Source organism: Ylistrum balloti, unplaced genomic scaffold, assembly GCF_031769215.1.
Source record: "Ylistrum balloti isolate Yb309-2 unplaced genomic scaffold, AGI_CSIRO_Ybal_v1 Utg370594, whole genome shotgun sequence".
In the NCBI taxonomy this organism is placed as follows: Eukaryota; Metazoa; Mollusca; class Bivalvia; order Pectinida; family Pectinidae; genus Ylistrum; species Ylistrum balloti.
The window spans coordinates 1-144179 of NW_026782368.1; the positions used below are offsets into that span (position 1 = coordinate 1).

General features: G+C 35.0%; 6 protein-coding genes across 7 annotated transcripts in view; 3 read left to right on the forward strand and 3 right to left on the reverse strand.

The window, feature by feature from the left end:
- Positions 1–40: 40 nt before the first annotated feature.
- LOC132556859 (serine/threonine-protein kinase 36-like) lies at positions 41–23231 on the reverse strand (the record flags this gene model as incomplete). Its single annotated transcript, XM_060221301.1, has 29 exons — positions 23131–23231; positions 22547–22687; positions 22125–22202; positions 20451–20630; positions 19044–19111; positions 18153–18379; positions 17546–17706; positions 17087–17284; positions 16517–16540; positions 15424–15579; positions 14537–14757; positions 13986–14085; positions 13677–13774; positions 12480–12585; positions 11953–12127; positions 11292–11422; positions 11014–11121; positions 10224–10322; positions 9600–9758; positions 8794–8904; positions 5033–5107; positions 4286–4513; positions 3888–3991; positions 2756–2869; positions 2233–2392; positions 1736–1877; positions 1319–1442; positions 811–871; positions 41–191 (listed from the first exon to the last, which is right to left on the reverse strand). Coding segments are annotated over exons 1-29 (3784 nt in total), but the record flags the coding sequence as incomplete, so codon positions are not given.
- A 1756-nt stretch (positions 23232–24987) lies between these two features.
- LOC132556855 (GPN-loop GTPase 1-like) lies at positions 24988–35767 on the forward strand. Of its 2 annotated transcripts, none has more exons than XM_060221295.1 (12): positions 24988–25143; positions 26462–26555; positions 27898–27937; positions 28411–28477; positions 29374–29411; positions 29728–29806; positions 30681–30821; positions 31335–31481; positions 32059–32141; positions 32515–32627; positions 35028–35120; positions 35634–35767. In XM_060221295.1, exons 1-12 carry the CDS (start codon positions 24988–24990, stop codon positions 35732–35734), a joined length of 1152 nt encoding a protein of 383 aa, XP_060077278.1. In that variant the 3' UTR covers positions 35735–35767. The 2 variants fall into 2 exon arrangements, with proteins under 2 accessions (XP_060077278.1, XP_060077279.1); XM_060221296.1 differs by having other exon boundaries at positions 25038–25078.
- A 2413-nt stretch (positions 35768–38180) lies between these two features.
- LOC132556836 (uncharacterized) lies at positions 38181–49840 on the reverse strand. The gene is made up of 5 exons (XM_060221273.1): positions 49706–49840; positions 41210–41348; positions 39941–40053; positions 39608–39739; positions 38181–39458 (listed from the first exon to the last, which is right to left on the reverse strand). The coding sequence occupies exons 1-5, from the start codon at positions 49838–49840 to the stop codon at positions 38181–38183; spliced, it is 1797 nt and encodes a 598-aa protein (XP_060077256.1).
- An 8098-nt stretch (positions 49841–57938) lies between these two features.
- LOC132556837 (sex peptide receptor-like) lies at positions 57939–59060 on the forward strand. Its single transcript, XM_060221274.1, has one exon. The coding sequence runs from the start codon at positions 57939–57941 to the stop codon at positions 59058–59060; it is 1122 nt and encodes a 373-aa protein (XP_060077257.1).
- A 60759-nt stretch (positions 59061–119819) lies between these two features.
- Positions 119820–120512, reverse strand: LOC132556838 (histidine-rich glycoprotein-like). The gene has a single exon (XM_060221275.1). The coding sequence runs from the start codon at positions 120510–120512 to the stop codon at positions 119820–119822; it is 693 nt and encodes a 230-aa protein (XP_060077258.1).
- A 22847-nt stretch (positions 120513–143359) lies between these two features.
- Positions 143360–144179, forward strand: part of LOC132556863 (LHFPL tetraspan subfamily member 7 protein-like) — a 14276-nt gene continuing 13456 nt past the window's right edge. The window contains exon 1 of the mRNA XM_060221304.1: positions 143360–143754. Coding sequence (XP_060077287.1) covers positions 143379–143754 — 376 coding nt within the window. The 5' untranslated portion in view covers positions 143360–143378. The remainder of the gene's footprint in view (positions 143755–144179) is intronic.

Here is a 144179-nt window from a genome sequence, read left to right on the forward strand (position 1 = left end):
ACTGATATTTAACAGAAACCTTGAACTATCTGCTACATACGTAAACAGATACAATACATACTGGCAGCATTAGCCTTAGTTTTTGAGACAGGGTCTCGCAGCAGATCCATGAGGACTGGAATGACCGGTCGAAGTTTGGCGTAAAGGTCAGCATTGTGGAAAGCAGCGTTTCCTATTGCATAGCTGGCTCCCTAAGAATAGAACATTAGTTCTCAAAAAGATATCATTCATAGCAACACATACACTACATTGTCTTGTGGTAGTTTGCTGTGTAAAGGAAAAAGAGTATCAATGAAACTGATGAATGCTTCCTGAAAACAACTTTACAGGACACAAATACAGGACAATAATTCTGTACTGTACATTCAGTATAACCAATGTATACACCAAGCTTCATTGTCATAATTTAACTGAATTTTAAGTTAAGCACCAGACACCTGGCCCTGAATTTGGAACACTGCACATGCTCTAAGTATGTCAAATCTATACACCAAGACTCGTTATTTTAGTTTAAAAGCAAACAAAAGGATGCTCTGGATACAAAATTTTAACAACCAGTAATAACTTCGAACACTGCACCCTGACTTAGTTTAACCAATGGACATTCCAAGTTTCATAATCCTTACTGTAGACAAAGTTCTGCTCCAGACATGAATGGACAGACAGCCAAAGCTGCAAGTATATGCCTCCCGCAAAAATTTTGAGCGAACATAAAAAGAAGACAAGCAGAAGAGGAATGAGAAGAGTAGTAATGAGATATTGTTTGTCAGTGTGTACTTAATGCCCGCTATTCACTAAACAAGTACTTACCTTGCGAACATGGGGATCATCATCCTTGAGAGCAGCTATCAACCCAGAAAGGATTTTGTCTCTAAAATGTAAAATAGTCAAAAGTAAATTTAGTAAATTCATGTTACAGATAACATTGTATGGATACATTGCTAAGTATCAAGAATATCAAGTTGAACTGCTTCTAAATTCTTTGCCTCATCAGTTCAGCTCAATACAAAATCAGATTTTAACCTACTTGGGCTAAGTACTACTGTAATATCTGATCTCCAATTGAACATTTTCTGTTTTATTGTTTTAACTGTATAAAATTAAAATAATTAATGCAAAGTGTATGAATCAAGATATGAACACTAATTACTGACATTTTGAGAGAATACATTGGCCCTTTTAAGGTTTATTTCCTCACATATGTTGTTATATGGCATATCATTTTGTGTTCATTAATAAAAACAAAAGTTTGATTTTTACAGACGGTAGCAAACATTTACTATTAATTAGTCTAGACTTAAAATGTACTTGTACTCACCTCTGTTTAAGGATAGCGTAGAACTGACCGTGATGTTTCATGAGATTACCAATCAAACTACATGTTCTGGACTTGACGACTCCTGACCGGTGTCGCAGTAAGGCAGACAGGGGTTCATAATCACCTGCAGGCACACACATAATAATTGGTACAAGCAGTACTAGTCTCAATACATTATTTTCAATGCTGCTGCAATCCTTACTTAGTTTTAAAATGTAAAAACTGAGAATGATATAATTATTTTCTTTTCATTTTATTAACCTCACTAATGGGGACGACTGGTAATTATCTTTGTATAATCTGAATTAACGATTACAAAGAGAGATAACTCATCTTCACTACCAATGATGACGCACTTGACAAATTTGTATTTATCATGGGATGGTCTGACTACGATATCTGAAGAAGAAAACTTACCCTTACTACCATGGAAGACAGACTTGACGAGTTGATAATTATCTTTAGATGATCTGACTAGATGATTACACAGGGAAATAACATCACATATAACGGACTCTTGACTGGACGACTGTACACAGCTACTTAGAAATGACAGGGCCTAGAAAAACAAAACCACAACTGAAAATACCGCAAAACAAATGAAAAAGTCTTCCTATAATCATACAAAAATTTATCACAATCCAGACAGATGAAATCTTCTGTAATATCTGCTGCTATCCAACAGATCTACAGACTAGATGTGAATTTGAATTTGCAAAAAATAATGATTACACCAAATTTCTGGGAATCAAAATGTTAATCTGCTGTAGGTACAAGTTTTAAATGTGGACAGACAGTAAGTAAATATCATCATAAATTTGTTATTAGCTTCATAGATTGTATTTTATATGCAAGTTTGATTCTGTAAAATAAATATAGCTGTACATGTTACAAGTATTCTTATAAAGTTCCACCTTAAGATCCTTAAGAGATTTGATGAACTTGTCCATGAAGTCATCACTGCCGAGAACAAGGTGTAGGATGAGGCCGAGGGGCATTTCCATTTGACCCTGCTTCAGGTATTTATTACAGGCATGTAAGAGTCGTGGCAGCATATTTACAGAGAACAGGCAACTAAGAGGAAAACACAATAAAATTTTTTAACTTTCATGGAAAATAAGAAACAGAATCGACTCTTGTTCCGCACAACCTTATAGACAAATATAGAACCAGCAATACTTTTTTCATCCAATTTTTCAAATTTTCATTTTCTAAAATAATTAATAAACGGTACTTATAAGAGAGGAGAGTGCTCTATTCACTCCATGTTAATCCATATTTTTAAATGATGAAATTGTAAATCAATTTGACAACATTTCATCAAAGGATTTTAAAAAGTCTTCATTACTGTTTTGATGAAGAATTAAGGATAACATACTGCTGACAATAAAGGATATGTGAAGAGTTAAAAAAAAAAAGACATAAAAATTAGTATACCTCTGTACTTCAGTGAGGAGGTCATCAGGTAAATCTATTGCAAAGGGGAAACAACACAGCTGTGTCACCTGGAGGATGATGTCTGTTGCCAACTGCACACCCTCTGTATCAAAACTGTATACAAAATGTACTCTATTAAAATATACACAAAATATACTCTCTATGTAAAAACTGTACACAAAATATACTCTCTATGTAAAAACTGTACACAAAATATACTCTCTATATCAAAACAGTACACAAAATATACTCTCTATATCAAAACTGTACACAAAATATACTCTCTATATCAAAACAGTACACAAAATATACTCTCTATATCAAAACTGTACACAAAATATACTCTCTATATCAAAACAGTACACAAAATATACTCTCTATATCAAAACAGTACACAAAATATACTCTCTATATCAAAACAGTACACAAAATATACTCTCTATATCAAAACAGTACACAAAATATACTCTCTATATCAAAACTGTACACAAAATATACTCTCTATATCAAAACAGTACACAAAATATACTCTCTATATCAAAACAGTACACAAAATATACTCTCTATGTAAAAACAGTACACAAAATATACTCTCTATATCAAAACTGTACACAAAATATATCTTGTATCACAACTGTACACAAAATGTATAAAAACAAAATCCAAAATAAGTCTGCATCCCTCAACTGTCATCTGATTTTGTTTGCTACGTTAAGTACATTTTATCATTGCGACCTGTGTTTTTTTTAACACCTGTGATTTTTGAAAGGTCAAAGTTAAATTTTTTTCAAACGTTATTTCTATGCCTTTTTTTCCCTAGATATTGTTCATTTGACTTGTGACCTTGGAACTGATGCAAGGTCATTCATCTGATCAAACCTGGTAGCCCTTCATTAAAGCATATACAACAGCGCTATATCAGTACTTTTATATTTGAATGTTATGACCTTGACATTGGGACAAGGAAATAAACCTGTTGGCCTTCCATCCCGGCACGCCACTGGTCCAAGGTAAGTGCAATGGTCTTCTTTGTCATTTAACACATTTCATCCCTATGAAAAATATGTACCATTAAAATGCTTATCTACCTAATAGGAAACAGTGAGATGAATCCTACCAATTGTGTCCTTACCTGGTGACTATTGCAGCAAGGAAGTCTTTGTTAAGGAGATGTGCTATGGTCAGAAGAATAATACTGTCTGGTACAGCCAGGTTAGGAATACATTGGTTTGTTTCCTGAAAACAGGATTTGCAGATTATATGCAATTTCTTTTCTCTTACAGAATTTGATAAAAAGGCAATGTTCATGTAACAAGCAATTCATAGTCCTTAATCTGTAAGTACATCCCCACTTAAGTAAACTTATAGCCATGAATGGTTGAGATCAATAGCATACTGCCTTCATTACCTTAGTGAGAACTTGATTTTGGCCAGTAGACCATGTTGTGATAAATACCACCTATATTAAAGCTGCTAAAGACTGCAGGTTTGACAATTTAATAAGAATTGAGATGTACAACCCTTAAGTACCTTGGTGAAGACAGTGACTGACATCTGAAGCACAGCCATGAGACCCTGTGGGGACACAAGTGTCCAGTCTGGGGGATGGAAACCAGACACTGGTCCCCCTTCCTCTTCAATGTCATGAATAGGTGTGTCTGTCTCTGGGTTGGTCACCTGTAATGCCTGAGCTACTCTGTGCCAGAGTGTCCCCCATATACCTGTGTCTATGTACATCTGGGCTACAGGGCCTTCTGCCTACAATCCATACAGCAGATTATCACGATTACATCAACAAAGTCTTCATTTTCAGTTGAACTCAATCAGATTATCAACTGCTTTTGACAAATCCAATTTTCTTTTCTTTTTATCATACAATCCTTTAATAATTCTTCATTGTGGTACATTTATCACCAAAATGCTTTAAAACGTCCAAATTTTACTAGGGAAATGATGTCCATGTAATGTAATGTTACTGAGCATGTGCTGAAGTTATGTACTGCCTTTAAAAACCAGACAACAAGATCATAATTCATACTAAAATAGAACAGTTATATATTACTCAATCCTCAACCATCCATCCCAAGGGAATTCTGAAAAATGTACAACTTTTAGCATAAAACTATTGTGATATTCCAAAAAACAATTCCTTTGTATGACACAAATACAACTTCTTTCAAGAAATTCAAAGTAGAAGTAAAAGTGTGTTTTCAGCATTTGGTCGGCTAATTGATTAGTGATTTGTTGAATTCTTAACAAGAAATAAACTTCCATTACCTGTGCCAGCATCTCACACAGTAACAGCAGCAGACCATCCAATACACCATAGTCAAAAGGGCATCGTACACAGATCTGTAACAATGAACAACAACACCTTTTAACTCACACATTTAAACTTAAAACTGATGCTGACATGTGGAAAAAAAGATAAAACATATTTTTGAAATCACAAAACAAGAATTTTGTAAAATTTACATCTCAATTTCCTTATAGCTCTCAGTAAATTGCTATATATTAATGTCTCTTTAGCAATAAATCCTCTTGTTTGGGTCTTGACTCAAGTTTCAGCTTGCATTAGATACGAAATATTCAAGATGAATATATGGATACAGTTTAACTGGTAATTTTTTTAAAACTAAATCTCTTTTCACATTCTCATTGCTTTATTTTTTTCAAAAATTAGATTTCAAACATGGATATTCTGAACAAAAATGATGTTTGATATTAAAGTTTGAAAATACCCTTTTTTGTTTGTTAACTTTGAATTCTTTCAAATTCTAATTAAATAGATATGAGGAAATGTCCCAGCATGTTCCCAACTATATTTCATTTTATCATGTATAAAAACAATCTAGCTTGTTTATAAAAATTAGTTTTATTAACATTCCAAATGGTACTGATAAATGTACACAATGTTGTCTCACTTGACTACCAGTACTTATTACCACTAGGCCATTTCATACTTTTTTCCATATATAGGTAAGGTTGTCATGTTAACCAGGTGGGACTTCTGATGGACCTGAATTTCAGCCTAGCATAATACAGCATAAATTTATCTTCTGTCAATGCTTATCAAATGAAACAAAACTGTACATAATACACATCAAAACGAGTTTCATAAACTCAAATCAATAACTTGTTTTTTTTCTTTCTTTTTTTTCCCCGAGTGCATTGGAAGAGTGCTTATGACTTTTTCACTTGCACACAAGCAGATATTGACTGTGGAAAAATAACAACAATGTATTGTAATCATATCCAACATCCAAGTCATGCATCCAGACAATGAATATTGACTGTAACAGTATTTCAATAATGTTTAGTCAGTTGTACACTAACATTTTTGAAGAAAAAGACCTCACCATGAAACATTAGCATGTAATTAGACCCAAATGTTGTCTGATATTTAGAATATACCTACACAAAAGTTCTCTTGGTCTTTGTTTTGTGTCATACATCCTCATAAATGAGTCAGTGTCCACAAAAAAATTACCACTCAACAATACTTTAATAGTGCTGTCACACTGAAATATCATAACCTAGACACAGTAGTATACCTTTTAATGACCATTGTGTCACCAGTCTTGCAGGAAGCAAGAAGCTAGTACTAATTTCATATTCTTTGGTTTGCTTCAGTCATTTGAGAGATTCCGTCAATCCTTCTCCTAGACACTGAACTCTATGCCAAAAAGTCAGGCATTATCAAATTAAGTCTCAAGAAATATATTATTAAGTAAGGGGAGAATCTATTAAAATTGCAAGTTTAGTCACCTCTAAAGGTTCATACGATCAGGATAGTATGTACAAGCCCTAAACCCTGCCTGCAGGGCAGTCAGTTGGTTTAGGATTGGAGCTGCCTGCAGGGCAGTCAGTTGGTTTAGGATTGGAGCTGCCTGCAGTCAGTTGGTTTAGGATTGGAGCTGCCTGCAGTCAGTTGGTTTAGGATTGGAGCTGCCTGCAGGGCAGTCAGTTGGTTTAGGATTGGAGCTGCCTGCAGGGCAGTCAGTTGGTTTAGGATTGGAGCTGCCTGCAGGGCAGTCAGTTGGTTTAGGATTGGAGCTGCCTGCAGTCAGTTGGTTTAGGATTGGAGCTCATCAATATACACTAGGTCAGTCTGACTTGTATTTGCTGCTCCAAAAATGGTCTAGCTGCGAGACATTTTTAGAGCAAATCAAACTGGACCAAAACAACAGGTAATACAATAAAATGCAACACCTCACATTGATGATGATGATGATGATGACGACGACGACGACGACGGCGACGACGACGACGATGATGATGCAACACAGTGTTTTACCAGAATAGGAAACATAGGCTAAATTAACAGTTTGACATATGGATAGGAAAGTAGTAGCAATGATCTACCCATTGCCCTAATACCTTTCAGAAAGAAAGCAAAGTACAATACATTTTGTTGGTGATGTGATCATTGTAACCAAACCTGACACTTAATAAATTACTTTTCTCGGGGTCATCAGAATTGTACCAAGGACTTTAAAGAAGACGAAAAGACATTGGGATGTAAAAATGACTGTTGTACTGTAGTATCCTTATCTCATACAGCATTTTATACATTGTCACTTAATACTTCTTTAAGATAGGAACAAGCTATAAATCAATGATACTGTTTCCCTAATCATCAAACTGGAAATAAAATCCTTTTATTTTGTTAGGAATGTAACTGATTTCAGTTTTCACTGTAACCCGAGTCAAATAATATCCCTTTCCCTTCGTTAAATTTGAAATAAATTGGTGCACAGAAATATAATGCAACAAAAAAAAAAAATAATAAAAACTTCTGTACTGCTTTATAGTACACATACTTACTACTGCTAAAAAAGATATACTTTCTAGTGGGTATTTCAGAGAGAAAGATCGTCAGTTTTGAAAGCAAGGTATCCTTGGCCTAAAATTGGATATCATTCCTTGTGTTTGACAATGTTCAGCAGATAGCACAAGACAGAAAACAGACAAAAGATGGATACAGGGGTGCAATAGGTTTACCTGATAATAACAGTGGGATATCTATAAAGTTACAAATAAAGGAAAATTTAGCTCTGTGAGAATCTTTATATAATTAAACACCATTAAAAATCTAAAGTACAGTCTAACACTGAGAGCCTCTACATAATTAAACACCACTTAAAATCTAAAGTACAGCTTAACTCTGTGAAGCCTCTACATAGTTAAACACCACTTAAAATTTAAAGTACAGCTTAACACCGTGAGAGTCTCTACATAGTTAAACACCATTTGAAATTTAAAGTACAGCTTAACACCGTGAGAGTCTCTACATAGTTAAACACCATTTGAAATTTAAAGTACAGCTTAACACCGTGAGAGTCTCTACATAGTTAAACACCATTTGAAATTTAAAGTACAGCTTAACTCTGTGGAGCCTCTACATAATTGAACACCATTTGAAATTTTGAATACAATACAAATCTGTGAGAGCCTCTATATAGTTAGAAATCATTCAATAATATAAACAGATGACATTTTAATGGGTTGTTAGCTATAACTAAATGAACCTGATGGATTGAATTATCTTTATGCCAATCTTCAAATGTCTGATATAAACATTCTATTCTCATATCTATCAAAACCATATCCATTATTGAAAAGTGCTTGTTTGTGGAAATATAACTATTGAAATGAAAAGAAAATACATGTATGTGACAAAACCACAATAACAGAATGTACACTATTGTGCTTTCTTAATTTTTGTGAAAAAACAAACATAAAGAACTTAAATTTGGATAAGTTTACCACTAGCCACACAAAGATCCCATACTCCTGCTCCAGTAACAACTCTGTTGCTTTTATTATATTGATAAAATAAATATCCCTCCTAAGTCCCGAAGTCAAAACTGTCTCAAACTCATCCGCAATTTCACTTAATGTGGTTGGACCTGGGTTGTTCATTTTTTAAATAACTTACTAACAGCTCTTAATCTACTTTCTGGTCATAAAGCCTTTCGGAGAGGTTTATATAAAGATTTCAGTGAGTTTCGCTAAGTACCTAAATTCTGATTTACCTGTTGTAGATCTGTGAAGACAGATAGACAAGCTTGTAACATTTCCTCTGGCTGTACCTCCACAGAGATTCCACAGTATATCATTTGACTAAACAGTAATGCAGCTGCAGCCTACAAAGAAATAAGTTTATTTTCTGTGAAACAATTCAACTTCACTGGATGTTCAAACTGTTTTTCATAAAAATAAAAAGAAGATATTTAATTAAAACATTTCAGATTCATAATTTAAAAAAATGGGGCAAAGCCACCATTGGCCAGGTTGCAGGATGAGTGCAATGTTATATGGTATTTATAAGACAGATAAAGGTGTTTCATTCGTTGAGTATGTAGAATATTTGTTATAAGAGGCAAGGGCTGCCATCTTGGGATTTTCCATGCCATACTGTTGAAAATGATTAAGTTCCATAGTCCAGAAAATCAAGAAAATGTCTTGAATGAATCCATAATAAGAGGTGCACATCTTCAACATATATATAAACATCCTACAGAGTTTCAAGCTTCTATGTCAACAAGAGGCGCATGGGCCTTAACGGTCATCTGACCTAACATACAAGATTTCAAATTTTCGAAAATGTGTTTTCAAGATGGCTATCGCAGCAGGTCATCAGACCCTTCAGTCAGATGACCTAAAAACTCTAGGAAAATTTGATCTCTAGGAGGAGTTGATTCTACTAAACTTTTTTAGTAGTTTTGATTTCCACCTTTTCCCCACCCATCCACCCACCCGCCGGACACTTACCATACTATAACCCAGATTTACATTATGTGCAACCTGGCCAACAAAATAGAAACATCACAGTACTCACGGTGTGACTAGCAATGGTTGACTCGAGGAAGATGGACACCATGACTGAGGCGGACTCTGACAAGACTTGTGGCATCGTCTGTAGCTGTATCACTATGGTACTGAACACGTGTAGAATCATCTCTATCACAGAATTAATTTCCATGTCCTGTATTTCCACCTGTTGTACAAAGATACAATATTTCCATCAATTACTGAAAATCAAAACAACTGGATGTCTGGCCATTTGATTCAGATTAAAGGCACTGCAGACAATTTTCTGTTGTCAGGCAGACTGCAGAATTTTACATACACCACCAATATCATAGTGCAACTATAACAAAAATTACTTTATAAATCATTCTGAATTCTCGATCTTTTACAGTATCACAGACTTTTGAATAAATCATTTGTAACAATTTCCTTCATATCAAAAAAAGGATAATTATACTTCATATATTCTACCACAAAAACTCAACTGATCGTAAGATTATGATGAATTTTACTATTTTACATCATATCATTCAAGTCAACACCCTAAACAGATGGACGCCAAAAACTGAACACATCTCCCTTGTCTTTTATAGACAGAAGACTGGGCTAATACTCAGGGTATCCCTGTTTTTTCATCCTTCTAATGGCTTACCTTGCCCATGAGAACACCCATGAGAGAATCCATGTGTTTTAACTGGTTAGAAATGTATGAGCAGAACACAGACGATACTTGTGAGCACGCGTAAATCACCTGAGAAAAAAATACAGTCAGGTAAATCAGCTAATACATTCACAAAACACAGACAAAACTTGTGAGCACATCTAAATCACCTAAGTTAGCCTGTGTAACAAAATATATTGTCAGGTAAATTAGTCTGTGAAACAAAATATATTGTCAGGTAAATTAGCCTGTGAAACAAAATATATTGTCAGGTAAATAAGCCTGTGAAACAAAATATATTGTCAGGTAAATTAGCCTGTGAAACAAAATATATTGTCAGGTAAATTAGCCTGTGAAACAAAATATATTGTCAGGTAAATTAGCCTGTGAAACAAAATATATTGTCAGGTAAATTAGCCTGTGAAACAAAATATATTGTCAGGTAAATTAGTCTGTGAAACAAAATATATTGTCAGGTAAATTAGCCTGTGAAACAAAATATATTGTCAGGTAAATTAGCCTGTGAAACAAAATATATTGTCAGGTAAATTAGCCAGTACATTGTTGGCAATTCTTTCTTCACATTTCTCAAATTTTTAGAAGACATTATCTATCACTGCCATGAAATCACAGACATAAACTTAGTTGTGTTGACTAAAATATACAGTACATGTATTTGGCTTTTTTACATTTTTATCTACATGTGCCTTAACTTACACAGCTGAAAACATAAGAGCAAATCTTCCAGTTTATTGTTACAATATTAGATAACTCCACTTACCTTTAAAACGTTTGTACAGTGGCCAGGGTGTCGAGCTAATAGCAGAAAATCATCAGTTAACTGTTCCGCACCCTTGGATGCCAGCTTATCTCCCAAATAATGGGCTACCTGTAATCATTGAATTGAGACAGTTCTGATGAATTTCTCATCTGATCTGGTATCTGTTGTAGAGGCAATGCTTGAACAACTCTTAAAATTACTCCATGCTATTAAAACACTTTCAAGTTTATAAACATGGTTGATTTCAGAATCTGTCAATAGAATTTTGCTTGATGTACCTTTCTACGTCCATCTGCTCCCTCATCAGGACTCAAGGGAAGAGTGACCATAACAGATAATGTGGTCACTGCTATCTGTATCAGAGTATCCATCCTCTCTGCAGCAGCATTACCATTACCTTCAGCTAGATCTGAAACATCGAGTTGACATAACAGATGTTAAACTAACGATCAGAATAATGATTACTTGTGGATAAAGTATCTTGCCCAGGAACACAAACTCGACACCATAATATTTGTTTCCAAAGAAACACAAACTGCCTCTGGTAGGGATCAATTCTATGCACTGTATATCTGATTTCAAATGTCTTCATATTACATACCACATAAAAATATCAGCATGGTCACAACCAACCACAGCCCTATCTATCAAAATTCTGATATGTAAGAGACAACTGATCTTTCTCACTCAGTTGATAAAAAAGAAAAATCTCAGATCTTTTTATCCAAAGTAACAAAAATCCTTTTATTGTTGGTATTACGATGTAATCTTTTTTCTTGTTATTTCAAAACCAACTGTTCAAATAACATAAACTACTGGTGTAGTATTAACATCCATCATTGTCATTTCTAAGTAAACAATCAGTCATGTTTTCATTTATCAATTTTACGTAGTTAAACACATACGTATAACAGACTTTGACATGAAGGCTATTTTTACAAAGAAAAAATCCCTCTGATTTACCTGTGAGTTTTTTGAGTATCTGAGTATCTGGTTTGGTACATTCTAGCAGAGCATCTATGGCTGCTGTGTGTTTACTGGCTAACTGGGTGAAGTACTGGTTTGCTAGATGTAACTTGTTTCTCTCCATTACCTCACATGTAAACATTCCACACTGCAATCACAGACCATAGATTACACTACTTCAAAGATAAATGTTTATAGAATGCTTCTAGTTAGGAATGAAAAGATATGAAAATTTTAATAATCTCCTAAAAAGTTAAATATAAAATACATTACAGACTCGCCAAACAGAAAACTGTCATTAAAATGTATCTAATACAGTTTGTTTAACAAGAGGATGTTGTTATCACATGCTTACAACTGCAGTTTGTTCAAAATTTTAATGGGAAATTAATATTTTTTACTAACACTGGACTTCCAAGAGGTAAACTCTGATAGAACATTGACAAGGCTTATTAGAACTGATTATGGTTTTATTTAAGAAGTAAATTATAGATTCCTACCAAGACAGCTTGCTCCCTCAGTCTTAAGTCCTCATCTGCAGGCAGACAGACCAACTTGGGGAATAGGGACATAAACTGTAGCATAGCATCATAGTACTCCTGTATCCTGTGTCAACAAAATTAATTCATTAGCCAAGCTATGTGTAAATTGATGATGAAAACATTACATATACATAAATATTTTAATCACATATCTCTTTGCTTGAACAAGAAATTGCAGCGGCATCATTGTACCCACAGTCACATCATCTACATCTCTATTTTTATTTAAACATGATCTGTTATTTTCATGTCAATATTTGTTGTATTGACAGTATAGATGATGTTTAATCATATTAAACATTTTCACGCATTAAATTGTATTATGCTTAAATGTCCCTTCAAAGTAGCATTGTCAGTAGACACACAGACTTGTGAAGTGACATAGAAGTAAGAAACTGTCTACCAGGATATTTTTTTCTTAATCTCATGTTACAACTAGATTACTACTAGAGATCATTTCAGGTTAATCAACATACATGATAAAGATATCTGTTTTCATCTCTAAATAATGGTAACAAATCGTAACTCTCAAAATATAAGATGGCCATCTCTTTCTTAGTGTAAAATGAAACCTGAAACACTAATAACAAAGGACCGAAAGGAGAAAACTATGGAAAGTAGAGAAAGATTTCCTTGTTTCATGATAGATAGGGACCACTGACATCAGATGATTGGTTCATTTCATTATTTGATGATGGGAGACTAACAAAGCAAGTTCCAGCTTTGCCCTTCAACCCAAACCCACATACTGGTATATACATTATATATACTATACACTTAATATTGTACTGATTCAGTAACAGTGCAACATTCATTTTTTTATTTGAAGTCTTATTCTGAAAAAATAATATTTGCATGACCAACACAGTTCAGAATATACACCTGTACTTGACATTTTTCTGAAATTATCAGGTTCATATATATATATATAAACCATGGAACTTTTCAAATTATTGGGCAAGTGCATTCAACTCATTGCTTGGCTTTTCAGTGCAAATCAGTGGCATTTTTTCACTTTTCTTTCATACAATCTTCATGTAATAATAGTTACAATATAAAAAATTCCATAACACTTTAATAGACACATAGAGGTCAGCACAAAGAGCCTGAAAATGACATCACTGATAAGATATTTGTAAGTATTGACACACTCACACTTCCTTCTCTAGCTGATCACACCAACTGATCTCACAGGCAAAGTAAGCATTCAGGGCTATCACTAGATCCATCAATATCTGCTGACACCAAGGTTGCTGTAACAATAAAAACCATCACTCTTTATTTTTCTTCTTTTAGCTTAATAATATATATAAAACATATATCTATATAAGGCACATTAATTGTCCTGTTACCTGATGCCGTTTGAAGTACTGATTAATTCACATTGTTATTTATAGTAAGTATTCAATAATATTTTTTAAATGTTGCTTTAACTATAACAATGAAATGAATTCTTTCTCACACCTGTTTGACCTTTGACTTTTCCAGGATTTCTGTAATCAGCTGTAAGACTTGTTTGGGAATGGACAGAGCCTTGAGAAAGTCCAGGATAAGTTTAACTTCACTGTTAAGTAAAAAAAGGTCATCATCTTAGATTTCAACTTTACTTGTAGATATTTTGTTGGCCATTGATAATTACTATAATGATAGAATTATAAAATATATACTAAAAAAAATTATTTTGACTTTGAATACTTGGTCATAATGTCATCCATTACTGTAAACATATTTTTTTGAACAGGCAAACTGTTGGTGGGTCATTTTCTCCATCTATGTAACTTCGCATGATATAAACAATAATGTGCAATATGTCATAATTTCATTTCCGTGGATGGAATTTTCATGGCCGAAAGTCTTTAGCATATTTAAGTTAAATTTCCCCTACACAATGTTTACATGTTGGAAGAAAAACACAAATTATTTTCATGAAACATAACTCTTTTATACATTAAAAAGAAATCTTTAAATTGTAAAATCCTTTACCCATTAAAGATATCTAAATTATTACAACTGACCACTTAATGGTCACTAGATTAGTGACCACTCTCAGGACAGTCCGTAGTCTGGCTGCACCTTCTAGCATCCCATCTAATACTTGACCAGAGCTGTTGCCTATCCTTGTCTTCAGCTTTCCATGAAATTTCTGATCCTTAAGAAGTTTCATAGCAACCTCTGGGTCTCCCTCCTGGTCTGTGGCATCAATCAGACCCTGCCACTCGTCGTCACTGTCTACATCCTAGGTCACCAAATATACACAATTTTAGTGACAATGGTCAAAAATTACTTAAATAATTCTTAATTAGATAATTTGTCAGATAAATATAAACATGTTATTAAAGTTGTGCTCTTTTTCAATCCATCCTATTCATACACATGTATAATGAATATTGTTTCCTACAATAAAATTCCTATCCAAAGAAATGCCCTCTGCCATGGTTAAAACACACTTTTCATCCAACACTCCTTTACTGTAGATTTTAATCAACAGGTTCAGTTCTTGTGGGTACACAAAAGATTTTTCCTACTCATGTTTATATACGATATCTAATGAATCATGAAACATTAAATCTGATGATGACTGTAGGGCTTTATCAAGAAAACTTCCTTCATTTTTTAAAAATCAGGTTTATATACTATACATTATCAATATCTGAAACTGTGATAACCAAGTGACCCTGTTTAACTCCAGTGTTTTCCCAGGCTTGGCCAAATCTTCTCCATTTATCTCTTAGTAATGATTAACTCTTAGTAATGATTAACTCAAATACTTTTTCTTCCACTGTTACAGTAAAAAAATCACTAAAAAGTTTTCAGTTTTAATAACTGAATTTAAGTCTGTAAATGTGATTAAAGAAACAAAGACCATTTTAATCTAAAATAGGTTCTTTCAGTTTTCACTCACCTCCCCTTCAAGTTTGACTTTCTCAATATTCTTGCGTTTTTCTTTTTTGTTGTCTGGACTGCGTCTCACAGTGCGTCGGCCTTCAATCTCTATACTCGGGTATTCTTTCTCATAGTCCTTACTTATCCGATCAGTTCTTGGTGTAGGGCTAAGGTTCTACAAACATCACAAAGTTCACACATTTTTTATATTGTTCAGGTTTACACGACTCGTTGAAACTGAAATTCACTGAAATACTATTGATATAATAATAGTTTATCAGCAAACTATATTCCACTACTTCAAATGAAAAAAGAACAATAACTGTAGTATACTGTGAGTCATAAGACTCTGCCATTCCTAGTTATAATAGGAATGATACTCAGTTTTACCTACACAATTCAGTCTTCGTAAGAAAGAGAAATGAGATATTTCCAACATAATGTAATTCATTAGGAACAAGAGACCTTATATATGCTATGATACATGATCAAATTGCAGCAAATGACACACAAATCATTTCAATTTGAAGCAGTATGATTCCATGAAAAAAGTTACACAATGTGAATAAAGTGCTGTAACTACAAATTATTTCATGATATTGAACTACATTACAATCAGACATAAGAATATAAGATATGGGCTGGGCGACATGATACCTAGACAAACTTGGAATTGATGTAGTAGACAGAGTGTAAAACATCTAGTCGCTTGGTGCTAGCAAGGTTACATGTATATCAATATCTTAAGATATGGGCTGGGCGACATGATACCTCGACAAACTTAGAATTGATGTAGTAGACAGAGTATAAAACATCTAGTCGCTTGGTGCTAGCAAGGTTACATATATATCAATATCTATAAATTAAAAAAATGAAAATAGGTAATTTACATACAGATACTGGTACACATTCTGAGGATACAAACAGTAACTAATGGTGTTGTTCCAATGTGTACATGAAGCAATTAACTTTGCATAAAAACATAAAGTTTTAAATGTTATAATACAATATATAACCTCAATTAAGGTTAATAAGAATATCTAGTATTTATGCAATTCAATGTATTTGTTGAGATAATTGAGTGAATAATAATGATTGCTCAAGGATCTTACCTCTATTTCAAGACCTTCATCTCGCTGATGAAATCAAAAATAAGAAAGCAATTTCTGTTAGAAACACAGCAAATCAAAATCATGTTACAAGTATGGTATTAAGATTGATGACATGCATTGTATACAATATTTAAAAGCACAACATCATATTATCTGTATAATAATAACAGTTTATTTGACAAAAGCAGAACACACATTCATAACGGAACATATTGTAAGTACACATGTAACTGATTCCAAACTTTACAATTTTAAATAATGCAGAAACATTAGGCAAGACATTACAAGCATAATGAGTAACTTTCATTAAAAACAAGTACACATTATATATAGTATTCCAAAATTATTAGTAAAACTTCCTGATATTAAGAATCTGCTAAAACAATGTAACATTGTATTGCAGTAGACTGTGCCAATCACCATTTATATCACACAAATTAATATCATATACATTTATCTTTCTTAAATATCTTGAAAATTTTTCATGCTATATTTACACCACCACAATAAAATCCAGATAAATCCAAAAATCTGTCTGTAAAGAAACTTAACAAGCGAGCACTCGCTCACCTTACTGGTCCCAGTGTTGACCCAAGCTGCATCTGAAGGTGGACGCTCCCCTTCAGTTGGTGCAGACTTGGCACCATTGCCATTGGCTGGTTGTTCCTGTTTGTCTTCAGTTTCTCCATTCTTTTTAGGTTTATCACCCCAAGCCTCCTTGCCATTGTTGTTGTATTTCTCTGCACCAGGGATCTCTCTTGTTCCTTTCTGTGAAGAGAGAACATTCTTTTAAATTTCTTTATCATAGATTTAAGATAAAATGTATTGATGGAGTTGTTACAGCTGTTGAGAACTGATAAATAAAGTAAAACTGCAACCATAGAAATACTTTTCATAAAAAAAAGTAACTATTTAGTTCAATGGTCAAATTTCAATGAAAAAATTGATCAACACATTCTTAAAATATTTACATTATATCAAGTTGTTACATCATTGTGGACAAATATAGGCACACTAGTGCTCTCTTACCTTTTTTTCCTCCTCCATCGCCTTGCGCTTGGCCTTGGCCAGTATTTTTGATGTGCCAGGTGGGTGTGCCTTCTCTTTGGCCTGTTTTTCCTTCATGATCTGCATGGAGGCAGTGAGGGGCTGTGTAAAGGGACTTGGCAGGTTGATATCTTCTTCTCGCACTATAAACATATATACCAAATAACACAGTGAAGATGTAAAAATCAAAAGCAACCCAGAAAGATTCTTCCCCTCTCCCCACATACAAATTGTTAATAGGTATTTTTCTCAGTTTTCTTTAAGTTAAAAATTATTTCGCGCCATTAAAATCTTTTATTCCCCAACAGGAAGAGTTTTATGTGTTAAAGCTCTAATGGTATAAGACTTTCTCTCTCCACATTAACTATCACTGTAACCCTTTTTCTTCCAAAGAAAAACCATATACAATTACAGAAACCTTTTCATTGCCCTGACAGAGTTAGTATTATCATGTTTTTTTTGTGCTTGATCAGGACACTTATATCTACAATACAATACACATATTATTTCTCTCTGTATAATCAAAGTAAAAACATTCAACTCCCTTAGTCAAATACTATACACTCAATGTAGTTTCAATAATTCTAACCATTTACGCCATCAACTACAAATGGATGGTGTAGCAGATCAGGCCACGACAGTCTCACTTTGGGGTTTTTGGTCAACAGGCCCTGCAGGAAGTCCTTGAACACTGGTGTCATATTTTTTGGCCACTTCACTGGGTCCTTGATGATCAGACTGACCAACTGGAAGATACTGTTTGTGTAGAATGGTGGGGTTCCTGTGAACAACTCGTACAAGATACAGCCTAAAGCCCTGGAAGCAAAGTCATACAGAATAGGTTTATACACATATAGTGTTCAGTGACTGAAGGCACAGGAAGAAAGTATGGCAGATTATCAATCAGATGGACATGTGAATAAATAAAATGGAAACGTACAAAAAATGACCAAAAAATAACAAGTGACAGCATCATAACAACTTAACAGAAGATAGATATATCCATCTACATGTTTATAAAGTTGTTGTACACACATTTTTGTTACACTGACTGTATTTGTGATTTTCTTGATGTACATCATGCATGTGAACAAGGGAAGGAAGACTTGGTAGGATAGTGAAATGTCCTAAGTTCTATATCTAGGTAAAGTGGAGTGTTCATTTCATGACTTCAATAATTCTTATTAACTCACATAATCAAAGGATTCTCTATACACATTCTATGAAAGTACTTAATTTGGCACAATCAAATCTTCGTAAAAATATAATATTTTGGCAAATTAGTACAACAATGACTTAGTGAATCCACAGTTATTGCCAAATAAACAATATATAGAAAATCCAATTAACACAATAATGTTTTCAGCACAAAATTTTCTAGTTTTAGGGCAATATTTTTAGCACAAAAAAACACTCAAATAAATGTTAACAGTATTAGTTTTTCTTGCATCAGTATATTTCATCGGTGTCAAGTGCTTACCAGAGATCGGCTGTATGGTCGTAGGGTTTTTCTTCAACAAGTTCAGGTGACATGTATAATGGTGTTCCCTACAAAATAATCAGTCATGTAGTACAGTTTTATCAAAATTCTTTTACAACCGCCAAGATATTATAATACAATCAAAAATTCTAGACAACTCTTATATTGCCTCTGTTTAGGTACACTTCTCAAAATAAATAAGGCAAAATTACTTATCAAATATCTTGAAATCCATAGTTTCTTTTGAACTAGTTCATTTCCTGGCAAAATCAATAAGTGCCCACCATCATATGATCTTTATTAATTCCTTATTTGTTTATTTAACCTTTTCACTAATGTGTTCCTGAATCAACTAAGCACAAATAAAGCCAAAGATAAACTTATATATAGAATTTGAAAATTATGTATCTATGACTTCTCAAGAAATAATAATTACAAATCATAATTGTCAAAATCTAAGCTAGCCATTTATTTTGTTGGAAAAGTCCTTACAGCAATAACACCCTTGAAACCGAGGGAAACCTTGATAAGAAATTTGAAAAGATCCATCCCAAACTTTTCCAGAAATAACAATAACAAACTTTCCTTGTTAAAATCCATGATGGTTGCCTGTCAGCATTTTGGTTATCTGGGCAGGTTCAAAATGAGCAATACCAAGAACCAATGGGAAGTTTGAGGAAGATCCATGGAGTACTTCTCAAGAAAGAGCAATAATAAGAATTGTTTAAGAACAGATGTCAAACATGTGGATGACAGAGGGTAAACAATCTACTACAAAAATCTCCCCAGACAGTGGCATATATGCAGGTTTTCTTAGCTGCTAACTCAGCATATACAACCCTCCATGAAATTTAGACCTTATATGGTACATCTATTCCAGAGTAAGGAATATAGCCAATGAGCTACAAATCACTTGCTGAGTCTGTCAATCTAAACCTTATGCAGGACTTTATTTCAAATCATTTAATTAAATTTTGTAGGTAGATAGGGAAAATAATTTGCAATACAGCTACATAAATAATTTACTTTTAGGAATTCAAGGTAATCTTATTTATATAGCTGTATTGCAATAAATCCTTCAAAAAAGATCATTTCTTTAAAAATTATCACATCCAATGATGTTTACTGCCAGCTGGTGTCAGAAAAAATGCAACTTATGTTTGTTTATTTCAAATTTCTGTTATGAAATGATATATCTTAAGAAGCCAAACAAGCTATAATAATATACAACTGATTACATTCAGAGAATCTAAATATTATGCAGTAGATTTCAAAACTTCGAGGACAATTTAAGGCTTAATTTTGGGTTAGTCAGATTCACTATGATACCTCAGGCTGAATAGTCTTGTCTCACAAAATGACGAGCAACAATCAATAATTAATACATGTGCAGCATGTGACCCTGACCTTGATAGATGTCAGTACTAGTGTGTTGAAACTCATGGCACGAGCGAATCCAAAGTCACAGAGTTTGATGATGCCACCCTTGCCAAGGAGAATGTTCTGAGGCTTCATGTCTCGATGGAGGATACGATGAGAATGAAGATAATACAAGGCAGACACCAACTGGCATGCTATCATCTTCACCTGGCAATCAGAAGATGAACAGTATTGTGTATTTCACAATGAATATTGGTTTTTAAAGACAGCACATTATGTAAAATCAGCATTAATTGACAATTTTATCTCCACTTCAATAATATTTGATAATTTACAGACTTTCAAATACTATAACATAATACACGCTGTTATTTCAAATTAATGTTAATTACATTGAAATATGTGAACCAAACCAGTTAAATCATGATAAAAGAGCAGGAAAATATAAAAAAAAAAAAAAAAAAACAACATTTAATTAATCTGACAAAAGTTTGTCTTTCATAAATATCTGTATTCTATATATCATTCACATTAAATATTGTAACAAGTAAAATTTGAAAAATCCATTCATCTGTTGGAAAAGTACTTGAAGTTATAACAAATATTGTCGTAAAATTATCAATTACATGTACATATGACATCTAGTTTTTACAATATTACCTTGGTAGCATTTTAACAAAAATCATCAAATACATCTGTAGAATTGTGTGGAACTTCCGAAAACTAGAAAGCATTATGCTGTGATTATAAAACATAGCATTCGTAAGTTACCACTTAACTGGTTAATCAGTCTTTCACCTGTCTACTAAAGGAAGTTTCACTTGTCTACTTAACAAAGTTTTGGCCCTACAATGAACATGTACCTTGCTGCCTACAAAACAATGCACTGGCCCTATAATGAACATGCACTTCACAGTAAAATTGTCTACAGGACAAAGTTCTGATCCTGCATATGTACCTTGCAGTAAAATGCCCTCCACTTGTATACAGGACAAAGTTCTGATCCTGCATATGTACCTTGCAGTAAAATGCCCTCCACTTGTATACAGGACAAAGTTCTGATCCTGCATATGTACCTTGCAGTAAAATGCCCTCCACTTGTATACAGGACAAAGTTCTGATCCTGCATATGTACCTTGCAGTAAAATGCCCTCCACTTGTATACAGGACAAAGTTCTGATCCTGCATATGTACCTTGCAGTAAAATGCCCTCCACTTGTCTACAGAACAAAGTACTGGTCCTGTACATGTACCTTGCAGTAAAATCCACTTGTATACATCCTGCATATGTACCTTGCAGTAAAATGCCCTCCACTTGTCTACAGAACAAAGTACTGGTCCTGTACATGTACCTTGCAGTAAAATGCCCTCCACTTGTATACAGGACAAAGTTCTGATCCTGCATATGTACCTTGCGGTAAAATGCCCTCCACTTGTCTACAGAACAAAGTACTGGTCCTGCACATGTACCTTGCAGTAAAATGCCCTCCACTTGTCTACAGAACAAAGTACTGGTCCTGTACATGTACCTTGCAGTAAAATGCCCTCCACTTGTCTACAGAACAAAGTACTGGTCCTGTACATGTACCTTGCAGTAAAATGCCCTCCACTTGTCTACAGAACAAAGTACTGATCATGTACATGTACTTTGCTGTAAACCATGAGATACATTGGAGATGACTTCTGTATTGATCATTTTACCTGTTCTTCTGGAAGATTTCCATCATCCTCTAAAATCTGGAACAGTTCTCCTTCTGCATAGTCAGTCACCACAACTACCTGTTGGATATGATATTTCTTTAGACTTTGCTATAAATATCAATATATATACTTAGAAACATTGTTTAATTTACATTTGATTACATCTATTCCTAGCAATTTGTTCATCATAATAAAATACTGAAGGTGAAATCTTTGCCCAAAGATATGATTATCATATTTTCTAAAGATGTTCAACTTTCCACCAAGGTAAGTTATTACATGTATCCATGAAGAACACAAAATAATGCCTAGTTTATGAAATGTCCTTGTGTAAGATCTTAACCTCATCATCTACATAACAAAGCTTTATATGAGCTTTACTTCCTTACCTACTTTACAAATGTCTTGTATGTGACCTTTACCTCTTTATCGGTCTCAAAGCTGTCCAACATTTCTATAATGTTGCTATGATGCAGTCCCCTCATAATGTCAATTTCTCTGCGTAGATTTCTCAGCTCTTTTTCTGGTTTTCCAACTTTGGGTATAAATTTCAAGGCCACGACCTATTAAAGACATACATAACTATCAAGTAGCTGTCTGTCATATAATACAACCATATCATCAATGTTTGTTTTGCAAGACACACATGTTGTAATGTTATTGTGACATAACAATATGAGGTCACGTAATTGTTACTGCAGTGAAAAAACATCTGACATGGTAAAAAAATTAATCTACTTCAAACATATAATGGTATATGGATCATAAATTCCTAATCAATGATCACTTAATTGTGGATTGCCAGAGGCTACTAACAATATACAAAATACCAGGAAACTTTCTTTTTTAAGAAATCATTACCTTTCAGTGTACCTGTATAACAACCTCTAGACTGTGGTTTGTTACATCTGTCCTATCGGGCTTAATAAGTATAATACTAATGTATTATCAATTTTAAAGTATTTCTCAAATCATACATTCCTATTAACATTATATATAAACCAACCTGTGCTTTGTATTTCTTCCTTCCCTTGTACACCTTTCCAAAGGACCCTTCCCCAATGATTTCCAGCACATGATAATTGTCCATCTTGCACTGTCAATTATCTGTCACCAACTCCTGGAAAAAAATTATGATAAAAGTTTCTTAAGTTTTCTTTGAAAGATCACTTTGACTTCAAATACTTTTTCAATTTAATGCAAGCATTATATTTATTTTTGGAAACAAATGTTAAAATATTTAAAGGCAGAAAATGAAGTAATACACAATTTCTCTAACTAATCTTTTCAAAATCAAGAAAGGAGATTTACTTTCATATGACATACATGAAAGCTAGTTCTTACAACAGATATTTTGATTTGATTAACATGATTTTTTTTTTTATTTTCCAACGATTTGAGTTTTTTGGGGTTTTACTATTCAATGTATTCCCCCATTTTTTCAAGCCAAGCGTGTTCAATACCATGATATTCTAATCAACCACAACAATTTGTAAATGCTATTTACCTGGATATTTGGGGAGGTTTATTCTGTAAAGCAGACCATAACAGTTGATATATATATATAGCTGTCAATAGAATTCTTACAACTATGCATGCAAATAATGACAGTTGTGATTTTAATTTGACCATGTTTCGAACGCCACTGTACAAATCATAAAAAACAACACATCAAGCTGTGGTACAACTACATCAGGTCATTCAAATCAGAAAATTTCAGATCAATATACACTACTGTAAATGAAGCATTTTGTTAATTCATTGGTATTTGGGTACTGTAACACAATTGACAAAGGAAGGCATCAGAGACAAACTCCCACTAAGATCATGTCAAATTTTGTAGCTGTTTGTTCCTTACAATTTCCAGACATCCTTTTTTGGGAGTGTCATGATGGTTAGCCAGCTGCTGAATTTCTTGTCTAGGCAATTAGGCACTGATGATTTTTGGTTCTAAGTATTGACAGGTTGTGCGTCATAATTTATCTTCCTTCATCAGTTGTGTTATACTTTCCAAACATTAGTAAATTAACACGATACATCATATACGGTATTGTATGCTGATCCGAAGGTTTCGTATTTGAATTTGAATTTCCTGTCGTAAATGCACCATATGCATATATATGTATTAATTGTTTAGTATGACAAAGGATCGGTATTTTCTAACCACTGTAATGACTTTCCTGGTATACAATTCTACTACAATTCGATAACTGCCGTAAACAACTGAGATAATTCAAGTGGCAGATTTATGTTGTGAAAGAACGTTCAACTATAAGTAACACTCGTGCTAGAACCGACTAGACGTTTGTTACTTTCATTTGACATCATTATTCAGTATAGCACCTTCACCAAAATGACAACACTTGCGTTAAACAAGTACATATAGAACGACCCCTTAATTATTTATTAGGATTTTGCAGACTACAGGAACAGGCTTGAACATTGAATCAACAGGTAAATAAATAAAGTCATATAACCGAAAATTCTTCATTTTAAGGAGAAAAATAAGTGAAACTAAAACGCAGCTGATAAACTTGATCGTTTCAGTTGTACCTTATTGTGCTGATACTGAGATATCAGACCATGTTTTCGTTTGTTTACTTCGTCGCTGTCTTTGAAGTCGCCGCCATAGTTTGACCAAGTGCGCCTGCGTGACATTCATTGCAAGCAAAGTCAGTTGTTTAGTCTCGATTTTCCCTAATTTAACTGAGGAAAAATACCATTTGGTCTCGTCATCGATGACATACTTACTTTGAAATGATGCACAACGATTCTTTCGAAATGTTGTTGTTTATTTTACAAATTTTTGATACGAAACTAAACAAATTGAAACCTCAATATCTCAGAGCTATTTCAAAACAATATGGAGACGGATGGTGCACGTGGGGAAGAAGGAGCAAGTGCGTGTAGTCATCCTGAGGCAATGTCGACCGGCCAAAGCTCAAGTGATGAGCGTAAGAAACCCACCTGCATCATAGTTCTTGGCATGGCTGGATCTGGGAAAACCACATTTGTTCAGGTTAAAAATTCAAACTTGTTGATGATAAACAGAAAGTAAAACCGTACACTGTCAGCCAATTACCTCTTGACTATGCACATTTATAAACTCGTATAGTAGCGGGATTAGAATCTGTCTATATAATTTTGTAAACTAAAAAGAAAAAAAAAGACGAGTTTGCTAGCCTCATTGTGCTAATGAAATATATTCCATTGTCAACCCGAAATTAGGAGAAAAACATTTTTGAATTGATGACATGAAAAAGCTGAGTAATTGTCCATTTGACATGTGTATCTTTTACGATATTTCAATTCCGTTTTCTAATCATTATTTTTGTTACTAAATAAGGTTCACTTCTCACTGGTTAATGATAGCTCAGGTTTTCAGGCTAGTCAGTGCTAAGTACATACTAAATACAGCATAGAAATAAATGGGCCATAGACCAGCTAACAACTGTATGAATCAGAGGATTCGATGACTTCACAGCTCAGTGAACAAACACAAAAGCTGACACCAAGGAATTCTTCATTTGTCTTAATTTCTTATCCCTCTATATTAAATATCCTTGGTCCAGTATAGGGTGCTGTTGACAAAATAAATATGCCATGTAAAAAAAATTTTAAAAATATCTTCATAGAATTTTATATTATTATTGGAGAAATTAGTTATTTAACGTCCAATACTGAATTTTGCCCCCATTCTCAGTTCCATTATGTTTCTTACTATGCAACATATTCCATATTAGAACTGATGTGAAATAAAGAACAATCATTAAATGAAATAGAAAAAAAATACACAAATAAAACTCCAACAATGATGAGTGCCATGATCCCTTGTTCTTTTGTTTTTTGGTGGGAGGAACTTATTAAAAAGATTTTGATAAAAGCATTTACAAATCCTTTATGGCTTGTTCTATTCACTTCACATTAAGTTTTTATTCATATTTAAACAAGCACTGTAGACATCAGATAAGCTTTCCTTCCTCACCTTGGGCAGAGTGATTTTTTTAAAGGTGAAAATGTTGTAATTGAATGAATTTTGATTATTGATCAAAGTAAGAAAAAAAATGAGAAATTTTCGTTTCAAGTTTTACAACACATCAATATTTTCACTTGACAATGATATATCTGTGGTATTTAATTAAAAGAAATCAGGAAATTTGTTATTTTGGGGAGGAGGAGACATAAATCTTAGTGCAGGCAAAATATATAATTAACTGTTATTCTTGTGTTGATTAAAATTTTCTAAGAAGAAGAAACACAATAAGTAAAAGTTCAGTCCATTGCACTTTGTTGTACATATACAACTGTGATATGCACTCTTTGTATTTCTTTTGTAGAGAATTACTGCCCATCTTCATGCCAGGAAAAATCCTCCATATGTAATCAACCTTGACCCAGCAGTTCTAGAAGTCCCATTTCCAGCAAATATTGGTGAGAATAAGGAATTACCTATGTTTATAGAAACTGCAGTTCTGTTGTAACCACTCATACCAATATGGACCCAATGCTGTATTCTCAGCTAGAAACAGAGGCTTAATAAGGTTGAGTTCAAAGACTAGCTTATTCAATGTAAAATTTGTTTAAATGTAGGCATTTATAGTGCTTATTAAAATTGAGTTTGTCTGAATATGTCCATATGAAAAATTTAAATGAAATTATTATATGATATTCAAAGTGACCTACATTTTGACCTTTAGCTTGATCAAAATCAAAGTTAAGGCTCTATCTGCTACACTATTTGTTTCTAGACCTTCACACTTTGGGTATGGAACACATTGATGAGGCAATGTATCATATATCAAAAATGGGTCACGCTGACGTACAATGTGACATTTGACTTACATGAAAGAAGTCAAGCTCTGTCTCCTACACTACTAGTCATTGGAACTTCATACATTGCAGTGAGTCAGAGGGAAACTGTAACTGGCTGTACTGTCTTGTTTCTTGAGGGAATTTTATCATACTTCGTGTTCTTATAAAGTATCATCATATCATGGACAAGTTTGGATTTTACAGTTGTTGGGTCAGTGTTGAGGTCATTGTTACTATTCTTTAGAAAATCCTTGTCAGCATTCTTGTAGGAATTCATTCCTTGAGGAATTTTCCTCAACCTTAACAAACTTAGCCATCATATGTGTTGAGTATAGCTCAAAGAGAAACAATGAAAGGATTTGTATCATTGATCGTTGTTATTCGTGTGCTATTCAAGTTGTAATGCATGTTTTTTCCCCGAATGTTATAGCTTCCTGTTCCTTTATAAACTGTGGACAATGGTAATGCTGTCTTAGAAATTGGGAAAATATTCCAGATTTTTCCCCGCTTTTGGGAAATAACGCTTTTGAGCATGGGAAAATAGGATATTTTGTTTACTGTAATACGGGGAAAATCACAGTAATGTGTTCATCAGAAAGAAAAAACAATCACTGAAGTGTGTTTCTCAGGAATAATAAACCGATTACTTTGATCAATATGTTAATGACAAGGTGGATAAGTGTGATAAACAAAACAAGAAAAAAGTGCCCTGGGTGTTGATTGAAATAGCAAAAAAGTTGTACTTTTAAAATACATTTTATTACCAAATCTCCTTGACGTTATTAAAGATTTAATGGAAGTTCTTATTCATATATTTTTTCTAAACCTGCTATTTCCCAACATTTCTGGACGACAATTTCTAGGAAAATGTTGAATCAAGACGTTACTTCACCATTAGGATGTATTCGAGGCTATTATTATTGTTTTGTTTATTACTTATCTTTATCTTTTTCAATTTCAGATATACGAGACACTGTGAATTACAAAGAAGTTATGAAACAGTATCCTTTAGATTAAATCTACTTGATGCAAATGTCAAAAATTCTAGTTTGATAGATGGAGGATAAGCAGCACTATTTGTATATAAAATATTTACTTCTGCAGTAACAGTTGATCAGTCTTAAAATATTTTCCTCTATCAGTCATGTTTTACTTTCAAAAATGGTCAATTCTTAAAGCTCATTATCATTAAAATAACATTAAACATAATGTTATACTTTAGCAGTAACCTAATACTGTGACTAAAGCTGCTTTTGCGTATTCTGGTTGAAACGGTTCAGGTAATCTGGAATTATTCCACTGTACATGAATGCACATGAACCAGATAGGTTTAACCGGTCCCACTGTTTCAACTGCTCTTTTGAAAGTGACCCGTCATTCTGATAAATGAAATATCTTAAGGACAATTTATGTTGGTATTCTGATCAGAGCCGTAACTACTGTTACTTTTATAGACCTTAATTCTGATACACAGATACTCTTTAGGACCGAATGGAGGAATAGTTACCTCATTAAATTTATTTGCAACCAGATTTGATCAGGTATGTATATCAAATTTATCATTTGGTATTGTATATCAGATAGTATTTAACTTAAGTCCATCACGGCCCATCCCTAGTTATTTATTTTTTTTACTCAAAATTTGGCTTTTTATAAGGAACTTAATAAGGGTTTATTTAATATAGCATACATTTATTTAATGTAATGAACAAATATTATATCATACAAAGCTTAGCAGCTGAAATGTACAGAATGTTCTGACATCTGCCCATCTGTCCCATCCATAATTACACACTAATAAAACAGCTCTGTGTATACATGTTATTTATCTAATATAACCCTAATATAAAGGAAGAAATAATGTTAAATGTAAATATATTGTTAACCTTATAACATGCTTAGTAAAATTTGTTTGACATTCTGCCTTATATGCTATTTTCATATCAGGAGTAACTGTATGCTTTTATCTGAAACAAGATGACATTGTTTTGTTTGTCCTTGACACACCATCATATCAATAACGTACCTGCTTTTATGGGGACAAGGTAGGATTGAAAATAATCAGACAGTTAAAACAACATCGTTTTCTGACCAATAGTATGCGTTCAGCCCAAGCCGGATGTCATCAGTCTCCTCATACTCAACGTGTTAACTGTCATTAACCGTTAATTATACAATCAGCCAAGCCTTTCATGCTTGTTAGGTCACCTGGGTAAATTTGTTTGCTTAAGGTAATTACATGTGTTAGGGTCACGCTCATTGTGGTTTCCTAATTATCAATGGATCAGACCACATCAAATGTTTCGTCGCAGTGACCAGTCAATTAATTTTTCTGTAAATTTTTTTTTTTAAATCTGATCTCCAAAAAGTACCTGCGCACTATACGCGAATATTTACGGTAACTGGTAACTAATTCTCTATTTCATCTTTTCAACAGGTGATGAAGTTTTTGGAGCAGAAATCAACCGAACATGAGTATGTCAATGACTTATAATCATAATTGATCATAGTAATTATAAGAAAATACATGCCACAAGAATGTAATATATTTAATTATAAACAGAATCCCATAATGCCTCTCTTTGAGTCAGATTTTAAAAGCTCTGAAATGTCATAAGTAAGTCTGTGGTAAATCTGTATGGTTAAGGAAAGATGATTTCAGAAACGATGTCTAGAACTACAAATATAGCCCTATGTTATCAACCTATCAATCATAAATCTTGTTTAAACAATATATTTCCTGAACACTATTCTGAACAACTTTCTTTATTTGATCTGTCTGTAATTACAGGTACATCATACTTGACACACCTGGACAGATAGAGGTCTTTACCTGGTCAGCCTCTGGAACCATCATCACAGAAACACTGGTAATATTCTTTATCAACAATGTTAAACATTAGATGTTAGGGATATCAACAAGATCTTAAATAACTCTCCATTTGAGAATGTATACATTATTTTTGTAACAGAGATCATTATTTATTTCAATGCCTCTGCTAGGAATCGAACCCGGAACCCCTGGCTTAGTAGTCTGATGCTCAACCGATCACACTAAAGAGAAGTTCTCTCTAGCCAAGTGGTATATTGCGGCTAGTATTTTACCAGGGTTACATACTCCCTCTACAGGAAATAACTTGTCCTCAAGTTTCTAGGGGTTAAAGCGATGCTGATGGGGCATGGCTAAGTACTATTTCCTGGTCCCTACATGGGAGCCAATGTAACAGAGATCATTATGTATTTCAATGCCTCCGCTAGGAATCAAACCCTGGACCCCTGGCTTACTAGTCTGATGCTCAACTGATCGCACCAAGAGAAGTTTTATTAAGCCGTGTGGTAAATTGCAGCTAGTATTTTACCAGGGTTACATTTGATTGACTGAGACTTTGTTAAATGTTTTTTTCTAAATAAGGTATTACTTATTTGTGATGTCATTGCATTGACCTTAACCACATCTTTATGGATATCAGACATGTCAGACAATATCTGTAAGATTGTCTGATGATATCTAACCTTCATGTTTTATACTATAGCCTCAAACCTTTGTAATGAACTTTTCTATGTTTAAGATAGAAACTTACTAGTACTGGATGACAACACAGATATCACACTTTTGTTTCTTAATGGTGGTGAGATCACTTTCTGTACATGTAATACATTGTATGTATAATCAACCTGAAGGAAATATTTCATAGATTTTTAATAGTAAAATACTTTAATAGATTAAGTTATGTGTATTTTCAGGCGTCCACCTTCCCAACAGTTGTTGTGTATGTGATGGACACATCCCGGAGTGTGAATCCAGTCACATTCATGTCTAACATGCTGTATGCCTGTAGTATCCTGTACAAAACCAAGCTGCCTTTTATCGTAGCCATGAACAAGGTATGAATAATGTATTTCACTAATCATAATAGGTACTTTGATGTAATACCATTAATAGTAAATGTTTTTATTAAACTAAATTGAAATTTGCGTGTGTTTATTTTAAATATTGACTTTAGAATTTGTCAAAAGGTTTTGATATGGCATTATTTACTGGATATAGATATTCAGATTCAATTTTTCCTTACCTAGTACTGCATAGTACAGTTTATTGATTTCGTGGGGCTAATATTTCATGGTTGTCCTGGAGATGACATTACGTTGGTATCCATTACAGGGATGGTAACAAATTCTATAGAAAATATTGATTTACTGTAAAAGAATTTGCTGTGTATTTGAATTTGCAAATATAGCAAAATCAAATCCCCTGCAAATATTTCCACCTATATGGTGTGTATTAAATTACACTGTACATTGAGAAAATGCAAACAATACTGATATGACGTTTCACTTTCAAATTTGTTTTGTGAAAGTTTTCAACTATTTTCATTGACTTTTTTAAATGACTTGCAGATAGATATTGTGGATAACAGGTTTGCTGTAGAATGGATGACCGACTTTGAATCCTTCCAAGATGCATTGGAGCATGAAACATCATATGTTTCCAACCTGACACGCTCCATGTCATTGGTGTTAGATGAGTTCTACGCCAACCTTCGTGTAAGTCAAGAAAGCCAGAGACTTATGTATTATGTCAACACAGTTGTTTCAAAGGATAGCCTAAATATGAAATAGGATAACCCGAGACTCATTAACTATGTCAGCGTAAATATGAGTTAAGATAGCTAGATACTCATTAACTGTGTCAGCCTTAATATGAGTAAAGATAGCTAGAGACTCATTAAGTTTGTCAGCTTAATATGAATTACTATGTTTGAGATGGGATTCTGAGAGATTTTATATTATGCCAACCTGTGTAGTTTGTTAAAATGATAGCGACTGATTCATTAACTTAATTAAATCATTGCTAAATTCTTTTTGATAAAGAGAATAAAGATTTATAATTGTTGTTGGCATTTTCTGATTTGGTATTTTCATGAATATTTTTGTAAAATTTTGATAGAAAACCAATTCTAATACATATCTAAGTTAATTTCTGCTTGTGTATTTATAGTCTTTGCAGTGTCATATAAGAATCCTACCTGAGATACTAAAAAGTTTGCTAGTCAATGCCATATGAAATGAAAATACTTCAGATTTTTAAAAATGCATTAAGGTAAAGTTTGATGTATTGTAGAATGTTGGGGTATCCTCAGTGACAGGTGAGGGAGTGGAATCATTCTTCAAGCATGTGACTGATGCAGCACAAGAATTTGAGAAGTAAGTTAAAAGTGTATCACAAATATCCTTAATAATGTGTCAGAGGTAGTTAGCATACTCTCTAATTTAACATTTTAATTTCACAATGGTATTGAGCACGGTATGTACATTTTTTAATCCTAATGACCCTTGACCTGTTGTAGGGCACTGTACAGTGTAAACAGTCAAATCAAAGTATCATTAATGCTCAGGTGATATTAAAGCTCTATTACCAGATGTTATCAGTACAAACAGTACTTTTAAGGGAGTTTTGTAATGTTTAAATACTTTAATACAGATGACTCCACCTTATGACAAAGAACTTAAAAAGTTTAAGCAGTGTAGTAAATACAGGTTCAGTTTTGATATCCTTTACTGTGCATTTGTCCAATAGAGAGTACAGACCCCAGTATGAGAAGCTTAGAAAGGAGAAGGAGGAGAAGGAACTGGCGGAACAAGAAGAACAGATGTCACGGTTACGCATGGACATGGGCAAAGACAAGCCTGGTAATACTTAATAATCATGTTCCCTTTTATCATATCCATGAGTAATGTTACCCAATGGTTACGCATGGACATGGGCAAAGACAAGCCTGGTAATACTTAATAATCATGTTCCCTTTTATCATATCCAGTAAGGTTACCCAATGGTTACGCATGGACATGGGCAAAGACAAGCTTGGTAATACTTAATAATCATGTTCCCTTTTATCATATCCATGAGTAAGGTTACCCAATGGTTACGCATGGACATGGGCAAAGACAAGCCTGGTAATACTTAATAATCATGTTCCCTTTTATCATATCCATGAGTAAGGTTACCCAATGGTTACGCATGGACATGGGCAAAGACACACTTGGTAATACTTACAGTCATCTACCCTTTTATCATACCCAGGGAGAGGACAGTTACCCTACAGTTACACATGGACATGGGCAAAGACAGGCCTGGTGATACTGAATAGTCATCTACCCATTTAACATACCCAGGGAGAGGACAGTTACCCAAGATTTATGATTTTAACTTTGGAAGTAGTTTAGAAAGTACATTATACAGTGAAGCATTCTACCAATGTTAACATCATACTTCATTCTCTGGGTGTTTTTAAGTATCAAGATACTTCTAGATGGTCAGTATGTCTTATCTGTGCTGGTCTTACAGTTTTTAGGTCACCTGAGGCAAAGTGTCATAGTGACCTATTGCGAAACCCAATTGTCCAGTGGTATCCACCTGTATATGTTTTACATTTTTTACTTCTTCTTGTAATACACCTGGCCAAAGGTAAATAAACATTGTAAATTGTACGGGTCCCATCCCCTAGCGACAGGGTCAAAAAGGGTAGTTTTGACTGAAATTTCAAAAATCTTCTTCTCAGTACCCAAATATAGTATAATGAAAGGTTTTACCTAAATTGTAAATTTCCTGACTTCAGAATATCACATTTCCTAGCAAGGTAGTAGTGTTTACTATAGTTTATATAGGAAAATATCATTTTTGAAAGTAATTTCTTTATTTGCTATTGAAAATAGTACAAACTTAGTTTGAATTGTTAGTGAAGGATGACAGTTTGATTTTGTGCACATATTGACACTGGCTGACCTCCAGAGAGTGACGAGCATGGCCAAAAGCAATCATTTTGACAGAAATTTCAAAAATTTTCTTCTCTGTACCCAAATATATTGTAATCAAATACTCTTCATGGATGGAAGGGGTTTAAGGTGCTTCACTCAGTCTGACCCTCAAGGGCTGATGTACATGGCCAAAAAGAATAAAATTGAAGGAATTTAAAAAAAAACTTCTCTGTACCCATGCACGGTAACTTCAAATACTCTTCATGGACACAATGGTCTTACAGAATTCTTCTCTCCCTATATAAATAGCATTTCTCATTTTCTCTTGTCTCTACTACACATTCATTTCCATCATTTACATTTACAATTAAGAAATAAACAAGTCTTCTTGCTTCCCTTTGTGTTTTCCTCCTCCAAGTAAACTGTTTTACACTGAGTTGTGCTGTTCTTTTATTACACACTCACTTATGCAATACAGGATATGTCCTTTCCCAGTTGATGTCATCACATGATACAATGTTTACACACATGGTACAAATAATTATTTGTGGTGACTGTTAATATTTCATTTTAACTTTCCAGAACAAACTTTTTTTGCCAAGTGTAGGTACACAGAATTAATTTTCTGTGTCAACTTGATTTTCCTGTAATATGGTATCTTTGGTAGTACATTGGCAGCTGTCTCCTGAATCAAACCTTCAGTTCTGTAGCATTTACACTTTTAGTCCACCACGCCAAATTATGGACATCAACATGTTCTGGTAGTAATCAAATATAAGAAAATATCACCGAAGCACAATTTACCGGTCCATAACCCTAAAACAACTTCTTCTTACTAACCAAAAGCCCAAGAAGCATGATATTTGACTGATGGGTCTCTGGGATGAAATCTGACAAAGTTCAAAAAAGAAATTACCTTTAACCATATTGAAGATCACAGGGGTCAAATCATCAAAACCTGTGAAAAAAACTTCTTCTTGTAAACCAAAAGTCCAAGAAGCAGGATATTTGATGGAAAGGTCAAAGCCCAACAAATTTCAAGAAAAAAAAAAAAGACATCACCTATAATCTTGGTCATAACTGTCACTGTTTAGAGTTAAGTATTAGTAGCTATTTGTTATGAAAATTGGTTAAAATCGATTGGATGTGCCCTCTTTGAAAGCCAGTGTTGTTGTGTTAATGTATTTGTGATAAACACTGATTCTATTTTTCAACATTGAATACTAGTTGAGCAATGCAGGCCAATTAAATCTCTTGTTGCCCTACCGTCTGAACTTTTTTATTTTGTCAAAAGAGATATTAAAATTGCTGATATGATTTTTCCTCTTTGTCCAGTGCTAAAGAAACAGACAGATGGAATGGCTATTACTCCAGGGTTGGTGGAGGAGGACAGCGATGAGGAGGCACATGACCCTGACATGATGGATGGTAATGGCAGATTACCTTGTTACAATAGTAGGAATGGGAGGGAGGCTTGAATAACTTGTTATGTGAAAAAGCTGGTGATAACATAGATGCTGGTGATAATGGAATAGAGGTTGTCATAAAAAGGTTTTATTATTAAGTCATATAAATTTAATTGAGGTTGTCATAAAAAGGTTTTGGAATTTAGGTTGTCATAAAAAGGTTTTAGTGAGATGGAATGTAGAGGTTGTCATATAAAGGTTTCAGGGAGATGGAATTTAGAGGTTGTCATATAAAGGTTTCAGGGAGATGGAATTTAGAGGTTGTCATATAAAGGTTTTAGTGAGATGGAATTTAGAGGTTGTCATATATAGTTATATCTGAGATCCACATCAGGGTGTAAACCATTTAAATTTTCCTGGCATTCTGGTTATTGAGAATATCTATTGTTCCCATGTAGGTGATTACAAGTGTAAACCATTTAAAATGATTTTCAAATACCATGATATAGTGTTAAAGTTGCTTGTTACTTTGCAGAGGAGGAACAGAGAGAAGTGGAATCTTTCAGAAATTTCATAAAAAATCAAAAAAGTCGACAGCAACAAAAACAAGACACAGGAGCCGTTGACAAAACATGACAGACTTTTAAAATCATTTCCTTTTTTATTGTCTTGTGCTATTAAATGTTTTCATTGTTGAACAATGCTTTTGTTTTTTGTATTTCTGAAACTAAAACTACCTACCATAAGGCATTAAACTGGCTCTTCACTGTTGGCCCCAATGTATCAATATCCCTTAGAGAGTTGTAATATTGTTTGTTCAGAATAGCTAATCAAGGACATACATGGTTACTGTGCCAACATTCTCTTCAATATGTTTATGCCACAGTAAGAAATACTGTAAGACAATTGGTGAATAAGTAAGAAAATAATGAAGTTATTCACTTTACCATAATAAGCTACACTGGCAATAAACGATCACTTCTCGACATTTCTCTGTAACTATTTTAGTCCTTTCCTATGATTCAACACTCTAGGCCTATAGTGTTAACAACATGTAGAAGTAGGAAGCGTTCTCTTGATTTAGGTTGATAAGCTGTCTCTATACTCGATATGGGGGAGGGGGAGGTACGCAATGCATTTCAGTAGAGATGGATTTGTCAGCTGTCACTAATGTTAAGATTTCTTTATTGGCTGTTACTAATTTTCACCGATTAGAAACTAATGATGCTTAAATGATGATAATTTCGGGAGGAGGGGGGGGCTTTTTTTAAAAAAAAAATTATCAATTGTATTGTCAAGGTATTTTTTTCACCGCATCATCTAAACTCAGCAGCTGTTATCGTACTCCCTTGATGATACTAATTAGGTAAATACTGCTCATATGTCGCAACGGACAGGACATCGGTTGTCGACCTTGTGTCATTTAAAGATATATATACATCCTTGACCAAGGTTTCCTTGACAGGTTTCGTCGATGAAAGAGATGACGCTTACCCTTCCAGAACACTTGGTCTTATTCTCCTTGTACTTTTTAAGGAGTCTCTGTGTAAATCTTTCTTTTGTTCATATTTTGCCCTAGTTTTATTGAAATAGAGTTTGTAATATGATTATGTTGACTAGTTGGTATTTTCTTGTTGTCTGTAAATGTACATATATTAGCGGTAATCTTTTTTAGTGCTTTTTGCGAAGGAAATATTGCGCCAAATGCAGTGTCTGTTTTTTGTTTACATTGCAATTCCCGTGGATGCGCTAATTCATCAGTGCGCTAATTTAAAGAGAGGTTTTACGCTGAAGTTCTATTGCGCCACATTAAGTATGTATAATTAAGTCCAGAGGGTACTGGTGGAGATCGTTCTTTTTGCCACATCATTATATGCCGATATTGTATGATATAAGTTGGTGATGAAACAAGATAAATATTTCGTCTGACACATAAGTATTCTAGTCATACTGGACGAGGTCTTATCTCATGACCCAAGGTACAATTGTTGGAACCGCAATCCATTACATCCTCTTCTCTATACATGACGTTTGGTCTATTGTCTTGGCAATCAGTAGTAGTGCTGCATTGTTGACGGTAATGCAGAGTAAAAGGAAATGGTGATAGGAAAGCGATACCCAGCCTCTGGTTTATCTTCAGAACCGATTTTCAAATTGGTCGATATTCTACGAGACTAAACAAGCAGCTTTATCATAAACCAGGAAGGAGCAGACCTTTAAGCATCCTCTCTGTCTCCGCCTTTTTTTCAGGCCACCAAAATTAAATACAGAAGAAAAAAAGAAGGATGTTCGATGGGTGAATGTTGAAAGCTTAATATGAATCTAGGCAGATTGAAGTTACTGATGGAAACACGTTTGGGGATTTATTCAACACAGCCCCCAAAGTCGGGTGTCAGATTTACTCGGATATATTCCGCTGAAGAGACATTGGGTGGACGAGGAATCCTAGCATACAGCTAGTTAATATTAAGTACTCGGTGACCAATAAGACCCATACATCTACAGTTTGGTCATTAGTGGGGCGAACAGCTGGATAAAACTTAACAGACTGATCAAAGCATGACTTTGAAAACACATAACTCGTACAATACAATACCTGGTTTACCTTTAATAACCATACATCTCTTAACCTGAATGTTTTGATATATTGATCAAACTTTGACAAGGTTTCTATAATCTTTCAGTAGGGGTACGGTGGCGATATAAATCTCTTCGCCTTAAATGTTACGACACTCGTCACCGTATATTTTAACATCAGACTTATCAATTTATTTCATAATATCTGAAACCTCACCTTCAATATCTGATTAAAAAGTCTTTCGCTTTATGTAAAGTTTGACGACACGTCGATACACATGACAGTGTTCTAGTATCCAATGTTTCTGTTACTAAGACATAAGGACACGGTATTATGAGAAAAAGTTAGATAAGACAAAATGAAAAGAGAAACAAAACTGATTTTTAGTTTTCTTATAATCTCGTGTATCAGTTTATACAACTCACAGCCAGTATGTGGTAAAACTTACAGGATACAATTAAATACAACTGCATGTCGTGTCTCCTCAGTACATGTAAGCAATTATTATTGTAACTCTGTCGATTGAGGCGTCTTATTTTGGATTGATGGGGCGTTTTCAAAGTTCAAGTAGGAAGAGTTCGGTACAATTGGCGGCAACTTTCCTTCAGCAATTTTTTCCTCCATATATGACGTCACCTCCTGAATAGCCATAGTGTCGCCGTCTTTCTTCCTTGTAGCGATATTTGTATGATCTACCGATGTCTGTACTTGAGGAGATCTAGGAATGATGATGTTTTGATTAAGTTGTCTATCAATGGGTTGTAATGTTGACTTGTTGTCGTCTATATTGACATTCCTCTGAGCAGACGAGATTAACCTAGACTGGTTTTCATCAGTATCATTATCGTCAGTGCTCTCTGTAACAATGGAGATGGGTTTTAATGGACTGCTTTCGCGTGACCATTTGTCTCTTCTTGTTGAGTACAGAGTCGGCTTTTCCTGGTTAGTTAAACTATCTATCATCTTTCCATCGGATTTGGCTAAGCCACCTTTTGGTTCTGAATGCGCAGGTAGTTCACGCTCCGACTTGAAAAACACGTCACCAGTAGCTAGGGGATTGTCTTCTATTGGTCGAAGAGAAACAGGTTTTTGTCGAAGTTCCTCAACAAGATCAGAAATCTTTGCGTCCTTCCAGTTCAGCTTTTTTCTGAGATGCTCTGCTTCTACTCTGAAAGTTGCTATCATATTACGAATTAATTTGAGATCTGTCGTTTGAATCACCGAATTTGAGGAACCCCCGTTCCTAAGACTTCCTGCGCCAACATCTCGCAAACTCTCGTTCAGCTTCTCCATTTCTTGACATATAGCTAGTTTAGTTTTGTTTTCCTTTTCAACATGTTTTCGAACTATCTCCGAAAGTGGTTCAGAACGCGACATCGGCTTCCTGAGCAAGCTTAGAATAGTGTTTCTTTCGTTGGAGCTACGGTCAAGCGTCTCGGCATGCTGGTCAGCTTTGTCCATCAGTGTTCGTATATTTTTCTCCAATATGGTCAACATTGCACCAGTTACAGTGTTTTCCTGTGTTGTTTCAGCCACGTGGTCGTAAAGGAAATCGCTAATCAGACAATTTAACTGACGAATCCTGGTGTTAACCGTGGTAAACTGTTCTCTTAGTCTCAATACAGAACTATTGTTTGCTGCATTGAAACGAGATTGTACTCCTAGCTCTTGTTTGAACCTTTTCTCAGATTCTTCTACCTCTCTTAACTGTATTTTCATGTCCAATCTGTTCTGTTTTAGTTCGTCTTTGGCTAAAGCTAAATCATCAACTGCCTTGCTCAGCTGCAAACGAAGGAAACAGTAGAATTTAGACGACAGACACATACATCATAGGGGGAATATAGGGACGAAGAAAAAACAAAATGGTGATATTATATATAACAAGGAATTTTGAAATATTCAACTTCGTTTTAAAAAGGCCCATGACGAACCTGCCGTTTGTATTTTTCCATTTTAGTCCTCAATTCCCTCTCGTGTTCGAATTCTAACTTGCGTGACTCCATGAGTTCACTCCTCTCCGACGTAGAATTTACCCATGTATTTACAAGCATCTTTTCTTTCAGCTACAAATGAAAAATTATTAAAGAAATAAACAAAAACATTTTTTTGTCATAAAGTTTCGATGATGGCATGACTGTGTAGAAATAAATTTCCAGAATTGTACTAAAGACGAAAGCAACATCCCCATTATCAATTAAAGTCAATCTTGGGGGACTTAGCTATTAGTTTCTTAAAGGAGGATTATAAAGTGAGCTGACAGTTACCTTTGTTTCGAGATACTGAAGGACCTTGGTTTTTATATCATCACTGATGTGGTTGAATACAGTCGGAAACTTGCCAAAGAACTCTTCAGAACGTAGTAGTTTTGTATCCGTTTCTAAAAAAATATAACGATAATATTAACATATGCAGTTCTTACCAAAAAAGAGAAAGAATATAATGTTTTAAAATTCAATCTAGGTTGAGGCTATTGAGCCGTACATTATTATCTATATTTGTATAATGTATCGTGTTTTTGTGGTTATGACGTTTTAATATCTAAAGCATTCTCCTCTCAAGCTACTTCAGGATCTCAATCATTTGAAACACCACTTGTCAAAAACGAACTTGTGTTCCGTAGATTTCGTCGTTGATACCCCAACAAGTAAAGGGTCGAGATATATCCGGAATATTTATGCCCGGGATCGGAAGATCGGGGCCATATTGTTTTTGTGCTGCATGCTTGTTTGTTTGTTAACTTAAACTTTGCCTATATTGCACTGTAAGAAGTATGGCTTTCATATTTGGCATGTGCATTCCTTGTGACAAGACCATTTCGATAGCACAAAAATTTTGACCATTTTACCTTGACCGAGACCTTTGACCTACATTTGAAGAAAAAAATCACATCGGTCATAACTATTGAACTAAAACGGCCAAATCATGACCACAATGAAGACGTAAGTGTATCACAAAGTGTGCATGCAATCAGCACATGTCGTACACAGCACAGTGGCAATGCCCTGCTTCAGAAGCCATGCAATGAATATAACCATTGTTGATCTAGGACACCGTTGTGGCGAGATGGATGTTTTGAATGAAGTTCAATAATAGGGGCGTGTGTGTGTGTTAGCCCCAAAAGGGAGCCTTAAATCACTCATCCATGACTAGCCCCAATCTACATGTAGGCTCTCGTGCCTACGACCCGATAAACGCTAAGAGGAAATATCCCGTGAAAAAAAAGCTGCATATGGACATTCTTCGGGAGGTGCGCGGCTTCTACTCATATTTTGTCTGAACCACTCTGGGACAAACGAATATAGATGTAGTTCCTGGACGTCTAGGGAGAAGAATAGAACGTAACTGAGGAGGCTGTAACGTTTTGCTTTAAAGGTATCCGTTACGTCGGGCACCACCAATGACAGCAATACAATTAATAGATAGTAGAATACCGCTGAAAAATATCTTATCTCCACTGGACAATACGTCATCGACAAATCTTTTATTTCTGTCTTGATTTTACTTCATCATGGAGGGTAGCTTATACTTTCTACCTTCTTCGTGAAGATGGTCGGCGAGAAAGGCGTGTCCCGTGAGGCTTAGAATATGACATAACTTTCTGAAGGCGTCACAACCCCGGAGTTTTAATGTTTTAAGAAGTCGACAGTTCTTTTCCTCTTTTGATTTTCCAGTCTGAAATTTAAGAAAATTAAATGAACTTCTGATTGGTGAGTTCCGTTTCCTGATCGCGGATAATACTGTACTTTCTTACGTTAATTATTATAGTGATAAATTTACTGTTTATCAAAACTCTGATTGAACAGCGATGTAATTGATATTTACAGGCTTACGACTGCAGGGATTTAAATTTAGAAATTCGGGCGGGAATGGCACATTCGCGCGGTGTAATTTGAATACTGTCAATATTTAGACAACGTTTTATACTTGGTGCAGAGAGATCAAAGAGGTTAGGGGGAAAAACACAAAACCATGTATGATCAGACTAGTATAGGGCAATACCGTCTATGGCCTTCCGACCTCCTCTGTTTAGTTAAACAATTATCTTGACCTGCAAAACATCCTTTTCAAGCGGGAATGTAAACGTGCTATTGAATTCTTTAATTAATTTTAACAAACTGTGTCCATGGTTTGAGACGCATGTTCTCGAAACTTGTCTACAGAACATTAAGAACGAAAATGAATAGAGATCTTACTAATCAGGTTTAAGATATACCGATATGTTTACGATTTGTTCATTTCCTGCTTAAGGGTATTAAACCTTCCATTACTAAAATCTAACTGGAAATTTCAAAAATAAGATGAAAAAACAATCAGAATAAAGGTGCGCTAGCCGTTTTTTGCAACTATTCGTTTCCGGTGTAAGGGAATAAAAACTCTATATTTCATTACAAAAAGCAATGAGGTACTAAGATAGTAGGTAACCCTTCACTATATATGATATAACAACCACATCCCGCTTGATCAAGGGTTAATTCTTGTTAACCTGCTCAGTGAAAAAATCAGATTGTTGCCTCTAAAAAAAACCAAAAATTTCAAACGCAAACTTGACACTCAAAATTACATATGAAAAATTTCCCTTATCACTACTTAGTCTATGAACGACCGGGTTCAAGTCTTAGATGTGATATCAGACACTACTGTGGATGTCTGATGAATCAGATTTGATATCAGACACTGCTGTGGATGTCTGATGAATCAGATGTGATATCAGACACTGCTGTGGATGTCTGATGAATCAGATGTGATATCAGACACTCCAGTGGATGTCTGATGAATCAGATGTGATATCAGACACTACAGTGGATGTCTGATGAATCAGATGTGATATCAGACACTACTGTGGATGTCTGATGAACCAGATGTGATATCAGACACTACAGTGGATGTCTGATGAATCAGATGTGATATCAGATACAATAGTGGATGTCTGATGAATCAGATGTGATATCAGACAGATGTGATATCAGACACTGCTGTGGATGTCTGATGAATCAGATGTGATATCAGACAGATGTGACATCAGACATTACTGAGGATGTCTGATGAATCAGATATGATATCAGACACTACAGTGGATGTCTGATGAATCAGATGTGATATCAGACACTGCTGTGGATGTCTGATGAATCAGATGTGATATCAGACACTACAGTGGATGTCTGATGAATCAGATGTGATATCAGACACTACAGTGGATGTCTGATGAATCAGATGTGATATCAGACACTGCTGTGGATGTCTGATGAATCAGATGTGATATCAGACACTGCTGTGGATGCCTGCTGAATCAGATGTGATATCAGACAGATGTGATATCAGACACTGCTGTGGATGTCTGATGAATCAGATGTGATATCAGACAGATGTGACATCAGACATTGCTGAGGATGTCTGATGAATTAGATGTGATATCAGACAGATATGATATCAGACACTGCTGTGGATGTCTGATGAATCAGATGTGATATCAGACAGATTTGATATCAGACACTGCTGTGGATGTCTGATGAATCAGATGTGATATCAGACAGATGTGACATCAGACATTGCTGAGGATGTCTGATGAATCAGATGTGATATCAGACACTACAGTGGATGTCTGATGAATCAGATGTGATATCAGACACTATTGTGGATATCTGATGAATCAGATGTGATATCAGACACTACAGTGGATGTCTGATGAATCAGATGTGATATCAGACACTACAGTGGATATCTGATGAATCAGATGTGATATCAGACACTACAGTGGATATCTGATGAATCAGATGTGATATCAGACACTACAGTGGATATCTGATGAATCAGATGTGATATCAGACAGATGTGACATCAGACATTGCTGAGGATGTCTGATGAATCAGATATGATATCAGACACTACAGTGGATGTCTGATGAATCAGATGTGATATCAGACACTATTGTGGATGTCTGATGAATCAGATGTGATATCAGACACTACAGTGGATGACTGATGAATCAGATGTGATATCAGACACTACTGTGGATTTCTGATGAATCAGATGTGATATCAGACACTACTGTGGATGTCTGATGAATCAGATGTGATATCAGACACTGCTGAGGATGTCTGATGAATCAGATGTGATATCAGACACTAAAGTGGATATCTGATGAATCAGATGTGATATCAGACACTACAGTGGATGTCTGATGAACCAGATGTGATATCAGACACTGCTGTGGATGTCTGATGAATCAGATGTGATATCAGACACTACTGTGGATGTCTGATGAATCAGATGTGATATCAGACACTGCTGTGGATGTCTGATGAATCAGATGTGATATCAGACACTACAGTGTATGGTACACAAGTATATATTTATACATTCACGTGTATATTTCTGATACTACGGTCGTTCAGGAAAACAAGGTATGATATGTATAAGCAAAAGTATTATCTACAGTTGCAGCCGGAGAAGTTTCACTAGAAAAGAGATAAACACTAGACAAACATCCCAAATATGTGATCGTCCATTTTTATTTTAGAATCCTTTGTTTATGATTCGGATAGTTGCTGCAAAAAACCTTTGTCTGTAAATGTGTTCTCTAGTATATGAACTGTGTCTGTACAATCCGTCCTAAAGATTGCGGAACTCTTTTAAAGAGTTTAACAACACCCAGCCCTTTGTTTTTATTAACGATAAATCGAAATGAATAGATTTCGGTTCTGGCACATTTACTTTCAATAAGAATTATGAGAAAATATGACAAACAGAAATGGTGGGACATGAACATATTATAGAGATGAGAATATTGTGATTTTGATAGAAGTGTCACTCCATTTAGGCATAATTTTTAAAACAAGGCTATATCAAAATTTATTTTATTCAAATTATCCCGCCATTTGAGTTTTAATTTTTAAAACAAATCTTCATCAAACTTTATTTTATTCAAACTTTCCGGCCAATTTAGGCATATTTTTTTTTAAACAAAGCTTTATCAAACTTTGATTTAAAAAAATAAATCTATAATGGCGTGAAAGAAGCGCCGCTACAAGATTCCTTAATAAAACGTCTTATTCAAATTATATCATACTCTTGATTTCACTAGAACATATATTATTCTAGGTCTTTCCGTGCATCGTCGGCATATCATGGGGATTTGGATAATATGACTTTAAGGTCATATTTGTCTTTGATCCAGTAAAAACGGAGGCGTGACGAGTTCTTCTGTTTACACAAATATTAAATATCTCTCGGAGTGATTGATTGCCTACTTATCTATACGAACATAAACTTGTAAACACTTACCTATACACATCGTATATCAGGTTTGATTATAGACTGTAAATACATCAAAAATTTTAGGTTATGATATATTAGGATAGTGGTACACAAGACACGGTAATATCAAATACGGCCATCAGATTTTATATAAGTTGACAAATAATTTGTCGAAATCATTAGAAAAACTTTGAACAGTACAAAGCTTCACAATTCTAATTCATATCCCAAGATGTCACATGATTTTCGTTGAATAGAAATATCGTTATTGGATATTTAAATAAATATATTTTGTGTGCATGGTCCTGTTTCATTGTCACGTTCTTAATCACGATTTATCGGTTTCGTAGATTAGTTTTGACATATTCCATTGTCTGAATAACGACAAGGGGATCGGGCAAAAGTTATCAAAACTTAAGAAATGCTCTCTTCATAGATTCTTTGATATATCATATGTACACTGCCAAAAATCCAAATTGATTTCGTATGAAACTTCAATAGTATTTACTAAGAACCCGATACATACTTGAATCATATATATACACTATCGTGTTTGGCCCTATCTTTTACATGATCCGAGAAACATACCGTGCAATCTATTATTTTTATAGTATTACAATTACAATGTAATAATAATAGTTGGGATAAATATCACTATTTATTTCAATGTAATAATGTTATAGTATCTAATTATAGACATAAATAAATCACAAATTACTGTCTTACTACTAAGGGAAGTATGTTTAAGATTTGCAACCGCCCTGAACTAGGGTGAGCTACTTTTAAAAAAGTCGAAAGTCTGTGTACTTAACACTTAAACCTGTATCCAGATTGTAATTATAGTTGTATTCCTACTCCATTACCATTGTATGTTTGAAATTAAAGTCAAATCTTATTGACATTTACAATTAGATATTATTTTTTATTTATATGCTACAATGTATTTAAGTTATACCAGTATTGTATTTTAACTATAACATCCTGTCTGCCATGTATGATATTTTGTAAAATTGTCTTCTTTTAACGCACCAGAGAGAAAATATAAATCTAGAGCTCTGATACAATGTAAACATTTAACTGTTGGCATACATATCACTGTTTATAGAATGGATTCCGTAACACAATCAATAAACTTAATGTTGTTAAATATTTTAATAACATTATATCACGACATAACAAGGAGAACGACGCAATTTTGTCTCAAAAGAGGACTCCCTGAATGACCAGAACGGTAATACAGAAATGTGTGTTGGGCGAATTGTTGCCAATCTTTCAGGAAATTGTTTTTGAAACATTGTAGCCAGCCATGACCGAATTGTTTACATACAGATCGTAAGTAAACACAGACTAGGCACATGTTTACGGAAGTATTCTCAACCCTTGATATTTACACGTTACTTAGCGAGCTATTTACATGATACTGTCTGTGACTCGGGATACATACCGCCATGGTCTTGTTTTGACGACAAAAAAATAATTCCTTGATTTCAGATACAATATCAACCTGTATCGATTTGATGTAAACATATTTAATTCGTTCAGATGGGAGAAGACAAAAGTTACCACAACTTATCTACAATAGTATACATTTTCATCAAATTTAATTTGCTACATATATATTTTTAGAAGACAAGAGATGAAAACAGAAAACTGAATAAAGCCAGTACAGACGTAAGGAAGTCTGTATTTACAGACGATTTACTATATTTGTGTGTTTCTGAAACTGGAGGATGAAAGGACATTGCAAATATACTAAAAAAATTTGATATGTTGATTTGTCGCTGATGTCATGTACTCCGACTCAGATTGAAATAAATACTTAAACGTCCCCACCTCTTTAGCTAACTGATATCGAGCTTATCAAACGCAAAATCCATGTCGTGACTATTTTGATTTTCGTTAAAGAATCATTCATTTCTAAGAAGGAAATGTGAGCAATGATTAATCAATTAATCAATCAATCAATTAATCAATCAATCAATCAATCAATCGATCAATCAATATACTGTATATAGCTAAATAAATAAGTGCAAATCTCAAAAACTATATATTACCAGCCAGAGTTGACTAATGATACACCATTGTAGCTGAAATATTATTACTCTACGGAAATAATATTCTTGCAATATAAAATATTTGATATTGTATGAGTCTTTTAAACATAATATAAGCTGATTTTGTCAAAACTAACTGCAGCTGAAATACAAATATATCGGACGAATTTAAAGATTTAAAAACACAGTCAAATAAAAATGTTTACATCACTATATAATGGATCACGGTCAAGCTATTGAAATAGTAAGAACTCATTCGAACCTCTAAATGTACGAGTGGTTTATCAAAACGACCTGTTTCAATATTGAGAGGTAAACTACCATATCGTTTGCTTTGCTAAAACAAAAAAAACTTGTCCTTTCTCAGATTTCTCTATTTTCTCATTTAGTCACCTTCAAGAGGTCATTCCACAGATTACCAAACAACTCGGTATTACTCGTAATGATAAAGTTTAGATTTAACGAGATTTAACGAGATTTAATTGATTAAAATGTCACCGATTTGTAACTTAATGACAAGCATCATTACTCTGACACCTAACGATTTAGTTCTCCGCGCTGTGCACCTGTGCATTTGGTAGACCGTTTTTGGCTGACTGGGATTTAAATTGTCTATTGTCCGTGCGGGATAATTGTCATCATACATTTGTATTATAACCACATGTTACCTTAACGTTCGGAACTAACACAGCTAACGATGAATCATTAATATATCTTTAAACATTAATTAGAACATTCGTGTACGATAAGTTTATTTTTCGTAAGTAGACATGCAAAGTGAATCACCCATATGGCCAGGAAATTCAGTTCAATAATGAATAAATCAAATGTATGTATTACATGGAAATTGAAAAATAAAAACAAACAAATAATTATTTTAAATATTGGAATTACAACTTGATATTTGATGTTTGTAAATGACACGGTCACATACAGGAAAAGACTAACAGATATAGGCGATGTATGACAAGGTTATTGATATACTCGGACGAATTTAAGGACAGACAAATATAGGTGATCAAAGGGACCATTTGTATTTTAACATCCGTCAGTTAAAAAAACGATCTGTGTTTGGTCTCTATCTTTATGTCAATAAACTTGCGAACAACGTGATGAATAAATATGATAATGTTTACAAATAACCCCCGAGTGATTCATACCTCAAAAGGACCAAATCATACTACACTCAAAGCAGGCTTTCAATTAATTCGATTTTAGTTCGAAAACGAATGTTGCGGAAAGCATATAAATTGTCTAAAGATATCACAGGTTGTAATAAGTTGATTGAAAATGGAAGGAACATCTTTAAATCTTTAAACGTCTTGTCATTTACATTACTCTTGGTAATCACACTGACATCTTATATACAGATAATCAATTTCCCATTTCAATCATTAATATCAAACGAGTCAAAACGCGTTTCCGACCTAATTGTCAGATGAAATAGGGGTTTGGAGGGACGGATGTCCTCTCATCTATATCTCATCATATACAGTATGTGACATTTTAAGTTAAAAAGGAAGAATTCACTATTAAGTATGGTGGCTAATTTATTGCCTTTTCACCTTTTCGCGTTGTTTCTGACACAAAAACCTGTCGAACTGTGGGGTTTCGCCTTCAATTTTCTACGCGAAAAGGTGACAAATAAACTCGAAATGGCGCCGTTTTATACTTATGATAAAGATCTCGCCTTTTCGTGTTACTTTTTTCGCCTTTTCGCTTTTTCGCGTTGATATGAATAACCTGAACCCCCTTTCCCCGAACGCCGCCTTTCCGTGTTGTTCAAAACGCGAAAACTCACGTTCTTTCGTTCGTTGTGAATAAACGCAAAAACCTCCGAATGTCGCCTTCTGGAATGAAAAGCGCAAAAGGGCGACGTTCTCATTTAACATGTATTTCTAAAAAATAAAAGAAAACTCGCAAATTAATTTCTCATAAGATAGACTTCTTTTGCCATTGGCGGTATTTTTTTCACAACCGAGACAATCATGTGACGTCATTAATACGTGGCTTTATTTATGACGTCACAATTTTGTATTGCGATATACATGACATGGTCGTATGAATGCCATAACACACACACACACACACACATATATATATATATATATATACACCTGCAACTGGCGCTGTCATTGTCCGAATACTTCACCCTCGCCAAAATAAAGTTTATATTTTAAGATACTGACCATGTATTCTCTATGTAGATAACGTATATTACAACAACAAGCCCCGCCTCCTTTCTCTGTATGATGATTATACCATTGTAATCAGTACTAGAAAGTCGATATATCATTCACATATATATATTTATCATATGACTGTCTGCGTGTTATTCAGTAAATGCATCCGAAGGCATGTCATATTTTAACGCATAAATATTACATGTTTGTAATAACCTATCGCGATTTGATAAATAAGGAAATCGCGTCACACACAGGATATCGTGACTTTGGAGTCAAACATTTTCATTCGTTAAAGTCATTACATACATAACGGTGACGTTTGACAATTTGAAAAACAGAAGAAAGTCGTATTTTCGCAAATACTTCGACAATACTGATTATGCGATAAACAGAATATTACATTTGTTCCTTCTAAATTGAGATTCATGAAAATCCTTGTGGGTTTATTTAATCTGCTTGAAAATCGATCCGTTTCATAAAGTAGAACACCGTACTGATGCAAAATGATGTACGATTGTTCGTGTTAATTACTTACCCTTATATCCGTTACCATGGTAACCGGTAGGACATTATAAGTCTGTAATAATTCGTAAAATTCTGGAGTGAGAACAATATTCCGGACTAACAATTCCTCGTTCCTGTCTATAATTTTCTTCTCTTTTTCCTCCATTTTCCGGCTAGGATCTCGGTGGGTTGGTAATCTAGTTATGATATTAACGACACTCTCTACATTCTTCAGTCACACGAGATTCTAGCACACGTGTAAATCCTGCGAGTACCACTAATTACCTCCAGGGGAATTGGGGGATTACATCACAAAACAGAAAGATTGAATTAAAACAGCTCCAATTCTTTAAACGAGATAGGTTTTTCTTGTTAAAACGGAATGATCAAATTTCATATAAGTAAATCTGTTAAAATTCCTAGGGAAATCCAATGAACAGTGCGTGGTTGTCATATCTCATTCATCAAATGATTTGTCGTTGATGTTTGAAATTCTTTCATTAAAGACCAAGTACACCCGCCGGACATGATTCTTAAATTGCCACTATCGACAAGAAACTTGAGTATATGATATACACGTATTAGTACTAATGTGTCTTGAGTGGCGGTTGAGTAGTAATAACTGTACAACATTCCATAGCTGCGATCAACCCGATGGCAAGATGAGAAGCAACATTTATTTCCGCACGGATTTGTGTTGGTTTTATGTTTATAATACATCCATCAAAATGACTCGGTTCGTGAAAGCGGACGGTGCTTTATTTATTCAGTGTTTACAATACCTCTAATCCTCACATGGCCTTGTACGATGATCACACTTGACAAGGAGGTGTGATCGCGTAATAGAATATTAATCCAGGGTCTTTTATACATGACCCCAATTATATATTGAAGTAGATCTGACATACGAAAACAAACCCATGTGTTTATGGCGAGGTGAAATCAGGCCCAGACTGACTTTATGTCAATAAATGAATGTCTACACATATCTGTCGGTAAACCAAATTGAAATTATATGTAATAGTACAGGTGGAAGGGTTAGGTGAGACAAGGAAAAGCTGCCAAATATCAAGAGCTTGTAGATTAGTGTAGACAAAACGAACAGAGCTGTCAAGGGGTTACCTGCATAGGTAGTATGGACGCTAGTTCAGAAAGTGGGGCTGATGTGGACACAAAACGATAACCAGCTATTATGAGATGACAGGGCTGATGGAGACAACGTTTCTTACTGATTAGGGTGTAGATAAGCTTAGATGTCGTGGACCAGGAATGATGGCTGGAATCCTAATGGTGCTGTCAACAGTAGTCTTCAGATCCCTATGTCGCAAATGCCTCACTGAAGTAACGATTAGGTTCATTATAAAGCAGAGATATTGAACCCCACACATTAATAATTATAGATTAATTATTAATCCCAGTGAATTGTTCAATAAAAAACATGATATTAGAGATGGATGTTTTTTAAAATTATGTGCTCTACAAAAACAATTTAAAATTGATTTCTATTAACGTTGTATGACCATTGAGTCCGTACCATCATATTTTGTGAGACGTCATGGCGTGTATTACTCCTCTGCAAAGAGACACAAATGATGGTAATTTGCAACGAGACTTAAATGATGGTTATTTGCCGACAGACACGATTGACGGTAATTTGCCGAGAGACATAAATGATGGTAATTTGCCGAGAGACATAAACGCCGGTAATTTGCCTTGAGACATGAATGGCGGTAATTTGCCGATAGACATTAATGAAGGTAATTTGCCGAGAGACATAAATGATGGTAATTTGCCGAGAGACATAAACGCCGGTAATTTGCCGTGAGACATGAATGGCGGTAATTTGTCGAGAGACATAAATGACGGTAATTTGCCGAGAGACATAAATGATGGTAACTTTACTTCACTACATCTTTATGATGAAGTTTACTTCACTACATCTTTATCCTGAAGTTTACTTCACTACAGCTTTATGACGCAGTTTGATGATGAAGTTTACTTCACTACAGCTTTATGATGAAGTTTACTTCACTACAGCTTTATGATGAAGTTTACTTCACTACAGCTGTATGATGAAGTTTACTTCACTACATCTTTATGATGAAGTTTACTTCACTACAGCTTTATGATGAAGTTTACTTTACAACAGCTGTCTGATGCAGTTTGATGATGAAGTTGACTTCACTACAGCTTTATGATGAAGTTTACTTCACTACAGCTTTATGACGCAGTTTGATGATGAAGTTGACTTCACTACAGCTTTATGATGAAGTTTACTTCACTACATCTTTATGATGAAGTTTACTTCACTACATCTTTATGATGAAGTTTACTTCACTACAGCTTTATGATGTAGTTTACTTCACAACAGCTTTATGATGAAATTTACTTTACAACAGCTGTATGATGAAGTTTACTTCACTATATTTGTCTTGAGAGGAGCTATTGACGTGTATGTCTTTTGTATAATGGTTTACAATTCATTTCATATTTATCTTTTACTAATAGAGGCACAACACATCGTCATAACATATACTAGGTATGTATCATCATGCTACATGTCTGTTGTGTTTGCATCGATTGCAACGAAAAGTCGCTAAAGCATACATCGACAACATATCTTTTTGAAATTTGAAATTTTGCTCCGCTGCTCAAAATGCGTCAGAGTTCACTACAGAAAATGTAATATTTGATCAAACATATGACTACTAACTGTTAACAGTTTAAGGTTGATTAAATAATGGAATTATATTGTATGTCAAGAAAGTATAAGGTACAAGTTTTGTACATTACATACGAGTTTAGAACAAATTACTATACACTGATGAAAGAAGATAGTCATTGCTTTCAATCTGACTAAAAGGATTTTACGAAAGGTAGACATATGAAGATCACCTTTCTATATAAATTTAGAGTTAGATACAGTAGGGCCAAATAATGAATCTAACTGCATCATACAGCTGTTTCGTCCTTCCAGGACTCGTTAGAAATGTTTCCTAAAAGATTGAACCCTAGCATGTGACTTAAAAAAATCAAAACTGGTCGAAAGAAATGTCAAAAACCAGATGTGATGACATACGAAAGACAAAATTAAATTTCAATGATTTTTCGATACTGAATCATTTCAAGAGAAAGTCAAGTAGTAAATGTTTCATTTAGAGCTGTCAACAAACCGTTTTGATCTGAATAGGATAAATGCTGGAATGATTTGTTACCGTCGATATAAAAGAACGTATCAATAATGTAAACGTCAGAACATTGTTAACGTGATTGATATCATGAAACGCCATTATATCGCCGTATCATCATATAAGCCATACACGGCTGTGTGATTATTATAGAATGACTTCAATAAGTACGAAATGTTATTGATATATTGTATCTCTATTACTGCACAAAATAGTTGTAATTCAGACGGAGAGAAGCATTGACAGTACCGTATGTAATATTTAGTTGTTTTGCCATTGGACGATCATTGTCACACAATCAACACAGTATAATGTTTAAAGACAAACAATTAATCTATTTTTTTAAAATTATTTTGCCCCAGTGCCATCTCACGGACATCACATATGTTAGGTAAGGGAATTTCCTACATGGGAGTAGACCACGGCAATCTGTTAGGAATTCATGGCATCATGATTCCCTCGTGAAACAGATGTAACTATGATATAAAACACATTCTAATATGATGAAATATTAAAAGCAATGGAATTGATTCTGTTTATTTATCTATTTAATATTTATTTATTTATTTGCTTTCTCTGTTTATTTATTATATCACGCCAACACGTATCGTATGTATCAATGCCCGTAAAACAATGTTTAAAGAGAACAACAAACGTAAAATGAAACTAAATAAAACAGGATAGTCACGAGGTCAGATTGTGATCTTATAAATATTTAGATGGTCCAATGGAATAACTCGCCATCGAAATAAAAAGAATACAATAAAAGATTGTATTCAGTACAATTATAACGTTGTTCCATATTCAATTTGTCAATGTTTCTCATAATATCCCTGTCAGATGGAGTCACCGAAACATGGAAATAAAACCTATTTACAGCGAACGTAATTGAAGCTGATTTCCCATTTATCGTTATAAAATACCTTATGACAGAATCGATATTTTTACAATGTAACGAATAATAACGATTGAATGGGCTTGAAGAGAGAGACGTCGAAGTCTAGAGGTCAATTGACTATCAGATGTCCTTTAGAAAGCTATTACTGTCACCACAATGTATAAACAATTCCAAATATTGTTACCTATTGTGTACGGAAACCTTATTAATAATGAATCGTGTTAAGCCTGGTTATAATTGCCATGCTAACCTATTTATTGACAACATATCCAGAGTACTTACGCTGGCGGAGAATTTCTATTTCTTTGCTCGAGAGTGTTTTTTTGTTTATCAACATATATTGAGGGACAGTGTTTAATATCATTCACACTCCATCACATAGGATACAATCAGATGTTGAAAATATCGCCTAGAAAGTAAGTACTATGTATTCTAATGTTTATATTTCTTTTATAGTTTATCTTTTTATATTAATTTATTTTTATATTTTAATATGTCATCAAATAGAAGTAATGAAAGATGTTTAATTTTGTACCATCTATTATATAGACCACGAACTACCGATCTCTGACCCTAGATCTCAGTCCAACCCGCTCAGTATTATCTATACTCGCAACATATCACCAATTAATAGAAGTATCATGTAGCTTCTAATCGCAGAAACAACATACGTGTTATATACAATAGACAAAGTACGGACAGTTCAGTTTTTTTTTAAGCTTGGAATCAGTATTTCTATTAATTGGATTTTAATCAATACGAACGATGATTGGTTCCCTTCACTACGGCGCACATTAATATAAAGGGCATACAATTATTACTGTTTTCTAAAGGCTTTAGAGAAACATCACGTGATGCATATACATGTGTGCCCCTAATGTTGAAAATATAAGACAGTTAAATTATATTTGTTTCATTTACACTACAATGAAGTGAAAAGTACAAAATCCTGTTTAAAATTCAAACAATTTCCTTCATTTTACAGGTTGAAATATACAGAAATACAATATACAGCCATTTCCGTTTTATACTGGGAACGACGGAACTCATTGTCTCGTAGTTCCGTGTACATGGCCACGCTGTCTTAAAGGTAAGTGTAAAGATTTTTTTTAAATCACATTTCTGATCTAAGATATTGTTCGTTTATCCGGTTCGTTTTGTCCTAGAAAAACGAATAGAATAGAAGTTCTTGTAGCATAACCATTACAAGTTTTGAGCGTGACGTTTCGATAACTACATGGTCACCTTCCAAAGAAACAGCTAAATGTATATGACGCTGTATAATTTATCAAAATACGAACTTCAAAATCCTTTAATATACCCCACTCAAAGTTTTCCAACAGTTCGTTTTTTTCATACTCTTACACCCTGATATTTATTTGAACCGATAGCTTCCTCAACCTTTAATTACAAACAATAGCAAAGAGTCAAAAGACGAAACATCTAGTATCAACAACAAATCTGTGTTTTAGTCCTGTGTTTTAGTCTGGAAACTAAAACACGGATGAGGTGGACAGAGGAGAATGTTACAGAGCACACCTACAATGTGCATACAACTGTTTTTTTCTAATTAATGTCTTGTTCATTGATTCACTTGACATCTGACTCCACTTCCCCATCACAGAGACTGTTGATACTTAGCTATATATCCAATGCCTTGCAGATATATTGCAAGCATCATTTAATTATTGGGCTGGTGTACCTTTGCACATACTAAATATATAAGAACAATATTCTATTTCCAATACCAAGGTTTTCATAGCCATGAAGCAGAAGACACTTACTGTTCCCGAACACTTTGTCTTATTCTCCTTGTACTTTTCAGGAGTCTCCGTGTAAATCTTTTGGACATATTTTGTCCTAGTTTTATGTAATTTGCGTTTGAATTATGACTATGTTGCCATCTTGATATTATCTTGATGTTTTTTGTTCTCTCTCTCTCAACTAGATTTTGATATTTTTGGAAAACTTCAGATTTTCCTCACTTGCCTCCTAGGTTTCAAAACTTCGTTAAAGTGCAATTCAATTCAATAAGTAGCTCTGCTGTATCAGTATCTAAATTTGTATGAAAAGTGCTGGTGTGTTTTTTTGTTTTTGTTTTTGTTTTTGTTTGTTTTTTTTTTTTTTTTTTTTTTCAAATCTTCTATATAAAATTTCTCTCCGGTTTGTAGTAGAACATAGAGGATATAGTACTTTTAAGTAAGAAACTTGTCATATCGTCATATCATCCTCATGCCTGCACTAAAACGTTTTATTGAAAGGTGCAAATCATCTGTTTTTTGTTGTAAATTGTTCGACAAGTTACTTATACATTGATGAACGATAAAGGGTTTGATTATGGAATTTACCGAAGGTTATCACTTGGGAAGTGTCAAAGCATGAATCATAGGGAAATTTAAGGCAATTATATAGCATCTAAATATAGATAAATAATGAAGCCCCAATGTCTCGTTTGTATTGTATTTTAGAACATTTGAATCAAAATTCACCTTTATCGTTAGCACAGCTAGCTCTCGATCTAAACCATTACTCCAACATATACTGCTTATTCGTTCATCGTTACTTTGCATAAAATATTTTACCTCCTTTATTTTATTATCACTTTGCCAGTAAATCTATATAGGAAGTTATCGAATTGCGGAAGTGCTTTTGAATATCATGTGCCGAAGTTTAAAGGACTCAAGTCTTTCCACTTTAATTAATGGTAAAGTGTAAACGAAATATTCCAAATTGAATTCAGAAGAAACCCTGGATCAAATATCCGTCACTTCACTGTTTCGTTACTGCTTTACATCAACGTTTACAGAAACTTTCCCTTTTCGTTGATATTACAGAGATTCGAGAACAATACCAACGAGTAGTTTGATACTTGCCATCCTACTAGATTATTAACAGCGTTGCTCCATTGACATGTCGAAAGTCGCCTCCAATTCGAAGGAGTCTCTTATCGTGATAACTATTATTGATTAAATAACTAAATAAAAATTTATATATGATGAATTATCGACAAATTAGTATTATTTGCTTACTTATATTTTTTTTCAAAACTCACTTACACTATATTAATTTGATAGGTACTTCCCCTTACCTGTTTTAACTTAATCAACCTAATTTAATGGATTGAATTCATGCACTAGATTTGAAAAAGACGTACACAGGCATAGCCTATAGTCCGATCCTATTAACATATGGAAAGGTAATAAAGTTGTTGTAATTGAACTACTTCGAGGATTTCTTGTAAACCTACAATTACGTACAATTTGTTACTTAATGAGCTACCATTATCATTAAACAAGGTCTTGTACTAGCACTAGTGTATATGGATGTCTTGTGCACGAACAATGCAGTTCTGAATAAGGACACGAGTTAACCTGTGATTTATACAGACTTTTATGTTTCAGATTGATGATGTCATCGTGATCATTGTGGCAAGTTTGCTGTGGATAGCAAGACAGGGTTCTGTGCGATCATTGTTCAACATAGACAGTCACCATCGGTCATATCACGCAAACGTCGATGCGGTTCATCTTTGTACAGTCAATTTATTTTTTGTTTATGTGAATTGATCAGTGAAATCGGCCAAGACAAAAAAGCAACACAATATTTATCTAGGAAACATAAGTTAGTACAACTTTATTTATGGGATGATAAATAATATTTGCTATATTTGTGTTTGGTGTCTGATCACTTTTTTTTTTTTACAAGTACATGTTTTTGACGTCAGAAATCTAAGTACAAGAGTCAAAACGCTTGTAAAAGATTTAATTGTGAATATTGCGAATTTCTTAGTCAATGCACAAAATGGTTGTTTTAATTACAAAAGAACTTTCAAAGCACTTGAATTGATTTAAAAGCTGTTTTCTAAAGCGGTAGATACAATTATTGTTTAGAGTGAAGGTCAAACGATATCAATATTCGTTTAGACCTTATATGTAAACATTTAGTAATTGTCTGAACTTAAAACATACACGATAATATTACATACTACCAAGATATTCTAATATATTGATAAATTGTTATTATAATCACTTTTGCAATATTGCGATAATTCTGACTTTGAATATCTAAAATATGTTTTAATAATTTTAAAGAATCTAATAGAAAAAGACAATCTGTATATCTCTGTTTAACAACTTGTTAACAAGGGGAAATTCACGGTAGTTGACTCTTTAATGAAAATGAACACAACAAATACCACTACTGTTAATATGACCATGTTAGGGGCTGATATGATTCCGATAAACACCCTTTTTCCAGTTCTGTTTCAAATGAGTAACCTACAAGTTATCGTGTTTTACAAATACATAATACCGATTCTAGTCAGCATTGTTGTTGTTTGCAATACTTGCAGTGCAGGAATTTTCTTGAAGAACAAATTAAGAAATTCTACGCACATGTTGCTGCTGAGTATATGCGTGTGCGACATGCTGTCGAGCTTGATGATGGGTATTATCAGTGTGTATGTGTTTTACTATGAGGATTATTATGATTATCTCCCTTACAGAATATGTGAGGTGTACACATTCATGTACAACTTTTTACCGGTGTTTTTTCATTATACATCTAACTATATTATCGTTGGACTTGCTGGTCATCGATATATTTGTGTTGTTTATCCATTTGTGGCAAAGCGCATCTGCTCTAAGAAAAATACCATGATATTCATCCTATTTTCCTTTCTATGTTCAGGTATATATTTAGCTTTTCAAATTTATTCTCATTCTTACTATATCATCGAAACACGATCCTTCTACAATGCCAATGTGACAGTATCGGCCTGCAGTATAGTGATATCCAACTTCACGTTGTGGTATATACACCCTATTTTATTTACTTTTATTCCGTTCGTCATTCTTATTTGTCTCGAACCAGCTATTCTAAGAACATTACAGAGGTCAAGGTCGTTGAAGACCGCATCGTCATCGTCTACCCGCAACTCGTCTCGGTCCCTGTCTGTGATCACACTTTGGGTGGTTTTAGCATTTATGGTGTGTGAATTTCCCTTGGTTGTATATATGTGTGCTACATTTTCTTGTCTGGAGTTTAGAATGTGTTCACTCTTGTTTACTCCTTCCTGGTATGTCTACACACATTACACATTGTTTATAACATCATGTAGCCCCATTTTTAATTTCATCATCTACATAACTTTTAACAGATATTTCAGAAAAACGTTTCTTGATATTTTCATTGGTTGTAAATCTGGAAGTACAAAACGCTTGACGCTGGAAAGTTTTCTACGTGAGACTCATGTAGAATTACTACGTTCGCGATCGAGTAGAAGTACATCTACGACGTAATCAGTTTTCATAACTTGATTTTGCACATCTTATATTAGAGGTACTTAGTACCATTCATTTATCAGCTAAATTTTAAGTTTAGAACACAATGTTATGATGATTTCAGTGTTAAAGCACGGACGCAGCGATGCAAACTAAAGAGCATTGTACATCCCGGTGAAACAGTTGTTACTATAATGCACAATGCATACACTCGTTTTTTAACGTGAATGCCACTGAAGACAGATCAATGAGAGCTATTAACTTTGTTTACGAGTGTGGGGTTAATTTGTTTTGTCTCACTGGGGGCTTGCGTCGACTCAACGACGACCATCTTTGTCCGGCGAATAAATAACATTGTCCTGGTCAGTTAGATTGAAAAGATAACAATGATGTTATTTTTTATTTTTATTTGTTCTTAGGGATGTTTTGACGATTTCGTGCAACTGAAACAGTAGTGTGTTTGAGCGATAGCTACACAAAGTCTTACCAGGTCTTTTCCGAGTTCGCCTTCATATAAGTCTGTGAAACGCAGCATAATCACACCTTTTGTAAAAGGTCCCTTGTAATAACACAAACTGGTAAATGTGTCACGGTGATAAGCACACTAGACTCTCGTTTTGAAAATTTTTGTTGAAAAACGAAATTATCTGAAAATTGTACACAATACACACAAATGAATAGCACTATTTAATACAAATCTTGATAGTATAGGCAAAGAATGAATTTAACTGCATCATACAATTGTTCCGTCATTCTGGGACTAGTGTAAAATCTAGATGGGGGTGTACATTAACCCCATAATTCAGGAGATTTTGTGCTTTTTATATAGCAGATAATTTTAGTTGAACGTCAAGTACACGTGTATATCTGACGATCAAGGGAATAAAATAAGGTGTTTGTGTTTACATATTCACGAAAAATATATCCTATTGTCTACCTCAGTATCCCTCCAGAACTCATTATGTTTAAACATAGATCAGAATAAGTCATAAGGCATAGGGGTATTAAGAATTTTGTTGTCACAGACCTGACTACGTTAGAAAAAGATACATGTGAATAATGATGTGGGAAATAATATATATAACAGATTGCAGATGTTTACACTGTGCAAAACATATCTCTATACATAGTAACAGTAGACACTATACGTATATCCTTATTCAGAATTACAGCGAGAATCAAACACAGAGGTTTGGTCTTTGGATTTTTACTGTAGGAACCAAACACAGAGGCACAGTTTCTGGATTTTAACTGTAGGAACCAAACACAGAGGCACAGTTTCTGCATTTTTACTGTAGGAACCAAACACAGACGTTCGGTTTCTGCATTTTTACTGTAGGAACCAAACACAGACGTTCGGTTTCTGGATTTGTACTGTAGGAACCAAACACAGACGTTCGGTGGCTGGATTTTTACTGTAGGAACCAAACACAGAGGTTCGGTTTCTGGATTTTTACTGTAGGAACCAAACACAGACGTTCGGTTTCTGGATTTGTACTGTAGGAACCAAACACAGACGTTCGGTGGCTGGATTTTTACTGTAGGAACCAAACACAGACGTTCGGTGGCTGGATTTTTACTGTAGGAACCAAACACAGAGGCACGGTTTCTGGATTTGTACTGTAGGAACCAAACACAGACGTTCGGTGGCTGGATTTTTACTGTAGGAACCAAACACAGACGTTCGGTGGCTGGATTTTTACTGTAGGAACCAAACACAGAGGCACGGTTTCTGGATTTTTACTGTAGGAACCAAACGCAGACGTTCGGTTTCTGGATTTGTACTGTAGGAACCAAACACAGACGTTCGGTTTCTGGATTTTTACTGTAGGAACCAAACACAGACGTTCGGTTTCTGGATTTTTACTGTAGGAACCAAACACAGAGGTTCGGTTTCTGCATTTTTACTGTAGGAACCAAACACAGACGTTCGGTTTCTGCATTTTTACTGTAGGAACCAAACACAGACGTTCGGTTTCTGGATTTTTACTGTAGGAACCAAACACAGACGGTCGGTTTCTGCATTTTTACTGTAGGAACCAAACACAGACGTTCGGTGGCTGGATTTTTACTGTAGGAACCAAACACAGAGGCACGGTTTCTGGATTATTACTGTAGGAACCAAACACAGACGTTCGGTTTCTGGATTTTTACTGTAGGAACCAAACACAGAGGCACAGTTTCTGGATTATTACTGTAGGAACCAAACACAGACGTTCGGTGGCTGGATTTTTACTGTAGGAACCAAACACAGAGGCACGGTTTCTGGATTATTACTGTAGGAACCAAACACAGACGTTCGGTTTCTGCATTTTTACTGTAGGAACCAAACACAGACGTTCGGTTTCTGGATTTTTACTGTAGGAACCAAACACAGACGTTCGGTTTCTGCATTTTTACTGTAGGAACCAAACACAGACGGTTTCTGGTTTTTACTGTATGAACCAAACACAGACGTTCGGTTTCTGGATTTTTACTGTAGGAACCAAACACAGACGTTCGGTTTCTGGATTTTTACTGTAGGAACCAAACACAGACGTTCGGTTTCTGTTTTTTCACTGTAAGAACCAAACACAGACGTTCGGTTTCTGGATTTTTACTGTAGGAACCAAACACAGACGTTCGGTTTCTGCATTTTTACTGTATGTGTGGTATGAACCAAACACAGAGGCACAGTTTCTGCATTTTTACTGTAGGAACCAAACACAGACGTTCGGTGGCTGGATTTTTACTGTAGGAACCAAACACAGAGGCACGGTTTCTGGATTATTACTGTAGGAACCAAACACAGACGTTCGGTTTCTGGATTTTTACTGTAGGAACCAAACACAGACGTTCGGTTTCTGCATTTTTACTGTAGGAACCAAACACAGACGTTCGGTTTCTGGATTTTTACTGTAGGAACCAAACACAGACGTTCGGTGGCTGGATTTTTACTGTAGGAACCAAACACAGACGTTCGGTTTCTGGATTTTTACTGTAGGAACCAAACACAGACGTTCGGTGGCTGGATTTTTACTGTAGGAACCAAACACAGAGGCACGGTTTCTGGATTATTACTGTAGGAACCAAACACAGACGTTCGGTTTCTGGATTTGTACTGTAGGAACCAAACACAGACGTTCGGTTTCTGGAATGAAAATCACACGACAAAACACAGAACAACGGGTTCTGGATTTTTACTGTAGGAACCAAACACAGACGTTCGGTTTCTGGATTTTTACTGTAGGAACCAAACACAGACGTTCGGTTTCTGGATTTTTACTGTAGGAACCAAACACAGACGTTCGGTTTCTGGATTTTTACTGTAGGAACCAAACACAGACGTTCGGTTTCTGTTTTTTCACTGTAAGAACTAAAAAGAGGCCCGGTTTCTGGAATGTGTGGTATGAACCAAACACAGAGGCACAGTTTCTGCATTTTTACTGTAGGAACCAAACACAGACGTTCGGTTTCTGGAAGGAACCAAACACAGAGGCACGGTTTCTGGATTATTACTGTAGGAACCAAACACAGACGTTCGGTTTCTGTTTTTTCACTGTAAGAACTAAAAAGAGGCCCGGTTTCTGGAATGTGTGGTATGAACCAAACACAGAGGCACAGTTTCTGCATTTTTACTGTAGGAACCAAACACAGACGTTCGGTTTCTGGATTTTTACTGTAGGAACCAAACACAGACGTTCGGTTTCTGGATTTTTACTGTAGGAACCAAACACAGACGTTCGGTGGCTGGATTATTACTGTAGGAACCAAACACAGAGGTTCGGTTTCTGGATTTTTACTGTAGGAACCAAACACAGACGTTCGGTTTCTGCATTTTTACTGTAGGAACCAAACACAGACGTTCGGTGGCTGGATTTTTACTGTAGGAACCAAACACAGAGGCACGGTTTCTGGATTATTACTGTAGGAACCAAACACAGACGTTCGGTTTCGGTACTGTAGGAACCAAACACAGACGTTCGGTTTCTGCATTTTTACTGTAGGAACCAAACACAGACGTTCGGTTTCTGGATTTGTACTGTAGGAACCAAACACAGACGTTCGGTTTCTGGATTTTTACTGTAGGAACCAAACACAGACGTTCGGTTTCTGGATTTTTACTGTAGGAACCAAACACAGAGGTTCGGTTTCTGCATTTTTACTGTAGGAACCAAACACAGAGGTTCGGTTTCTGGATTTTTACTGTAGGAACCAAACACAGACGTTCGGTTTCTGGATTTTTACTGTAGGAACCAAACACAGACGTTCGGTTTCTGCATTTTTACTGTAGGAACCAAACACAGACGTTCGGTTTCTGGATTTTTACTGTAGGAACCAAACACAGACGTTCGGTTTCTGGATTTTTACTGTAGGAACCAAACACAGACGTTCGGTTTCTGGATTTTTACTGTAGGAACCAAACACAGACGTTCGGTTTCTGGATTTTTGCTGTAGGAACCAAACACAGACGTTCGGTGGCTGGATTTTTACTGTAGGAACCAAACACAGACGTTCGGTTTCTGTTTTTTCACTGTAAGAACCAAACACAGACGTTCGGTGGCTGGATTTTTACTGTAGGAACCAAGCACAGAGGCACAGTTTCTGGATTTTTACTGTAGGAACCAAACACAGAGGTTCGGTTTCTGGATTTTTACTGTAGGAACCAAACACAGACGTTCGGTTTCTGCATTTTTACTGTAGGAACCAAACACAGACGTTCGGTGGCTGGATTTTTACTGTAGGAACCAAGCACAGAGGCACGGTTTCTGGATTATTACTGTAGGAACCAAACACAGACGTTCGGTTTCTGGATTTGTACTGTAGGAACCAAACACAGACGTTCGGTTTCTGCATTTTTACTGTAGGAACCAAACACAGACGTTCGGTTTCTGGATTTTTACTGTAGGAACCAAACACAGACGTTCGGTTTCTGGATTTTTACTGTAGGAACCAAACACAGACGTTCGGTTTCTGGATTTTTACTGTAGGAACCAAACACAGACGTTCGGTTTCTGGATTTTTGCTGTAGGAACCAAACACAGAGGCACGGTTTCTGGATTATTACTGTAGGAACCAAACACAGACGTTCGGTTTCTGGATTTTTACTGTAGGAACCAAACACAGACGTTCGGTTTCTGCATTTTTACTGTAGGAACCAAACACAGACGTTCGGTTTCTGGATTTTTACTGTAGGAACCAAACACAGACGTTCGGTTTCTGGATTTTTACTGTAGGAACCAAACACAGACGTTCGGTTTCTGTTTTTTCACTGTAAGAACCAAACACAGACGTTCGGTTTCTGGATTTTTACTGTAGGAACCAAACACAGACGTTCGGTTTCTGTTTTTTCACTGTAAGAACTAAAAAGAGGCCCGGTTTCTGGAATGTGTGGTATGAACCAAACACAGAGGCACGGTTTCTGGATTATTACTGTACGAATCAAACTCAGAGGTTTGGTTTCTGTTTTTTCACTGTAGGAACTAAAAATGAGGCTTGCTTTCTGGAATGTACAGTATGTACTAAACACAGAGGCTCGATTTCTAGATATTTAGTCTTCAGAGTACAGATACTGGATCTTTATTGTGGTTGTCAATTGATGTCGTACATCAGTTAATTTAGGCTAAGAACGACAATTCATTATATCTATAGGTAACAATGTGGTTGTTATGGAAATTTGCAGTTTACAATGACTTTGTACTTTATCATCATTGTTATGTCGCTCACTGAGAGCGATGTTCATTTGTAAAGCATTGCATTAATTATGTAACGGTGACGTGAACTACCGAGTTCGGTACAATGACTTTTTTCATGTATATCAACGAGTTAAGTAATTTTAATGTGTAGAAATTAGTTGGTATATTAAGTTAACGAGCGAATAGTGTTATACAAGAATGATTTATACCAATAATTTTTTTATTTTCATTTTGATGTACACAATGCAATGCGGTCAGACGACTTCTAAATTATAACTTGGTTTCGTATACCATGCTGCATTGACCAGTTTGGTACTTAAAACTTGTCCTACTCACTGTATATAACAACGAGTTTAGTGTGCTTTTTTGACGAATATACTTTTGAGTTTAGTATAAATTTTGATGTATATCACTGAGTTGAATGTATCTCAATGAATGTGGTATTTAATTCTCATGTTTACTTACGCATGTGGTATGCATAATGATGCAAAGTAACAACTTGGTATACAATTTTCCTTAACATCAATGAGTTTAATATGTTTGATATATGTATATAATAGAAATTGGTATGTACATTAGATGTATATGACTAGGTTTCATTTATATTTAATTCTATAACGTAACAAGAACTCATATTTGTTATCTTGTTATGAAAGTTGGCATTTCCACGAAAGGTGAATGGGGGTACAATTTTTTGTGAACTATACTGAAGCTTGTTTCGTGAAAATGACTACCAAATCAAGAGATATTCGAAGGACGACATCATAAAATAGATCGAACGTTTGGTTTACACTTGGTCTCTTTTTTTTTTTTTTTTTTTGATGTTAAGAGAAAAAATATCTTTTTAACCGAAGGCAAATGAAAAGTTGATATTATGTGTCATCATACAAGAGGGCTCACTCTCCTTTTACTTCTTCAGGAGTCTTTTATTCTTCGAATTTGCATTTGATTTTCAATTCTGTTAACATATTGTTTTTTTCTTTGTTTTCTTTATACCAAATATTTATATACATTCTTACATAATGTTTATGCTCCACAGTTTTGTTTGCAATGTATATACAATTTTTTTAAATCCATCTTTGTTGTCAATAAAAAATTGTATAAAGACTTTATAACTTTGTCACCAAAGTTGACGACTAAAAACATTGCACTCATGATGTATCATTATTTCAAATGACTGTAAATAAAACGTCAATTAATTTTTTATTGTTTCTGCTTGTCGCTGCAAAGAGTCCTGTTGTCTGTCTTCTACCAGCGTCAATCAAGGTGCAGTACGTATCCTTGTATGTTGATAATTCTGAGGGTTACTTCCCTTCAATCGTAGTAAGTATCACTGGTAATAGCACGAAAGAAAATGTTCATTTGATCTCAGGCTCTGTTAATTCTTTTATCTACAGTACTATTTCATCAGATTATTTGCATATTTAATTCGAAGAACACAGGTTATTTTCGCCTGGTGTTTACATACATCAACATCTCACTTAAAGCTTTTTCTGTTTATTATATCAAACACAATTTTGAAATAATATTGTAAAATAATCGTTTATGGAAGCCTGTTAAATACTAGCCTCAATATATCGCTTGTACTAGTGTTGATGAATGAAGCCAATGGTGTTATTGTTGTGTACCTTGTTCTTATTTTTGGAACGTCACATTACATGGTTTGATTTATAAGATGAGTATCGATGAAGCAGAAGACGTTTACTATTCCGGAGTACCAATCTTATCATTCTTGTACGTGGAGTCACCGTGTAAATCTTTCTTTTGTTCATATTTTGATCTAGTTTTATTGCATTCGAGTTTGGATTACGATTAAATTCACATGTTGGTATCTTCTTGTTTTTCTTGATTAAACATATCCACAGTGTGAAATGAAAGGCTTGGTTTTATTTCTATCACTGCCTTAACAGTTTTATTTTCTTCCACTTGATGACAAATTCTCCATCAAGCGATGACCAATGCCGCGGGGAGGGATATCTTCCAAATCGATTTCTCATTAGTCCCCGTCGCACCGTCATGCGACTTTGGAATGAATCATAAGCACGCTCTCTTACAATGAATGAATTCTGTAAGTCGGTATAGATTAAACAATTTGTGGGTTCTCCCATAGTCCTTATTCCCATGGTCGTTGGTTATATCCAATCTGGATATGTCTCCGGAAAATATCATCCGATCATCCCCAATGGGACATTTAATGCTAGCGGAAAATTAGAATAAATTCTTCCAATAATTAGCCAATGAAATTGACACCTGATGTCAATTGCTATTAAATCACATATGATTGGCACTCCACTTTTTGTAGTATAGTCTATTTCAAAGTACAGCCGTCCGTTACAAGGGTTTAAGCACTTGGTCTGTATAGGCTATATTTAAGAGTGATTTCATCGAGGTTGTTTTTATCAAATTATCGAATATGATATTAAATCCTTTGTTTTATATTGTGTCGTTATTAAATTGTTTTGACTTTGTCAAAGTGGGTTTTAAAAGTTAATAGATTTAAATCCTTTGTTTTATATTGTGTCGTTATTAAATTGTTTTGACTTTGTCAAAGTGGGTTTTAAAAGTTAATAGATTTAAATCCTTTGTTTTATATTGTGTCGTTATTAAATTGTTTTGACTTTGTCAAAGTGGGTTTTAAAAGTTAATAGATTTAAATCCTTTGTTTTATATTGTGTCGTTATTAAATTGTTTTGACTTTGTCAAAGTGGGTTTTAAAAGTTAATAGATTTAAATCCTTTGTTTTATATTGTGTCGTTATTAAATTGTTTTGACTTTGTCAAAGTGGGTTTTAAAAGTTAATAGATTTAAATCCTTTGTTTTATATTGTGTCGTTATTAAATTGTTTTGACTTTGTCAAAGTGGGTTTTAAAAGTTAATAGATTTAAATCCTTTGTTTTATATTGTGTCGTTATTAAATTGTTTTGACTTTGTCAAAGTGGGTTTTAAAAGTTAATAGATTTAAATCCTTTGTTTTATATTGTGTCGTTATTAAATTGTTTTGACTTTGTCAAAGTGGGTTTTAAAAGTTAATAGATTTTGTATTTGAATCATATTCACAGGTAAGTAATTTCAATTGTAAATAATTCGTTGAGTAAATGGATGAGTTCAGTCTTCTTCTTGATTTATCCAGGTGGAATGATAAAAACTGATAAAAAAAGTCATTGTGATACTGTTGGATCGTAGCCTACCTTCAAGATCGTGAAATTGTAATCATGTCTCCCCTATTACGCCTGCAAAATAACAACGGGAATTCAAGACAACGCAATCTCTCTTTGTAAGAAACATATTTCACTCCCGGCAGTAATCAATAATTGTGAACGGGTTTACTGCTGATGTTTACGTTCTTTGTGCAAAAACTGTTTTATTCTCAGACCAAAAGTCTGAATGTGTGATATCTGGATAATTGTGGATTGTTTAGTTACGAGAAGACGTCGATGTTGTATTATATATGACACTTTAAGTTTTATTTGTAACCGGCTTCCCAAATAGTTACAATGGACCATCATTAAAATAAGACACTTTTGATTACTCAAGGTGCCATGTCGATGGCAAAAACTTTCACATTGTCTCTTTTAGATAAAAATAAAGGTAGTTATCTATGATTACAAAACCAGAAAGTAACTTCTTATATTTACATGTATTTTTTTTCTTTATTAAAATACGTCGTTTATAATAATTTCAAAGTTTACAGACATTCAGTTTGATCGCCTAAAGATTTCTATCATGGAATTTTGACAAAGATTGACATAAGGACTATATCTTAAACGGATTTGTATTTCGCAGAGGTATTTTAAAACGCGCGGAAATCAAACTAAGCGTATGATACGATGGAGTCCTTCCTTCATAATGTCACTACACGAGAGATTATCCTTATCCATGTATAATGTTAATGGGAATTACAAAGGTTATAGAGTCAATTACAATGAAAACTATAAATATTACAATATGTTTAAAACGCACTACATATACAAGGGTCGGTGATTAATATCGACCTAGTTCTACTTAGTTTCCATCCTTGTGTCGGTTTTGTAATATTGCTTATTGTGTTTAGTGAGGGGTCATTAAACAAGTTAGAACTTACGAAACTAATTCAAACGAAACAAACGAAAAAGATTATATTCTTATATAACTCTTACATCATAAATTTAAAGAAACATCTACATGACTGTATACAAGGTTTAAACGTTGAACACTTTACAACTTTGTGAATCCGCCACACATATATATTAAAATATGTCTAAACTCTTTATATTATGTAAATGAAACGGTATAAGAATTTAGTTGACGAAACTAAGGACTGACAAATTAGACATCCATTGACTGTTTTTGTTGTTTGGTTCCTTTATAGCTGCGGAATTAACCCTTTTTTACATTACACGTGCAAAGCAATCGACATTTTATGAAACGGACTATATTTCCAATGACTCATGGGATAGTTTGTCCAAAAAGACATGATAGTTTGAAACGGATGTCTGATCCCAAGGGATTCCTACCGATAATCACAGAATGCGACACAGTGATGGCTAAAATCCATGTCCAGTTAAGACAAACGAGAAAGAAGCATTTCATCTTACAAATCTGATAAACCCTATTTCGGCCACAGCCTCGTGCCCTGTAATAGCAGTTTCGATTAAGGATTTCTATGAGTCAGTATTGATAAGGCTCGCCAAATGTAATCATTCATACGTCTCGTTTACCCTAACTAATGATATCATTATCATTTTATACTGTTTATTGTTTTTCTAACTGACATTTTATTACAATATATGGTTTTCGTATTCGGAGATGGGAATGGGGACCAGCTTGGTATATGACATTTAAAACAACTCATTCATCTAAACTTAATTTATCATTTAAAAATGACATCAGTGCTTTGAATTAAGTAATTATAAGTAATTAAAAGATAAAATGTTATTCTATTACATACCAAGTGAATCTCATTCACTCTGGTGTACAGCTAGTCAGTAATGAACAATTCGATACTCGTTATGGTATAACATCCATTTATGAAGTCTGATGAGTGTCCATTTTTTCTTCATTATGACATAACGTAGATATTGTTCTATCAAAATGACAGACATCTGCAGCAATTCAAATGATCACAATTAAGTCAAAAATTTTTTGACTGAAACCAATTTGTATCCTGAACAAATCAGTGAACTGAAAGAATAAGTTATTTTCACCCCATGTTTGGGTGATACGAGGTCATTAGTCTACGTCGTGGAATTAATTTTGTCCGCCATTGAAAATATGTATACATAATGGAAACATTTTTTTCACATTCAGCGTCTTATATGAGTAGATCCTACATAACGTAGTCTAATAATGGAATATTGAATTCCACCTCCTATTGAGGGGGATGGAGAACCAAGAATAAGAGAAAATTCCAATACTCGTGATTTAAGACGCCCTATGTATACTTTGTATTCGTCAACTAGTGGCTTAGAACTTCATCCCATCTCTGTGATTTCGTGTCAACATGTATATATCTGGGTACAACAAAGCTATTTAGCGCGGCTTTTCATCAAATGATACAAATAAGCATTCATTATTTGGGTTACATGATGTCACTCCATGACATGATTGCCACGTTCCTCATGAGGCAGAACATCTGATGTTGATTCCGCATTGATACATTGAAATACACAGCTAGAATATATAATCCCGGAAATTAGTGTCTGGTATAATGTTTTGATGTAATACGGAAAGCATGTTTATTGTTTAAATGGTTTTATTAATAATACTTTTTAATTATATATTTGTTACGGTTTGATACGATAACTTGAATTAGTTTATACTCTGTATTATTACAGTCACCTGAAGGTACAATAACTTGATTTGTTATACTCTGTATTATTACAGTCACCTGAAGGTACAATAAGTTTATTTGTCTTATTTGTTATACTCTGTATTGTTACAGACACCTGATGGTACAATAAGTTTATTTGTTATACTCTGTATTATTACAGACACCTGATGGTACAATAAGTTTATTTGTCATACTCTGTATTGTTACAGACACCTGATGGTACAATAAGTTTAATTATTTTTTATACTCTGTATTGTTACAGACACCTGATGGTACAATAAGTTTATTTGTTATACTCTGTATTATTACAGACACCTGATGGTACAATAAGTTTATTTGTCATACTCTGTATTGTTACAGACACCTGATGGTACAATAAGTTGAATTATTATACTCTGTATTATTTTGGTACAATAAGTTGATTTGTTATACTCTGTATTATTACAGACACCTGATGGTACAATAACTCTGTATTGTTTGATGGTACAATAATTTTATTTGTTATACTCTGTATTATTACAGACACCTGATGGTGTATACAATTAAGACACCTGATGGTACAATAAGTTGATTTGTATACTCTGTATTATTACAGACACCTGATGGTACAATAAGTTGATTTTTTTATACTCTGTATTATTACAGACACCTGATGGTACAATAAAGTTGTATTATTGTATACTCTGTATTATTACAGTCACCTGATGGTACAATAAGTTGAATTATTTATTATACTCTGTATTGTTACAGACACCTGATAAGGTACAATAAGTTGAATTGATTTTTTATACTCTGTATTATTACAGTCACCTGATGGTACAATAAGTTGATTTATTGTATACTCTGTATTATTACAGACACCTGAAGGTACAATAAGTTGATTTATTGTATACTCTGTATTATTACAGTCACCTGAAGGTACAATAAGTTGATTTGTTATACTCTGTATTATTACAGTCACCTGATGGTACAATAAGTTGATTTGTCATACTCTGTATTGTTACAGACACCTGATGGTACAATAAGTTGATTTGTCATACTCTGTGTTGTTACAGACACCTGATGGTACAATAAGTTGATTTGTCATACTCTGTATTGTTACAGACACCTGATGGTACAATAAGTTTATTTGTCATACTCTGTATTATTACAGACACCTGAAGGTACAATAAGTTGATTTATTGTATACTCTGTATTATTACAGTCACCTGATGGTACAATAAGTTGATTTGTTATACTCTGTATTATTACAGACACCTGGTACAATAAGTTGGTTATACTCTGTAATTACAGTTGGATAAGTTTATTTGTTATACTCTGTATTATTACAGACACCTGATGGTACAATAAGGTTATACTCTGTATTATTAAGTTGGTACAATAAGTTATTTGTCATACTCTGTATTATTACAGACACCTGAAGGTACAATAACTTGATTTTTTATACTCTGTATTATTACAGTCACCTGAAGGTACAATAAGTTGATTTGTTATACTCTGTATTATTACAGTCACCTGATGGTACAATAAGTTGATTTGTTATACTCTGTATTGTTACAGACACCTGATGGTACAATAAGTTTATTTGTTATACTCTGTATTATTACAGACACCTGATGGTACAATAAGTTTATTTGTCATACTCTGTATTATTACAGACACCTGAAGGTACAATAACTTGATTTTTTATACTCTGTATTATTACAGTCACCTGAAGGTACAATAAGTTGATTTGTTATACTCTGTATTATTACAGTCACTCTGTATTATTACAGTCACCTGATGGTACAATAAGTTGATTTGTTATACTCTGTATTATTACAGACACCTGATGGTACAATAAGTTGATTTGTTATACTCTGTATTATTACAGACACCTGATGGTACAATAAGTTGATTTGTTATACTCTGTATTATTACAGTCACCTGATGGTACAATAAGTTGATTTATTGTATACTCTGTATTATTACAGTCACCTGATGGTACAATAAGTTGATTTATTGTATACTCTGTATTATTACAGTCACCTGATGGTACAATAAATTGATTTGTTATACTCTGTATTATTACAGTCACCTGATGGTACAATAAGTTTATTTGTTATACTCTGTATTATTACAGTCACCTGATGGTACAATAAGTTTATTTGTTATACTCTGTATTATTACAGACACCTGATGGTACAATAAATTGAATTATTTTTTATACTCTGTATTATTACAGACACCTGATGGTACAATAAGTTGATTTGTTATACTCTGTATTATTACAGTCACCTGATGGTACAATAAGTTTATTTGTTATACTCTGTATTATTACAGACACCTGATGGTACAATAAGTTTATTTGTCATACTCTGTATTGTTACAGACACCTGATGGTACAATAAGTTGAATTATTTTTTATACTCTGTATTATTACAGACACCTGAAGGTACAATAAGTTGATTTGTTAAACTCTGTATTATTACAGTCACCTGAAGGTACAATAAGTTGAATTATTTTTTATACTCTGTATTATTACAGTCACCTGAAGGTACAATAAGTTGATTTATTGTATACTCTGTATTATTACAGTCACCTGATGGTACAATAAGTTGATTTGTTATACTCTGTATTGTTACAGACACCTGATGGTACAATAAGTTTAATTTTTTTTTATACTCTGTATTATTACAGTCACCTGAAGGTACAATAAGTTGAATTATTTGTTATACTCTGTATTATTACAGTCACCTGATGGTACAATAAGTTGAATTATTTTTTATACTCTGTATTATTACAGACACCTGAAGGTACAATAAGTTGATTATTTGTTATACTCTGTATTATTACAGACACCTGATGGTACAATAAGTTGATATTTGTTATACTCTGTATTATTACAGACACCTGATGGTACAATAAGTTTTAATTTGTTATACTCTGTATTATTACAGACACCTGATGGTACAATAAGTTGATTTGTTATACTCTGTATTATTACAGACACCTGATGGTACAATAAGTTGATATACTCTGTATTATTACAGACACCTGATGGTACAATAAGTTTATTTGTTATACTCTGTATTATTACAGACACCTGATGGTACAATAAGTTTATTTGTCATACTCTGTATTATTACAGACACCTGAAGGTACAATAAGTTGATTTGTTATACTCTGTATTATTACAGTCACCTGAAGGTACAATAAGTTGATTTATTGTATACTCTGTATTATTACAGTCACCTGAAGGTACAATAAGTTGATTTATTGTATACTCTGTATTATTACAGTCACCTGATGGTACAATAAGTTGATTTGTTATACTCTGTATTATTACAGACACCTGATGGTACAATAAGTTGATTTATTGTATACTCTGTATTATTACAGTCACCTGAAGGTACAATAAGTTGATTTGTTATACTCTGTATTATTACAGTCACCTGAAGGTACAATAAGTTGATTTATTGTATACTCTGTATTATTACAGTCACCTGATGGTACAATAAGTTGATTTGTTATACTCTGTATTATTACAGTCACCTGATGGTACAATAAGTTGAATTATTTGTTATACTCTGTATTATTACAGACACCTGATGGTACAATAAGTTGAATTATTTTTTATACTCTGTATTATTACAGTCACCTGAAGGTACAATAAGTTGATTTATTGTATACTCTGTATTATTACAGACACCTGATGGTACAATAAGTTTAATTTTTTTTTATACTCTGTATTATTACAGTCACCTGAAGGTACAATAAGTTGATTTATTGTATACTCTGTATTATTACAGTCACCTGATGGTACAATAAGTTGATTTGTACAATAAGTTGATTTATTGTATACTCTGTATTATTACAGACACCTGATGGTACAATAAGTTTATTTGTCATACTCTGTATTATTACAGACACCTGTACAATAAGGTACTGTATTATTACAGTCACCTTGGTACAATAAGTTGATTTTTGTATACTCTGTATTATTACAGACACCTGATGGTACAATAAGTTGATTTTGTTATACTCTGTATTATTACAGACACCTGATGGTACAATGTTATTACAATAAGTTGATTTTTATCGGTATATTATTACAGACACCTGATGGTACAATAAGTTTATTTGTTATACTCTGTATTATTACAGACACCTGATGGTACAATAAGTTGATTTGTTATACTTGTATTATTACAGTCACCTGATCTATTACAGTTGATGGTACAATAAGTTGATTTTATACTCTGTATTATTACAGTCACCTGATGGTACAATAAGTTGATTTTTGTTATACTCTGTATTATTACAGACACCTGATGGTACAATAAGTTGATTTGTTATACTCTGTATTATTACAGACACCTGATGGTACAATAAGTTGTACAATAAGTTTATTTGTCATACTCTGTATTATTACAGACACCTGAAGGTACAATAACTTGATTTTTTATACTCTGTATTATTACAGTCACCTGAAGGTACAATAAGTTGATTTGTTATACTCTGTATTATTACAGTCACCTGAAGGTACAATAAGTTGATTTATTGTATACTCTGTATTATTACAGACACCTGATGGTACAATAAGTTGATTTATTGTATACTCTGTATTATTACAGACACCTGATGGTACAATAAGTTGAATTATTTTTTATACTCTGTATTATTACAGACACCTGAAGGTACAATAAGTTGATTTATTGTATACTCTGTATTATTACAGACACCTGATGGTACAATAAGTTTATTTGTCATACTCTGTATTGTTACAGACACCTGATGGTACAATAAGTTGATTTATTGTATACTCTGTATTATTACAGTCACCTGATGGTACAATAAGTTGATTTGTTATACTCTGTATTATTACAGTCACCTGAAGGTACAATAAGTTGATTTATTGTATACTCTGTATTATTACAGTCACCTGATGGTACAATAAGTTGATTTGTTATACTCTGTATTGTTACAGACACCTGATGGTACAATAAGTTTATTTGTTATACTCTGTATTATTACAGACACCTGATGGTACAATAAATTGATTTGTTATACTCTGTATTATTACAGTCACCTGATGGTACAATAAGTTGAATTATTTGTTATACTCTGTATTATTACAGTCACCTGATGGTACAATAAGTTGATTTATTGTATACTCTGTATTATTACAGTCACCTGAAGGTACAATAAGTTTATTTGTCATACTCTGTATTGTTACAGACACCTGATGGTACAATAAGTTGATTTATTTGTGATACTCTGTATTATTACAGACACCTGATGGTACAATAAGTTGATTTTTTTATACTCTGTATTATTACAGTACAGACACCTGATGGTACAATAAGTTGATTTTTTATACTCTGTATTATTACAGTCACCTGATGGTACAATAAGTTGATTTTTGTATACTCTGTATTATTATTACAGTCACCTGATGGTACAATAAGTTGATTTGTTATACTCTGTATTATTACAGACACCTGAAGGTACAATAAGTTGATTTATTTTTTATACTCTGTATTATTACAGACACCTGATGGTACAATAAGTTTATTTGTCATACTCTGTATTGTTACAGACACCTGATGGTACAATAAGTTTAATTTTTTTTTATACTCTGTATTATTACAGTCACCTGAAGGTACAATAAGTTGATTTATTGTATACTCTGTATTATTACAGTCACCTGATGGTACAATAAGTTGATTTATTTTTTATACTCTGTATTATTACAGACACCTGATGGTACAATAAGTTGATTTGTTATACTCTGTATTATTACAGACACCTGAAGGTACAATAAGTTGAACTATTTTATACTCTGTATTATTACAGTCACCTGAAGGTACAATAAGTTTATTTGTCATACTCTGTATTATTACAGTCACCTGATGGTACAATAATTTGAATTATTTTTTATACTCTGTATTGTTACAGACACCTGATGGTACAATAATTTGAATTATTTTTTATACTCTGTATTGTTACAGACACCTGATGGTACAATAATTTGAATTATTTTTTATACTCTGTATTGTTACAGACACCTGATGGTACAATAAGTTGATTTGTCATACTCTGTATTATTACAGACACCTGATGGTACAATAAGTTTATTTGTCATACTCTGTATTGTTACAGACACCTGAAGGTACAATAAGTTTATTTGTCATACTCTGTATTATTACAGACACCTGATGGTACAATAAGTTGATTTATTTTTTATACTCTGTATTGTTACAGACACCTGATGGTACAATAATTTGAATTATTTTTTATACTCTGTATTATTACAGACACCTGATGGTACAATAAGTTGACTCTGTATTATTTTGGTACAATAACTCTGTATTATTACAGACACCTGATGGTACAATAAGTTTATTTGTCATACTCTGTATTATTACAGACACCTGATGGTACAATAAATTGAATTTTTTTTATACTCTGTATTATTACCTGATGGTACAATAAGTTGATTTGTTATACTCTGTATTATTACAGACACCTGATGGTACAATAAGTTGATTTGTTATACTCTGTATTATTACAGTCACCTGATGGTACAATAAGTTGATTTGTTATACTCTGTATTATTACAGTCACCTGAAGGTACAATAACTTGATTTGTTATACTCTGTATTATTACAGTCACCTGATGGTACAATAAGTTGAATTATTTGTTATACTCTGTATTATTACAGTCACCTGATGGTACAATAAATTGATTTGTTATACTCTGTATTATTACAGTCACCTGATGGTACAATAAGTTGATTTGTTATACTCTGTATTATTACAGTCACCTGAAGGTACAATAAGTTGATTTATTGTATACTCTGTATTATTACAGTCACCTGATGGTACAATAAGTTGATTTGTTATACTCTGTATTATTACAGTCACCTGATGGTACAATAAGTTGATTTGTTATACTCTGTATTATTACAGTCACCTGATGGTACAATAAGTTGATTTATTGTATACTCTGTATTATTACAGTCACCTGAAGGTACAATAAGTTGAATTATTTGTTATACTCTGTATTATTACAGTCACCTGATGGTACAATAAGTTGATTTTTTATACTCTGTATTATTACAGACACCTGATGGTACAATAAGTTTATTTGTAATACTCTGTATTATTACAGACACCTGATGGTACAATAAGTTGAATTTTTTGTTATACTCTGTATTATTACAGTCACCTGATGGTACAATAAGTTGATTTATTTGTATACTCTGTATTATTACAATAAGTTGATTTGTTATAGTACAGACACCTGATGGTACAATAAGTTGATTTGTCATACTCTGTATTATTACAGACACCTGATGGTACAATAAGTTTATTTGTCATACTCTGTATTGTTACAGACACCTGATGGTACAATAAGTTGAATTATTTTTTATACTCTGTATTGTTACAGACACCTGATGGTACAATAAGTTTATTTGTCATACTCTGTATTGTTACAGACACCTGATGGTACAATAAGTTTATTTGTCATACTCTGTATTGTTACAGACACCTGATGGTACAATAATTTGAATTATTTTTTATACTCTGTATTGTTACAGACACCTGATGGTACAATAAGTTGATTTATTGTATACTCTGTATTATTACAGACACCTGATGGTACAATAAGTTTATTTGTCATACTCTGTATTGTTACAGACACCTGATGGTACAATAAGTTTATTTGTCATACTCTGTATTGTTACAGACACCTGATGGTACAATAAGTTGAATTATTTTTTATACTCTGTATTATTACAGACACCTGATGGTACAATAAGTTTATTTGTCATACTCTGTATTATTACAGACACCTGAAGGTACAATAACTTGATTTTTTATACTCTGTATTATTACAGTCACCTGATGGTACAATAAGTTGAACTATTTTATACTCTCTGTTATTACAGACACCTGAAGGGACAATAAGTTGAACTATTTTATACTCTCTGTTATTACAGACACCTGAAGGGACAATAAGTTGAACTATTTTATACTCTCTGTTATTACAGACACCTGAAGGGACAGGAACAATAACAAATTTATTTCATAATCTATATCAATACAGTTGAATTATTTTTTACTCTAATGCCTCATATAAAATGGAGATGGACCTCGATGTAAACAGATTTATCGTTAGAATGTTATCATCACACAGATAGAATTGTACGCGCAATCAAACTTGTTATTACATACATAATAGTTAAACTCAGACCCATATTCTTGTGTTCTAAAGACTGTCCTGTAAATAAACAGTTATGAAGTATTAACTTCGTATCATCCTATGACGATGAAGTCCAAACCGAGAACAAGGGCTGATAATTATTTCATTTTATAATAACATGAACTGTCCATCTAAGTTGTCAATATCACTCTACACACCTTCAATCCCTCCGGGCAAATTTTTGTTTAATTCCTGTGCTTCAATAAAGTAAAACTGTACAGATATTAAGATTTTCGGTTGAATTATAAAGACTAGTAAAATGGAGTAACCTAGAATTAGCCGCGGTTAATGTGACCCACGTACACATTTCGAGTCAGAATTCAAATCAAATTTCATCGGCTGTACTAATAGAAACATGTTTATATAAAACATGTTTAAAATGGATATGTTATTTTTGTCTGTTTATGATAGGTACAATAGGAATTTGTTATAGTTGTAAATTGGACATTGAATATTGTATATTGGTGTACATGTACAGTATAAGTCAATAGTAATTATTTAAAAGGTGCTATTCAGTTGTGTGTCTTTTGTCTAGTCTTAAAAACAGCAGGTTGTAGACTGCATGGCACGGTTCAGGATATATACACGTTTTGACTTTGATTTTAAGTTATTTTTCTATATGAAAATAACGAGATATATTCAAACATGGGGCTGCTGTACCTTCCGATCATTTTTTATTTTCCTTAGTCGCCTCCTAGGCTTTAAAATTTAGCCCCTTGGCATCATTTACCAGTCCTAAAATGACGAAACAGCTGTATGATGCAGTTTAACTCATTGCTTGTTTCTGTATAATTCTAGACTATTAAATGATGCTATTTATTTATGTGCTTTTGTACAATCTTCAATATTTTAATATCAATAAAATGCTAGCGAAACATTACTTGCTGGAAATGTACAAAACCATTCCATTACACGAGTTTTCATTATAATACCGATAATCGATAGAAGACATCCCTTTTTCAATAACAGTAATCAATATTTCCGTTTTTGTCTGATAGAGCCTACTCTGACTGCTTTCATACCCAAGTATTCAACACAACGAATTCTCCAAAGAATGATCATAACGACTAACCCTGTCTCGACGCGAGAGAAACCCCGTATTACACCTTAGACTTAATCAACCTTTCCTTATCCAATATATTCTTATATAGATGCACAAATGAAGCATCTGCTGGGAACGATTTTCTCTAATCAAATAGAAAGCGATGTAATCGAATTGTCTAACTGTGTTTATTGCTCTGAGCAAGACAAATACCATATGTTATCTAGTTTGTTTCTATAAATTCGGCCAATTTCTCACTCCGTCAGAACACTTCTGGAAAATCAAATGAATTATTATTCAACTCAATAGAAGATTGATTTAGTGGAAACTCAATCAGAAAACTGGAAAATAACGAGCATTCCTGTTCAAACTCTTACTACCTAGTACAATTCGTCAATTGACACGGAGATCGCTTTCATTAGGACCTTAGTCATAGAACATTATAGGGCAGTACAATGAAACATGGTTGTTGTTGGCAAAGCATCTCTGAAAGGAAGGACGAGATGTCGATTTTATCTTCTATATCCGGCGGAAATGCCTATAATTGCTCAAGTGATTCAGCCCATTTATTCCATTTTAAACTATTTTGCTTGGCGCATGCGAATGAAGTGAAACAGCCCTATCTTGCATACAGTTTCAGAGTAAAAAAAGGCGAATATCATAATAAATCGTTATGTTGAACCCGCAGTACTCGTTTTATCAGTCGTGAGTTTGTTTGCCTCCTCCCCTTTTTCGGTATTTGAAACCGTCGATCAGAGCATTTAAGATCTATTATTCACCTGTACTTGGCGCTGTTCTAAAATTAACTGATAAATAAAAATTGTGAAATTTATTTAACTATGGGGCACCTCCCCGTCTAGATTTTGACTATTCTTTCGATCACTATGGATTTTCCTTCGTCGTCTCATAGGCTTAAAATTTAGGCCCATAGCATCACTGACGAGTCGTAGAAGGACAAAACAGCTGTATGATGCACTTCGACTTTTTCGAAACATATCGTTTTATTGACACGTGTTCATTCACTTCATCCCTATATTATTTGTTAAGTATCTTAGCAATTAAAGGGAGTATTTCAATAAAATGTGCTTTACAGTAATAAATGAAACATTTAAATCACTCAGCAGATTTCTTCACGACGCTTAATATCATCTCGACGCTTTATATCACATCGATGATCACATATCAACAATATCTTATAAAATGTATCAGTGAAATCATGAAATATGTGACGAATCATTAAAACTGAAAAACAACATGTTTCAATACACTTAACGTCATCGGCGTCGTGTCCACAGTGCTTATGACGTTTGAATGATGCCCCTGGCTATTTCTAGTCCAATGGCGGTCTGACTTCCTCCTGTAGAAGATTGCAGAGGAAATGGAACTGGTGTTCCTTTTGACATATGCCAATGTGTTTGAAGGCAACTTAATTGAAATCTCCAAATACATACTGCCTTAACTTGAGGCTATATTTCCTGAAACAATCCTGACAAATCTATTCAGGAATGAAAACATCTCCGCCATGTTATTAAGACACCAATATTACATTGATCTTTGATCAAAAGTCTGGCTAGCCTACAACTTGTTTTACATATCTGCATCATTCATGTCTGGTATCGGAAGGTCATTACACCAGGATATCAAACCGTTTCGTTTCTGAGGCATTCAGATTTATTCATACTCGAAATTTCTTAAGTACTAAGGCACAACATGACCTATATTTTAGTATCGCAGTCATTTTCGACTTTCGGCTTTACACTTTACAAACAGATCAAGAGAGAGAACGTGTTTTGGTTTCAATTTTAGAAAATCACTTTCAGAAAGATAATCAATTTTTTAAAACCTTTTAACTGATTTTCACTATTCACCTCAGAAAACCAATTTGTTCTGTGATATCTTACTTTTCCAGAAAAATACAAACGTAAATAGTTATGTGACTATATGTTTAAGGTTTCTACTGATAAGCATTGACATGGAACATCTAGATAGAACTGAAAATTCCCGGTGTTCATGAACGGGTGCAACTGTCAGACGTTTAATAGCGGTGGTACAAAATTCAGAGTTACAAAAAAAAATCAAGATTTTCGAAACAAAGCCAAAAATTTGTAATTACTCAAAGAGGATGAAAACACACACGGTGGAATCATAAATTATATCCCGTGATATCAGTGTTTATGTATATATCGGTATTTGCTGATTCTAACTATACTGACAAATTTTAGGGGAGATATATTATTTCTGTCACAATAACCATGTATAAGATTCTTCGCTTCCCTAGTCAGCATTAATCAAAACAATATTAGGGAATCAATAATGCAGAAGTCTTAGCTAGAAAGTATCACGTGCAACTGATGTAATCAATCAATGACGACCGTATGACGAATGAAAAGAATTAAAAATGATTTATTAATAAACAAAATTCGCATCTTTCGTAGTACAGAACAAGATATGGTTCCAAAAGCCTTTACACAAGAATACTTGTTAGGTCTATGCATGCTGCAAATCTGCTGCCAGCTGCAACTGTACCAAAGGTGCAATTTATGACTTGTTACGACTGGAAAAGACTTTGCATTTTAATTACTTCTGTGAGTTAGAGATATGTACATTTAACCTTAGTATATACTAATCACAATATATCACAGATAACTCCTCATTAGCGCGATCGGTAGAGCTTCAGACTAGTAAACCAGAGGTCAGGGGGTTCAAATCCTAGCGGAGGCATTGAATTGAATGTTAATTACTTAAACAGTTAAAATTAACAATGTTATTTGGCATATAATCTATTGTAGCTGTAGACCTTACCTGAATAAAAATTTTGTCCCAATATCTATTGTTTTTTATATATATTTACGGAAGTGTTTGGAGAAATATTCGGCACCATTCATGGTCTTGCTTAAAAACATACAAAGCAGCAATACTCTCATGTTCACTGGTGCCTGGGAATCAAAATCTTCAAATCATGTGATATGTGTAATTTTTCGATTAATCGACATTTTAAAATACTTAAATCATATCAAATTATCCCAATTTCTGTGTTGTTATTTGTATTGATGATCAGCACGTCTTCTACTCCGGTATTTTGTTTCTCACTTTGAAAGTAACACACATATACACGTTATAGATATATAGATATCAATAACAAACACAAAAGTTGGCGAAGTTGACTTCATCTTTCAATTACAGCAACTTGTATCAATTATTACTTATGTAATATTACTTACCGCTATGATGTCGTAACAAATTATCTATCATTTTGTGAAAATTCATTTTTTATTCACAAAAAGAAAATTTCGAGGGTCGGTCAGATTTATTCGCCAACCCGGCATCCCTCAATTGTGATATATCATAATTCATTGGTAACTAAAGATGTGGGGACTTAAAAATTCCGTGTATTTCTTCTGCATGTAAACTTCAAGGTACCAAACCAGTTAGCAGTTATACATACCAATATAATATACACGCCTGTATGTCAATCTACTTAAAATACACTAAACATTACAGTATGGCGAAGACATGTCCCTCAGGTCTCCAAATTACATATCCAACGTTTTAAAAAAGATTATTGGTTAATTATCAAGCCACATGTACATCTGATCTATAAAGGATGTACTCTTAATGCTTAATATAATAGTCGAATTATATATCAAGTGCATTGTCATTCATTTTATAACTTTGTAGAAATTAGAAAGATCTGTGACCTCTGAACTTTGTACAAAGGAAGGAAACCAAACATGAAGCTAAAAGTGCACTTCGACATCATAAGAAACATTTTGACGATCAAATGTTAATTAAAATCCACGCGTGTCAATTTTACGTTCATATAAAAGCTTTTATCTATTCATATAAAATGCGATATAAAAATACCAACATCTTTGATATCAGAACAGATGTCTGTATGCTTTCAAGATGACACCACTAGAAGAATGAGGGTCTACTAATGCACGCCGAGGATTGCATGTTGTATCCAAATTACACCATGGTTTTCCACAGCGTGAAGTTGATATGTCAGACTCGAGCCGTAAAAATGTTCTAAAGATGATCTCGTGCGCCAACTCGTGCTGATATCAGGCTCTAATTGGTTTTTTAATTGTTCTTAAATGTTGACAATAACTACGTTGAAAACATACAAATGAATGCTCAGTGTAGGCTATACGTCTATGGCTGTACTCGATCGAACCTGTTCCTGGTGACATTTACAGGGTCTCCGAAGAATCTCAGAAAACATGGATTTCGTACCAATTTGTAACGAGACGACACAAATGCAATAAAATAGAACACATTTTAGGAAAGTAAATTCGGTAAAATTACAACCACTTATATTTTGTCTAGGTCACAAATATGAAAATATCCTTCGACAAGCTATTAACCCCTTCCCCCGGTAAGAATTTTTCCATATATATAACGCACATTTACATTACAGTCAGGCATTTACTTTTTATATAAGTCACAAGTTGATAAACCCAATATTTACTACTATCCTACTGAAGGTCGTTTACTAAATACATATCTAACAACTTGCACGGCAGTCGCAGTTCCAACCACATTTTAAAATGACGACTTTCTTACGACAAGAAAATTACTGACAGTTTTACGGTCATCGTGAGATCTTGTATTTGCGGCCAGTTTCAAAACACAAATGTGATTAAAACTAGATATCGGGGGAAAGCTGTGATTATTTTTATATATCCAATGTCTGTGGCTTTTACACATGCACAGATCGGAAGAAAATATTGATTCTTTGTTTTTTATATATCAGAGAGGTGATAAATATCATATTCCAGAATTACATGTATTAGGATTAGGGTCTGTCTCACGTTTATTGAAGCACGGATCATTTTATCAATCCAAGGGGAGAGTTCTATAAGGTAAGAGAGAGTTCCATATGTATTTGGGTAATGGAGAGTTCAGACTTTATTTGGGTAAGGGAGCGTTCCATATTTATTTGGGTAAGGGAGAGTTCCATATTTATTTGGGTAAGGGAGAGTTCCATATTTATTTGGGTAAGGGAGAGTTCCATATTTATTTGGGTTAGGGAGAGTTCCATATTTATTTGGGTAAGGGAGAGTTCCATATTTATTTGGGTAAGGGAGAGTTCCATATTTATTTGGGTAAGGGAGAGTTCCATATTTATTTGGGTTAGGGAGAGTTCCATATTTATTTGGGTAAGGGAGAGTTCCATATTTATTTGGGTTAGGGAGAGTTCCATATTTATTTGGGTTAGGGAGAGTTCCATATTTATTTGGGTAAGAGAGGGTTCCATATTCATTAGAGCAAGAGGGAGTTCCATATCTATTTGGGTTAGGGAGAGTTCCATATTTATTAGGGTAAGAGAGAGTTCCATGTTTATTTGGGTTAGGGAGAGTTCCATATTTATTTGGGTAAGGGAGAGTTCCATATTTATTTGGGGTAGGGAGAGTTCCATATTTATTTGGGTAAGAGAGGGTTCCATATTCATTAGAGCAAGAGGGAGTTCCATATCTATTTGGGTTAGGGAGAGTTCCATATTTATTAGGGTAAGAGAGAGTTCCATGTTTATTTGGGTTAGGGAGAGTTCCATATTTATTTGGGTAAGGGAGAGTTCCATATTTATTTGGGTTAGGGAGAGTTCCATATTTATTTGGGTAAGAGAGGGTTCCATATTCATTAGAGCAAGAGGGAGTTCCATATCTATTTGGGTTAGGGAGAGTTCCATATTTATTAGGGTAAGAGAGAGTTCCATGTTTATTACGTTTTGAGGAAGTTCTATATTTGATAGGGTTAGGGAAAGTTTTATATCTAAACTCATAATATGAGTCAGGCAGTACCTGGAAAGAGCGCAGCTTACATGACAGAATGACATTATCGGAGGAAATTATCAAGAAAATAAAACACCAGTTTTGGTGGACTGGTTAGTGCTTCATGAATTGAAGAAAACTTTGGCGCGCTACAGCAAGTGATTGATCGCGCAGTTATGGATCGCGCAGTTATTATGACGTGTGCTTTTGCATGGTATGACGTCATGATATTGGTTGTGTGATACGTCTGGTAGTATAGGGCCGTAAAGAAATTCTTATTCATGCCAATTCCATATATATAAAATCGTCTTTATGTTTAGCATTAAAGTAAGTTAAAATTCAGGAAAGCGAAAATTCTGTAATTGTAATTTTGATTGACACTAAATTTAGCTACCGGTAATATGAATAGCGCCTATGCTCTATGCCTTTCACTTCCGGATGTTCCTTGTCTTTCATTTCCGAAAGATTTTTTCTCTGATTGATCACGTCCTGGAACTCTCGTCCTGGACGTGAACGAAACGTGATCTTACATACGTTATCGGTATAGAACATCACTATAATTAATTAATGTTAGGGATAGTTACATATTTATTAGGGTTAGATAGAAATCTAAATTCCTTCAGTAAATGTCGAATTGTAATGACGACTGTTAAAAGCCTTCGATATGAAGCAGCACCCAGCCAGTGATTTAGCAATGCAGATATGAGTCGAATGCCATAAGGCATAATATTGTCCATAAAAGCTGAATCGCCATCATTATCACCAACATAACGCGGGTTAACACGAGGTATAAACACTTGACGCCTACTCACCTCCGATCATGGGTAAAGCAGACATACGTGGTAGTGCCATCAGCATTAAATCTAAACAAGAGACAGATGTGTTGTACAAGTCTATGACCGTTAGATAGGTTTGTGGTAAGACAAGTACATTGTAACACGAAACATAGTTTGATTACCGCTAATTGTAAAGTCCATGCAACCATCTCCTTTTCTCTTCTTTTATCTTTTTCTCGTCCTCGGAGAGTGTGTTAAGATACCGAAATATAAAATTCTTTATTGTAGACTGTACATGTATACATACAGATATTTCTTTTAGTGTTGTAATGTTATGCCATATATTTCATATATACCGCAGGATCGAGAAATCACAACATAGATGTGTTAGAGAATGATAAGATATGAAACACCGCCGTGAACAGCGGGAGTAGCTCCAAGACGGGAAAAACAAACGGTCTAAAAACCGCTAAAGCGGTGGTCTTAAGTCACATACCTGGACCAATAACAAGATAACGGCAAGGTAACTATTTTACAACTGACGTTGAATGAAGATTATAACATTGAAACAGGCCAATAAATGATGTAACTAAACTGTTGTATTTTATTATTTATATATATATAAAGGGCAATCCTTCGATGTCCCTGATCATTTGTATAATTACTTCCTATTCTTACTTATTTTCCATTTTATTAATCTCTTCCTTCTGCCTCCTCCATATCCTCTCCCCTCCTCCTCTTTCATAATCTCCTATACCCTCCAACTCCTCGTCCTCTTCCGGTTTTTTTATTTCCTCCTCCTTCTCCTCCTCGTCCTCCTCCTCTCCCCTCCTCCATATCTTCTCCCCCTCCTTCTTCTCCCTCCTCCATATCTTCTCCCCCTCCTTCTTCTCCCTCCTCCATATCCTCTCCCCTCCTTCTCCCTCCTCCATATCTTCTCCCCCTCTTCCTTCTCCCTCCTCCATATCCTCTCCTCTCCTTCTTCTCCCTCCTCCATATACTCTCCCTCCCCCTACATCTCCCTCCTCCATATCCTCTCCCCTCCTTCCTCTCCTTCTCCATTTCCTCTCCTTTTTTCCTCTTGTCTTACCCTTTTCGCCTCATTCTGACACATCTGTACACAACATGTGAAGAATAAATGTAAATATAATGACATGATTGACCAGATGATATTTGGTTTAATCTGGTATTTACATATTGACAGAGAGACAATACTTTAATAGCCTCAGGGAAGTCTACAAATGCAGCAGTAATGTAAATAGTGGTGTCATCCCCAGAAATCTCGGTCCACTTTACGACTGTCAGCTGTCATTAGATGCTATCGTTTAATTCACATCGATATGTCTCGACACGGGTGTCACATGAAGGTAATTACGGCCAGTAATTAAATGGGCTTTGTCGCTAAACATAGAACGGTAATAACGATTCTTTTTAGTCTTGTGATGAGAAATATGCAGAGAAATAAAAACATGACGTTCTTTGTTTCAATTGAATGAATTATGGTTTACACCATGATGAAATTATTTTTAGTAAAACCTTCATTTAACTTAAACCATTGTTTCAAAATGTGAAAAACACATTAATATAAAAATTGTAGAAAAGACGCAATAGCAAATAGCACCTTTGAACACAATTTAGAGAATTAGATAGAATGATAGAATGAACTAAACTGCACAACACAGCTGTTTCGCCCTTCTAGTACTCGTCAGTGATGCCTAAGGGCCGCGAGATTTTTGAAATCTCGGCGGCAACTGCGGAAAATACGAAGTGATAGAAAAAATGTTAAAAATCTAAATGAGGACGGAGTGTTCTAGCTCCCTAATTCAATGCGTTTTGCTATATATTTCATGTCGCAAAATTTATGTCTGATAATTTCAGGAAAACGTTAAGTTCACGTGTGTGCTTTGAGTCATGTACCTATACATACAATCTATCTATATGAATTAAGATATCATGTTTGGATGCATTGACTTTAGTGAGAAAGGACCATGGCACTATTGAATAAAACACGCATTGTTTAAATAGAGACAAATAAATAGTTTTTAAAAATCCACTCCTAACATCAGTCTTTGTGATATTTTATTCCTTCAGTTTTGTTGAACTCTAATCTACTTTGACGACTTAAAAGTTCTCATTTTAATTCTAAATTTGTAAGGAAGGTGTTACACTCCATCGGGTACATTTGCGATTCTGTAATACTGACTGGTAACATATTTTCAAGTATTGATAGAAACTGTTCTTATATTTACAAATAACTGTTCACTTTATATATAAAAATCAATATGAAAAACGTATTTTTGAATCACAGACCAATTTGTAAAAAACGAGCAATATATATATATATATATTCCTTCAAGGACAAATTACAGAAAGACAATAATCCTTTGTATCTATGGCAATTGATACATTGACTTCAATTATTCTCTTGTGACGGTTGCCTTCTCCAAGTGATGTCTCGCTGGCTGTCTCTAGTAAGGTCATCATTACCACGTGACAGGATGAGATGTGGTTTGGTCTAAGTACTGACATTTCTGACAGACAGATTATACTGTGAAACTTATCTCAGATGATGTCATATCCACTGAACACCGCCATCATTCAAAATGAAGTTACGAAAATGAAAAAAAGGAAACAGCTAATTAGACCTATATGATTTAAAAGCTTCTAAGTTGTATATCTGGTTCGTTTGCTAGGCTTCCTTTTGAAGGGTCGGAGATTTTTTTCGGAAGACTTCGCTGTAACGTGCACTATCTGTTTCCCCATCCATCTGCACATCGTGTCTATAACTCACTGTAGCCATGTTGGTCTGTCATGCAAATGGATCGTGTCAGATAAATTTGAGAAATTAAATCAAATTTGTAATCTTCCTCAGTCGACAAAATGATATTGTGATACACAAATTGTGCCCGTAATAGCACCCGCTGGTGACAAGGCGAACGCTATATACATGTTTATCGCTAAACAGATACATAAATTCTCCATTTTTTGCTCCTGCTTGCTGGTGAAAGCATTGCTCGAAATCAAACGTGGCTCGTTTTTCCTTGCATCGGAATACAGAATTTGAATAAATCTAAATGTTCTTGTGTCAGTTTTGAACATTTTTAAAACAAGTTTGGCATTTCCCTGCGGAGATTCACGGATAAAGTCGAAAGTGATAGATAGGTCTTGAACTCTTCCTTCCGTTTGTAGGTGTTAGCATCCGCGAGTCCGCAGATGAAACATCGAAGGTGTTCTAACTACACGAGAAACAAATTATCTTGTCGAGATAAGTCTACCAACGGCAAATAGATGAACATTTACTTATCGTAGGAAATCACAATATATTTAGATCTGAATACGTCACCTGTTTGTTGTCTATGATTATGAAATCATTGCAAAGAGATTTAATTCAGCGTTCGTCGAGAAATTAACATTTAATAAAAAGTGAAAATTTTCACGTAGTAACGAAATATAACAAAAAATACCAACATTTTAACATAATTATAAGACCAGGTGTAACGGAAGAGTAAGCGGGATCGATATAAACCTCACAAGGTATGACCACAATAACATGTGCGTGATCGTAAGAGGCAACTAATGTGGGAACTCTCCGTATAATAAATTGTCATGCTTCAGTATTCTGGTTATGACATTTCATGGTGATGGCACAGTTAAATACACTTGACTGGTACAAGAATATTAGGACATCTTAATAATAATAATAATAATAAACTTTCTTTATTTTACGGCAATTGCGAAGCAAATTTTTGCAACTTATATTAATCACTCTTGTTGGCTCGGATGGAAGCGCTCGAGGGGTCTTATGGGGGAAGAAACCAGAGTACCAGGGAAAACCCACGTGGTCGGGCAGGTGACCCCATACATTTTCACATCCATGCCGGGAATCGAACCCCAGACGGCTAGGTGAAAGGCGAGTGAGTTACCACTGCACCACCCTAATGTGGTTGTCGAGTGACATCTTCGTATTACCGCCGACAAAAAAGCTGTCACTAAAATCTTCAATATATCAAAGTCAGTCTTACATGACATTTGTTCTATTTGTTACCCTAAATAGCGGTCGTGTACGGTGCAAATATCGTTTTTGCTCAAATATTCTGACAGGAATTAATGCATTTCAACCAAAAGTTAAATAGATGTTACACAACCGATTGTTGTGATATAGGGTGTTTCTTTCATTCGAGTTAATTATTTTTCAGAACTAGTTTTTTTTTTTTTTTTAACTTTTTGAGAAATAACAAACGAGAGTAATACCATACATTATAAAACAGCTTTTACGAAATTGCATTGACCTGTTCTGTACCCACAAGTGTTTTGTTAATGACATCAGTCGTGGTGTAATGATACATAACCTTTAGTCAAATGGCGCTTATTAACATGTAAAACTGACAATTTCAGGACTACGTGAGGTATTGTAACTCACTGCAAGTTACGCCTGGTATAAAGTTGGTTTGTTATCTTCAAAACAAAAAAGAAAGAAATCCAACAAAAATCAAGTTATTATCAAACCAGTCGTAAACAACATATTGTGCGTTTTTTTATTTCCGTGGGCGTCCTTTGGTCAAAAGTTCATCTTATCTGCATAGCCAAACATGCTAAATTTTTATATCTAAATGTTTTAGCAGCAGTTGGAATGACTAATGCATGCCCCAGGAGTTCAATATTACCCCCATATTGTGATAGAATAAATGTATATGTATTCCGGAATATATAGATATATATCTAATATGTATTATTGTCACAAAAAATGTAAGGGCCACATGCGTGTTGACGTTCGTGCCTCGACAGAACGACAAATTGTCCGACAGTAATAACAGTCTCGGTGTGTGAAGTCAAGGAACATTTGCGTGTTCGTCGTTGCATTTGATATTGTCATTACAGGCAATTATATGTGATGTCATCGTCTATAGCTGGTACAACGGTTGTAGCTTTATAAATATTGCGGTATCAGTTGGGTAGTGACAGACGTGGCAAAGCTGTGGTGTTTATTACTCAACTGTTGATCCCCCCAGTTGATCCCAAATGGACCAAGCGGGTTTAAGTAACCCCGGAACTAGCGTATTATACTAATCCAATTATAATGGACGATCCTTGACAGTGTCTGTGCAAATATTGTTATTTGATTGACGGCGCGGAATGCTGAAATCTATAAGGCACGGACCTGTATTCTTTACACTCCTCCTTTGATTTCCAGCAGAGCATGGACACAAGCCAAATGCCTCCTTCATTGATCTGTAGCACGCTGTGCATGAGGGCAGGATTATGTCAATGACCGCAAACGCTCAGCTCCAGATCTCATACATCGGTTTGAGGGGTGTAGTGGTTTATGTCGTCAAGGTCAGATATTAGCTATGAATAAATAATTAGACGGGGTTTATTGGTGAGGTGATGAAATTATCGGTTTGGAGGCATCATTTCTGATCTTTATTATTGATCTGTTCTCCAAACATGATCATTCAATGATTACACAAAAGACAAGCGTCCTTTAATACAAAATGAATTTAGCTACGCCATACAGCTGGTTCTATATTCTAGAACACGTCAGTGATGCACAGAGCCGAAAGTTTGAAACTAGGAGGCTACTGAAGAAAATTGATAGAAAGAAACGTTAAAAGCCTGACACGGAGAAGCACTAACCACATAATTAAATAATTATCGGTAGAACACCAAGTACAGGTGTATATTCTGAACCGGTCCATTATTCGAATAAATGATAAAACATGGCATGCAGTTAAATGGCAAACATCGGAGACTTAAAGTCCGGCAGCAATGTTCCTCAGCTGAAATACCGAAGATTGTACGAAGACATATAGGTCAATAGCGCATTTTAGAGTTAAGAGTTAGAGTAGAGTCAAATAATGAAGTAGCCTACATCATACAGCTGTTTCGTCCTATAAAGACTTGTCGATGATGCTGAGGGACCATATTTTGAAACTTGAATTGAATGTGGAACATAGAAAGTGTGGCTTATTTCCTGTTACCATCAAAGCAGAGCAATTCAATCGAAAAGTGTGGTACGATCCTTACCCGATGTGGTTTTGTACAGTCCCTACTCGGGATGGTGTGTGGTACGATCCCTACTCGGGATGGTGTGTGGTACGATCCCTACCCGGGATGGTGTGTGGTGCGATCCTTACTCGAGGGAGTTTGTATTTCACAGGAAGTTGTGATATGTCGAATATGTTGTAACAGATTCGCAACACAATAAATGACATTTTGATCAAATTTATGTAAAACAAACAATATAAACAAGAAGATAAGTGGTACAATTATGATACGACTAACACCTTTACATGTTAACACACTGGGATATTGTAATACAGACACACAAATAGACTCCTTCCATACAACTTCAGTGTTAGTTATAGTAGAGCCATATAAAACTGCATCATACATTTGTTTTGTCCTTGAACTAATCAGTGGTGTTAAGGGCATAAATTTTGAAGCCTACGATTCGACTAAGGAAAATCCGAAGTTATTGAAATAAAAAATCAGAATTTAGAAGGGGAGGTGCACTAGCATAATGAAATAAAGAAACAGTATAGAATGTATGACTTAATTATATACACTTACAAATATAAGAGACTAAAATAAAGTTCTGTACGAGAATAAGAGAACCTATTGACAGTGATTGTAGAATAAAACTGAAGTGTGCCCGCTTTTTTCTCTTGAAGCTTTCATATATGATATAGGAAACAACTATATGTAAAAGATTTTTATTGATAATTATACAACTTTTCATTTTTTTATTTATTATTATTATTAATTTGATACAAGAACAATAATTATTGTCATTCTTATCGTTATAAATAGGTATGTCAGTGGAATATCAAAACTGAGATAATCTAGTTATTATACAAAACATGGAGGCGTGGTATCATTGACAGCGTGATTTTAGACCTAAACATGTTCGGTTTGGTAATTCCCAACGTTAATATCATAAAGGAAAATGGAGGATTGGCAGACAACTTAGATGTGTGTCGGCGGCACTGATCGATTCTGTCGAAAATGTGATGCAATTTAACAGCATAACAGAGACGATGGTATTGTCACAACGTTGTCAGGTCTCCTCACGGAATGAGAGTTTAAATATTCATATTCCATAACCTGAGCTGTAATCTATTGAAAAACAGTTGTAAAGATAAGCATTAAGAAGTCTGGTAGGATATTTTTTATCACCGTCACAAAAACTGGTCTTACAACATACGTATTCAATACTGGCGAGATTTAACATATGTACGTAAAGGTCTTTTCAAAATTACGCAATATTTGAAAATAAAGAAATTTAAGTATGAGCCTTGTGCACCTTCCCATCAACATTTTGACATTTACTGCTACAGATTCCTTTACGACGTAGAATCACCTTCGTGTCCTTCAAGGATTGAGATATTTTAGTCTTTTTAGAAATATTTTTATCATTACCTGTACGTGCATTGCATTGTATTTACACTGGAGCAATAACTTACTGCTGAAAACGCATCGAGTAAAAATATACTCATCCCAATGTAGATACATTTCGATGCATGTACAGAAAATACAGTCTTTATATCAACATTTGATAATAATACATTTTCTTTTTTTTTTTTTTTTTTATCAAAAATACTATATCATGACTATAGCGGCGAATCTAATTGAACTGCCAGATTATACCGGAAACGGAAAGTGGCAAGGTAACAAATTAGTTTCACGAGCAAATAATTTAACTGATGGTCTTATTTACTGTTTGCTATATGTAAATATTAAACATGTTTCTTTATATGTAAACCACGATTATATGAAATGTATGGTTTTTATGGACGTCAGGAAACATCGCGCATTTACTACCGGTATAAGTGACAAAGCCATTTTATATTCATGCGCAAGCCTCATCACCATACGTAATCACTGATAAATACACACATTGTGGTTGGTAAGCTTCAACCAGAGATGTGTAAATATTGAATATTTTTGAATCACATGACTACTGCACCTGCCAGTCTACTTGTTCACATTGCACGATTTTTTTTATTTTTCTCCGTCGCTTAGTATATTTCAACATTTTAGGGAAGGACGAAACAGCTGTATGACGCACTATAATTCATTATCTGCCTCTAATGTATCTGTTCAAAATTTATATCGGAAGTTGCTTTTTCTTGTGTGTCTTTCGTACAACCCTTTATACTGATGATTATTACTAGGTCGTGTATAATATGACTCGGTATGAAAACTATTGTAAAATGTATCCCTAATGTATCAGTAAGACAACACATAACAAACGATAACAAGTTTGGGCATTCCTCTGCATTACAAAGTTTATTGATAGAACACGATACACGTTCCTTGTCAGTGATTGAATAAATACCATCACATCATTTGTTTTTAGTTCTCTTATTCCCATTTAAACCATTATTTTGTGTGTGCATTGGGTAATAGGTTTCATAACAGCAATACCTGTAACATCAGTTTGTTGGGCCGTCACAGCATTCCAGGCATTTCAGGAATGTGCTTATAATCTATCACTGTACGCCCCTTGTATCTAAATATCTACAACGTAGTTTCCTGGTTTTCGCAACACTTTCATTACAATTTAAGACAATAGTTCTCGTTACTGTTACATGTGGATTTTGTATAACTACAGGATAGAAGGACTAATTGTATACCACTTCACATGAAAAAACAATCAACTCTCTAGGGGTAGTGTACAGTTGTGACAAATAAAACTAACAGCAGTGAAATAGCGATTTACCTCTGTGCATTATAAAGAGTTATGGAAAGTACTGAATATCTGTCCACGCTGGGTTTCCACTATCGGCATGCCATTCTTGAAACAGTTTTTTACAGAAGGGCTGTGTAGAAATTGTCATTGGCCAAGACGGCTTCTTTGTTAATGTACTTCTCCCTCCTTGTGTGTTAATGTACTTCTCCCTCCTTCTGTGTTAACGTACATCTCCCTCCTTCTTTGTAAATGTACTTCTCTCCCTCCTTGTGTGTTAACGTACCTCTCCCTCCTTCTTTGTAAATGTACTTCTCCCTCCTTGTGTGTTAATGTACTTTTCGCTCCTTGTGTGTTAATGTACTTCTCCCTCCTTGTGTGTTAATGTACTTTTTATTCCTTGTGTGTTAATGTACTTCTCCCTCCGTGTGTGTTACTGTACCTCTCCCTCCTTGTGTTTAAATGTACCTCTCCCTCTTGTGTCATAACGTACTTCTTCCTCCTTGTGTGTTAATGTATTTTCCCCTCCTTGTGTGTTAATGTACGTCTCCCTCCTTGTGTGTTAATGTACCTCTCCCTCCTTGTGTTTTAATGTACCTCTCCCTCTTGTGTCATAACGTACTTCTCCCTCCTTGTGTGTTAATGTACTTCTCCCTCCTTGTGTCTTAATGTACTTCTCCCTCCTTGTGTGTTAATATACTTCTCCCTCTTTGTGTGTTAATGTACTTATCCTTCCTTGTGTGTTAATGTACTTCTCCCTCCTTGTGTGTTCACGTACTTCTCCCTCCTTGTGTGTTAACGTACTTCTCCCTCCTTGTGTGTTCACGTACTTCTCCCTCCTTGTGTGTTCACGTACTTCTCCCTCCTTGTGTGTTCACGTACTTCTCCCTCCTTGTGTGTTAATGTACTTCTCCCTTCTTGTGTGTTAACGTACTTCTCCCTCCTTGTGTGTTAATGTACTTCTCCCTCCTTGTGTGTTAATGTATTTTCCCCTCCTTGTGTGTTAATGTACTTCTCCCTCTTGTGTCATAACGTACTTCTCCCTCCTTGTGTGTGTTCTCCTTGTGTGTGTACTTTTTATTCCTTGTGTGTACTTCTCCCTCCTTGTGTGTTCACGTACTTCTTGTGTGTTAATGTATTTCTCCCTCCTTGTGTGTTAATGTACTTCTCCATACTTCTCCCTCCTTGTGTGTTAATGTACTTCTCACTCCTTGTGTCTTAATGTACTTCTCCCTCCTTGTGTGTTAATATACTTCTCCCTCCTTGTGTGTTAATGTACTTATCCTTCCTTGTGTGTTAATGTACTTCTCCCTCCTTGTGTGTTAACGTACTTCTCCCTCCTTGTGTGTTCACGTACTTCTCCCTCCTTGTGTGTTCACGTACTTCTCCCTCCTTGTGTGTTCACGTACTTCTCCCTCCTTGTGTGTTAATGTACTTCTCCCTCCTTGTGTGTTAATGTACTTCTCCCTCCTTGTGTGTTAATGTACTTCTCCCTCCTTGTGTGTTAATGTACTTCTCCCTCCTTGTGTGTTAATGTGCTTCTCCCTCTTTGTGTTAATGTAATTCTCCCTCCTTGTGTGTTAATGTACTTCTCCCTCCTTGTGTGTTAATGTATTTTCCCCTCCTTGTGTGTTAATGTACTTATCCCTCCTTGTGTGTTAATGTACTTCTCCCTCCTTGTGTGTTAATGTACCTCTCCTACTTATCCTTCCTTGTGTGTGTTAATGTACCTCTCCCTCTTGTGTCATAACGTACTTCTCCCTCCTTGTGTGTTAATGTACTTCTCCCTCCTTGCGTGTTAATGTACTTCTCCCTCCTTGTGTGTTAATTTACTTCTCCCTCCTTGTGTTTTAATGTATATCTCCCTCTTTGTGTGTTGACGTACTTCTCCCTCCTTATGTGTTAATGTTTTTCTCCCTCCTTGTGTATTAATGTACATCTCCCTCTTTGTGTGTTAATGTACTTCTCCCTCCTTGTTGTTCTCTTTCTTTGTTTGGTCAGAAAGACAGTGAAGCATTGGAGAAGGGTTGTGTGACCGCACCTGTGCTCGAAGTGTGATGCCTTGTACTGTCATATTTGACAACAAGATCATGTGATGAGAGAAAAACATTTACATTAATGATTTAGCTCTATCGAAAGAAACTACGCCCCTCACTCATCCTTTGGTGTCACCGAGACCTAGATTTACTGTCTGAATTTATCAGACTTAACAAAAAGGTAATTGGCCGGATGTTACTTCGTTGTTCCTTGTCAAATTACTGATTGTCCTCAAACTAAGTTCTTTAATTTGGCTTAGAGTTGCCAAACAGACTCAGCAAGAAGATGATTGCCCGGATGTAACTCACAATGCTCCCTGTCAAACTGCAAACTCCGCCATCGATTAATTTCCCGTTTTGGCTCCGAGTTCCCAAACTGAGGTTATCAGACTGGAGGTGATTTGCTCTCGATGCTCCTTGTCACCCTTCATACTTCATCATCAATTAATGTCGGCGGTATTCACGATGTCATTTAAGTCCTAATTTACTAACTGGTGCTGCAAGTCTCGACCAGCACACGAACATCAGAATGTTGCTCGCAAACCGCCCAGTCACTACTCTATTTAACGTGAAAGTATTTGTAAGTTTGCCCACAACAAAATTAAATCTTTATCGTGTGTTATTTGTAGTACCCCAGTAAACTCTTTAGAATGTATATTTGAAATTCCAAAAGTCACTCGTGGCCTGTACCCTGACCTATTTAATTATCCTTGTCATGAGTGTGAGACAGGGTGCACATCTTATCCCAAAAATTGTTAAAAAACCTAAAATAAATTGTTTCAGTTCCTTTTTATTAAAGTTTGCTGCATGTGCTTTGAACTTGAATATAAAGCTAAATATTACAAATGTAAAGCGTGATAGAAGTTTAACTGGGGAAAAATCAGAATTTTTCCTAAAAAATTCAACAAAATTAAGTTTTTAGAAAACTGTTTGACAAATTTACCGTCGTTGTTCATCTAAAATACTTGGTTGATATTTGTACTAAAAAATACTGAAAAATTTATCAAATTCTGGGGCAGGTAAAAATGTTCCAAGGACAGATTTTCTTGATGGCAGAATCAGGAAGCTACTAGTGTTTCTGATATTTTACACAGAGCGTTATTTGTTTATCCAAATGTACGTATAATTCAATTTCATTCATTATTTATATGTGCCTTTAATTGAATATAATATATCATCACATTTTGCCTAATTGAATGATAAACAGAAAAGGCTCATATAGCCTTTATTTACTCTTGTTTTTTAAATATGAAATGTATATCAGAGCGGCATCATTAAAGAATCGATAAGGTGGTAGTATCTCTCCTTCCGTAAAAATATTCAAGCTGAAGCTGAGGTAAGCAGCTGAAGGCAATGAACTGGTGAACAATGCTGTTTAGATGCACTTTGAGTGGAACGAAGTACTAAAATGGATCAGCGAATGCTTTCGCTCCTACAAAATGACAACTTTTGGCAAAGCGAGTTGGTGAAGACCACAACATGACACGCCGAGATATGAGTGAATGACAGAAACTTGAAGCATCTGATATCTCATTCCTTCGTATGGATCTGAAATACATTGAGACTATCACATGCGGTACGTACCAAATCAAACAGTCACCTGGATACATTGTGGAACATCAGACAGATAATGATGATTATGAGATTTGGGTCTACCAGCATGGTGATGAGACATTCATTATCGTCTCATGTCTAAATGAAGTACAATGTTTGGATTCAGTTTGACGAAAATGAATCGGACGATTTTGTGAAGGCATACTTTTGTCCAGCAGAAAAAAGAACACGCATTTTGAACATCAAAAACCAATGCAACCACACAGTAACAAACTGAAAGATTATTTGAACTAACCTGCCAATGTCTCGATGAAAGAAACAGGAAATAAGTACTAGAAATCAGAATTGACAAAAGTAATTGATATTTGTGAATTATAAACATTGTTTGCCTGAAGTATGGCAATTATATTATCAGACATTATTTCGAATTATAAATTAATATCTAAAAAAAACCTTTGTCTGTGTCTTAACACATGTATGTAATAGCCATGTCTTTTTATGCCTGTTTCAATATGAAAAGAAAAAGATGTTGATATAATTTGTTGTTTTTTTCATGATTCTGCGGCATACAGCAGACTTTAATGAAAAGGATTTGACCCAATTGAATGATTTATGATAAGTTTTTGAGAGGGACTGGATGTATCGTTCTCAAATTTCTTGTGTATGTTCTCCTTGGTCCCTCGTTGTACCTGTTTGTGTTTAGGTCTGATCAGAAAAAACAAAATGACCGACAGGCGGCCATCTTGGATATTTTCAATGAAGCTTGTTATCGCTATTTCCTGAAAAGTACTCAATGGATCTCTCTCAAATTTTCTATGTAGGTTCCCATTGGATTTTAGTTGTGCCCACTGATCAGAAATACAAAAGGGCCGGCAAGTGGCCATCTTGAATATTGACTTTAAAACTTTGTTATCGCAAACTACTGATGAATACTGCATTTATCTTTCTCAAGTTTCATGTATAGGTTACTCTTGGTACGTAGTTGTGCCTGTAAGAGTTTGGCACTGATCAGAAAAACGAACTTGTTGACAGGCAGTCATCTTGATTTCGCATGAAAAAGATTGTTATCCCTATTGAGTTTTGAATGGATATTTTGCAAATTTTTTATACGCACGTTCCTTTTGGTCTCTTCTCTCTACGTGTGGTCCGTTTGATTTTGGGACTGATCAGAAGAAACAAAAATTTCTTCCAGGCGACCATTTTAGATTTGGTAGGTTAAGATTATCATCTATTTCTGCAAAGGAATGTTGAAATTTTATGAAGAGAAATAACAGAGAAGGGAAAAGAAAGGAAAAGATCCTACTTTAAAGATCAAATAAAGATCAAACAATGCTGGGCGCCAAGATTTTTCTGGGATCTCTTGTTTTAACATACGTTATTAGGAATTTACTATGGTACTACAAATAACACATAATAAAAATTAAATTGGGATATGGGCAAAATAGCATTTACTGTGAAACAGGTCCTTTCATGTACGAATTACCTCATTTCAAAAGTTAACAGTAATTTAAGGATGATTCCTGGTAATCATGGTGTTATATATTGATGTAATCGTAGTGACGAGGCTATATAAGGTCAATTGGCTAGGCGTATGTTTACTTGGTGTAACTCATACCTGTATGCATGTGTTTAATCAAATGGTATTTTTCCAGGGGTCATTACAACATTATTTTGTGGTGACTTAGAGAAAATAATACGTACGACGTAGGGCGGGGTATTGAGGTAATATTTAGTTTTCTAACCAGGCAATGAACATCAATATATATCGTTAGCGTGTCAAATGCGATAAACTCAAGCTATGAACTATGTTCCGGATAATAAACACCTGTTATTGCCTAATTGTCCTATCACTTTGTGATAAAACTGCGATACTCGCGTCGTATGTGAGATAATATCAACAGGTCAGGTTAAATGGGGCAGATAAAACAACGTGAAAATACATCAGTGATACCAGTAGTATATTATTTACTTATGAATAACGATTGAGCAACACTGTTTTTTGTTTCCATTTTTCGTCAGCACACAATGTTCAATGTTTCCGGTTACTTACATCATCTACCAATGAAAACTAATCAGGAAGAAAGATGATATATACATATCACACATATACATGTGGAATCAGGTGGAATGTTGTAATATATACCCTTTGTTAAAATTTTCGGCGTAACAGGAGTAATAGGAGATAAATTCCTGTGTATAAAAACTCATTTCCGGTAACTTTACCATATTTGACTTTGCTTCATTAATCTGTGATATTATGACTATTATTGTTAAGGAAATTTCACGTTCAATTTCTCGTATACATGTCGCTTTACCGACGCATATTTCTTTGCTCTCAGTCGATAATCGATATAGTTCAATTCTAGAACAAAAAACACTGTCTATACACTACGGTGCACATCTCTTTAGTCGACAGTAATTGCATGGTGTATGATGGCGTCTTTCCCACCAGTGATCATAGCCCCGCCCCTCCATTTACACGGCAAACACCAATTCTTCTGTTAATTATGTTCGCGTGGATGCACCTGTGAGCGCGTACTAATTAGGCCTGGCAGACACACCCCAGGGCCGTCACTCCTACCACAGGTGTCAGAGATATGTCTTTAATCAAAATACACTAAGTACGTTAATTAAGAGTAGTGTAAGTAGCTACTCGAACAATGGCCGACAATGTCGCCAACGCTTTGATTCGGAGTTTATTTTTTAAGAGTGAATGTCGTAAAACAATACACACAAGCTGCATTTATTTCTATCGTAGCATACAGCATTAACCCCAGTTGGGATGTCCTGGCCTTTTCGTTGTTTGTTGCATGTTTAGTTGTAGTGTGTTATGGTGGCATTGTTGTTTTGTGGTATGTAAGGTTGGTTTTGGTGTCGTGTGTTATGTTTATGTTTTTGTGTTGTATCGTTGTGGTGTACTATGTTGGCCTTGCTGTGTTGTACTGTTGTGGTGTACTATGTTGACCTTGCTGTGTTGTACTGTTGTGGTGTACTATGTTAGCCTTGCTGTGTTGTATTGTTGTGGTGTACTTTGTTCGCCTTGCTGTGTTGTATTGTTGTGGTGTACTATGTTGGCCTTGCTGTGTTGTACTGTTGTGGTGTACTATGTTGGCCTTGCCGTGTTGTATTGTTGTGTAGAGTTGAGATGTGCTATGCTATCTTACGGTGTTGTATTGTTGTGTCAAGTCGTGAAATACTTCTGTTGGCCTTGCTGTGTTATATTGTTGTGGTGTACTATGTTGGCTTTGCTGTGTTGTACTATTGTGGTGTACTATGTTGGCCTTGCTGTGTTGTATTGTTGTGGTGTACTATGTTGGCCTTGCTGTGTTGTACTGTTGTGATGTACTATGTTGGCCTTGCTGTGTTGTACTGTTGTGGTGTACTATGTTGGCCTTGCTGTGTTTTATCGTTGTGGTGTACTATGTTGACCTTGCTGTGTTGTACTGATGTGGTGTACTATGTTGGCCTTGCTGTGTTATATCGTTGTGGTGTACTATGTTGGCCTTGCTGTGTTGTACTGTTGTGGTGTACTATGTTAGCCTTGCTGTGTTGTATTGTTGTGGTGTACTATGTTGGCCTTGCTGTGTTGTACTGTTGTGGTGTACTATGTTGGCCTTGCTGTGTTGTATTGTTGTGGTGTACTTTGTTGGCCTTGCTGTGTTGTATTGTTGTGGTGTACCATGTTGGCCTTGCTGTGTTGTATTGCTGTGGTGTACTATGTTGACCTTGCTGTGTTGAACTGTTGTGGTGTACTCTGTTGGCCTTGCTGTGTTGTACTGTTGTGGTGTACTATGTTGGCCTTGCCGTATTGTATTGTTGTGTAGAGTTGAGATGTGCTATGCTATCTTACGGTGTTGTATTGTTGTGTCAAGTCGTGAAATACTTCTGTTGGCCTTGCTGTGTTATATTGTTGTGGTGTACTATGTTGGCTTTGCTGTGTTGTACTATTGTGGTGTACTATGTTGGCCTTGCTGTGTTGTATTGTTGTGGTGTACTATGTTGGCCTTGCTGTGTTGTACTGTTGTGATGTACTATGTTGGCCTTGCTGTGTTGTATTGTTGTGGTGTACTATGTTGGCTTTGCTCGGTTGTACTGTTGTGGTGTACTATGTTGACCTTGCTGTGGTGTACTGTTGTGGTGTACTATGTTGGCCTTGCTGTGTTGTATTGTTGTGGTGTACTATGTTGACCTTGCTGTGGTGTACTGTTGTGGTGTACTATGTTGGCCTTGCTGTGTTGTATTGTTGTGGTGTACTATGTTGGCCTTGCTGTGTTTTACTGTTGTGGTGTACTATGTTGGCCTTGCTGTGTTGTACTGCTGTGATGTACTACGTGGCCTTGCTGTGTTGTATTGCTGTGGTGTACTATGTTGGCCTTGCTGTGTTGTACTTGCTGTGTTGTACTGTTGTGGTGTACTATGTTGGCCTTGCTGTGTTGTACTGTTGTGGTGTACTATGTTGGCCTTGCTGTGTTATATCGTTGTGGTGTACTATGTTGGCCTTGCCGTGTTGTACTGTTGTGTAGAGTTGAGATGTGCTATGCTATCTTACGGTGTTGTATTGTTGTGTCAAGTCGTGAAATACTTCTGTTGGCCTTGCTGTGTTATATTGTTGTGGTGTACTATGTTGGCTTTGCTGTGTTGTATTGTTGTGGTGTACTATGTTGGCCTTGCTGTGTTGTACTGTTGTGGTGTACTATGTTGACCTTGCTGTGTTGAACTGTTGTGGTGTACTATGTTGGCCTTGCTGTGTTGTACTGTTGTGTAGAGTTGAGATGAACTATGCTGGTCTTGTGTTGTATTGTTGTGTCAAGTTGTGAAATACTTGTCTGTTGGGCTGTGTTGTTGTATCAAGTAGTGATGTGTCATGTTGGCCATGCTCTGTTGTATTGTTATATCGACTTGCAGTGTGTGCTGTTGCCTTGGCGTGTCGTTTGTCACGTTGAGATGTGTTATGCTGGCAATTTTATCTGTCAAAGTGAAGAAGGAAATGTAATAGTTCTTTGCTTCTTCCTCACACAGTATCAGGTTTTATCCTGATCAACAATGTACTATACATTTACCATAGGAATTAATGTGCGAAAGTAATTTCTATCCAATTCTTATTAAACCTGATTTTTTTCACTCGAATTGATAATCAAGAGTAGAAATTGGATATCAAGTATTTTCGCTTGAATAATAATCAAATATTAATTTGATCTCACAAATATTTTTCAAATCATCCGACCAAAATTTGTTTCCTAGAATTTAAATCGATTACGAAGGTGCACTGTGATGCGAGTATAACTTGACGTGCCTTGTTTGACTTTATATTAAGAAATAGATCCATGGATTAATTAGTGAAATGACATTTACGAGCTTCTTATTTTTTATCCATTAGTCAATGGTTGCTTCCACTCATACACAATTCATCGCAGATGTAAGTATAATTGATGGCAAAATTTCAATCAAATTAAAACTTTTTACTTTAAATTAATTAACACAATTTTTTTAAAAAATTGGTATTATTTAAATGCTCGTTAACATTTTGTAAAATGTTTAATAGAGTACTTGTTTTAACATTCGTAAAGATAAATGATAATTAGAAGTGTTGAAAGTATCAAATTCATAGAGTAATAATTAGCATTAGCAACCATAGTTTATGTTTTCTATAAGTCAATAATTTTAATCTGAAAAAACTTCTTTGAACATTGGATGCAATTTAAAATTGATATGATGTCATTTTCAAAATAGAAGGTTATAGCTGTATGATTTTCCTACTGTCTGTAATATTTGTGCAGTTCAAATATTTCCACCAACGAGATCAACAAGGACAGCTTTCCGCCAAGTATGATAATTTTGACTTTCTGCCCTTTTGTGATTTTTTCATTTCTGCTTTTCCAACCCATGGCGTCGACATGTCACAGTTGTCAATGTTAACAGCTTGTTCAAAATATCTCTCAACACAGAATTTCGAGTGATGATGACTGTTTGATTCTATGGTGAAGTTTTCATGGTCATCACAATGATTTCAATGGGAAATATTCTATGTTGGGATATAAAGTTTGGCATTGTAATTGCTCTCCTAAGTAGGCTTGTTGATTCTTTGTTTAAATTGGTCATATTCTTCGTGGCAGATGTCATTATGACTCAAAAGACTCCAACCACTTGGGTACACCTGGTTTTATGAAATTTTTCATGGGTATCATTGTAAGTATTTCTTTTATTTATAATAAGTATGAGCCGCATTTAATGAAGTTCTTTACTGTACCCAGGCAGGTGTTGTTATCGATACTGACTGATATCTATTGTTAATTAACTCCTAGACATAAATATGACACCATTTCCTCTATTTTCCTGCCAAAAAAGGAGTCTCTAGATAACAAACCACTATCAGGAAAGTGACTTTGTTTAAATTTGTATCTGTTATGAAGTTTCGGAACCTACATTAGTGTAATTGCAATAAAAGACCCAGTTTATGGACACATACTATGGTAAATATTGTGAGTGGGGACTAAATAAATAAAACAATTTTAAAATACCATCAATAATCATTGATTTAAAACGTTCAAAAGAGAAAGACATTGGTTAAGTTTATCGAATGATCAGTTCCCAAAGTGAAGTATTATTATCAAAAAGGCAGTTTATAAAGAATGGAAGAAACAGAATCGTTCCCGCGCCACCCCCGTTTCTTCTATGATAGTATGATAACCACACTAGCACTTTATAATGATATATGGCTGTTTTAACGTGGCCACTATCGGGTTATCTGGCGATAATGGATAGCTACTCTCGTCCTTGATATTTTCGTTTGTTTCATATGTAAACATCAACAAATTAACAACACACTGTCTCTACGTGAAGGGTAGAAATTAATTGATAATTATGAAATAGAGTCAGTCTCTGAATTTAAATTTATTCCAACAAAATATCAGTGAACATTCGGGAAAATATGCAAAAAATAGACATGCTATTTTCCATTATGATTTTTCCTGCGCTGTATTGAAGGTTGTTGTTGTTGTTGTTGTTGTTGTTGTTGTTGTTGTTGTTGTTGTTGTTGTTGTTGTTGTTGTTGTTGTTCAGTAAAACTTTAATCTTGCCAAAGTTTGTTCTTGTTCTTCGTCCATTCCATTAAATGAATGATTCACACAAATTAAACCCTTGTACGCGTTAAGTTACTTTTTATAGAAATACCACACTTCCTTGTAACCCATAAATAAGTACGTTGTTGTGTCGTGGCAATAATAATATGAAAAGTTTGATACAAACTCAATTTCGAAGTTAATACTAATAAAAAAAGTGTTTTTTATTCATTATTTCAAAACTCCATTCAAAGCTTAACGCAAAAATAAAAACTAGAAACCAAAACAACAATCAGTAGGTTGGTGCCATACGTCTTGTTACACTGTATGTCGATCATTATATCACCTGCTCCAATTCCATCGAAAACCATTCCTTTGTTCTACAATTAGCGATTTTTATGTTCTATTTCGTTACGTGTATAAAAGATTATCGAACGTCATACTGAAATGCAGCCGGAAAAAATCAAAAACACTGTAAATGAACATCCAACCTTAATATGAACATAAAACCAAGTTTGTATGTTATGATTTCTAATGTTCATCGTGAAATATGATGTTTGCCATGCCCGACACTTGGCATATTGAGATACAGTATATTGATTTATCAGCAATGATAATGTCTTATCTGTTTGCCAGAGACCAAGCCTCTGCATACACAACTGGAACATGGGAATCACATAGTTAAATGTCATAGCCATTAGCAGTGCTGATAAGACACTTTGGAAAATATCATTAAGAGCATGTCTTCATAACACATGAAATATGTATAGACAGAGATTGTAATCATACGTACAAAACACTGTCGTGTCTAAAGATTTGTATTGTTTCATTTCTTCCTCAGTAACCCCCTTCTTTTACATGTTAGTGTGGACTAGACTTTACAAGTCATTCTAATAAAACCTATGGATGTCATTATATAATTCAAAGTGTTTGTTACACTTCTAGGCAGTGGGAATGGCATGCTCAATAACAAGGCTACTTGATAATTAATTATGTGGTGATTGTTTAAGAAGATAATTTTATAACTTAATGACTTATTAATAGACATATAGGTATATTATCTATATTATTTCACAAGTATTTTAAGAGTGGTTTTCGACATTCTTTCAAAGTCATTTTTTGTGTTTGAAATTAACAAATGTGAAAAGTGCGACATCTTTATACATCTGTACAAAATAAATCGATATCTATGGGAAAACTGTCTTCTCTCCAAATCAGCAATTTGGATGATTTATCTATTTCATTTTCATGCAGTATTTTCTTTAAATTAAAATTTATCTCGCTACAAAAGATAAAAATAATACAATGGTTTCTTGTATACATTCAGTCTTTTCAAACACAAGTATTGTTCGTAAGCAGTTGCTTGTGGTAGAATATTTCTTAAGTATTGTGTGTCCAAGCGTTTACTTGAATAAATATATTTCTAAAGTATTATGTGTAAACAGTTACTTGTTGTAGAATATTTCTAAAGTATTATGTGTAAACAGTTACTTGTAGAAGTATATTTCAAAAGTATTGTGTGAAAGCAGTTACTTGTAGAAGTATAGTTCCCAGGAACTGTGTATAAGCAGGTAGTTGTAGTAGAATATTTCTCATATATTGTGTGTAAGCAGTTACTCATAGGAGAATATCATTTCCCCTCGGTCAATCATTTCTCACTAAATCACAATATGCACCTTTCTAGGGTAAGATACAAACTGATGATTGAAGACTTTTGTACATAATAGTTTTCATAGCAATGTTCCAATTATCACAATTTTGTGCAAGAAGTCATCAACTGACGGCTTAAACTCATTTTTTTACGATCGTCATAGTGACCTCATTGAGAAATAAAATATTTCTTTGTGCGAAACAAAGCTGGACGTGCTTAAATTACTAGTAAGTTGCCTGTTTATTCCGTTGTTGCATTCGAGATAGTGAAATTCCTTATTTGGATTGACCAAGATTTACATGATAGGTATCCTTGATGAAGCAGAAGACGCTTACTCTTCCTGAACACCTGGTCTTAATCTTGCACTTTTTCAAGAGTTTCCGTGTGAATCTTTCTTTTGTTAACATTTGCCCTGGATTGATTAAATTTGAGTTTGGATTATGATTATGTTGACATATTGGTATTATCGTGTTGGATTTTGTTCCATTATCAATCACAAGATATTTGAAGACATAAAAAGTTATACAATCGTCTATTAACCTACGTTTACAGCTGAGAATAGCCTTCATCATATTCATCATAAAAATCAAACGTTGCTTATGTTCAAGTTCAAAAGAATTTTAACGTTTGTGTTTTTGTGCACGGTTTGACGACTAAACTTTCTGCTTCGTGTTTGAGGTCCTAAGCACAGCTACTGTTATAGTAAAACGTGAAGGATGATAGGGACATTAATGGATCGTACTATAGTGCTGCCACACTCTAAACGATCTAACAAGCTTAACACTGACAAAATTATTTACAAGCAAGGAGAAACATAACATGGTTATGATGTAGAGAGACACTAATCATTACAAATCTTATAATTGTAGTAGCAGATATTTATTGGTAAAATTCGTGTCCACGAGGTTAAGACGGTAAAGTAAGTACCGAATCCTGCACTTTGACAACACAAAATTAATAAAACTTCAAACATTATGTTGTTTTATAATGATGACACAGCTAATGATATTACTGACAAATTGCACCGTAGATCAATGTCAGCCACGCTTCTTTGGTCCATACGAACAAATGAGACCATGTAGAGTCGTGAATAGTGTTGATGTTGGAGACAGAAGATGACAAAGTGCGGCGAAGACTGTTGATCATTACTGCTTGATGGATGCTTGCCTTACTCTCTGTATGCATACCAATTATATTGTCTCCAGTTCGGACAGCCAGTCTGTCATTGTCACGTTAACACTATCATGTACCAAGTATTGACAGCTTATTAGTAAGATTCGTAGAATGATTCAAAATACTGAATTATCTGCATCATAATTTCAATGTTCTAAAACTTCGATTGATTTAATACAACATCTAGGACGACAATTCCATTATTTTTTAATTGAGAATATTTTTTAAACATAATAACAATATTATGTAAATTAACTGAATTCTTATATTTGTATTACAAACATGCGATATATCGAATTTGTACAAGAGACACATACGAAAAAATAAACCGTTATGCAATACAATTCAATGATACAGTAGAACCAAATAATGAATTAAATTACATTTTATATCATACCGATGTTTCAACCTCCTAGGACTTGTCAGTGTTGCTACATCATACCGATGTTTCAACCTCCTAGGACTTGTCAGTGTTGCTACATCATACCGATGTTTCAACCTCCTAGGACTTGTCAGTGTTGCTACATCATACCGATGTTTCAACCTCCTAGGACTCGTCTGTGGTGCTACATCATAAAGCTGTTTCATACTTCTATGATTCGTGATGCTAAAGATATAAATTGTTGAAACCTTGGTGTTTGATGAATGATTTTTAAAAGTAAAAAATCAAAAAAAATCTTTCATTCTAATTGCAACTTTTCCAAAAGTGCACCAAAACAGGAAAATAAATTGATAAGAGAACAATTAATGATGACTCATGGTATGATAAAAAAAACTTTAAAGAAAATGCATTTCACTGAAATCCATGAATATTTATTCATTATGAAATATTTTCATGAAACATGCTTTGTGCATGACAAACTGAATATATTGATATAACTTTGTTTTGTGATCCTTGATATCTGTTTACTGGTTTGTTTTAGAACAGTTCCAAAGGACTGTGTGTATTCTCCAATATTTAATGAGAAAGGGAAGAAACAGAATGATGTATTATTTTGTTGTTCTCTTTCGCAAAGTCTTTAATGTCTTAAAAAGAAACATGTTTCACAATTTCCATCGACAGATTGATGGATTTATAACAACCGATCTGAGGAAATGATTTAACGGCAGTCTTTCTGAACCATACTAACAATGCTTTACTCAACACTCTCTCCTATATGACTGTATCAGTGATATCCGTCTTTTGAGATAAGCTGCTAATATCTGATGTATAGGATGAGATCAAAAGCCCTTTACTGTAGTCCGTCTTCCATGTGATGCAAACATCGACGTTCGGAATACAAACTACTGGTGTAGCTTTCCGTATCTATAATACGACTTGCCATTCACTTCTTACCAGCACTGATTCTTAAACTGATAGTGCAGTTTCTCTGTCCTTGCTCTAGGCTAACCAGATAACACCGATGTGAGTTTTCTGCCCCTGCCGTCTATACAAAAGATGAAACTGGTGTAAGTTTTTGTCTCTGTCGTCTGTTAAATATCTCTTTATGAAGTAAATCAACTGTCCCGGCCAACTGCTAAACATCTACAACTGATGTCAGTTTTCTGTCCCGGCCGTCTGTTAAACATCTATAACTGATGTCAGTTTTCTGTCCCGGCCGTCTGTTAAACATCTATAACTGATGTCAGTTTTCTGTCCTGGCCGTCTGTTAAACATCTATAACTGATGTCAGTTTTCTGTCCTGGCTGTCTGTTAAACATCTATAACTCATGTCAGTTTTCTGTCCTGGCCGTCTGTTAAACATCTATAACTGATGTCAATTTTCTGTCCTGGCCGTCTGTTAAACATCTATAACTCATGTCAGTTTTCTGTCCTGGCCGTCTGTTAAACATCTACAACTGATGTCAGTTTTCTGTCCCGGCCAACTGTTAAACATCTATAACTGATGTCAGTTTTCTGTCCTGGCTGTCTGTTAAACATCTATAACTCATGTCAGTTTTCTGTCCTGGCCGTCTGTTAAACACCTATAACTCATGTCAGTTTTCTGTCCTGGCTGTCTGTTAAACATCTACAACTGATGTCAGTTTTCTGTGTTGTCCTGGCTGTCTGTTAAACATCTATAACTGTTGTCAGTTTTCTGGCCTAGCCGTCTGTTAAACATCTATAACTCATGTCAGTTTTCTGTCCTGGCTGTCTGTTAAACATCTACAACTGATGTCAGTTTTCTGTCCTGGCCGTCTGTTAAACATCTATAACTCATGTCAGTTTTCTGTCCTGGCTGTCTGTTAAACATCTATAACTGTTGTCAGTTTTCTGGCCTAGCCGTCTGTTAAACATCTATAACTCATGTCAGTTTTCTGTCCTGGCTGTCTGTTAAACATCTATAACTCATGTCAGTTTTCTGTCCTGGCCGTCTGTTAAACATCTACAACTGATGTCAGTTTTCTGTCCTGGCCGTCTGTTAAACATCTATAACTCATGTCAGTTTTCTGTCCTGGCCGTCTGTTAAACATCTACAACTGATGTCAGTTTTCTGTCCTGGCCGTCTGTTAAACATCTACAACTGATGTCAGTTTTCTGTCCTGGCCGTCTGTTAAACATCTACAACTGATGTCAGTTTTCTGTCCTGGCCGTCTGTTAAACATCTACAACTGATGTCAGTTTTCTGTCCTGACCGTCTGTTAAACATCTACAACAGATATCAGTTTTCTGTCCTGGCCGTCTGTTAAACATCTACAACTGATGTCAGTTTTCTGTCCTGGCTGTCTGTTAAACATCTATAACTCATGTCAGTTTTCTGTCCTGGCTGTCTGTTAAACATCTACAACTGATGTCAGTTTTCTGTCCTGGCTGTCTGTTAAACATCTACAACTGATGTCAGTTTTCTGTCCTGGCTGTCTGTTAAACATCTATAACTCATGTCAGTTTTCTGTCCTGGCTGTCTGTTAAACATCTACAACTGATATCAGTTATCTGTCCTGGCTGTCTGTTAAACATCTATAACTGATGTCAGTTTTCTGTCCTGGCCGTCTGTTAAACATCTATAACTGATGTCAGTTTTCTGTCCTGGCCGTCTGTTAAACATCTATAACTCATGTCAGTTTTCTGTCCTGGCCGTCTGTTAAACATCTATAACTGTTGTTAGTTTTCTGTCCTGGCTGTCTGTTAAACATCTACAACTGATGTCAGTTTTCTGTGTTGTCCTGGCTGTCTGTTAAACATCTATAACTGTTGTCAGTTTTCTGCCCTGTCGTCTGTTAAACATCTGTAACTGATATCAGTTTTCTGGCCTAGCCGTCTGTTAAACATCTATAACTGTTGTCAGTTTTCAGTCCAGGCCGTCTGTTAAACAATTATAACTGTTGTCAGTTTTCAGTCCAGGCCGACTGTTAAACATCTATAACTGATGTCAGTTTTCTATCCTGGCCGTCTGTTAAACATCTATAACTCATGTCAGTTTTCTGTCCTGGCCGTCTGTTAAACATCTACAACTGATGTCAGTTTTCTGTCCTGGCTGTCTGTTAAACATCTATAACTGATGTCAGTTTTCTGTCCTGGCCGTCTGTTAGATGTCAGTTTTCTGTCCTGGCCGTCTGTTAAACATCTATAACTGATGTCAGTTTTCTGTCCTGGCCGTCTGTTAAACATCTATAACTGATGTCAGTTTTCTGTCCTGGCCGTCTGTTAAACATCTATAACTGATGTCAGTTTTCTGTCCTGATCGTCTGTTAAACATCTATAACTGATGTCAGTTTTCTGTCCCGGCCGTCTGTTAAACATCTACAACTGATGTCAGTTTTCTGTCCTGATCGTCTGTTAAACATCTACAACTGATGTCAGTTTTCTGTCCTGTCCGTCTGTTAAACATCTATAACTGTTGTCAGTTTTCAGTCCAGGCCGTCTGTTAAACAATTATAACTGATGTCAGTTTTCTGTCCTGGCCGTCTGTTAAACATCTACAACTGATATCAGTTTTCTGGCCTAGCCGTCTGTTAAACATCTATAACTGTTGTCAGTTTTCAGTCCAGGCCGTCTGTTAAACAATTATAACTGATGTCAGTTTTCTGTCCTGGCCGTCTGTTAAACATCTACAACTGATATCAGTTATCTGTCCTGGCTGTCTGTTAAACATCTATAACTGATGTCAGTTTTCTGTCCTGGCTGTCTGTTAAACATCTACAACTGATGTCAGTTTTCTGTCCTGGCTGTCTGTTAAACATCTACAACTGATGTCAGTTTTCTGTCCTGGCTGTCTGTTAAACTTCTATAACTCATGTCAGTTTTCTGTCCTGGCTGTCTGTTAAACATCTACAACTGATGTCGGTTTTCTGTCCTGGCTGTCTGTTAAAGATCTATAACTGATGTCAGTTTTCTGTCCTGGCTGTCTGTTAAACATCTATAACTGATGTCAGTTTTCTGTCCTGGCCGTCTGTTAAACATCTATAACTCATGTCAGTTTTCTGTCCTGGCCGTCTGTTAAACATCTATAACTGTTGTCAGTTTTCTGCCCTGTCGTCTGTTAAACATCTGTAACTGATATCAGTTTTCTGGCCTAGCCGTCTGTTAAACATCTACAACTGATGTCAGTTTTCTGTCCTGATCGTCTGTTAAACATCTACAACTGATGTCAGTTTTCTGTCCTGTCCGTCTGTTAAACATCTATAACTGATGTCAGTTTTCTGTCCCGGCCGTCTGTTAAACATCTAGAACTGAAGTCAGTTTTCTGTGTTGACTGTCTATGCCCCCACATCAGTTCAAGAAATGTATCAAGTAATATTAAGGAAGACTTAAAAAAGCAGAATACCCATGAAGCAGTAGAAGACGACAAAATAAAAAGCTAAATGTAACAAAATAACTTTTGGTTGTTCAATAGTATGATTTATATAGAACGAAGTGTGAGATTCAATTGTGAATTACTTACACAGATGTAAATCAAGTGCCCATAATTCATATCTATCCAATATCTTAACGTGAATCATTCATAATATCAGGACTCGTTGTTGTAGAGTTGATAGTACATGTAACTTCATTTCCTGAACCACTTGTTTGAGTCATTCTTAAACTGTTGAAACGAATTTCCGTTGTCCAATTTGGAGAGTGGATGAATCGTTCACTACAAATGAGAAATTATAAGACATGATAGCTGAGAATGCAATAAAACATGTGTTCTATGTTAATAGTTAGTCATCGGCAAGTTACACAAAAGCTTGGTAACCTATTAATTAAATTCGTATCGACCTATATTGTCTGTGAAATCGTTAATGGACTTTTAATTGGGACGTAATTAAAAATCAATATTTACATCGGTTCTTTGATCTCAATATTCTAAAGGCTTTTAATGTCTTTTTCAAATAAAAATATAACAAGATATGTTGGAATAATGATTAATATAGCGCTTCATGTATAATGTTTGATATGATACCCCTAAACACGGCGTTCTCCTTCTCATGTGTGTAGTTTGGAGCTTGAGAAGCACTATCTCACCACCATGTCGCTAAATGAAACATCTAGAGATCCAAATATTTTATCAAATATGTAGCGAACATCTTAGATATCCTGACTGAAGAAACTCGGAAAAAAACACTTCTGTAGTTCAAGATGATTTGGAATGTGTTAATTATTCGAAAGCATGCCTGAACTGAAGAGTATCTCTATAAAAAACTGATGTATTTCCGGATATCAAAAATTAAGCAGTGTTAAAAATAAAATGGCAACATATTGACTTCATTATAACCATTCGATACATAGAAAATCTAAAATCTAGATTAATATGATGCACCGATGATCAAAATGCTGTTTATATGAAAGACAGACGATTCACGTCAGACTTTTCCGCCCTGTACCATTACGTTTGATTCCTCATCCATATTTTCCTTCATTACGCCCTAGTGGCTAAATCGTTCCAAAATTCCCACAAATGCCTTTAGTTTCAACGTCTTGTGCTTGTATGAATGGATGGCTGGTCAGAGATACAAGCTACGGCAGCGTGATAGGGAATTCAGCTAGTATTTTAGTTTTCAACGAACCTATGATAACCAGTGAGTAATTAGGGGTTAATTGCGGTCATTTGCTATCACAAAAAAAACCTGATCGTGACGGGAATACATGGTGTGAGTGATTGTTGTTTGATGAGGATATTTCATTAGTAGGGTGAGGGGTTACACAGGGAACAAAAATCAAGTGTGTTTTTACAATTTGATTTTTTCATTATTGTTTTCTTATATCTTTTAGATTAAATAAATAAATCGTGTAATATTATTTTTAACCGGATTCATTACGATATTCACGAAACCAGTACTTAATACAGCGTATTTATATCGTATTTTAACTATATTTTTATAAATACTACATGCATCCCTTTTGGGGCCTCCGTGATGTGATTGACGTCGCGCGCATGATTGTGTGCAATATTTCTGACAACTGGCTCCAGCTATCTGTCAATCTATGTCAATTCCATCAGATTAATTTCACGGCGTTATTTAGTGATATTTAATATCGCGATACACTTCATAATCCAATAACGATTCTGATGGGTGGGAGTCAATCAACCGTGAGAAAGTCAACAACGCATTAATACAAATCGAATGCGCCGTTACGTCACATTATAAGTAACCCGTATTTCTGTTCAACATCAAAGACGTTAAATTTTACAATTCAGTGAATTTTTATGACTGATGTTGGAAAACATCATTCGAATCCAATAGAAATGGCCTACATTGACATATTACGCTTCAATAATTCTCAACAGATGACCCAAAAATTCAGACAAATTACCAATTTCTAAAATGGATTTCCAGAGAAAACATATATATGCATATGTTTCCGACAGAATTTCTTTATGAGAAACACGCTGATTGATTTGTTAATTTGGGAAAACGTTTGTATTGGTCAGATCGAAACAGAATTCATTTGGGAGTTATGTTGTTTACTGTTTGCAAATATTTGGCTTGATTTTTGTGCTGTAATACCATAAAACGACGCCCTCCAAGGTCTGGTCGTTAAAGTAAAGCCTATGCAATGATAAAGCTTCTCTTAAAACGGACAATTTTCGGAACGCTCAAAAATTTATAAAACATTAATCAGTTTTAAAACCCTGCCCCACAAATTTTACACTCTTTCGGTATATTTAGATAAAGACATATTCAATATGTTTAGAACGTGTCAGGATACGAATATCAAATATGAGATCAAATTTATAACATATTATGTCCTTTTTACTTATGAAGTGCTGTGGAAATATGCATCTATTTGACAATTAAATAGAAAGGCATAGTTTGGCGTTAAAGTCTTTAAGATGAATCAGAACACTTTGTAAATACACATATTTTGTCTTGCAAGATTAAACCGTATGACCTCGGTTCCATATATTCCCTAAGGAAATTATCTTCTAATAGTCATTATTGTAAGACATTATCAATAGCAGCATAATTGGGCTCTCCAAAATTACAAACAGTGCCAAACGCAGGCTAGAGTACCCATGAATTAATTGACAAACATATGTATCAAGTTAATTGATTTATCAATATACACCGTTTGTAATGTTCTTTCTCTATTTAATAGCATATGTTCTACTCTACATATCGACATGCTTTCAAACACTTGCTAATTAGCGAAGTGAAACAATTAGTTGTAAACCTGTATTAAATCGGGTGTCGTAATATGTTTATGAGAGATACATGTCACACTAATGTTGAAATATCTTTGATAATTAGAACGCAACAATAATCATATTTCAGTCGTAATCAACAAAAATGTGATAAAAACGCAGCTGGCACTGTTAGCTGCCAGTCAGTAATACGTGCGGCCGTGTAAATAGGAAGAAGTTTGTAAAAAAAGGGGGAAGTTTTATTTAGCAAGTTATGTAAAACCAGAAGAAAAAAACAAGACAAATGAAATACATAAAAAAATTTTAAAAAATAAAATACAAACCAACGCAAACGAAAAAAGAAATAAATCAAGCATTACAACAGCAGCTTGTTGTATAAATACTCCTTTGTCATATCTGGTATAACGTTCATTTACACACTACTTTCAGATCGATTTCTCAATCTCCCTCCTTGTTTGCCACAAAACCTCGGTTCCGAAATCTGTAACCCGAATAGAATATCCGTACAAACGCACCTACATGAGGTTGTCTGTTAAACCAATATAGATATTCAACGTATGTATAATGTATAATTATTTTGAAAAAAAAAATGAAAAATTTTGGTTTTTTTTTTTTAAGTTCAGTCTTGTGTAATACTGTATCAGCTGATGTTGTTGATAGGTTAAACAAAATAGCACACATCCACAGAAAGAAATCAACAGAAAGCCTAGTTTTTAATTATTTTATTCTTAGAACCAGATTTTACTTCTAGAAGGACGAAAAAGACGTGTGGTCGGGTGGTCGGTGTGGTCGGTCGGGAAAAAGGGTGGTCGGGTGGCGCAGTGTTAACGCACTCGCCTTTCACCTAGCCGACCGGGGTTCGATTCCCGGAACTGGACGTGAAAAGGTAAGGGGTCACCTGTCCGACCACGTGGGTTTTCCCCGGTTACTCCGGTTTCCTCCCACAATAAGACCCCTCGCGCGCTTACATCCGGGCCAACAAGAGTGATTATTATAAGTTGACATAACTTGTTTCGCAATTGTTGTAAAATAAATAAAGTTTATATTTATTTAAAAGACGTGTGGTTCATTATTTGGCGCTACTATTTCTAACTCTGTATTGAATGGTGTTACTCACACGTGTCTTTGTACACTATCTGTATTCGAGACGTTTCTCTATAATATATCATTTTAATCAAATTATATACCTATGAAAGCTTCCAAAAGTAAAGTTGATATTCCCAATGAAGTATAAACACTCTAAGATTCGCATTTTTTTGGTACAAATTCCAATTGATTTTTTCGTATTACGTTAAACCAACTTGTTCAACTAGAAAAGTCGGTATTCCAAGGCCAGTGAAACTGGGTGTATCCAATCACCCGCTGTTTCCATGGACAGCAATTAAATTAGCTGACTCTAAATGAGCAAGCCCTGAAAAATTTAAAACTCTCAACGGGAACATATTTATTTCTAAATCAGATAAATAAAGAGGTAATGAAATTATCTAGCAAGATCGAAAGTGCAAACCCAATGAAACAGGCAAAAGGAACATGCTGTTCATTCACTTCTGTTAAGTAAAAAAAAAACCTGAAATACTGAAAAATGGACAGGCGCGAGCTATTCTGTAATTCCCAATTGGATTGGATGAGAGAAGGCTAGTAAATTTTGATTCAGTGTTCAGACTTAAAAGTACGTTTTTATGTGTGGTTGTGATCCTTGGTGAATTGCATGCCCGTTATCAACGGTTAGCGAAAGAGACTTAAACCGTGTCTAGTCGATTTCACTCTTCCAAGATGGATTTTTATTATTTTAGTGTTTTCATTCCAAAGTGCTTTCTAAGACACTTGACGCACGCATACACATTCCACAAAATATCAATATACAAAGGTGATATGAATAAAATGTAAGAAAATGCAGGTTGTTAGAGATAGATCGAACTACGAAGCCTGGGTTTCTGTTGAATTCAACGTTAGGTATTGGACATTGTGACAGGTCTTCATATGTTCGGTGTGGTGCCTAAGCGCGGACTAAAATATTTGTCTTTCAGTTTAAGTATAAGTTTTGGATGCTGACAAACATTTCAGCTGTAACATATTATTTACCTTATGTCTTCTGAGAAAGACAATATTCTGTGATCGTTTACATCACTTCACTGGCCTGTCGTGTGACGTCATACGGTCATTTTATAAATACAGTAAGACAAGTAATTACATTATTGTGGCGTCGTAATTAATTTTGGTCTTGATGACGTCACATGGTTATCCCGGTAGTGATATATATTCCCTTCGCGTCTTACTTGGAAATCTATTTGGGATTTTTCGCTTATTTTACAGAAACGCGGATTATAAGATAAATATAATCTTACATTCTTGCAGCCGATATATTGGATTTATTGAACATGAGAAGTCATTTGATATATCACTCGCCTAAATGCTTGTGACATACCATATTATTGCTCGTCTCATAAACTCCATGTTACAACGATACCCATGTACGTTTCTCGATATCAAATCTATCTTATAGATCATACAAATACTCACCGCACGGGGAAACGCCTAATCGGACAGCAATTCACTGAAACAGAAAGTACCATTTTACATCTGTATAGATTTTTTAATCATTAAACGAACCTGCTCAAATGAGATTTGAATGGTATGTACAAACAATTGACAATATTAGCATCTACCATATCAAAATGATTTTCAATAAGAGTTATGATCTTCTGTGAGGATAAATATGACCTTGTGTTTGATCCTCTGTCGCTTTATAGTAAATAAAAGACCTCTTTGTAATTAAAGATGAATATGTATCGATTATCGGTTAATTATTTTTCATTATCAACATATAAAAGTACAAGACAAGTGTGATGAGTATGATTATTTAAATGTGTAAACTTCTTCAATGCCTTACCGTTTCTGTTGCTTTGCATTTGGCTACTTCCGTTGTTCCTTCTCCTTCACACTTAGGACGTTTGATGGAATGAGATGTGTCCCTGATTACAAATACCACATGAGGCAACAAGACTTTATGATACCATCTGTGAGAAATATATCATGATAGCGTTTATTTAACACTCGATGCAGCAATTCTTAAAATAATATGGGATCCTAGTTTTGCCGAATTCTCTTCTCTGAGCTAATGAATAATATCAAGTAATCCATGTTTGATTATTGATTTCCATTAACTGTAATGCAATGGATTATACAGAGTATGTCTTTAGTGCACATCAATATTTACATTCAAACGGAAAATCCAGGGTACAGATTATCAAACAAAACTGATTTTTTTTTTAAATATGATTAACAATGATTTATAACTAAACCCTATGTGATGATGAAAAAAAGAATTGTGAAGATAAATCGCTTCCTCTCATTTACGACTTACGTGTATATAACAAGTACAGCACCTTGCATACCATCATGTCCTAAATGTCCCCATTTGTTTCAGATTCAGAAAAATTTTACAACAAATATATAACTTCATGATAAATATCGGAATAGGAGCAAAGATTAACATTTAGCCTCGTCAGTCTTTTTTCCACTTGTAATATATTTTACGGTAAAAATCTTTTTTATGTTACGATTGAAGTCCTGTTCTGTTTCCTCATTAGTTTATCCGTCCGTAACGTTTCATTTTTGATAGCAGAGATATGTGGTCAGTGTTGGTTGTTGGTTGTTCGATGTGGCCGGTGTCTGTTGTTCGTTATCGCATGTGGTCGCTGCCATTCATTTGTTATCGCATGTGGTCTTTGCCGGTCATTCGTCATTTTATGTGGTAAGTACCGATTGTTCGCTGTTCCATGTGGTCGGTGTCCTTTGTTCCATGTGGTAGGTACCGATTGTTCTTTGTTCTATGTGGTCGGTGCTGGTTGTTCGCTGTTCCAGGTGGTCGGTGCTGGTTATTCGCTGTTCCATTTGGTCGGTGCTGGTTGTTCGCTGTTCCATGTGGTCGGTGCCGGTTGTTCGCTGTTCCATGTGGTCGATGGCGGTTGTTTGCTTTTCCATGTGGTCGGTGCTGGTTGTTCGCTGTTCCATGTGGTCGGTGCCGGTTGTTCGCTGTTCCATGTGGTCGGTGCTGGTTGTTCGCTGTTCCATGTGGTCGGTGCTGGTTGTTCGCTGTTCCATGTGATCGGTGCTGGTTGTTCGCTGTTCCATGTGGTCGGTGCTGGTTGTTTGCTTTTCCATGTGGTCGGTGCTGGTTGTTCGTTTTTCCATGTGGTCGGTGGCGGTTGTTCGCTGTTCCATGTGATCGGTGCTGGTTGTTTTTTCCATGTGTGGTGCGGCTGCTGGTTGTTTGCTGTTCCATGTGGTCGGTGCTGGTTGTTCGCTGTTCCATGTGGTCGGTGCTGGTTGTTTGCTGTTCCATGTGGTCGGTGCTGGTTGTTCGCTGTTCCATGTGGTCGGTGCTGGTTGTTTGCTGTTCCATGTGGTCGGTGCTGGTTGTTCGCTGTTCCATGTGGTCGGTGGCGGTTGGCCGGTACATGTGGTAAAATCCTACCTCTATCATAAAATCTAAATGGAGATTTATGTATCAAGAAGCTTGTCTTAAAATCTATACAAAGTATAGGTGTAATAATTGATAATAACTAATATATTTGTAGTGGAGTTATATTTGTCAGTCATCAGGTTCAGTTTGAAAGACTATACCTACAAGAATTATGTAAAGACGTGTAATTCATTCACCTTGTCAGGATTCAGAGTACCTCCCTCGACTTATGTAATTCAGCGTGGAGATAATTGTCGTTGATATTGTCTTTATAGGGGTGATTTCAAGTATATGCAGGGAGATTTAAGAGTGAGACCGTACTATCAGGAACATTATGACGGCAGTATATCGTTAGAGGTAGAGAGTGAGCAATACTGTGGAGATCAGCGTCGTCCGTTATTTCTCTCTGAGGGTTAATCCATCATATTGAGTAGGCAGTTTGGCGGAACTTTTCTGAGCTTATAACCCCAATTTGCCAGTTACTCTGTCACAAGTGGAATAGAATCGATTCAACTTACAGAGTTAAGTGTGACGATGAATCAAGTGTCAAACGTGCGTTTAGGGGCTTCAACGCCCGAGTAAGATGTGATTATGAAGTCTCTGGTTAGAGACAAGTCTAGGCCTTCAACGCCCGAGGTAGATGTGATTATGATGTCCATGGTTAGGGACAAGTCTAGGCCTTCAACGCCCGATGTAGATGTGATTATGATGTCCCTGGTTAGAGTCAAGTCTATGCCTTCAACGCAAGAGTTAGATGTGATAATGATGTCCCTGGTTAGAGACAAGTCTAGGCCTTCAACGCAAGAGTTAGATGTGATAATGATGTCCCTGGTTAGAGACAAGTCTAGGCCTTCAACGCAAGAGTTAGATGTGATAATGATGTCCCTGGTTAGAGACAAGTCTAGGCCTTCAACGCCCGAGGTAGATGTGATTATGATGTCCATGGTTAGGGACAAGTCTAGGCCTTCAACGCCCGAGGTAGATGTGATTATGATGTCCATGGTTAGGGACAAGTCTAGGCCTTCAACGCCCGATGTAGATGTGATTATGATGTCCCTGGTTAGAGACAAGTCTAGGCCTTCAACGCAAGAGTTAGATGTGATAATGATGTCCCTGGTTAGAGACAAGTCTAGGCCTTCAACGCAAGAGTTAGATGTGATAATGATGTCCCTGGTTAGAGACAAGTCTAGGCCTTCAACGCCCGATGTAGATGTGATTATGATGTCCCTGGTTAGAGACAAGACATGTAGTTTCAAGATAGAGTGTATAGTAACTTCTATGAATATACATAAAGTCACTACTTTGTTTAGTTATATAGTCACTGGTTAGATTAAATATGTATTCATTAGTTAAATCAATTATAGTTAGATCAGTTATATAGTCACTAGTTAGATCAGTTATATAGACACTGGTTAGATCAGTTATATAGACACTGGTTAGATCAGTTATATAGTCACTAGTTAGATCAGTTATATAGACACTGGTTAGATCAGTTATATAGTCACTAGTTAGATCAGTTATATAGTCACTAGTTAAATCAGTTATATAGTCACTGGTTAGATCAATTATATAGTCACTACTTAGATCAGTTATATAGTCACTGGTTAGATCAGTTATATAGACACTGGTTAGATCAGTTATATAGTCACTAGTTAGATCAGTTATATAGTCACTAGTTAGATCAGTTATACAGTCACTAGTTAGATCAGTTATATAGTCACTACTTAGATCAGTTATATAGTCACTGGTTAGATCAGTTATATAGTCACTAGTTAGATCAGTTATACAGTCACTAGTTAGATCAGTTATATAGTCACTAGTTAGATCAGTTATATAGTCACTAGTTAGATCAGTTATATAGTCACTAGTTAGATCAGTTATATAGACACTGGTTAGATCAGTTATATAGTCACTAGTTAGATCAGTTATATAGTCACTAATTAGATCAGTTATATAGTCACTAGTTAGATCAGTTATATAGTCACTGGTTAGATCAGTTATAAAGTTACATATTCTTATTAGAAGCAGAATATCTTGTCTCTGTTAAAAGACATGTTACATAGTTGTAATATCTTGTTATTGCAAATATGTGGTAACTGTTTGTCATATCGTCCTGGTTCAGAGATAGGTTCTATCGTTAGTGGTTAGTGCTGATGTGTGGACAGTGTTTACAAATAGGTTATATTGTCTCTGGTCATAGATAGGTTACACAATTACCGGTAAGAGCTGTTCAATGGTAGGAGAAAGGTAATATTGCATCTGTTAAAAGACAAGATATATAGCTACTGGTAATATATTGTCCCTGGCAACTGCCAGGTTATATAGTCTCTGGTTAAGGATCAATTACATTGTCCCTTGTTAGAGGCCATTTATATATTCTCTGGTTACAGGAATGTTATATAGCAAGACTCTAGTAAAACACAGACTGTGAGGTCTCGGGTTAGAGGTGGGTGATATAGACTATAGTTTTGTGATAGTTTCTGATAAAACAGGCTGTATTTGCTCCTTGGTTAGATATCAGTGATGTAATCCAGGGTTAGTCATATATGATATAGTCCCTGGTCCGAGTGAGTGTACTTTTCTCCATTTCCGAGGTTGTAATGAAATAGTTGCTTGAAATTGAAGTGAATGTAGAAAAGGATTGTCTTTTTCAAGACTTCCGTGAAAAATATAACTTTTGCTGTTTAAACTTTTAGCCAAATCGCAGCAAATAGGAACGCGGAATTTTAAAAAAGTGATATAGACCCTGTATGTTTAGAAGTAGGTGATATAGACCCTGTATGGTCAGAAGTAGGTGATATAGACCCTGTATGTTTAGAAGTAGGTGATATAGACCCTGTATGGTTAGAAGTAGGTGATAAGTAGGTGATATAGACCCTGTATGTTTAGAAGTAGGTGATATAGACCCTGTACGATTAGAAGTAGGTGATATAGACCCTGTATGGTTAGAAGTAGGTGATATGGACCCTGTATGGTTAGAAGTAGGTGATATAGACCCGGTAAGGTTAGAAGTAGGTGTTATAGACCCTGTACGATTAGAAGTAAGTAATATAGACCCTGTATGGTTAGAAGTAGGTGACATAGACCCGGTAAGGTTAGAAGTAGGTGATATAGACCCTGTAATGTTAGAAGTGGGTGTTATATACCCTGTATGGTTAGAAGTACAAATTGTAGGTGATATAGACCCTCTATGTTTAGAAGTAGGTGATATAGACCCTGTATGGTTAGAAGTAGGTGATATAGACCCTGTATGGTTAGAAGTAGGTGATATAGACCCTATATGGTTAGAAGTAGGTGATATAGACCCTGTATGGTTAGAAGTACAAATTGTAGGTGATATAGACCCTGTATGTTTAGAAGTAGGTGATATAGACCCGGTATGGTTAGAAGTAGGTGATATAGACCCGGTAAGGTTAGAAGTAGGTGATATAGACCCGGTATGGTTAGAAGTAGGTGATATAGACCCTGTATGGTCAGAAGTAGGTGATATAGACCCTGTATGTTTAGAAGTAGGTGATAGGTAGGTGATATAGACCCTGTATGTTTAGAAGTAGGTGATATAGACCCTGTACGATTAGAAGTAGGTGATATAGACCCTGTATGGTTAGAAGTAGGTGATATAGACCCGGTAAGGTTAGAAGTAGGTGATATAGACCCTGTAAGGTTAGAAGTAGGTGTTATAGACCCTGTATGGTTAGAAGTACAAATTGTAGGTGATATAGACCCTCTATGTTTAGAAGTAGGTGATATAGACCCGGTAAGGTTAGAAGTAGGTGCTATGGACCCTGTAAGGTTAGAAGTAGGTGTTATAGTCCCTGTATGGTTAGAAGTAGGTGATATGGACCCTGTAAGGTTAGAAGTAGGTGTTATAGACCCTGTATGGTTAGAAGTACAAATTGTAGGTGATATAGACCCTGTATGTTTAGAAGTAGGTGATATAGACCCGGTATGGTTAGAAGTAGGTGATATAGACCCGGTATGGTTAGAAGTAGGTGATATAGACCCGGTAAGGTTAGAAGTAGGTGATATAGACCCTGTATGGTTAGAAGTAGGTGATATAGACCCTGTATGGTTAGAAGTAGGTGATATAGACCCTGTATGGTTAGAAGTAGGTGATATAGACCCTGTATGGTTAGAAGTAGGTGATATAGACCCTGTATGGTTAGAAGTAGGTGATATGGACCCTGTATGTTTAGAAGTAGGTGATATAGACCCTGTATGGTTAGAATTAGGTGATATAGACCCTGTATGTTTAGAAGTAGGTGATATAGACCCTGTATGGTTAGAAGTAGGTGATATAGACCCTGTATGGTCAGAAGTGGGTGATATGGACCCTGTATGGTTATAAGTAGGTGATATAGACCCTGTATGGTTAGAAGTAGGTGATATGGACCCTGTATGGTTAGAAGTAGGTGATATGGACCCTGTATGGTTAGAAGTAGGTGATATAGACCCTGTATGGTTAGAAGTAGGTGATATAGACCCTGTATGGTTAGAAGTAGGTGATATGGACCCTGTATGGTCAGAAGTAGGTGATATGGACCCTGTATGGTTAGAAGTAGGTGATATAGACCCTGTATGTTTAGAAGTAGGTGATATAGACCCTGTATGTTTAGAAGTAGATGATATAGACCCTGTATGGTTAGAAGTAGGTGATATAGACCCTGTATGGTTAGAAGTAGGTGATATAGACCCTGTATGGTCAGAAGTAGATGATATAGACCCGGTATGGTTAGAATTATATGATATGGTAACTGACCTGGGGTAACAGCAACAGGACGACATTCGTCTGTACTGATTCTTGTCAAGATATATCGTGTCAGGATATGTGACACCATTTTAGTGAATGTTGAGAAAAACAGCATGGCTACACATCCGCTACTTCTAATCAGCACTCAGGCTTGTATTTCATCGTATGACTAGTGCAACAAGAGGCGTTTCCAATAGCATGTAAAAGCGACGCTCTGTTTGGCCACAGTTTGATTTAATTTAATTTCGACATTCAGATTTCTTTTACATGACACTGTTAGCTAAATAACTTCTAAAAGAGGGTTTTGGTTTCAGATCGCAACAACTGACCAACATGCTGCAAAAGTGTATTTGTCACCTTCTTTCATCGCCGATAATACATATTGCGATAGCGTCATCACTATTTGTGACAGCGTCATCACTATTGGTGACAGCGTCATCACTATTTGTGATAAAATTGTATCAAAAATTGAAACATGATAGCCTTATCAATTTTGTCACACTAGCAGGTGACTTTGAGGAGCGCGCTATGTTCCAGAATCCTCCATACATTTTGTTGTCGGCAAGAAAGAGTGAATGGGGGAAATCGTCACTCCTTCAAGCGCTAAACAATCAATGCAAAACCTACTCTCAAGAAAGTTTTCAAAACCTAATGTCTGATTAACCTCTAGATTATATTAGTAACACTAGGCGGTCTCCGGTGGGGATTAGATTTGATTCTGAAAGATAAATTGTAATTAATATCCCTATTCGCAATCCCTTAAAAAGAACACGTGGCTTAGTAAAGAGCACATAAGCATGAATTCCAACGTTAATTTTACACAAAGTGATTTTTCTATATCATCATCAATGCAACTGTCTCAGTGTAACCAAACTTGTGTTGTAAGATGGCCAATGAAAATTCAGTATGATTACGTCATTTTTAATTAAATCAACTCGGAAATTTCAACATCACAGCTGAGGGAAGTATGAATGTTACTATCGAGAAAGTAAAAGTCACGATAGGAAAATTAAATCATAAATCATAGGTTTTGACAGCTGACTGTTAAAATTATAATCTGTGTCTTTTGGCTGTGCTGTCAGCTAATGTAGCGAATGTGTTATACACTTGATATATGTTTAAGATATTTTTTATTTGATAATATCAAAATTTTTATCTAAGTATTCTAAAAATCAGAAAATGAAATGGAAAGACAAGCGGAACGATGATTTAATTTCTTATTTACTTTTTTCGATACAAATGACCCGAGGAGGTCAAAGTTTACCATATTGACGGTCATGCATTATACACCCATTAGGACGCACGTGACGGATTTATAACTAGTGGTTCACTAATGCTTTACTACAAAATTATAGAAACTATTAAGTTCATCACGTGACAGTTAAGTAATTACAATAAATTTAAAGTTGAATTATTTCATATAATTAAGACAATTAGACTTTCAAACCATCCAGAAATAAAGAGCCATAGAATGAGTCATATTATGTAATAAACAAGGAATTGGTGTCTTCATTGTTACACATAACAATTTTCCGGTACAAGTATGTTCTGAATGGCGTTACGCTAGTCGCGACCACGAGGGGATTCCAACCTATCGATCCTTATGATCACCGCAAGCTGTACGAGCCCCTATCTGGTCACACCCGCAGTAATGGTATGAATATCTAGTTTTACAAATTAAACAGAAACAATATTGAAACGATGGGAACCACAAATATAGTGAACTATCGCATTCATTTCCTGTCAGTGTTGATGCACAAATTTCCGCTATATCATACTTTGAATTTCTACATAGAACTGACAAACCGTTTCGAGATAAATACAAAATGAATTAATCCTAATTAGTTTTTAAATGTTAAGAAAAAACTTTCTGTTCACGAAACCTTTTTCTATCGATGTATTATAAATTTAAACTGGTTTCAGATATTTCAGATATGAGTAACGAGGCGTGTTTATTATCTATTTGTTCATGATATTAAGTTTCTTTATCTTTCAAACATGAAACACACTAATACTTCAAACATACATACAAGATTCCTTTCAATCACAGATATTCTCAGCATTTTCCTCGTGTAATAACCCACTTTTATTTTGTTTTCCTCTTTAATGAGTGAAAAGTAAAAAGAAATGAAATTATATGCATTTCCTTTTGTGTAAATTGAAAATGGAATTCTAGCAAACTACGGACATAAGACACAATTACACAAGAAATCCGTTCTGGCCATGTCTGGGTGTCATATTTATAGAATAATGAATTAGATTTGCTTATTTCACGGATTTTATGTCAGCTATAAAAAGGAGCCGAAATGGAGAAATTCACAAGGTCATAACTTTAACAGCACAATCCACTGACACTTTGTTTAAGAATGAAACACGTGAATTCGTGCACACTGTGAAAGAGACATGGAAATCACATGATGTAATTGACAAACCTATGTCACGAAAGTGATTTGAAGCATTCCATCATATACCCTTAATTTCTTTAATACATTTTCCCACACTTCTCAGATGAAGCATTTACTAACTGGTCTCTAATACTGTATGTGCATTCTCGTGAGTATTCGCATCCATTGGAATATATAATTCTTACATCATAAGCATTGCGGCAACTCAATCGCGCCCATTATTAATCTGCCCCTACACCCACCAGCTGTGACCGTCGTAATTAATCTTGGCGACACTATTGCTGCCACAGCCGATCTCTGTAAGTGCGAAAACCCGTACGTGTCAGTCACGTTAACAAAGTAGGAACAGAATATTATACTTTATCTCAATTTTCTAATTTTTATTATTATTTTATTTCACATTTTACAGAAAATTAGACGCCAACAGGCTATGCATTCACCATGGGTTGTCCCAATATATCTATTTAATTTTAGAATCATGCCTTGAAGTCCAAAAACAGCTCACTAAATATACTCTAAAATTTGAATTTTCGCCATCAAACACACCAGGGTTTCAAACACCGCTTGGTACAGAATGGCAGACTGGAACTGCTCAAACATTGCTTGGTACACAATGGCAGACTGGGACTACACTAAAACTGGATGGTACACAATGGCCGACCGGAATTGCTCAAACACCGCTTGGTACACAATGGCCAACCGGAATTGCTCAAACACCGCCTGGTACACAATGGCATACTGGGACTGGTCAAACACCGCCTGGTACACAATGGCAAACAGGAACTGTTCAAACACCGCCTGGTACACAATCGCATACTGGGACTGGTCAAACACCGCCTGGTACACAATGGCAGACAGAACCGGTCAAACACCGCCTGGTACACAATGGCAAACAGGAACTGTTCAAACACCGCCTGGTACACAATGGCAGACAGAACTGGTCAAACACCGCCTGGTACACAATGGCAGACAGAACCGGTCAAACACCGCCTGGTACACAATGGCAGACAGAACCGGTCAAACACCGCCTGGTACACAATGGCAGACAGAACCGGTCAAACACCGCCTGGTACACAATGGCAGACAGAACCGGTCAAACACCGCCTGGTACAAAATGACAGACAGAACCGGTCAAACACCGCCTGGTACACAATGGCAGACAGAACCGGTCAAACACCGCCTGGTACACAATGGCAGACAGAACCGGTCAAACACTGCCTGGTACACAATGGCAGACTGGAACTGCTCTAATATCGCCTGGTATACAATAGCAGGCAGAATTGTTTAAATACTGTCTGGTACACAATGGCAAACAGGAACTGTTCAAACACCGCCAGATTCACTACGACCGACCGGAATTGATCAGGAAATACCGACATATTAGCAAACACTTTATTCAAATTGAAAATAAAGAAAAAAAAGAAACGATGTAAAAACTTTTGAGACTTCTGAAAAAAAGTTAGGGATATATACTCTTATTGTAACTTTTACAAACTTGAATATCTAAACTGAAAACATCCCTTCAATCCAAACTGATGAAAAAGACAGAAAGGTGGACTGCAGTATTTGTTTATGTAAAGTTCGAGAAAATTGCGTTTAAAGCAAATATACATTGATATACTCACACGATGAAATAAAAAAAATGATCACATACACTGTATCTGGATGAAATACCTTAGTCAAGCTTGGTGGTAAGACCTTCCATCAGATATTGTTTTACCCATAACAACTAACTTACAATGTACTAACTGTGCCCTTCTCTCAGAATTTGTTTTCATACGCGTCTGAATTTATCGGGAAGTATATATCTTTACAAGTCACTTACATGTCACAAAAACTTTTCCGAGTTTTAAGATGCCTTTTCGTTAATATATAGATGTTCATTGCATACACCAACCACATTTCAATATTTATTTACAACTCCAGATTTTGTACCTTCACGACCCCTGAGCATTGGCGTTCATCGAGGGAAAAACCTGTAAACAATCGTCTTATCATCCTTCGTATGTCTGATGGATTCCTCGTCACCAATATATCCATTGCCTGTGTTTTCAATGATGCAAAATAGTGTTATGCTTCTGGAACACCTGGTCTCAAACTCCCTGTACATATCCATTGGTCTTCGTGTTAAATGTCCATTTTGTTCATGAATTAAAATTCCGTTGACATGTCGGTATTTTCGGTATTGTTTTCTTATCATGAAAGTAAATATATAAAATCGTTTTGATACTATAATCAATAAGAATACCAGGAATGATTTTGACACTTTAACAATCACTGTTGGAAACACCTGTGAACATGGAAGTCTACTTGGTTGATTACAAGTGCTGGTAGAGTAAGCCAGACTATAGCTATTTTAGATTTCCGGGAAATTCGCGATGTGGGTCAGAAATTAATTAGCAATTATTTGATTTATTTCCAATCTAATTTTATTGATTTTCTTCGCGTTTACAAATTGAGGGCTACCTGCATGTAGCATGCTGACTTAACTGTTTAAAATTACAGTCTACCTATTGGGAAATCCTTGTAGACCGAATAGCCGACTGGAAATAAACATGTGTTACGTCGCTTCCTGTGGACACTGACATCGATCATGGATTCAGAAAATCGAGCTCTCGTTCAGACAATTTAATTCTCAGCACAAAGACGGAATATTTTTTAAACTCACCGTCCTAATTTAATTACATATTGTCTTGGGGATTTTCTGATTTTTAAACGTAAACTTTGAGAAAGTCGATCTGGCACCCAGACGTTACAGACAATGAATGGACAGTGGACTACATTTTTCTAAGTCTGTTTTTCCCCTTTAAAACTTAGACTGGTTTTGGTTTTGTGTTTTATTTTTTCCAAATTGCTATGGACATATAACACGTCAGTGTCTGAAGACTGAAAAATACAAGGCCTATGTAATGACAGAGGCATTGGTGATATATCAATAAAATTGTGTCTGGGGAAAAAATATGTGTTTCATCTGAAACTTTTTCTACACCTTCCTACTATTTCTGGGTTTTGTTTGATTATTTTGATATATCGTGATCGTGTCGCATACTTTTTTTCTTTACATATCTTGAATACCATTTTATAAGCTATGGCGTAACCTGCATACCACGTTTGAGTTTATCCGACCAGTGGCACGGTTCAGGATATATACATGAAACGAAAAGATACGTGGAAAATGAGAAATTTATTGAACTGTGAGACTGGCGCACTTGAACTGTGAGACTGGCGCACTTCACCATATAGGTTATGATTTTTCTTTCGATCACTTTCATTTTTCCTCAGTCGCCTCCAAGGTTTCAACATTTTAGGCCCTTAGCATCACTGATGAGGGACGAAAGGGCTGTATGATGTAGTCTAATTCATTGTTTAGCTATCTAACACTAAATTTGTATTCAAAGATGCTACTGACTGGTGTCTTTTATACAATCTTTGTATGTAAATATGATATTGACGTGTGTATCTTTTGTACAATCATTGTATCTAAAGATGCCACCGACAGGTGTCTTTTGTACAATATTTGTATCTAAAGATGCTACTGACTGGTGTCTTTTGTACAATCTTTGTATCTAAAGATGCTACTGACTGGTGTCTTTTATACAATCTTTGTATGTAAATATGATATTGACGTGTGTATCTTTTGTACAATCATTGTCTCTAAAGATGCCACCGACAGGTGTCTTTTGTACAATCTTTGTATCTAAAGATGCTACTGTCTGGTGTCTTTTGTACAATCTTTGTATGTAAAGATGCTATTGACTGGTATCTTTTGTACAATCTTTGTATTTAAAGATGCTACTGACTGGTGTCTTTTATACAATCTTTGTATGTAAATATGATATTGACGTGTGTATCTTTTGTACAATCATTGTATCTAAAAAAGATGCCACCAGACACTGACTGGTGTCTTTTGTACAATCTTTGTATCTAAAGATGCTACTGACTGGTGTCTTTTGTACAATCTTTGTATCTAAAGATGCTACTGACTGGTGTCTTTTGTACAATCTTTGTATCTAAAGATGCTATTGACTGGTGTCTTTTGTACAATCTTTGTATCAGATGCTACTGACTAGTGTCTTTTGTACAATCTTTGTATTTAAAGATGCAACTGACAGGTGTCTTTTGTACACTCTTTGTATCTAAAGATGCTACTGACTGGTGTCTTTTGTACAATCTTTGTATCTAAAGATGCTACTGACTGGTGTCTTTTGTACAATCTTTGTATGTAAAGATGCTATTGACTGGTATCTTTTGTACAATCTTTGTATTTAAAGATGCTACTGACTGGTGTCTTTTGTACAATCTTTGTATGTAAAGATGCTATTGACTTGTATCTTTTGTACAATCTTTGTATCTAAAGATGCTACTGACTGGTTTCTTTTGTACAATCTTTCAGACAATATAATATTTATGACAGTCTTATTTGATCACTATTACATTACATAAGTAAGAGTAAATAGACCTATCATTTACTAAACATCATATGATGATTCCCCACAATCTACTGTACGTAACAATCAACTTGTACCCTGCGATGGGCCAAAAGATCTGTACTTCTGCATCCGTTGATATAATCGTCTATTATTATTGAACAGTTTTGATGATAACTGTGTTCTTCTCCAGGAAATGGTTTCTTTCTTATCTATAGAATTGTAAAGCAGACACACGAGAAAATTGTCTCCAAATGTACCACAGATTTAACAGTGTAAGCCGAGTAATGTTTACAATTATATCAAACAACTGACTCATCCTTCTAGGAAACCTTACTTGTCCTCTTGATTAAACAAATGGATATCCAGAAGTAAGATAACGAAATCTAATTCAGACATATCCAGTTTTAATATAGAAGGAGAACGGGGTACCTCAGGCTTCGATTTAATCCATGTTATACAAATAATTTACTATGACAACGTGCAAAAATGTTTGCCAAAGTGTAAGAGATGTTAATTACTAATACAACCCCACACACCTTTACTCTTGCAGCGTTGACTTCATTAGTGACACATGTAGATCATGTTAAATGTCCCATTGAATGAACAGGTAAGCTGGTTCATTTATCGTAGACACTTGTAAATAAAATTGTTGATGATATGACACAGAATCTTCAGGCTTGTCCACATGCGAGGAGGCATTTACTGAAAGTGGAAATTGTCCAGACAAGCGTAGTTCTTACCTAACAAAGTAACCCCATCACTTTACTTCCAACACGAAGTACCACGGCCATTCTTCAAAGCGAAAATGGTTTACTTCTGGTGGACATGTAATATTTATAAATCTTTTCGAAATATTTAGCTGCGATAACTTCACACAATGGGGATCAAATCTCTTATGTTTTGTAGAATTCGGATTTCATTTCTATACAGAGTGAATCAGTCAGGCCATCGTCGTAGAATCAAAGGCATTAAACAATAAAGAATCCAGGTTACAATCATGCTGTGGTATTGTACAATTATTATAGAACACCAATAACATCGGTCAGTTCTTCTTTTTGTGTTTTCTAATTTATATCCTTATACACCACATTCTAAATTTAAGGATTCGAGACTTCTGCGAGCAGGGATTTCGTGAAAGTCGAAAGACGAGTATGACATATCGAAGTATGTTCATACTATATCATATTTCGTCAAAAATCGCAACGAAGGCAGATATAGAAATACGGAGTATCAAATCTCAGCAATGTGTTTCTGCCAGACGATATCTTCGTTAAGTTTTGTTTGGAAAACCTCTTATTTATATACACATGGAACAGGTTGCGCCCCAGTCTGTGTGATTTTTCCGTTTTTATGGTATTCAAGTGTCGAAGTTGCTTCGATATTGCTTGTTTTCAATGTTACGTCTCTCTATCTCAGAGCTTGCCTCTTGTCCTGTCGATTCTCATTTAGAATTATTTTATTCATAAAACAATATTTTATTTAGATGTCACTAAAGTCTTCAATATATAAAAAAATGCCGACAAAGTAACATACATGTTCCATTTATAAATCACAACACAAAGGATTTTTGTCATGCCACAGTGATTCATTGCATACGTAATCTTATAATTGTGTGTAACTAAATGAGATTCATGTCTTCAAGTCGTACAGCCCGCATCACAGGGAGAAATACAACTCCAAAAACGAATAAAGAACAGAATTCTTCTTGTCAATAACATGACAACACAACCGAAATAAAGTGTATATAGTAATGTTTAACGACTGTTAAAAATATGAAGCCAAATCTGATTGAACCATGAGAGATAGCAAAATTCAAGAACAAAATCTGAAGAACGATAACGGGCTCGGATTATGTAATACAATGAAAACGTGAGTTTTCGCCATGCATTAATCCAATATGGCGTCTAGACAGCTAAGAATTGTTTGACTTCATTTCACGCATTGAAACAACACGAATATGCTGAATAAGATATTTATTTGAATATTTACCTGTGCACCAAATCCTCTCCAGACCTACACTGATGTAGATATCTCTCTACTGAGATCATCAACATCAAACTGTCTAGGCATCGACACGTGTCTTCGTAATTCACAAACCAGATAATATTTGCCAAAATAACATCAAAATTATGTGGAGCATTTTAATCATATTTCAAACGAAAGTTAGGTTTTGAAAGTTTGAAATGAAGCCAAGACGTTTGATAATATACGCACGATAGCACTGACCATCCTTCAGGAAAAGTCTAGATCTCTGCCTGAAGTACGTCGTGAATTCCTTCTGGGGAAAAACGTGATGTAATTTTGTACAGGGCTACCGCGAATCTTTGTGTATAAATAGTGTATGTTGATTTTCATTTAATTTGCTAAGTTCCGTATAAACGTAATTATGTATAAACCATTTTGTATTGGTTAAGCTAAGAATGAGTAAATACAACCTTGAATTGAAAAGATAACATTTATATGAACATAACTGAAACGCAGACAATATTTTTTTTATATTTAAAACAAAAAAATTAAAGCGAGTGATAAATCTAATCAAGAGTTAATTATATAAAGTTGGTTATTGTGGGTTATCCTCAATTGTTGACGCCTGCATTTAGTTATATAATACCATATAATTTAAAATATGTGCAAAAATTGCAAAAATATCGTCGATAGCACTTGATAGCAACTGATGTTTCGGGGTAACAATATTCCTCTATCTCAAAAATGCCCCTCTGATTTTAGTTTTCCATGGTAAAACATGCTTCTATTTTAAGTTTGGCACGGTAAAACACAATTATGTCTTTAGTTTGGCAAAGAAAAACGCTTTTATCTAAAGGTTTCCAGGGTAAAATACCCCTCTGGTTTTAGTTTTCCAGGGTAAAACACATTTCTATTTTAAGTCTGACATTGTAAAACACGCCTTTGTCTTTAGTCTGGCAGAGAAAACGCTTCTATCTTAAGTTTTCCGACGTAAAATACCCCTCTGATTTTAGTTTCCCATGGTAAAACACATTTCTAACTTTAGTTTGACACGGTAAAGCGCTTCGATCTCAAGTTTCCAGGTTGGCATACGAATCGATTCTAAGTATGTCCAGGTAAATGCTTGCCTCTATGCCTCTTCGTCTGGGTAAAACACACCTCTATTTCAAGAATATGAACATATATGGCCATATTTAAGATTCCATGTTAAAAACATACCTCTGATTCGAGATATTTCGAATGTAAATTGAAGTCTATATTTAGATATCTCTCCATTTTGAGATATTACTAGGGAAAACACGTCTTCACTTTATGTTTCCCACAGTAAACCACGCCTCTTGTTTTGAATTTTCTTGACATCATATAATGTTTTTATCAATCATTATACAGTCAAATGCAGCTGAAATAATGAAATACAGGCCATAATTTACCACTCATTTTTATTAATTATATTCATTACATTCAATTCGGTGAAAAAGTGCAAATCTAACGCCGCAGTATTTCATATAACGTAAAGTGAACCAATCCCAGCTCTATAGTGTTATCCTAATGAAACGCCATCTTTGAATACGATCACTCCCTGAATTACACTAGTACAACTGATGCTGACTGATTTTGACGGACTACATTCTACCGTACCGAAAGGCCCGTGATTTTCAAGACGCGATTTGCATGGTAGCTTCATTATTTCATTGTCCACGTCGTATCAGTAGAGATCGGAATATCCAGTAACCGATGCATTGGTCTCGCTAATTTAGAGACTCCAAGATGGTTAATTAGAACATGATACTGGCAGGAACGTCAGATTCTGGTGCTCTGATCAGCAATGATAGGTTCCCATGCGAGGCCTTTATCTGCTTGTATTGAACCTTCGCTCAGGATCTTCATATAATGCGGGAGATTCGAGCTCCTTCGGGATCCCCTTGGTAAAGTCATCGCGTGCTCACGTGCATGGATATTAGTTGTGCATTAACGACAGATATACTGAGATACACTAAATGTGTAGCAGATACGTTCTAAGACGCAAATAAGCTATTAAAACAATGGGTTAAACGATAAGAATATAAACCCTTTGTCAACTTCGCTGGTATTTCCATTACGTTCAAAGATGAATTCAAGATATGCCTCTATCCATATCTAGAAATATGACATTGGAATGGATCTTAAACCTGAGTTATTTAACTAGATGTTCCTCGCATTTTTTGCTGTAACTATTCATCAAGCTAATGTACCGTTAATATATGTTTACCTTACTCTCTCTGCACTTTTATTTTGATAAACACTAATACCACTGGGCGCAACCAGTCTCATGACGTCATTGGTCCAATTATATAGCTGATATTTTTGTTCCGTGAATTTCACGAGCTAACATTCGTGCAGCGAAACAACAATAAAACATATGTACTGTATTAAGAAAAGATCGTATTTTTAGCAAATTGTTGTTATTAGAGATATAATGACAGAAAATTCCACTTTGTTGCCTTTGATACATTTGTCTGACCTATTGTGCTTGTTTGTTGTAATGTCAATACATATCGGGGACTATCACTCCATCTCGGCCTAGGTTTTAACTGTAATTAGTGTATCACAATAACCATCTCGGCCTAGGTTTTAACTGTAATTAGTGTATCACAATAACCATATCGGTCTAGGTTTTAACTGTAATTAGTGTATCACAATAACCATCTCGGCCTAGGTTTTAACTGTAATTAGTGTATAACAACAATCATCTCGGCCTATGTTTTAACTGTAATTAGTGTATAACAATAACCATCTCGGCCTAGGTTTTAACTGTAATTAGTGTATCACAATAACCATCTCGGCCTAGGTTTTAACTGTAATTAGTGTATCACAATAACCATATCGGTCTAGGTTTTAACTGTAATTAGTGCATTGCAATAACCATCTCGGCCTAGGTTTTAACTGTAATTAGTGTATCACAATAACCATCTCGGCCTAGGTTTTAACTGTAATTAGTGTATCACAATAACAATCTCGGCCTAGGTTTTAACTGTAATTAGTGTATCACAATAACCATCTCGGCCTAGGTTTTAACTGTAATTAGTGTATCACAATAACCATCTCGGCCTAGGTTTTAACTGTAATTAGTGTATCACAGAAACCATCTCGGCCTAGGTTTTAACTGTAATAATTGTATCACAGAAACCATCTCGGCCTAGGTTTTAACTGTAATTAGTGTATCACAATAACCATCTCGGCCTAGGTTTTAACTGTAATTACTGTATCACAATAACCATCTCGGCCTAGGTTTTAACTGTAATAATTGTATCACAGAAACCATCTCGGCCTAGGTTTTAACTGTAATAATTGTATCACAGAAACCATCTCGGCCTAGGTTTTAACTGTAATTAGTGTATCACCATAACCATCTCGGCCTAGGTTTTAACTGTAATTAGTGTATCACAATAACCATCTCGGCCTAGGTTTTAACTGTAATCATTGTATCACAATAACCATCTCGGCCTAGGTTTTAACTGTAATTAGTGTATCACAATAACCATCTGGGATCTCGGCCTAGGTTTTAACTGTAATTAGTGTATCACAATAACCATCTCGGCCTAGGTTTTAACTGTAATAATTGTATCACAGAAACCATCTCGGCCTAGGTTTTAACTGTAATTAGTGTATCATCATAACCATCTCGGCCTAGGTTTTAACTGTAATTAGTGTATCACAATAACCATATCGGCCTAGGTTTTAACTGTAATTAGTGCATTGCAATAACCATCTCGGCCTAGGTTTTAACTGTAATTAGTGTATCACAATAACAATCTCGGCCTAGGTTTTAACTGTAATTAGTGTATCACAATAACCATCTCGGCCTAGGTTTTAACTGTAATTAGTGTATAACAACAATCATCGCGGCCTAGGTTTTAACTGTAATTAGTGTATCACAATAACCATCTCGGCCTAGGTTTTAACTGTAATTAGTGTATCACAATAACAATCTCGGCCTAGGTTTTAACTGTAATTAGTGTATCACCATAACCATCTCGGCCTAGGTTTTAACTGTAATTAGTGTATCACAATAACAATCTCGGCCTAGGTTTTAACTGTAATTAGTGTATCACCATAACCATCTCGGCCTAGGTTTTAACTGTAATTAGTGTATCACAATAACCATCTCGGCCTAGGTTTTAACTGTAATCATTGTATCACAATAACCATCTCGGCCTAGGTTTTAACTGTAATTAGTGTATCACAATAACCATCTGGGATCTCGGCCTAGGTTTTAACTGTAATTAGTGTATCACAGAAACCATCTCGGCCTAGGTTTTAACTGTAATAATTGTATCACAGAAACCATCTCGGCCTAGGTTTTAACTGTAATTAGTGTATCATCATAACCATCTCGGCCTAGGTTTTAACTGTAATAATTGTATCACAGAAACCATCTCGGCCTAGGTTTTAACTGTAATTAGTGTATCACAATAACCATCTCGGCCTAGGTTTTAACTGTAATTAGTGTATCACAATAACCATCTCGGCCTAGGTTTTAACTGTAATTACTGTATCACAATAACCATCTCGGCCTAGGTTTTAACTGTAATAATTGTATCACATTAACCATCTCGGCCTAGGTTTTAACTGTAATTAGTGTATCACAATAACCATCTCGGCCTAGGTTTTAACTGTAATTAGTGTATCACAATAACCATCTCGGCCTAGGTTTTAACTGTAATTAGTGTATCACAATAACCATCTCGGCCTAGGTTTTAACTGTAATAATTGTATCACAGAAACCATCTCGGCCTAGGTTTTAACTGTAATTAGTGTATCACAATAACCATCTCGGCCTAGGTTTTAACTGTAATTAGTGTATCACAGAAACCATCTCGGCCTAGGTTTTAACTGTAATAATTGTATCACAGAAACCATCTCGGCCTAGGTTTTAACTGTAATTAGTGTATCACAATAACCATCTCGGCCTAGGTTTTAACTGTAATTACTGTATCACAATAACCATCTCGGCCTAGGTTTTAACTGTAATTAGTGTATCACAGAAACCATCTCGGCCTAGGTTTTAACTGTAATTAGTGTATCACAATAACCATCTCGGCCTAGGTTTTAACTGTAATTACTGTATCACAATAACCATCTCGGCCTAGGTTTTAACTGTAATTAGTGTATCACAATAACCATCTCGGCCTAGGTTTTAACTGTAATAATTGTATCACAGAAACCATCTCGGCCTAGGTTTTAACTGTAATTAGTGTATCACAATAACCATCTCGGCCTATGTTTTAACTGTAATAATTGTATCACAGAAACCATCTCGGCCTAGGTTTTAACTGTAATTAGTGTATCACAATAACCATATCGGTCTAGGTTTTAACTGTAATTAGTGTATCACAATAACCATCTCGGCCTAGGTTTTAACTGTAATTAGTGTATCACAATAACCATCTCGGCCTATGTGTTAACTGTAATTAGTGTATCACAATAACCATCTCGGCCTAGGTTTTAACTGTAATTAGTGTATCACAATAACCATCACGGCCTAGGTTTTAACTGTAATTAGTGTATCACAATAACCATCTCGGCCTATGCTTTAACTGTAATAAGTGAATCAAAATAACCATCTCGGCCTAGGTTTTAACTGTAATTAGTGTATCACAGAAACCATCTCAGCCTAGGTTTTAACTGTAATTAGTGTATCACAGAAACCATCTCGGCCTAGGTTTTAACTGTAATAAGTGAATCAAAATAACCATCTCGGCCTAGGTTTTAACTGTAATTAGTGTATCACAATAACCATATCGGCCTAGGTTTTAACTGTAATTAGTGCATCGAAATAACCATCTCGGCCCAGGTTTTAACTGCAGTCAAGTAGGATTATTACATTTAAGAACTGTTTTCCTCTCATTTATCATTTACTTTAACTAAATTGAGATGAGTTTTTCTCACCAACTTTAGTATAAAGTATATCAGGGTTTTTTTCTTTTTTTTTTCTTTTTTTTTCTTTTTCATTTCCGAACGCTATGAAAGTGTTTTTTACATGAGACATCAGGTCGGAAACCAAAACTGGTCAATAAAAATACATTCCACAGCTACTATACCTCTTGTTTGAGTTGTGATGTTAATTGAGCAGCTTTCAGGTTTCATTGTTGTCCATGACAAGTGATATGTCTAACAACACATTCTCTTTCTCTATTAACCAATAATGTCCTTTACGTATGTTTTTATTGTGACGGTGTGTAGTTAGAGAGGTAAAACAAGAAAACAAAACAGAAACATATTCGGTTTGAGCGACGATATCCTTGTGTGTATTGTTGTAGACACTAGATTATATATAAAATGTATATGTCTATTCCCATTTAACAATAAACCGACATTGTTAAACAAAATGGCTGTGATTCAGATAGGTGTTGTACAATAATAAAGATCGACACCATATCACAGATCAAATACATGAAAAAAAATCCGAACTGGCTTAAACTAACCACTAACCCCATAAAACATCGTATTGCTTATATAGGATCTGAAATGTGTTTTCATTCTCCTGTCATTTTATGAAACGTTTATTAGAAAGTTTTTTTTTTATTTTTTTTGGAGGCCTTGAAAAAGAAAAAATTGAAATGTTGAGACAAGTTTCATAAAATTTCATGAAATCAAAACAAATCAAGATATTTTCATCACATAACTCAGAAAAGGTACAGTTTGGCAAATAGTAAAGCAGAATTATCGAGGATAAAACAAAATGGAGGCAGCCATTTATTTTGTTAAGTCATTTTTAAATTCATGACGTAATATCATTGTCCAGTTATGACATCACAATCGATTTCTGTTTGGCGCAACAAATGCAAAACGCTACGCTCCAGGATATATTACACTGGTGATATGAGGGAAAGTAATACATGGGCGAATTTACTAAATAACAAGCCGATTGTGTAATAGATATTTTTCTTATTAAAGACAAATCAAAGTAACGCATGTATCGGTAGGTTAATATCCAATGTTCACTGTACGAAGTCAACTCGCCCAAAGCTATAAAAGTACATTAAAACCAACTCGCCCTGAAGTGTGAGCGCAGCCGCTGCAACCGTGCGATACGCGGGAGGCTGCGTTTATCATCCGTGTGATCAGAGAGTACACGACATTACTAGTTAATACAAGGATCACTGCGATACCGCCTACAGGAAAACGAGACGTCGCCTGCCTTACTGTTTCAGATATATCTTCATAGTGTGAAGCTATTCCGCTAATTGTATTCGATTTTATTGACCTAATCTTATACTGTTGGAAAATTGAATATGAAATTAAATTTTAATTGGTCGAACTTCCGATGTGCGTCAACAATGTTGATATGTATACAGAATGGTGACGATATCAAAAATGAACAACTCCAGAACTGAACTGTAATAGCTTGACAAGTGATGGATCAAAATTGATTTTAGAGAAGGAAGTGATACACTGAACTATAAGTATAGCAACAGTTAATTGGTTTATCTAAAAAAAAACTCCTATGTGTATATGGACAATCGATTCAATCACAGAAACACTACATCTCCTTGCCACGAACAGTATTGTTTTGCAAATATTGGCGGATATCGGACACTATAAGTGGGAGTTCCTAACATTAATTATTTCCATATCGTGTGTGTTTTCAAGATGACATATTTTACTTCCATTTCATTCGATGCCGTTTCCAGTGATAACGCGCTGTAGGCACGTACCTCGTGGAACTGAACTGCGGGATGCATTCCTAGATATGTATTTATATGTTGTATGTATTGAGGGTGCTGAAGGAGTCGACAACAGGTTCCAGTCTCGAGTTAATATTTTTATGTAACTGGGATAAACGTAACTTCAAAGAAGTGAGTAACATCTATCATCTAGATAGTTCGGCAGCTTGTACGATGGCGAATAGCTACTGATACGAACAGGGAAAGTCAATTTAGGATATAAGATTACTCCGGACACAGGTCAAGAGATAGTTCGGCCAAAATGACCAGCGTAAGGGTAATATCCAACAGGGAATGGTGATAGCTGTAATAGGTTTCTCGTATTGTATCGAATTCTCTGAGATGACTGCTGATAATTTGGAGATTGGCGATTCAATTCGGACCTATCAATTTGAGCATTTGGCTGCACTGACCGGCAACTGGACAATGTCCACTTGAGAATTGTGATTGCTCTGATAGCGATATCGAATTGTCTGTATGTAAAGGCAAGCTAATCATTTTAGATAGTACGAATCGGTACAGCTCTAAACTGGACAGTAAACATACTGCGAAAACCGGAGGAACTCAATTAATCTGGAAATAGGTCAGTTTTCCATACTTTAAGGGATATTGCATTTTTCATTAATTATTAATAGTTTCGTTTTAGTACACAAGACTCAGCACAATTGTTAGGCGCGTGCTTCCAACAGGAACGAAATGAAAACAAACAGCTGTGATTTTATTGTTTGACATCTCCTGTGAAGTTTTTTTATAACTTTGAGGAGCATTGAGTAAACAGCACTCAATGAATGAAAGCAGTATTAATTGAAACTGACATTGCTAAGCACGTTGTGTGTTGGTGAAACTGAAGATAATTTTAGTTTTCATCTCAGAAATCTGTGAACCAATTGTTACATCGCTGTTTTGTACGAGTTAATGACAGTGTATCGCTGAAGTTGACAACTGTAGATGTGGACTTGCCGAACTGTTTGCTTAAAATAACAATTGGTTAATGTAATATTTGGATCCGGAAGGCGGTGTTAGTTCCGATTACTCTCGCTTACTAAACACGCTCGATTTAACAGATTTCACGCATCACTGCGACAATCAGAAACATTTTTACGACGCCTAATAAGAATAACTGGATTCATTGCTGGACATTGGTCAAGAGCGGAATGGTCATTGTGATTTGTCGACTGTGATTGGAGGATAACGATTTGGATTTTCTATATATAGAGACGGGGAATTATTCTCTGGATATTTCGTCGTTAGATTGTCCTCTCAGCTGTATTATTTGTAAGTGTAAAGTTCAATTTGAAGTAAATTGTTCAATATTGTTGTGATCTGAACTCTTCCTGGAATTTTTTAAGTTTTTTAATAGGTAGTTTTGTTTCATACTCCCGAGTTATGGTAAAAATACCACAAAACGATATTTAATCATGGAATGAAAAAGAATTACGACATATATGAAAGCCGAATTTTTATTTATTTGTTGCCATGGCAATGAGTATAGCAATGAAAATAGCTTTATGAATATTGGAAACTAAGCTTACTACAAAAGATTTTCCATTTTGAAATTGTGAGAATAGAAATGCTGAACGATGATATCTTTCGTGTCCTACATATGGATCTTAATAACGGCGCTGGTAGCCGCAACTTGTGCTTTCAGTCTGCTTCAGCCCTTTTGGATTATACATCCGGACGGCATTCATTCCTTCGGAGTTTACGTGTACTGTAAAGGAGGCGACTTCGGTGATGTGAACGGTCAGTTAACAAAGCAGATGTGTTCTTTTTACGGTGGTCATCTCAGTGTCGTCAACATTCCTTCAGGAGCTTGGCAAGCTACGTTTTTACTATTTTCAACTGGATGTGCCATTTTGCTAGCCAGTCTTGTTATGGGAATGGCGACAATGTTCTTGACGATTCGATGGCTTCAGAAGTTGTCTAATACAATGACGTATTTACAGACATCCGCAGGTAATATATGTCTTCAGCTTATGTTGTTTCCTATTTTCTAAATTTTATCTTTCTAATACATTTTTTCCATAATCTCAATAAATATCAAAGTTATTTTCATTTAATTGATCCGCTTGAATAATAACGTTTATCTTAAACGTGATTACCTTAAACACCGGGATTGTTTCTTCATGCATCAGTGGCTGTCCAAAACAGTGTTTCAAGTTTTAGCCATGTCATTTCTTCGTCATTAGAATTAAGAATTATATTAATTATTTACTTTATAATCTTACGGCGAAAATTTGACCTTGGAGGATAACAATAATGATATTTATATAAAATTAAATTGACTCCGACGGCCTAGCATGACGTTGTACATCCTTTTTCGTCAAACGTTTACCCTCTATAACAAGATCCAATGGAAATCGATATTTAGGTCTCCGGAC

What these genes read in the sequence shown, in the direction of transcription:
- LOC132556855 (XM_060221295.1), top strand. Translation starts at nt 24,988, where the DNA reads ATGGAGACGGATGGTGCACGTGGGGAAGAAGGAGCAAGTGCGTGTAGT. An exon ending in CCCATTTCCAGCAAATATTG is followed by an intron (nt 26,556 to 27,897) that starts GTGAGAATAAGG and finishes TTTCAATTTCAG; the next exon opens with ATATACGAGACACTGTGAAT. An exon ending in TACAAAGAAGTTATGAAACA is followed by an intron (nt 27,938 to 28,410) that starts GTATCCTTTAGA and finishes TCTGATACACAG; the next exon opens with ATACTCTTTAGGACCGAATG.
- LOC132556836 (XM_060221273.1), bottom strand. Translation starts at nt 49,840, where the DNA reads ATGGAGGAAAAAGAGAAGAAAATTATAGACAGGAACGAGGAATTGTTA. An exon ending in TTCAGTATCTCGAAACAAAG is followed by an intron (nt 39,740 to 39,940) that starts GTAACTGTCAGC and finishes TTTCATTTGTAG; the next exon opens with CTGAAAGAAAAGATGCTTGT. An exon ending in TGGAAAAATACAAACGGCAG is followed by an intron (nt 39,459 to 39,607) that starts GTTCGTCATGGG and finishes CTTCGTTTGCAG; the next exon opens with CTGAGCAAGGCAGTTGATGA.
- LOC132556837 (XM_060221274.1), top strand. Translation starts at nt 57,939, where the DNA reads ATGAACACAACAAATACCACTACTGTTAATATGACCATGTTAGGGGCT.
- LOC132556838 (XM_060221275.1), bottom strand. Translation starts at nt 120,512, where the DNA reads ATGGAACAGCGAACAACCAGCACCGACCACATGGAACAGCAAACAACC.